General features: G+C 45.0%; 1 protein-coding gene and 1 long non-coding RNA gene across 4 annotated transcripts; both read left to right on the top strand.

Moving 5' to 3' along the window:
- Positions 1 to 18915: 18915 nt before the first annotated feature.
- On the top strand, positions 18916 to 81718 carry ZCCHC2 (zinc finger CCHC-type containing 2). Of its 2 annotated transcripts, XR_003973115.1 has the most exons (15): positions 18916 to 20263; positions 35267 to 35378; positions 38203 to 38279; positions 40562 to 40633; positions 44698 to 44810; positions 57408 to 57502; positions 59896 to 59979; positions 61441 to 61498; positions 64047 to 64182; positions 65236 to 65300; positions 65671 to 65765; positions 70599 to 70727; positions 77171 to 78661; positions 79630 to 79774; positions 80087 to 81718. XR_003973115.1 is itself a non-coding variant. In XM_030335732.1 (14 exons), exons 1-14 carry the CDS (start codon positions 19313 to 19315, stop codon positions 79695 to 79697), a joined length of 3546 nt encoding a protein of 1181 aa, XP_030191592.1. In that variant the 5' UTR covers positions 18916 to 19312; the 3' UTR covers positions 79698 to 81718. The 2 variants fall into 2 exon arrangements, 1 of the variants encoding a protein (XP_030191592.1); XM_030335732.1 differs by having other exon boundaries at positions 79630 to 81718.
- Positions 81719 to 89546: 7828 nt separating this feature from the next.
- LOC115528580 lies at positions 89547 to 101429 on the top strand. Of its 2 annotated transcripts, XR_003973305.1 has the most exons (6): positions 89547 to 89722; positions 90934 to 91004; positions 91867 to 92074; positions 92650 to 92737; positions 97932 to 97995; positions 100972 to 101429. It is a non-coding gene; the product is annotated as an uncharacterized LOC115528580 (long non-coding RNA). The 2 variants fall into 2 exon arrangements; XR_004344304.1 differs by lacking the exon at positions 100972 to 101429 and having other exon boundaries at positions 97932 to 99080.
- Positions 101430 to 121780: the final 20351 nt, after the last annotated feature.

Raw genomic sequence — 121780 nt, 5'->3', positions numbered from 1 at the left:
CGGGGCCCTGGGACAGGACCCAGCTGGTGGAGCCCCGGGAACATTTTGCGGCCTCTGCTTCCTTGTCCTTTACAGGACCCGCCAAAGACAGAGTAGCTACAGGAAAGGCAGGGCCTACTCCTGTCCCACCCTAGTGCCCAGAGTGTGTGTGTGTGTGTGTGTGTGCTCAGATAGTGTTCGTTGAATGAATAAACAAAGGTCCTCATCCACCATGGTACACAAGGTGTACCCGATAAATTGTTAAGGTAAAGACTTATCTTGGGGGTGCCCGGATGGTTCAGTCGATTGAGCGTCCAACTCTTGATTTCGGCTCGGGTCATGATCTCACGGTTCATGAGTTCGAGCCTCACATGGGACTCCGTGCTGACGGTACAGAACGTGCTTGGGATTCTCTCTCTCTCCTTCTCTCTCTGCCCCTCCCCTGCTCGTGCTCTCTCTCTCTCTCTCTCTCTCAAAGTAATTAAATAAACTTAAAAACGTTTTTTAAAAAGAGACTTATTTTTAAGCATTTTCATCAATGAGGGATTACTAACAATTGACAAGAAAATATAAACAATATATAATTAAGTACGTATATAAACATACTGATCATAAGATTAAAATATAATTATTTTAATTAAAATTTAAATAGTAAATAATAAATTATTTGGACTGTTATTGAATATATTTGAACTAAATTTACCCCTAGAAAGTTTGATCATTTTGTCTAAAGAGAGAGAAAAACAATCTGTTGTGTTACCAAACGGAAAACAGGGGGTTGATTTAAAATAGCTTCAAGTACATGCATCATAATTTCTTCCTGGTTTCAGCCTACAGAGCGTCATGTTCTGAATTGTTTGTAGTGTCCTTGATGGATCTGCCCTTCCTTAAGATGTTTATTTGTATCTGTAGAACGAGTTCATCCACCAAGACAAGAACCATTGCTTCCAGGACAGGTCTGCCAAGTAAGCCTACTCAGGTTGTCTCCAGATATTTATTCCAAATTTAGGAACAGGTCCCTAGATTGTTGTCTCAGCAGATGTGTTTGTAGTATTTATGCTTAATGTTAAAAGCTCTACTCTTTTTTTCCAAGTTTACCAAGCACTATGTAACTTACCTTTGGCCAGGATGTATTAACATGTTACCATGATTCCGTACAAGGCCCATTCTGTCGCGTTCTTATTCACATCAGTGAACACTAAGACATACAGATCAATGGAATAGAATCAAGTGTCTAGAAATAAATGCGTACATCTATAGCTACCTGACAAGGGCTCTAAGCCAGTAAAATGGGGGTTCAGTAAATGGTGCTGGGACAACTGGATCTCCACAAGCAAAAGTATGAATTTGGACCTCTAGTTTACAGTATATATAAAAATCAAATCAAAATGGATCAAAGACCTAAATTGAGAAACTAGACCTATAGAATTCTTAGAAGAAAACCTAGGAGTAAATCTTCCTGACCTCAGATCTAGCAATGGATTCTTAAAAATGACATACAAGCAACAAAAGAAAAAAAAGGAACTGTATTTCATAAAAATTGAAAGCTTTTGGGCATCAACGGACTATTCATCAAAGTGAAAAGACAATCTACACAGTGGGGGGAAATATTTGCAAATTATGTATTCAGTAAGGGACTTGCATCAAACACAGAAGAAACTCTTAGAATTCAATGATAAGAAAAGACAAACAACCAAATTCAAAAATTGGCAAAGGACTGGCACAGACATTTCTCCAAAGAAGATATGTAAGTGACCAACAAGCACATGAAAAGATGCTCCACGTTATTAGTCATTAGGAAAATGCAAATGAAAACCACAGCGAAATACCACTTCACATCCATGAGGATGGCTACAATGAGGAAGAAAGTTAACAGAAAATAACAAGTGTTGGCAAGGACGTGTAGAAATTGGAACCCTCCTACATTGCTGGTGGGAATGTAAAATGGTGCAGCCACTGTGGAAAACAATTTGGTGGTTTCTGGAAAAGTTAAACAGAATTACCATATGATCCAGGATCCTAGGTATATACCCAAAATACCTGAAAACAGGTATTCAAACAGAAATCTGCACACAAATGTTCATTACAGTACTATTCACAATATCCAAACAGTGGAAACAACCCACATGTCTGTGGATGGCTGTATGAACAAAATGTGGCATATTGATACGATGGAACATAATTAGTCCATAATTCTCCAATGCTACCTGCTACATTCTGCAATGTGGATGAACCTCAAAAACATTATGCTAAGTGAAAGGAGCCAGACCCAAAAGGGCACATAATGTATGCTTTCGTTAAAAAAATTTTTTTTTTAACGTTTATTTATTTTTGAGACAGAGCATGAACGGGGGAGGGTCAGAGAGAGAGGGAGACACGGAATCCGAAGCAGGCTCCAGGCTCTGAGCAGTCAGCACAGAGCCCGATGCGGGGCTCGAACTCATGGACCACGAGATCATGACCTGAGCCGAAGTCGGACGCTTAACCGACTAAGCCACCCAGGCGCCCCTATGCTTTCATTTATATGATATGTCCAGGATAGGTAAGTCCAAGATAGGTAAATCGATAGATATAGGAAGCAAATGGGGATGGGGGGCAGGAAATAGGGAGTGACTGGTTAATGGATACAGGGCTTCCTTTTGAGGTGATGGAAGTGTTTTGGAACTAGACAGAAATGATGGCTGCACAACGTGGTGAGTGTACCAAATGCCTTTGAACTCTATACTTTAAAATGATTGTTTTTATGTTATGTGAATTTTACCTCAACAAAATACAGGGGGAAAAATGACAACAACCAGGCCCTTGCCCCTTTCCCAGATACCTCCATGGAGCTGCCTCTGTGGGAATGAAGTCCAGTCCCCAGAAACCTTCAGATTTATCTTTCAGGTGCTGAGCCAATCCTCAGGGGGCAGGAAACACAATGCAGCCTTGTCTTAACATTCCCTGGGGCACAGGAAAAAGTCACACAGGCCCGGACAGTTCCTGATCTTCCTGTATTTCCCTCTTCTTCTTCCCCCAGCCCTCTGCTAAGCAAGTCTTGGATATTGTACCAGGACTGGCTACATAATTTGTGGACTCCAAGGCAAAGTGAAATTGTTAAGATTATTAAGAATTTCAAGATGGCAATAGAGCATTTAGACAAGCGTAGGGCTCTTCTCTTCTGAACATTGTCCTGTCTGCACAGCTCGCCTACCCTGGTGGTCCCCATCCCTGTCAACTGTGCCTGGCTCCATTGTCACTTTCTAGCACCGTGGACTCTCTCTCTCTCTGGCAACGATGATTGCTTGTATGCTGTCTGAGCTGCCTCGACCACTCAGCTGTCCCCACAGAGCTGTCTTCTGAAGCCAGATGTGTTTAATGTCCTTTCCACCTTTCTTCTCTCACCCCACCCCTCACAATGCTTGGGACCCAGTTTGCTTGAGCCCTCAGGGAGCCATGCAGAAACTCTAGCTGCCAGGAGAGCTCACTGTCCTGACAGGAGGGATGTGGCCCTGAATGTCAGGTAATGGGAGGAGGCGTGGCCAGACTGAGGCCCTGTACCGGTGGAGGGGGTCAGGCCTGAGGATCCCAGAGGCTCCCTCCAGCCCTGAGATTCTATTTAATCTAGGCTGATGTGTGCTGTTACACTTATTTTCACAGATGAGTAAACTGAGACTCAGAGAGGTTAAGTAACCTCTGCACGTTCACATAGCTGGTTACCTGCTTCATTTTGTGTTCAAGTGTAACCTAGGATGATTTGAGACATTTGTTTCTTTTACTTTTGGTGATACTGACTGATATCTGGTTACCTGCTACGACTCTGTTAAGATCAGGGCTTTTTTTTTTTTTAATAGCTTTGCTGGCCAGGTTTCAGTTTCGTTTCATTTTCTATCACTTCAGTTTCAGTTCTGTTTCTCAGGATACTCTCTTTCCCTTTTCAGTGGTAGTATCTGATCCTGTTATGACTATTTCTTTGTGATTCCTTTCTGATTAAAATACACCAATTATTCTAAGGCAGATATTCCTAAACAGGAAGTTTAAACAGATTTAAAACTTAGTAACAGGCAGATTTCGTGTAGCGTTAAGCAAAATGTATCTGCTTTGTTAGTATCATAATTTTGCCCAATAGCTATCTCAGCGTGTATGTACCCATGGCCGGACTTGCCTTGTGTGTGCAGTCCTTGATGTGAAAAGACCACTGACCAGTCTCTGACACACTGATCAGCCGAATGTAATGAGCCATATCTGGTACTTCTGCCTTTCAGGAGAAAGGACTGCAAACTCTCTGGCTGAGCTGGTATCCCAGCCATAAAGTAGAGGAAAGTACGCTGAATCTCTTCTTCACAGCTTATTCTCAACTCTAGGGAAATCTGAAGAGTCCAGGGACTCCGTGGGCAGTATGACCAGAAAGTTTGAGGAAGGGAGTCAAAATAATGACCGAGGGGTTAGATCACTCTCCAGTCTTGACAACACTGAGAAAGTGAGAGAAAAGACTGAACTTCTATTTAGATAATCACGTATTCTTTGGACACTGAATCACCAAGATAATTTGAATTCTGAAAAATGTCTGCTTGAAACTTAAGTCCTTGATGCCCCCATATTTGAAATTATATTGTTTTCCATTCCAAAATGAATATTTGCTTGATATTGACAATTTGGGAAAAGAAAAGTACAAAGAGAAAGAAAACATTCTAAATGCAATTTTGCCATAAAAATGTAACTCCTGTTAGCATTTTAGTATACTCTCCTCCATTTCTGTTTTCTACTCATATTTTTGCATATTTTTTGCTGTATGTAAACTTTTATTTCTTTTTTTTTTAATTTTTTTTAACGTTTTTTAATTTTTGAGACAGAGAGAGACAGAGCATGAACAGGGGAGGGGCAGAGAGAGAGGGAGACACAGAATCGGAAACAGGCTCCAGGCTCTGAGCTGTCAGCACAAAGCCCGACGCGGGGCTCGAACTCACAGACTGTGAGATCATGACCTGAGCCGAAGTCGGACGCTTAACCGACCAAGCCACCCAGGCGCCCCTGTAAACTTTTATTTCTGATGTTTTTTACTCAACAGTATATTAAAGCATTTCCTCATGTTGATGCACATTTTACCAACTACATTTTTAATGATTACACAATATTGTCTCATGTGTATATGATGTATTTGCCCATTCACTTACTTTGGGATATTAATGTTGAAGATTATCCTATTATGCAGATGTTTGCATATAAAGTCTTTTTCTTTCTTTTTCTGATTTACGATTATTTCCTTAGGATACATTCCCAGAAAGAAGTATATTGAAAGGTACAAAAAATTTTAAAGATTATTGATACATGTTAAGTTGCTTTACAGAATGGTTGTAGCCCTCTACGGTAGCCTATTTAATGTAAGTATTATTGGTAAAATCATCTCTTTAAACTTAAATGAAGCAAATATTCCATTAATGCAGCTTGCTACACATTGAATTTATATAAAAATGCCCTTTATTTTGCCTATGCCTCTGAAAGGGTTTTAGCAGTTTACTAATGTGACTATATTTGAATTTAAAAATCAGGCTTTAATCAGTTTACTTATTCGACACAGAGTCATAAAAAGAAGTGTAACATATGGTCCGTGTCCCATCAGATAGACAAGAATTATACATAGACATACTCGGGGAGAAAAGAGGGTCGCTGAGCTGGGTGGGGGGGTGGGCGGCAGTTCAGAGGGAAATGAAGCTCAGGGAGCTAGATGGGTGGAGAAGACAGGTTAGTTCCTCTCCTCTGAGAGTGCTAGAACCTGACTCTGCAGGATGGTAAGACTTACAGACAGACAGACAGACAGACAGAGGGACAAGGGCCTTCTTGACTAGGAAAACAGGATTCACAAAAGACGGTTCATCATAAACATTAGAAAATGAGGAGACCGTAGGCTAAAATTTGCAAGTGATGTAGACTATATTTGAACACTAAATTCTGATGTTCCACTTCCTGATTTTTATTCAAAGAAGTCAGCGTGCAGAAGCTCATATAATTTTAGAGCTCAAAGAGATTGTAGCAATCACTCAGCCCAGTACCTCCCAGATCCTATATTTTTGCAAAGGAGGAAGGGAACATTGGTGAGGGATTACAAGCTTTATGTCCTAATTTCCAGGACAGTGCTTTTTTTACGGGGCCCTATACTCTCAGGCACACCATGTGGGAATCTGACACAGGCCAGGATTATTTAATGCTATACATGGTGTTATATGGCTACACACACACACACACACACACACACACACACACACACACCACCATTCTTACAGAGCCTGGGAAAATAATGCAGAAGTGGGGAGTCAGGTAGGAGTCATTATGTAGATGTGACAGAGTGACTGACTTTTGAATAGCTTCAAAATTTCTTTCCATACCTGTAATGGGATATTTTGAATTGAATGATTAAATGAATGATATAACTATTGGAACTATTTGTGTCTCGCATACTTAAATATTTGTAAAGAAAGTCTACAAATGTAATCATCATATAAATTAAACTTCTTCTCTATCCCTTACTAAATAGAAGCCACCCTACTAAATTTTATAAGGAATGCTATAAACAATAAGGTGGAGGATGTAGTCTAAGGAACTCACAATTTAACTGAGGAAATAAGACACAGAAATATATATATACAAGTGTAAAATTATTTGATACACCTTTTATATAACTTCTATTACCTAATCAGTGTCTCACAAAGAGTGAACACTCAATACATATTTGCTAAATGAAGGAAGGAAGGAAGGAAGGAAGGAAGGAAGGAAGGAAGGAAGGAAGGAGAAAAAGACCATTTCCAGGGAGGATTTTCCATAGAAGAGTTCCTGAAAGACGAGATGTGAGCCCAGTCCTCGAGGATGGTTGAGATTTGGAAGAATGAGGAGAAGATAAGGAATATTCCAGACAAGAAATAAAGCATGAGCCTAACGTGCCTATTCACGGCAAATTAGATAAACATGTTCTCTGATTGCTAAAAATTAACTTTCCAAAATAGATAAATGCAGTATAACCAGACATGTGAGCATACACATAGCTGAAAATTAACAGTATACCTCTCCAAGAGGTAATTTGGGGGCAAGAGGAAAAATCATTCTATGAGATAGCATTGAAAAATAAATAAACTATTTGTTCTCCAAAAAAATAAACACACCTAAAACAAAAACCACACCCTAAAAACATTTCCTCAATTAGATTGCTATAAACTAGAACAACTAGGAGTGGAAAATATACCATCTCCTGAAATGTCAAAGAGATATTAATGATTAGTGATCACACAGTTGCAAGATACTGTTGGACACTGATTTTCTCCTGATGTAAAAGGTATGTAAGTTCAGTTCTGTGTCATTGCATGGGGACAAAGGTGTTACAAGTACACGTGGATCACTCACTCTGCATATGATACCTTTGCCCCTTGCCTTTTATACAGTGAAAGAATTACAGCTATTATTCTAGGCTCTAGTCCCTAACATGTAAAGGCTTTCTTTCCTCCTTCAAGAATTTTAAACTTAAGCCATGTGCTATTCACAGATGCATAACATACGTAAAGAGTTTTTGTTATAATTTTCTTTCTTCATTAAAAGAATTTGTGTTTTTTAAATGAAAAGGGGCTTAATGGTTATTTAATCTAAACCCTGAACATTGCTTGTAGATACATACAGTTATACAATAATACACAAGGATGGGAGATGGGGGTGTGTTTACATACACGCCTTACAAATGGTAAATGAACCTATATCTTACGAGGTAAATGAACTTATATATAAATCTAAACAGCAGTAAATGAACCTATACATAACAAGGTTTCTATATTTTGCATGAAGCAGAAACAACATGAACTAGAGCAGACTGGGAAAAGTTAAGAATGTATACTGCGTCCCTATAGAAACCACTAGGGAAGAGGATTACCAGAATGACTGAGGGAGAAGCATGCCAAATCCTTTTCTCCAAAGCAGTGATAAAGTTGGACAAAACTATCAAAAACAACCATTTTGGTACTCTGTAAATTGACCAAAGTCACACAACAAATTGAGAAGAATTTATTGGTGATAAATTCCTAAACTTCAGTAAGATCGGTGGAAGTCTGTGGCATTTTAGCCTGGGGCTGTTCCTTTCCATCCCTTCCCCCAGCTCCATAGTGACATAGTTCTACTCAGGCAGAGTAGGTGATGAGAAGGAGCTGTCAGAAGGGGCTGAGATCAGCAACATAAAATAAAAAACCATGATACATTATGACCAAGTGGGACTTATCCCAGGAATGCAAGGTTGGCTCAACAGCTAAATATCATTTAAGATAATACACGATATAGTGGAATAGAATATAAAAACCACATGATCACCTTAATCCAGAAAAATCATAGGACAAAATCTAATACCTATTTATGATAAAAACCTTCAGCAAACTAAGAACAGAAAGGAACTTCCACAATCTAATAAAGGGCATTTACGAAAAATGTACAACTAACATTATGCTCAGAAGTGAAAGATTGAAATTTTTTCCCCCACTAAGATGGGGACTCAGGTAAGGATATCCACTCTTAGTTCTTCCATTTCAACATCGCACTAGAAATTCTAGCCAGTGCAAACAGAGAATTTAAAAAAGCACACTAATCAGAAAGGAAAAAGGGAAATGTCTATATTCATAGACTCATGATCCTATTTATAGAACATCTTAAAGAATACACACACTACTAAAATGAACAAGTCAGCAAGGTGTGGAGTACAAGATCAACATACAAAAATGAATTGTACTTCTATATACAAGCAATGAACAATCCCAAAATTAGGAAATCAGTATAATCTTAAGATAAAAATGTAGTACTCCCAAACCACAGCTTATAATACATATACTCTGTACAAATATACACACATATATACATGCACACATACATATAATCACAGGAAAATATTGGAAATGAAATGTGTAGTAGTTACCTGTAGGCAGCTGAGTTTGGGCTAATTTAAAAATGTTAATACTAATTGAATTTTTTAATCAGATTTTTAATAGTGAACATCTGTGGCTTCTATAGTGAGGAAATAAGTGGCAAATGTTATTTTAAATTGGTCCTTGAATTGAAAGGATGGTATAGTATTTGGAAATGTAGCTTTGGGTGGCCACCTACAGTTTGAATCATGCCTCATTTTCTAGCATGAAACCTTGGAAAATGGCTTAACTCTCAGTCTCCGTGTCCTCATCTATAAAATGACATTTATCAGAAGAATGTTATGAAGATTAACAGCAACTATGTGTAAAGTGATCAGTTCGACAGCGCACAACTCAATACTCAATAAATGGTCTTTATTACTGTTGCTGTTGCTTTGAAAAACTTATGCTTTGCTGTGGAAAAATGATTCTTTTCTCCTGGCTGTTATTTCTTTGCTCTTTTTCCAATCATTAGAATCATTAGAATAGGGAACACGCTGACCAATAAGGATGAGGTGGAGTTGGAGATAATCACGGCAACTCTGCATTATTAGAGTAGCTCTGCGTTTGAGTCATTCGGTTGCTACGTGACATCGGCTCTTGAGGTCACTGCTTAAGTCTATAGGCAGGATGTGTAGAAAAAGGGGAGTCGTGGGGCGCCTGGGTGGCGCAGTCGGTTAAGCGTCCGACTTCAGCCAGGTCACGATCTCGCGGTCCGTGAGTTCAAGCCCCGCGTCGGGCTCTGTGCTGACAGCTCAGAGCCTGGAGCCTGTTTCCGATTCTGTGTCTCCCTCTCTCTCTGACTCTCCCCCGTTCATGCTCTGTCTCTCTCTGTCTCAAAAATCAATAAACGTTAAAAAAATTTTTTTTTTAAATAAAAAAAAAAAAAAAGAAAAAGGGGAGTCGTAAGGTGAGCTGGTGCCATTGCCAGAGCTGTCCCAAATGGGAGCAGAAGCTACGAGGAATCCCCAGCATGGCTTCTCTCCTTGCCGTTGGACATTTAATGCTTGTGAGACCTGGCAGTTAGAGGGCGAGGTGTGGGAGGAGAAAGGGAGAGGGATTTTGAGAACTCATAGTGTGTATATGAGTCTTAATTTAGCACCAGGCCATCGTCTCCTCCATATGGCTGACTGCTTGAGTCACCAGTTGAAGCCCAAGACTCCTCGGAGGTTAGAAGTCAGGAAATGACAAGTTAGTCGAATTTCTTTGAGCATTTCCAACTCTTCTGGCACGGCAGCCAAAGCCTTCTGATAGAATGGAAATGGTTCTGTAGGTCATCCAAATTTCAACAGCCAACGATGACATATGCCAGGAGTTTGCCAATCTTACCCAAGCACAGCTAAATCTGAAAAACAGTAGACCTGTGTGGATAAAATCTTTGTCTATGCAGATAAAATCTTCATGTCTGGACTTAGCTTACATTTCTGTGAAATAAAACTCTTCTCGTGCCTTTTTAAAAAGTGACATGTGTAAGAATTATGAAGAAGAAAACCTTTAAAACCTTAAAGTTGTAAATGTTGATGGAACATTTTAAATACAAATATTGAATGCAAGGAAAAAAAACTTTTTTTGAGAGAGACGCAGAGCGCGAGTGGGGGAGGGGCAGAGAGAGAGGGAGACACAAAATCTGAAACAGGCTCCAGGCTCTGAGCTGTCAGCACAGAGCCCGACGCGGGGCTTGAACCCATGAACCGCGAGATCGTGATCTGAGCCGAAGTCAGACGCTCAACCGACTGAGCCACCCAGGTGCCCCGTGAAAAATAAATTTTGACTTGATGTTGAAGAGGAACGTAAGGATTTTTAAAAAATATTTCAAGTACAGTCAGTCTACAAAACCAGTGTTCTGATGCGTAGATGTGCTCTGGGATAAATGTGGCAAGAGTGTTGTTTAATTTAGGTTATATTTGCTTAACTTGTATCCACATGGTTCCATCAAACTTAGTTGAAAAGGTGAAAAATAAAACAAATACTTTTTCCTACATTGCAAACAAATTGGGCGTTTTTTAACTGAATATTTATTTTGAGAGGGAGAGAGAGAGTATACACGTGCTTATGGGGGAGAGGCAGAGGGAGAGAGAATTCCAAGCAGGCTCTACACTGTCAGTGCAGAGCCCCACATGCGGGGCTTCACCTCTCAGACTGTGAGATCATGACCTGAGCCAAAATCAACAGTCAGACGCTTAACCGACTGAGCCACCCCGGTGCCCTCCCATTTTTTTAAGTTTATTCATTTTGAGAGAATAGTTTTTTAATGAACTAAAAAAAATTCACCACTTATTTATGTATATGTTAGATGTATGACATAAACATTTTAAATTAATTAAATCTTAGCATCAGTTTACAGGGTTTAAGTAAGTCTTTAGTATTTCCCTCTCTACATAAACATTTGTAACCAGTCCTCTAAAGTTGCTAAGTAACATTTAAAGTTTTATAGTTTTTAAAAATTCTTCCAAATAATTTTTTTCCAAGAAAAAAATAGTACTCTTTAAATGGTAGTATTTGGATCTAAATATGTATAAATTAAAATTATACCAAACAAGAACAGCAGACCATTCAAGGTACCACATATAAGCCACGATCTAAGAAAGTGATCGCATTTACGCAGAATTGACAAGATTCAGGGGGAGTGACACCTCTAAAGAAATTTAAAAGGGACGAGTAAGCCGAATATTAATGTATTTATTTCAATGTGGAATATCCCTTTCTTTGAGAGTAGATTATATATTTCCATTCACTAGGATTTCTTCTTTCCCAGCATTAAGTCAATGGGAAACTGAATCGCTAATCAAAAGGTTGTTGGGTTCTGCATCAGAATCCAGGGTGAAAATTGCATGGTCTTAGAGACTTTTCATGAGAGTGAGGGAAAAGCCCAAAGCACTAGTCTGTCATTCTGGGTACGGAAAAGCATCCACCAGATGCAATGACCGTTTACATTGAGAAGTCCTGCATTAACCTTGACAAACGCATTGACTCTCCATTTTCCCTATTTAGATTACAAGCAATCTCCTTAAATCGCTTTTGATAGAAAGCAGATAATACAAAATTAAGGTAATTTCCTTATGCTCCGCACGGAACACCATCCTCCTGGTACTTCACCGTGCCTTTTGTAGTTTGGTTCCAGAGGATTATTTTGTACCCTTCTTTAGAAATGTTTCTGTCTGAGGATGACCTTGCTTGCCTTTGGCTGGGCCCCAGGTTTCCTTCAGAACACATTGACAAACTGACTCTTGGGACACCTTCTGACTCTGCAAGCCATTACAGGTTGATCCTAACCAGCTTCACTCTTTAATTTTTTGGAAGGCCAATATATTGAGGTAACAAGTGCAGAAAACCAGTTCTCCACTAGGCTTCTATGTTTCTTGCACAAGTCTTATTATTCTATTTTATATACAGTTTTAAAGATGACTCTGGTTAGCATTTTGTCCCATTTATAAAGTCAATTAATGAAAGTTTTGTGTTAAACTGCACTCATAAATGTAATATATTGTCTTTTACCTTTCACTCGTCCTGTGGATGAGGATTTGTAATCTCCCTGTTTCCCACTTTATTTTGAAAAGAAAATCACACCTGCAGAAAGGTGAAGTTCAATATTCACCCATATACCCTTTACTTAGATTTGGCTGTTGTCACTGCTTTGCCACATTTGCTTTGTTTCTCTATAATTTTTAAATAAAAAATAAGTTGTAGATATCATAACATTTAAACCTTCAGTGCTTGAGCAAATATCAGCCGAAAACAAGGGCAATTTTTTATACAACCACAAGGTCATTATGTCACCCAAGAAAGTTAGCATTGATAAAGTAACCATGTCTAATTAGAAGTCCCTATTCAAACTTACCGAATTATCCCCAATATGTCTTTTTAGAGTCTTTTTTTTTTTTTTTTAAAGTCCAGGATCCAATCACAGATCATTCACTGCATTTGCCTCCTTAGTTTTCTTTAGAACAATTTGCTTTCTTTCTGTATTTGCTTTCATGACATTGATATTTTTTTTAAGATTTTTGAAGATTTTAAGTTGTCTTATACGGTATCCCATAATCCAGATTTGCCTTATTTTGTCACGATTAGATTCGGTGTAAACATTCTGGCAAGAATACCACAAATAGTATGTTCTTCCAATGATGTCCATGACATGAGGAGGAATATTAGATCGTCCCACTACTGGTAATGCTCATTGTAACATGTTAAGGTGGCGTCCATCAGATTTATCCACAAATAAGTACCTTTCCCCCTTTTAACTGAGGCATTATTTTGAGAGCACGTGAATGTTCCTTTTGCCAGCAACTTTGCACCCAGTGGTGAATCGACTATTACACATGGTGGTTGCAAAATGAGAGTTTCCTCACACTTTCCTTCTAAATTTTTTGGCTGGCATGCTTCTGTAGAGAAGAGCTTTCCCTGGACCTTCGTCCACCGTTTTTCCTCTGAGAATCTCTATGGACTTGGATTCTTTTTTGATTCACTGGTACGTTATTCTTTGTGATACTCAAATTCTGCTGGATTTGCAGAGTAGGAGCCCCTTCATGTGCCAATTTGACAGAGTTTATTGGCTTGGGTGTCCTTTCGACATATCGCAATAGGTCAGGATTTCTAAACCAACTGGCAAGAAGTGTGGGCTACTCTGATTCGGTTACTGATCAAGATGTATCTATGCAGCTGGCAAAGGTATCACTCAAACCACATAGGATCTTTGGAAGAAGGCTGGATGCTTGAAAAAAATTAGGCTTCTTTTCTGAATGCAAAAAGATACAGTGGGTTTAAGCTGGGTTCACAAAGAGCCCACCAATAATTTGATGTAACCATATTTAAAGAAGTATACGAATTCAGCAAATCCCATTCCAGAGAACACTACTGGGGCAGTTGTTATTTTCCTATCTAGCAAGCCAAACTTCCGAAACTTCAAATCTACTGTCCATGGGTCCCTGGAAGGCAGTATCATCAGGGCGCCTGGGTGGCTCAGTCAGTTAAGTGGCTGACTTCACCTCAGGTCATGATCTTATGATTCATGAGTTTGAGCCCCACGTCGGGCTCTGTCCTGACAGCTCAGAGCCTGGAGCCTGCTTCAGATTCTGTGCCTCCTTCTCTCTCTGCCCCTCCCCAGCTCACACGCTCTCTCTCAAAACTGAATAAATGTTTAAAAAAAAAAGGCGGCAGTATTGTCTTTTTTGGGTAGACAGGCTTTACAGTTGGGCAAAAAGTCTGTTTGCAGACATCTCATAGAACCAGGCAAGTACCAGTTCCTGAATTTTTCTTTTTTTAAAATGTTTATTTATTTTTGATATATATGGAGAGACAGAGTGTGAAAGGGGAGGGGCAGAGAGAGAGATGAGGAATCTGAAGCAAGTTCCAGGCTCTGAGCTGTCAGCACAGGAACCAAAAGATCATGACCTGAGCCCAAGTCGGACACTCAACCAACTTAGCCACCCAGGCACCCCTGGTTCCTGAATTTCTAGCATGAGCCAGTAGCCTGAAGATTTTCCAAATCAATCCACTTTAATTTTTTATGTTTATTATTTTTTTAAAAATTTTTTTTAACGTTTATTTATTTTTGAGACAGAGAGAGACAGTATGAATGGGGGAGGGTCAGAGAGAGGGAGACACAGAATCTGAAACAGGCTCCAGGCTCTGAGCTGTCAGCACAGAGCCCAACGCGGGGCTTGAACTCACAGACCGCGAGATCATGACCTGAGGCGAAGTCGGACGCTTAACCGACTGAGCCACCCAGGCGCCCCTATGTTTATTATTTTTTAAGAGAGACAGAGAGAGAGAGAGAGAGAAAGACAGAGTGTGAGTGGGGGAGGGGCAGAGAGAGAATGAGAGAGAGAGAGAGAGAGAGAGAGAGAGAGAGAGAGAGAGACAGAATCTGAATGAAACAGGCTCCAGGCTCTGAGCTGTCAGCACAGAGCCCAATGCAGGGCTTGAGCAAGATCATGACCTCAGCCGAAGTCAGACACTTAACCGACCGAGCCACCCAGGTGCCCCCTAATCAATCTACTTTAGAATCAAGTTTATTTCCAGACAGGCTTCAAAGATTGGTGGATTCTCAGGGCGTCTGGGTGGCTCAGTCGGTTAAGCATCTGACTTCTGCTCAGGTCATGATCTCACAGTGTGTGAGTTCGAGCCCCCTGTGGGGTTCTGTGCTGACAGCTCAGAGCCTGCAGCCTGTTTCGGATTCTGTGTCTCCCTTTCTCTGCCATCCCCCGCTCGTGCTGTCTGTCAAAAAAATAGATAAACATAACAAAAAATAAAAAACAAAGGTTGGTGGATTCCAGGGCTTCTCCAAAAGTTTCAATGTACAAGTGGGAGAACTTGGGCCACTGGTAAATCTAAGTTCCTAAGAATCTTCCTGACAAATGAAGCCACAACTCTAGGGAGACTCTGAATTTATCCAAACACTAATCTTCCAGAAAAGGTGCCATACACCCATCTTGGGCATGGATTCCTAGCTTACCAATGAGAATACTGTCATAGCATCAATACTGATGATTTCTATGTCAAACATGTCTTATAGCATGCTTTTGTAAACCTTACCAAGACATATCTTTTTAATTTTAAATATACAATTTTTTCCTTAAGTTATAGATCAATGAATAATTCATCTGTGTTGTTTCCAAGAACTTAACAGCTTTTTAACTGTAATCTTTAAAGATATTATTTAATAACTCTTAAATGTATGATATAACTAAACAAAAATATGAACTAAACAAAAATTTATTTTTGAGGTACCTTAAATCCTTGACAATTTAAGTGATCGAAGGTATAGACTGTAAGAACAATGGCTTTGGACATACATATTGCTTCCTTAGAATCTATGTTTCCCTTGCTTCTTTCCAACAGACCTGGATTTTTGGGGGGGTGGGGGACCGACATTGTTCTGACAAAGCTGACTCCACTTCTGTGGCTCCATTGAATAATCAGTAATGGGCATGTAACCTAAGCCAATTCATGTAGAATGAGTCTCAGTACTAGTCTGGCAATGTTGGAACACAAATGTTTTCTTTTCCCTTCTAGATATGAACAAAGAAAGATTCAGGTAACCCCAGAAGTAGTTGGCAGTTACTTTTGGTTCCTGGTGCATTATTGTTTGTTTACTCGGCAAACATTCATTAACAGCAACTGTGTTCCAGATGGCAAAAAATAAAATTGAATAAGACTGATGTTAAGATACTTCTGTTCTAATGGAGGAAACAGATGTAGTGGGAGAGGGAGCAAGTAAGTCAACACTCACACTGAAAGAACAAATCCTTGGTATGGATGAGATTACTAGTTTCATCTGAGCTAGAAGTAGCTGTCTTTGGGCATCCTTCTTATAGAGTAGGTATCATTATTAGTGTGCTCTGAACCATTCAATTAACTGTGCTTTTACTGAAATTTCTTACAGTAACCCGATTGCAAAAGGGAGGGTTGCAAAGCCTCTGCTCAATCCTCTATCACTGGCTAGTATCTTAATCCAAAGTAGAATCATAACTTGAAACCAGTTTTCTGGTTACATATAAGTGTTTAGGCAGTAATGTCAATAATATCATCTTTCATTGCTAAGAAGCAAATAAACACAGTGAATGTGCATTAAATAGTACATTGAAAATGCCTTAAATGTCATCTAGAGACAAGAGACAATAGCACTACTTTGTGTCCTTAAAGATGTCTTTTATGGCACATATTCCTCTGTGAACAATTTTGATACAAACATACTCCCACCGTTACCACAGTACCAATATCTGTCCTATCTGAATAATTATCCAGGAATTATGTAAAATACGAGAGAATCTAGATCAGGAGTTCTCAGTAGGTAGGCCTGGTGGGAGGAATACCTTCCTAGGGCGTCTTATTAGAATCATCTGGGTAGTTTTCCCAATGAAACATGCCTACATCTCATCCTGGGATTTCCATCTGGGCTGCTCCCAGAAAAGCATGCAGTACATTCTTCTTACCCAGAGAGTGTGTTCTCTCTTTCACATACAAAAGTTGGAAAAAAGTTGAGGCCTGGTCTAGTGAGTTACAGTATGGAAAGAGGGCTCTGAAACAACGCACTGGGGGGTAAATGGCAAATTGTGCACCTGATGGATGATGATAACCAGAATATTAAATCATTTTATACATGTCATATATATTCAAAAGCTGGGATCACTGAATTTTCTAATATTGGCCAAAGATAGAAGGACAAAGGTCAACATTATTATTTTTACAAATCTCAATTCTAATATAAAATTTATGGGTCAAGTATTGTTGAGAGTTCCTACCAAATGGCTTCCTGTTGCCAAGGAAAATGTAAAGACCTTTTGCCTGAGTTACTTGGAAAAATGCCTCCCAAGGTTAAGTATTACCTTACTACACACGATATCCCAATCTGGACAGGTGACTCAATACAGACCTGTATCCAGCCAGACTAAGACGATTATTGGTTGCCTAAGGTATTTCACCCTGAGCTTTAGAAATGTGGGAGTAGATGAGATAGAGTAGAAGATTCCAGGGAAGTTGAAGCTGACAGACAGCAAAAGGGAGCAAGGATTGTTAATTAACAGTCCTTAACAAAGTTTTCTCCTGATTGTAATGATTTCTACGTAACACGCAAAGAATGTAAAGAATTAGTAAATTACCTGGAAGAATGGCTGTCATATACTTTGTCAATCTTAAATGTGTTGAAAATAATTCCTTCTCCCTGCTTTATTGCTGAAACTGATTTTAGGCTTCAGTTCAGCCTTTTACTGAATTATAAATTAGCTTCTTAGGGCATAAACGTGAGATAAAGGGCTCAGCGAATGCTCTCCCACACATGCCCCAATATCTCAGAGTTACAGTGTCATTTCTGTTTTTTACATACTCCTACTATACAGCTGTAGTAAGACTTAAAACAAAAAGGATTTAAAAGTAATCCCACCTTTTCAAATTAACCTTCAAAAAATCCAGATAGGTACTAAAAATTGGGGCTATATTAAAAAAAAAAAAAAGCCACAATGTGAGAAAGACATTTTGAAGGTATTCAAACCTTTAAAATATAAAAAAAAAACTAAACAAAAATAAATAAAGTTGAGAGCCTGTCAAGGTGGTATCTTATTAAGTTCGAATCACAGGGAATTTACACGGGCACAAGGATCCAAAATGTTGGCGTCAGGCACAGAAACGTTATTTAGCAAGTAAACCGATCCCCAGAAGATGGAGGCGCGGGCGGAGAGGGACTTTTGCTAAACTGTCGTGGAAATTATTTCCCCAAAGCGTTACAGATCAGAGGTAACCGTTAGGCCAGGGGCGTCCACATCAGCACGCCCCCCACTCCGCCCAGAGGCCGCGGAACTCCTCGGGTCGCGTCGCCTCCGCGCCCCCAGGGCCGCGCGTCCCCATCTCCGCACCTTGCAGCCGGCACACGCCGTGGGCGCTCGCTCAGCTTTGAGGCGTCCGGGCCCCCTAACCACAGCCACAATCCTGCCTCCCGAGCCAGTTCCCCGATCTGCAACTCAGAGAGTCAACACAACCGATCCTTGTGAAGTTGTGGTGGGAATTATGCCACTGCTGACTACCCGAAAGTCGGCCAGGCTGTGGAGACTGAAAGAGCTCGCCTTGGGTTAGCGCGCTCACTTCAGAAGAACCTCCACTCCTAGGACACGTTCAGTGCGGCGAACGGCGCTGGTCGAGGTGGGGCGGTGGCCCAGGCGAGGAGACAGAGCAGGGGAGTCAGTAGTCAAAAACAGGGCTAGGGCCCTCGGAAAACGTGAAATGACCCCCGTTAGTCCTCTCACGTGGACCTCGCAAGATACTCGCCGCGCTCGGCGCACCTAGCGATCCAGCCACCGCCCCACCGTCCCACCAACGTCCCACCCTAAGCTGGCAAAGACCAGATATTAGGACCGCGCGGAAGCCGCCGAGAGAGAGGGGCGGTCGCGTAGCAGTTGGGCGTGGCTTCTCGAAGAGGCAGCCCTTGGGGGCGGGGAGAACTACGCAACCGTCAACTCTGGCCTCTGATTGGCTGAGGTGCCTGCGCGGAGTCCGCAAGCGTCTCCGCCCGGCCCGGCCGCTCCTCCTCCTCTCCCAGCCGCTGGGTCCACACCGGCTCGCGAGGGAACCGCTCAGGCGCCGCCGCCCCAGCCCAGTGCGGACGACGGGAGAGAGGGAGGAGGAAGGAGAACACACTCGCTTGCCTGCTCCCACCCGCACTCGGGCTCCTAGAGCCGGCGCGGAGCCCAGGGGGAGGAGCCGCCGCGGGCACGCCCCGCCTCCGGCCCGGGAAGACGACGCCAGCGACCCCGCCGGCCGGCCACCGCCCCCCTCGCCGGCCGAGACCCGCCCCCGGCCCCGGCCCCGGCCCCGGCCCTCCCCCGGCGGCATGGAGGGGCCCAGCTCTTGACGGCAGCGCCGCCGCCTCGGCCCCCGCCCCCCCTCCCGGCCCCGCCCGCCTGCCCGCCCCCGCTCGCATGTCCGCGCCGCCTTAGCCGAGGATGCTGAGGATGAAGCTGCCGCTGAAGCCGACGCACCCCGTGGAGCCGCCGCCCGAGGCGGAGGAGCCCGAGGCAGACGCACGGCCGGGCGCTAAGGCGCCGCCGCGCCGCCGCCGGGACTGCCGCCCCCCGCCGCCGCCTCCCGCGGGCCCGCCGCGGGGCCCCCCGCCGCCGCCGCCGCCGCCGCCGCCGCCCCGGGGGCTCGGGCCGCCTGTTGCTGGCGGAGCAGCGGCGGGGGCGGGCATGCCGGGCGGCGGCGGCGGGCCCGCGGCGGCGCTGCGCGAGCAGGAGCGGGTGTACGAGTGGTTTGGGCTGGTGCTGGGCTCGGCGCAGCGCTTGGAGTTCATGTGCGGGCTGCTGGACCTGTGTAACCCGCTGGAGCTGCGCTTCCTCGGCTCGTGCCTGGAGGACCTGGCGCGCAAGGACTACCATTACCTGCGCGACTCGGAGGCTAAGGCCAACGGCCTCTCGGACCCCGGGCCGCTGGCCGACTTCCGAGAGCCCGCCGTGCGCTCGCGCCTCATCGTCTACCTGGCGCTGCTGGGCTCGGAGAACCGTGAGGCCGCCGGTCGCCTGCACCGCCTCCTGCCCCAGGTGGACTCGGTGCTCAAGAGTCTGCGCGCGGTTCGGGGCGAGGGTTCGCGGGGCGGCGCGGAGGACGAGCCCGGCGAGCGCGGGGAGGACGGCGAAGGCGAGGAGGACGCAGAGAAGGACGGTTCCGGCCCGGAAGGCAGCGGCGCCGAGCCCCGGCCCGGCGGCGGGCTGGGCTTCAGGGCCCAGGAGGAACTGCTGCTGCTTTTCACCATGGCTTCGCTGCACCCGGCGTTCTCCTTCCACCAGCGGGTCACCCTGAGGGAGCACCTGGAGAGGCTCCGCACCGCGCTCCGCGGGGGGCCCGAGGACGCAGAGGTGGAGGTGGAGCCGTGCAACTTTGCCGGCCCCCGGGCCCAGGTAAGGCGCGCGAGCCTCCGGGCACCCGCGTTGCGGTCACCGCCCCGGCGGCCTCCCCGGCCTGGCTTTCGGATACCTCTTGGCTGAGCCTCAGCCCGGCGCAGGTGGCTCGGAATACCCACCCCACGGCTCCCAGCCCGTAACACTAACTAATCTTCGTTCTGTTGGGCGGTTCAGTTCCACTCTCCCACCCTTCCCCCCCCTTCCCCCCCCCCCATGCACACTCAGGCACCCGCCATAACAGAATGCTCTAGAAGTCTCTTCCGTGCCGGAGTTGCCACGGGAAACATGGGGCTCTCAGCCCGGTCCCCCTCTCCGAGGCAAGGTCTCGGGACATTTTTGACTTGGAGCATCTCTCGCCCCAGGTGCTGGGAAAGGCAAAGCGCAAAGGAGACTATTAGCTGCAGTCTGGCCCCGGGCAGCGCCTTCTCTTTCTCGCCATCTGGCGCTCTGGTTACAGTTTAAAGCTCTGCCTTATCCCCTCGCAGAGGTGTTCTAAAGGTGCGCTCCCGGCGTGCTGCCCGTGTCTTCAGCACAGAGGGGCTCTTTTCGCTCCGGCAATGCTGAGTTTAAAGGGGTCGTAGGGTCTTTTGGCTCCTGATTCTAACTTGATGTTCCCAGAAAAAACCCTGAGGTGGAGAGCAGCGAATCGACTCAAACTGGATGGGTATTAGCGCAGGTTGTCTGGCAAAAAAACAAACAAACAACAACAACAACAACAACAAAAACTGTCTTAGAGCTAGCTGCTCACGCCCTTTATCTCTGGCATAATTTATTTTCTATCAGGCTTCAGTCTTGCCTACATATTTGAAGCAGGGGTATTTGTCGGGCCTTTAATGTAGGCATAAATGTTGTTTTCTAAAAGTTGTTAAACACCAAAATGTAGTCGACAAGAACCCAGATGAATCACTTGTCTCAAACATAAACGAAGATGAAATTATGTAGAGCTGTAAAAGCATCTAATAATAATCTAGGCCCAATATGAAACCCTTGATCCTAACAACTTAATGGAGGGGAGGAGAGTAGGTTTCAGAGTAAAAACTGTGTGTGCAATAGAGTAAAAACTATGTACAATAACTTTATTTTCGTGGCGCACGGTTTAAAAGGTAGTAGTTTGGTTGCCATCCTTTTCAACTTAGGTGATCTCTAGGATGATCTACTGGAAAAGGGGATTTTTCCCTTTCCCTTCTTGAAAGTTAATTCAATTTATGTGTCTTATGTATCTTTCAGTACTCTGGAACTAAAACCGGACTTTGTGATTTTTCTAAGGGCTGTGTGGACTCCATATCCATCGAATCGAGGAATTCAGGAGCTAGAAGGGATTTGGCAATAATCTAGGCTGAGCCCCTCCTTTTTAAAATGAGGCTTCTATGAAGTGACTCACATTGTAGGATATATTTTATCCAACTCCAATGTAGTAATGCTACTACTCTATTTTCTTGGTGAACTTGAAATTTGGTCATGTAGTGTGTATTTACTAGTAATATGCAACTGTGTATACTGTTGGTAAAAGTCCTTTTCCACTCCACTCAGTAAAATAATTCCAAAAAGTCGTATAAGTCACTGTTAAATTTGGAGAAGAAAGCCTGAAATCAGAAGCAATACTTATGTCTTATTTTTTTAAATTTCTTATATATTGCCGAGATAATCTTAGATCGTAGATATAGTAAAAATGTCTCACAGTGGAACAGTTATATCATTCCATTCATATCATTCCCGCAAGGATAACCGATTTCTGATGTTAACTGCCAGGAGTCTGTTTTTCCTTTAAATTTTGCTTGTAATGAGAGGGTCTGAAGGCGACTAGAGAAGGGGAGAGATACGTGCAACCTAGAATAATGAGATTTTTATCTTGACTGCAGTGTGTGGCCTTTTCTGGCATCCAGTGAGTGCTGGGAGGAGTGGGCAAAGTGAGGTCGGGCACTCTGCCATTAATTTCAGGACATTATTTCTCAGGCAGTGCCCTGTGCTGGGGCCATCAGTTGAAATGAGTGAATAAATCATAGGGGATACACGTACTACAGGTGACGCCGAAGGCTATTTTTAGACATCGGTGGCGTGATGAACTTTTTTCTTGGTTAGCATAGGGTTACCGTAGCAAATCATTCACGTCTCATTAAATTGTTCTGAGCCCGCACTTTCCGCTTGTTAGCGTGGACTCCGTGGCCCTCATCTGTGGCTTGTTCTGGCCTTGAAGACATTTCCGCGGATTTTGTTGCTCCCAAGCTGTCACTCTAAAGGCAGTTGATGGGGGTGGGTAGATTTGCATTTTCATTCGCTGCAGTCCAGACCAGCTGGTCCTCGGCCTTCCGCCGGCTGTGTGCGGCCGGCGGGAGAGGGCCCACCTCGGAGTCTGCAGCGAGGCGCCCGAGTGTGGCACGTCCCTCTCGAGGAGGCGCCGCTGCGCGTCCGAGGGCCCCCGGGTCACGCGCCGCCGCGGACAGGCGGACCCGTTTGGGGACCCATCCCTCGGGGCACCTCCCCTCCCCCTCCCTGCAAGATGGCGGCTGCGGCCGCCCACGTGACTGGCGCGCCGGCCCCGCCCCTGGGAGGGCGGGCTGAGGCCGGGCCGCGCCTCCCGGGGGCTCCCTTAGGCCTCCGCGGGCTAGGCCGGGGCGCGGGGCTGAGTGGAGAACCACGTGGACGCTGTGCTCCGAGCAAGGCAAGGGGAAATTCGTGTGGCAGCCTTTCATTGCCCCGGAAGTAACCTTTCAGACACGTGTGTAACTTTCCGCCAGGAATCATTCCGTTTCTTATTACTTTGATCCATAGAAAACGCACATAAAGTGGAATTAATTTCCTTTTCCATTAGAATAAGTGTACTGGCCCGGAATACCGTTTCTGGCTCTTTCAAGACTTGTATTCGATACCTAATATGCAACAGCTTCTTTTTGAAAGTTTTGTGTAAAAAAACTAGTAGAATCTGTGCTTTAATACGGATTTTAGGTTAATTATATGCCTTTCCGGTTGACCAGTGCCAGCAAGTGTGTGGTGACATACCGTCGTTACGATGCAAATAGTCGAGGTGACAGTCCACAAACTTACCACTAGAATATGCTAATTAGTTCATTTTAGACAAATGAAAGATGTAAGTAGATATTTATATTTAAAAGTAACATGTCTTGAGTTTTGTTATGTGATTTAGAGTAAATGTTACATTGGATTATAGCTTAAGTATTGCCTTTAGGAGACTTGTGCGTGAAGTTCATGTTCTTCAAGTGCTGTGGACTGCCAGTCACTTACATAAAATTCAACATACAGTATTAAGTGTTTTAGGAAATTTGTGCGATTGACGTAGTTCTGTGTTAATAAAGTTACACACTGCATATGTAGCATACCTGGAAAAAATCAGTTTTAAAAATGGGTCCCTTATTAGTGGGGACCCAAACTTAGTGGTTTGTTAACAGTAGCAACAAAAAACTATATTTTAAAAGATACTAGTTTTGTTGCTGTTTCATTGAAAAGAGGAAAGACCGCCAAGCTTCCTATCTTTGCATGCATAAGGACGCTCTGTTCATCAAAATGGGTATTCTGCATTTGGAGATTTAGCCCCCAATTAACAGCACAAAGGCAGAAAAACATAAAATACATAAGCTATCATGTAGTGGTTAGTGGTTAATATTGTTGGTATGGCTGTGTTCTCTGCAGGTCGTGTTTTCAGTATCCTCAAAACATAGTTGCTTGGCAGATAGCTTGAATAAAGCTTAGAAACTGAAATTTTCAGATAGTATTTAGCGCAGTAGATAGTATTTAATGTTATATGGACTCACAAAAAACATACTTGAATTCAAAAAAGTATTAAGTGGCCGTGGGTCCTTTCCTTAGAAAAATCAATCAAGATACTAAAAAAAAAAAGGAAATTTTGCAAAATTGTGGCTTCCTCATGGCACAGGTGAATTAGCCACGTGGTACCTGACAGAGCAGTAATCTCAACTCATTTGAATAGAACACGTAGTGTACTGGTAGTGTTGGGACCTGGAAAAGAAGACTTCAAAAAGAGTTTTGGCATAAAGGCTCCTACTCTGAGATAACCAGCATGTGTATGTGGCAGCTATCCTATGAGAGCACTGTCTAAAAATAAGAGAAAAGTCAGCGGTCAGGATTTCTGCTGTTATTATATTAGGCGCTAACAAGATGCTTTCTTTCTGAAAGTGATTTTTAAGAACGGCTCTAATCTCCCAGGTAGTAAATACTTTTATTTAATTGTTGGCCACTGCTGGGGGATTTTTAAATGAACAGTGTCACTGGAGCAGTGGGCGCTAAGAAGGCTTTCCTCACTCCTACTGTGGGGATAATAACACTACTTAGGTGAGATTGTGAGGATTAAACGAACGAGTGCTTGAAGAATAACGTCTGACGCATGATCCTCAATAAATGTTGGCAATTATCGGTGAAAGTTAAGTCTTGTCTGGAGGGTGATGGGAGAAGAGTGGGTAGACCGTCTCACAGACTGGGAGTGGGGAGCAGAAGCAGCCGTGCCTTTTGTAGGAAATTTTAGGTTGGTTTGGCTGCAGTGAAGTATACAAGCAGCTCAGCTAATAAATGCCATTTGAAAGAGGCTTTGAGAATATCAGAGTTAGTGATTATTTTAGTAGAAAAATGGGAGTGACTGAGATCCTCCACTGTGTAGGGAAAGTCTTTCTTAGACCACAGTAGGAGGAGAGGGTGGTGGAGATGGGAAGGAAGCAACTTCTTTTCCTCAAATTAACTAGTATGGTATATCTACACCTTTTATGATATTTTTGTGGGGCAGGGCACGGAAAGTGTGCCTTAGAGTCTACCAGAGGCCTTGAAGGGTGATAGCCCATTTAGCACTAGACTTGGCTTAAATTCCTACTCTGCCGCTCTGTGACATTAACCAGGCTACTTAAGTCCCTGAGCTTCAGTTTTATCTTCGAAATGGGGATAATAACTTTCATTTCAGGTTGTGGTGATTGAATTAATGAGATAAGATGCAAAATAATTCGCATCCTGTCTTGAGCATGAACGTTCTCTTGAGAGTGATGCTCAATGCATTTTTCTTTTCCACTGAGATGCCACCATCCAGATGGTCAAATCAGTGGTTTTCAGGAACGGACGTGTTTTTTTTTTTCTCTTCACCACTTAATAAAAGTCCATATGATGCAATATTTTTCATATTCTCTATTATCATACCTCTAAATTGATTGGTGTTCAGGAAGGATGGGTAATTGGAAAGGTAGTGTTTGAGCCATGTATTTGGGGCTGTTATTTGTTATTTGTTATTTTTATTTTTTTAATTAAGTAGGCTCCATGCCCATCGTGGGGCCGGAACTCATGACCCTGAGATCAAGAATCGTGTGCTCTGCTAACTAAGCCAGCCAGGTGCCCCTGGGGCAGTTATTTTTAATATTTACATTATAGAGATCCAATGTGTTACAAATAAACCCAAAGGAAGCATTTCTCTGGGTCACAAATTATTGAAATACATATTTTCTCCATATTAGGTTTGGGGATAGGAATAGGGGAATATATGTATTCCATATTTGGATTATCATTAACTCCCAGGCAACCATACTTAAATCTTTATCCGGTTTTCACATTTAGCTAGGGAACTGGCCTATAATTTAAAGCTATTTTGCAGTTTTTTTTTTTTAAGTTATATGATTGTTTGTTACTTCAGAGCACAGCTTGGAATCCATGCACTTAGAGGAACATTTTATACTTTTTGTATAGAAGCTATTAAATTGGCTAATTTTTAAGCTGATTATTTTTGTCTTTGAGGTATTAATTTTTTTTTTTTTTCTTTTTGGTAAGAGCAAAAAAAGACCTGCACTACCCCGGAAGCAGACTGAGCTTCACTTTTATCAACCTTTTTTCATTATGGAGGACTTGTAACAGAGGATGCCTTGTCACAAAAGCCTCCTTCATGCAGTCTATGTAAACAGTCACTCTGGAAGCGTGTTTGTGTTTTAGGTGGCAGAGCTGCTGGGTGCCCCGTAGTCCATTTCCCTTCTGTTCTTCCTATGCTCCAGGGAACATTTGGCCTCTCATTCCCCTCTAAATGTCTTGGCTCGTTCGGAGTGTTTCATGCTTATTCAAGAAGTAATTTATTTGAGGTCAGATTTAGGTTTTAAAAAGGTCACTTTGGCAAGTTGTTTGGTCTTCACAAGTTTCAGGCTGCTCCAAATAAAGTAGGGGTATCATCGCCGTTTCTTGCATGTAATCGCTGTGAAGATGAACCTGATCACGTGTGTGAAAATGCTTGGCAGACAAGGGTGAGTTGTATATATCATTTGATCTGTCCATCGTTCAAAGAGGGAATAGCACAATTTGCAGTGGATGAACAGAAGTGCAACAGTTGGAAGAGCTGATAGGGTTTGGGTTACAGGGGACCTTGACAGTCTGGTGAGAGGAGTAGGTTGTCAACACGCTGCTGTGAAAGCCATTGAGGAGACGTGTGTGCGCGCCAGTGGTGTGTCTTCCTAGAACAGCCACTGACGCTTTCTTTAAATGTGATGTGTGTGAAAAGCGTGAATCGTTGGTTCAGGGAAAAAAAAAATCTTCCAGACTAATCTGGTTCTCTCAGGGAGCGATTTTACTTCTTACCACTCTGATTTGCTTGATGACCCTAATCCTCTCTTCCCCTCCTACCCTGAATCTACTCTTTCCTCATCCTTGCTGTCACTGTTCTCTTTTGGGACTTTATTCCTAACGGATTCCACTTCTGTCAGCCTTCCTACCTCTTACCTGTTGGATACTCCTGCCAGTATGTCTTCCTAAAGTAGTATTTAATCATCTCACCTGCCTCACAGTGACGGATGGAGCCTGGCCTCCAGTAGGTCTTGGGACTCAAAATCCCTTTTTCCCCACTTTTTTCATACATCATGCCTCCCAGTCAAAGCTGGCCTATGTCATCACCTCTTGCATGATGTTTTCTGGAATTGCCCCTGTGATTCTTTGCTGCTTCTGAATTCCAGTAGCGTGTATATTCTGTGCTGTAAATTTGGTACTTCTATGATTTTTTTCTGTTTTTTTTCAAAAATATTACTTTGAAATATTTCTAACTTATAAAATTGACCTTTCCGCCTAGATTTTAAGTTCCCCAAAGGCTTAGACATCGTGTCCCTTTTTTTTTTTTTTTGGTCAGCATTGCATATATCATACAAAATCACTTAAAATTTCCTATGCTTAGGCTTTTTAGACATGGCTTTGAAAAATACCAATATGATAAATTACTTTAAAACAAAGTACATTAGGAAGTTTTGTTTTTTTTTTTTTTGTCTTGTAGGACTTCTATTTTTCAGCTACTTTAACAGTATTTGTAGCTTCTAGGCACAACTTTTTTGGAAATCATAAAAGGAATTGCTTCTTTAGGTGAAAAGCATAGAACAGTATATATTTGAACTGAATCTTCAATGAGGAAATGCTGAGTAGGTGTATTTATTAATCTATTAAAATCAGACCATTTATAGTCCAAATTAACTAAGTTTTGTGTGTGTGTGTGTGGGGGGGGTATAAATTGGTGCAAACGTATGGATGATGTTTGATAGAATGGAAAAAGTCATAAATTAGAAACCATTTTGTTATTTGAGTAGTTGTTCGTAGTTGAGTTCCAATGTATGATTTGAGGACCAGCACGAGTCAGATACGGAGTTGAGATAGTACCTTGCTTAGGATCAGAAAATTGAAAACTTAACTTTGGACACTGAAGTGAGCCATCTACAGTCTAAGAGTTGGGGAAGTTTTTGTTTCGTATTAGGAATATCTTGTTGGGATAGTAAAGAGACATGACTTTACCCCGATATAATTGTCTTTTGGGGAGGGGAGTATCAAATTATTGAAATTCACTGCTGGTGCTCAAAGCGACAACATGATCCCATAGTGTTTGGAGAGTACTTCTTGTGGAAGAGGCCATCATGCATACAGAGAGGGTGCTTCATGACAGCCGTGGTGTGTGGCTTTGTTAGTTAGGGAAGGTGCCTCCTCTAACAGGTGGCGTTAAACACAGTCCTCCTACTGCAGTGTTTCTCAATCTGTCATATTTACCAACCGATAAGTCACTGTCAAGGATCCTTTCTGAACTCTGTAAGCTTCCATTTCTGCATGCTTCCAGGAATGTTTCCTCACCGGAGCTGAAGGCTGTCCATACCTTTGTCCGGCCTTCCATACCTTTGTAGTTTGTGGTCCAATATAGTTCCCACCTGTCCACGTGTCAGCTACACGTGCCACCTACACATGGCGCTATTCACGTTGAAAGCAGCAACCTGAAGGCAGTTTTACAAGGAAAACCTCAAGGCCAGTGACGTTTTCCTGGAGTGAAAACTGCTGCCCTCGCTTGTCTTCCATTCTCCACTGTTCTCCTCCTCAGTAGCCTTCTTTATCAGCCTTCTTTTTTTCTTTTAATGTTTATTTATTTTTGAAGGAGAGAGCAAGAGAGACACATTGTGAGCAGGGGAGGGGCAGAGAGCGAGGGAGACACAGAATCTGAAGCAGGCTCCAGGCTCTAAGCTGACAGCACAGAGCCCGATACGGGACTCGAACTCACGAGCTGTGAGATCATGACCTGAGCCGAAGTTGGACGCTTAACTGACTGAGCCACCCAGGCGCCCGCCCTTAGCATTCTTTTGTCAACTTCCCTAATTGCACATCCTATGAGTTCAGTTCTCTGGAAAAGACAACTTCAACAATTTTAATGGTTTTTACATTTGTAATGAATTCACAGAATTCCGCAAAACGCACAGAAAGATACAGTGATGTTTCCATCTGTCATCGTGTTCCACCCACCCAGTTGTAGTCCACCCCTACTCTGCACCGGTCACTGCCGTTAGTGCACAAGTGTCATGGTGAGGAGAACTTGCGTAGCTGCAGTCGCTGTGGCCAAGTCCGGTCTGGGGGCCGTGGTGGTAGAGAATACACGCGGGCTCAGTGAACTGTCTGCCCTCTCTCCCCGCCCCCATTCAGTAGCTAGAGTGCACTTACCCTGGCTTTGAGATGGTTCTTTCGGCCACATTCATCTTGATGAATCACCTTATCCCCACACTTGTAGCCACACTAAGTTCGGAAGGAAGTGAGCCTGCAATCCTGGCAGAAATGCACCTGGGCGGTCTTGGAGCGGCTGAGTGTCGCTGTCCCTCCTCTGAATGGTGCTGCAGTCACGGACGGTACAGCTTTCACACGCTGCTTACCAGCCTCGTCTCTTCTCACACGGCCTCTACCTTTCCTCATGTGCTGGAAGGGGGTGCAGACAGAACTTTGGGTTGGGGTGCACTCTTTCATGGAGTAGACATGAGGCAGGCGCCTGCCTGGTCCTCCACAGCCTCTTCAAGAGGAGTGAGTAACTCTCACATCCTTCCCAGCTTCTTCCCTCTTTTTCCACCAAAATGGATAAAATTGGCCATCTCAGTATTGTTGCTAGTAACGAATCATTTTCTAACATTCAAGGCTTTCTATGAATCTTGCATAAATAATAGCTGCTTTAGTTGCAGCCTTGGTTATTGAAAGAAGAGAGTTTAAAATCTGTAACTGTATAACAAGTTATCCCCAAACTTACTGGCTTAAATCAACACCATTTTGTTATGGTTTCTCACGGTTCTGTGGGCCAGGGATTTAGACAGGCCGCTAAGAGCAAGCACAGCTTGTCTGTTGTGGGGTGTCCGGAGATGCAGCTGGGGACTGGAGGTCATCTCAGTGTGGTCTCTCTAGCGTGGCATCCTCAGGGCAGTGGCACTTCTTACACGGTGTCTCGGTAGGCCCAGGCTTGCAAGGCTTCTTGCCCTGCCCTCTCCCATCCCGGAATGTTCCTTCCCTCATTCTGTTCACGCGAGCCTCGAGAGCCAGCCCAGACCCGCTGGCTGTGGAATTAGATCCACCTTTCAGTGGAAGGGGTATCAAAGTATTTCTAGCTATATTTAATCTACCACAAAACCTTAACAGGAGGTTGTTGTGTGGTAATGTTAGCATCCTCTGTCTCATTGGATGAATGTACAGACATCTGAAGAAGTTTGTACGTTTTTTTTTAAATTTTTTTAAGTTTATTTTTGAGAGAGAGAGAGAGAGAGACAGAGCACAAGCAGGGGAGAGGCAGAGGGAGGGGGAGACACAGAATCCAAAGCAGGCTCCAGGCTCTGAGCTGTCAGCACAGCGCCCGATGAGGGGCTTGAACTCACGAACTGTGAGATCATGACCTGAGCTGAAGTCAGACGCTTAACCGACGGAGCCACCCAGGCGCTCCAGTTTGTACATTTTTAAAAAGCTGAGACAGTCTTAATTTCTGCTTTTTTAAAAAATACAGATTGCCTTGGTGTTTTTTTTTTTTTTTTAACGTTTATTTATTTTTGAGAGAGAGACAGAGCATGAATGGGGGAGGGTCAGAGAGAGAGGGAGACACAGAATCAGAAGCAGGCTCCAGGCTCTGAGCCATCAGCCCAGAGCCCGACGCGGGGCTCGAACTCACAGATGGCGAGATTGTGACCTGAGCTGAAGTCAGACACTTAACCGACTGAGCCACCCACGTGCCCCTCCTTGGTTTTTTTTTTTTTTAATTAAAGTTTTATTTACTTTGAGATAGCATGAATGGGGGAGGGGCGGGGGGGGAAGAGAGGGAAAATCCCAAGCAGGCCTTTCACTGTCAGTGCAGAGCCTGATGTAGGGCTCGAACTCCCAAATCGTGAGATCATGACCTGAGCTGAAGTCACAAACTTAACCAACAGAGCCACTCAGGTGCCCCATCTTGGCATTTTTAAATTTATTCTACATCAGGGGACTAAAGGAAACATGTAGAAGATTGTTAGATGAGCCAAAATAAACTCCATCTACAAAGAACAGAAGAACGGTCACATTGGCCTCCTTTTATTTGTAGATGGAGTTTATTACCAGAGAAGAGTGTCCAGCCACTTGACTGTTTCACAGACTTTCCCTACATTTGAGACACCCCACGTCAATAGTTGGGATGGATATGCATGTATAAAACTGAGATCTGAGTAATCTCTGGGATGAACGACCTGTCCAGCCTGCCTGTGTTACGTGACATGTGGATTTGAGCTAACTAGGAGCTCTTAGTGCAGACATGCCATGGACAGAAAAGGCTTTGCTCAGATGAGTTACAGAAAGAAGAGCACACACATTCTAATGTATTTTGTGTTCCTGTGCATATTTTGCAGGCTTAGAATTTTTAAGCTTCATCTTCTTAATCCAAGCAGAGAAAAATTCTCCACTTTTCACTTGGTCCTAACACTTTCATCTAACTAGTCTTTGTAGAATGCCAATTCTGCCATGTCATCTATCGTGTGTTTTCCCAGGAATCTGAACTTGATAGAACAGTGGGTGTAATTCCTGTCTATAAGATTCCATTAAACCAGTAGTTCCCATATTTTATGGCTCCCTTCCCCCTACTCAGAGTTAAGAAAGCATATGTGACACGTGGCAATGGGAGACGGAAGAATGGAGAGTTATTCACCGTTGAGATCAGTAAACTTGATTGTGACCTCTGTGGCTCATGAGGCATTAGATTATAAAATTTACAATTTTATTAGTTTAATAAAAATTTAGATAGTTTCTAAACTTAGTCTAAGTGCTATAAATGGTTTTATAGTATTGATGCATGCTGACATTTGTGAGGGGTGGGACTTAATTAGTAGGTATTTTGTGGGTTGATGAACTTATGTCCTTAGATAGAAACTCCAACTCCATTTTTCTCTCTAGGTTATTAAATAAGAGGCCTTTTCTTGGCTATTAAAGTGTGTAACTTGGGACTTCAAAAATGTGATCTTGATTGTGAAGCAAACTACTTTCTCATCGTTGTTTCAATATATTTGTGGAGGCAGCGTAATAAAATCATTTTAAACATAAAAAAAAAAAAAAAAAGAGGTTAGAGTGGGAGAGAGCCAAAGCATAAGAGACTCTTAAAAACTGAGAACAAACTGAGAACAAACTGAGGGCTGATGGGGGGTCGGAGGGAGGGGAGGGTGGGTGATGCGTATTGAAGAGGGCATCTTTTGGGATGAGCACTGGGTGTTGTATGGAAACCAATTTGACAATAAATTTCATATGTTAAAAAAAATAATAAAAAATAAACATTTTTTATGTTCTATTGTGGTAAAATACACGGACATAAAGTCTGCCATTTTAACACCTTTTTGAGTGTAGCATTAAGTCCATTCACATTATTGTGCAGACATCACCACTATCCATTCCCAGAACTTCTCTTTTATCCCAAACTGAACGTCTATATCCATTAAGCAACTATTCCTCTTCCCCTTTTTTTTTTTTACTCTAGGCCCTGGTAACCACTATTGCTTTTTTTTTTTTTTTTTAATGTTTATTTTGGAGGAGAGAGGGAGAGAGCCAGAGCAGGACCTGGGGAGGGGCAGACAGGGGGAGACAGAGAATCTGAAATAGGCTCTAGGCTCTGAGCTGTCAGCATAGAGCCTGATGCAGGGCTCAAACCCATGAACTGTGAGATCATGACCTGAGCTGAAGTTGGATTAACCGATTGAGCCACCCAGGCATCCCTGCTGATAACCACTATTTCTACTTTGTCTCTGATTGTGACTATCCTAGGTACCTCATTTAAATGGCATTACACAATATTTGTCCTTTTGTGCCTGGCTTATTTCACTTAGCATAATGTCCTCAAGATTCATCCATGTTGTAACATGTATTTTTTAGGCTGAATAATACTCAGTTGTGTACATATGCCACATTTTGTTCGTCTGTTCACCCGTCATTGGGGCATTTGAGTTTCGACCTTTTGGCTATTGGGAGTGATGCCACTAGGAAAAAATCATCTGCTCAGGTTGTTGCTTTCAGTTCTTTTGAGTATACACCTAGGAGTGGGATTCCTGGATCATATGGTAACTCTTTAAGTTTTTGAGGGACTGCTGTGCTGTCTTCCACCACGGCCTCACTGTTTTTTTACATCCTTGCCAATAGCTGCTGTTTTCTGTGTTTTTGGATTATAGCCATCTTAATAGGTGTGAAGTGGTATCTCATTGTGGTTTTGATTGCATTTCCCACATGAAGATTGTTTTTTTGCATATTTTGCTTTTGTATTTGAAGGTGTTATTTTTAACTTATGAACCACATATGCGCAGTATAGAAAAATATTCTATAAAAGATGGTCAGTGTATTCAACTAAACTTCTTCCAGCTAACACAGGTATTTGAGAGGATTACAGTGCTTTATTCATATCAATTTGTGAAGTCCTTAGAGCAGTATTAGGCCAATGTGGTTTTAGTCCTTTGCAGTAAATGATTATATGGTCTGGAATAGGATATAGGTAAGTTTGTTGTTAGAAGAATTCCTGTGTCTGCCTTTTACTGTAATTTTGAAAATTGGTGAATGCCATCATGTTAAATGTTTTGGAAATTGGATGTTGACAAAGAGATCTTTGCTTTCCTTCTCATTGAGTGGTTCTGTAGAGACAAATACTTATTTCTTCGAGTTTCTACAGGAAGACAAACTATAAGGCTGAAGCTTAGCTCCCAGGAGTATCTGATGCGATGCTTTATTCCCAGAAATAGAGCTATAACCTGGCAGCCCAGACCCAGGGTCAGGCCAGCATGCAGGATTAGACAGCAGAACAAAATATTTTTTTTTTTCAACGTTTTTTTTTTTTTTTTTTTTTATTTTTGGGACAGAGAGAGACAGAGCATGAACGGGGGAGGGGCAGAGAGAGAGGGAGACACAGAATCGGAAACAGGCTCCAGGCTCTGAGCCATCAGCCCAGAGCCCGACGCGGGGCTCGAACTCACGGACCGCGAGATCGTGACCTGGCTGAAGTCGGACGCTTAACCGACTGCGCCACCCAGGAGCCCCAAAATATTTTCAATTAGGATTCTTGGGAAGCGTAAGGTCTTCTCTTTACTTCATTTCTAAATTTACACAATTTTTATTTACAAATTTTTTTAATGTTTTTATTTATTTTTGAGAGAGAAAGAGAGCGAGCGAGCATGAATGGGGGAGAGGCAGAGAGAGAAGGAGTCACAGAATCTGAAGCAGGCTCCAGGTTCCAAGCTGTCAGCACAGAGCCGATGTGGGGCTTGAACTCATGAGCTGCGAAATCATGACCTGAGCTGAAGTTGGAGGCTCAACCGACTGAGCCACCCACGCGCCCCTACACAATTTTTAAAAATCAACATACATTATTTATTGCAGATTTATAGAATTGTAATTGTCTCTTGAAACTGAGGTGGTTTTGGTCTGAGTAGTACTTTGAGATTCCAAACGTGAAAGGGGTAAGATGTGAGTTGTGATAAAGAACTGTTATTAGTAAGGCTGTTTTATTTTTTGGCTTAATCAGTGTGTTGTGATAACAGTATATACGTGCCAGTGCTTTGGTTCTGGACAGGTGTAAGGTTAGGAGGCCTCTCTGACTCCCAAGCAGCCGTTCTCCTTGGAGTAAAACTTCTTCCAGTTCACAGATGACCGTGATGGGCTGAGCAAACTCCCGAGCACCCAGTCGCCGTTAGGTGGTTTAAACATGACTAATTTACTACAGTAAACTCACTGTCTGTACACATTCTTATTCAGAAAGATTTGGCAGATCTTGATAATAACCTTTTGTAAAACTTATCCCTACCAGAGCATCTTGTTAGATTATCACTAAAATCAAGCAGTGAATAAAAATTGCTTAGTAATTAATGTAAAAAATACAATTCCTGTATATGTGGAGGGTTAGCATAGAGGAGAGCATCTTTTATATGTGTTCCTTTGATTCTGATCACTTTGGTTAGACTTGACATCGTTGGGAATTTTGAGTAACAACGTGCAATGTGTCCCAAGAAAACTGGGACAGTAAATAATTGATAGAATATTACTATTAAGTGAAAATAAGTGTTGATGCTTCTCTTTTTCCTTACCGGTGAATACCTTTTACAATTTGTGCCTTTCTGCCTTGACTGTGTAATCACCTATCTGGTGTCTAAAATTGCCGTGAAGATAGTTTCTGTTAAAAGCATAAGACTTGACTCTGGTTTATTTGGACGGAGTTGTCTGTTCTCAGTCTGTGGAGTGGATGAACACGTGCCCCTCTTTCTTCTCTAGAGTGACTCCGCTCACGGTGACTACCTGCAGAGTCACGAGGCCAGCATACTGGCACGAGCCCTGATACCTCATGACGGACTTCCTGCGGCGCCGCACAGAGCCCAGCGAGAAGGTAGGTTTTCTGTCCCCTTACCGGGGACGGCTGCAGAGCACTGTTTACGTTGGTTGACCCAACTCTTCTCCCTCTTTTTTTGGAGTAGAGAAATCTACAGGTCCTAGGTTTGGCTCAGATGCCCGGCCCCCACTTTTCTGAGTCTGCATCTGGGCTCCTGCTTTACAGCACTTGGCCCAGCCTGGCTTGCGCCGACCTGGTTCTGCCTTGTGGTCGGTCGCCTTAAGTCTAGTTGCACACTTCTGGAGGGCGGAATCCTTAATGTATTCCTAAAGTGTTTGGGAAAGTGCTTTATCTGGAGAATGTGCTCAGCATCTGCTGAAAAAAGAAATTTTACAGAAGTTCTCTGTTAGAAAGTGAAGCCGTGTGTTACAAGTCTATGCTTCCTGCAGAAATGCAGTTTTCAGGAGGACTGGGATGGTGGCATTGGAAGGACGTTGTCATCTGTAAGGAAATGAGTTCACATGCTCACTTCTCTTCATTTTTGGGAGTCCATTACCCTGGGCGAATAATTGTTGAGGGGAAAACAGAGATGGAAAGTGTATGTACCACCTGGGCGGCCTCAGATGTGTACCTCACGCTCAGTTATAGCAGCTTAGAACGACATCATTTTGTCTTCTTTCGGTCCCATCAGTCATCTTTCTTGTGTTGTACATTTTTCCTCATTCAGGAAAAACAGGTATGAATGAATGTTTAATGTTTAAAAAAAGTTTATATAATTACCTATTCAGGGCCATTCAAGACCCTTAAACTACTTGACTCATAGATTCCTTCAACCAGCCCCGCTGCATCTGTGAGTAACCTAAAGCAGAGTTTGCTTTTACAACGAAGGTCTTTTTCTTCTTTTTTTAATAAAAATGCTTTAGGAAAACAAAAGACTACATCCAAATGCTGACAACCGTAAGGTGGTACTATAGGTGACTTTTCTTATGTTCTTTATTTTTAAACAAATGTGTGTACTCTGTGCTTCTTAGTTTTAATTTCTGAGGGTTGGAGGGTCTCCTGTTACCAGCCATTCCCCACCGTACTTCATCTCCCTCCTCTTGATTCCGATCGGTCATGACAGGGGTAACTTGAGACCAAGGCCGAAGACCCAGCCACGTTCCCTTACACATAATGCCCTAGTGGTCCCCTGCCCCTTACTTATTAGCCCGCCAGTTTGCAGAAGTGGAGCTGCTTTGTATTTCTGAATGTAGATTAGTTCAGACGGTTTTTCTTAAATAGCATCGTCCCTCACGGAAGGTAGCAGGAAAGCTGTTGAAAGCGGCAGACCCTCCCCTCCCCCACTTAGCCGCTGTTGTGCTGCCGCTGGTCAGGAGTTGTGGGCTTCTCACCTGGCTTTTGAGATTTTCTTGCGTTTCCATCCTCAACATTTCTCGCCCACGGCGGCGGGGGTTGGGAATTATCCCAGAAGCGGCCATCAGACACTATATATTTGGAAGGTTGGCACAAAATACTGGTAATGGTATCTCCTCGGTCTGTTACGAATGCTTACCAGCGAATTTCTGTATCTTATGTTTCATTGCCCGCAGTCCCTGATCTAGAACAATCTTCATTCTTCCTGTATACTTCTGTTACTTTCTGTCTTCTGCTTCATCTATTTTAGCTTCTTCCTCTCCAAGTAAATCCCTTCCTTTCCTTCTCCATCTCCCGACCCCTGAATTTAACAGGACCCCAGTCTGTGGAGTCACTCTCCTGACTTCTTCCCTGTGACCTTTATCTTGTTCATTACTGCCAGTCTCATTATTGCTTATGTGCTGTTTCTTCTATTTATACCCTGAGCAACAGTTTTTTTTTTCCCTCCCTTAAGTCCTTATATTATGGTTAGTAGACTGGCTCTCTTCAATTTGTAAAGAGATTTACTTCCTGAAAGATGATGTTTTCGTTATTTATTTATTTTTTTAATTAAAAAAATGTTTTTAATGTTTATTTTTGAGAGAGAGAGAAAGAGAGAGAGCACGTGAATGGGAGAGGGGCAGAGAGAGAGGGAGACAGCAGGCTCCAGGCTCTGAGCTGTCAGCACAGAGCCTGACGTGGGGCTCGAACCCATGAACCGTGAGGTCATGACCTGAGACGAAGTCAGAGGCTTAACTGACTGAGCCATCCAGGTGCCCCAAGATGATACTTTTATTAAAGGATGTGTAACATGAGTAATTCGGGGGATTGCACATTTGCCTGCTTCTTCATTAACAAGCTGATCATCTTACCTAGTTCAATTCAGAGTTCCTAATGTAACTTATGACCACGATTTTATCTGTGTAATGCATTGTGAAAAATTCTGCTATAGTGAACCTTCATAGTTCATTTTAACGTTTGTAATGCCATTATATGATATTAAGGGTCATGTTGAACAGTTTTTAAATTCCCAATTGGAAAGAACTTTTTATCAGTTTAATACATTACTTTTGAAGGTTTTTTTTTTCAATGTAAACAAAAACTATACCTCTTTTGGTTTATACCTACCAAGCATAAATAATTGAATAAAGTGCTATGTTTGTGATAATTTGAATAACAAGCAGTTTTGAAGATTGTCCTCTAGAAAACGAATCTTTATTGTAGGTGCATTTTATTTTATTTTATTTTTTTGGTGCTCAGCGGAATGCTTGAAACTCTTTAGGCACTCAGCATGCTGAATGGATATAGAAAAAAAATTGTGGATGAACGGCACATTGCTATGCTTCTGCATTTTTTTGGTTTTTTTCATGGTTTAAGACCAGTAGTAAAGATGAAGATAAATAGCTTAATTGTTCAACATTTGTCAATGGGTAACTGAAACACGCGTCTAGTCTCTGTAGAACACGTCAGCATGTTTTCTTTCTTTCAGCTGTGCACATCGAGAAGATAATGTTGAAAGGAGTCCAGAGAAAAAGGGCTGACAAATATTGGGAGTACACCTTCAAAGTAAGCCCCTCTCGCCCCGAATAGATGTCCCATGTACTGTTAAATGACCTTGTGGGGAAAAATGAAAAATTGATCTTTGGAAAAACTTACAGTGGGTTTGCTAATTTAAGAAGAAGCTGTATGTATACGTAAGTTTGTCCTTACTAAGGGAATGTACTGTTTTCAGTATGTACTGCATGGTTTGCTGAGTTTTTAATTGTGTCACATTGAAATTACTCTGATGATTTTATTCAAAATAAATAAGAGCCTTCAATTTAAGGTGGAAGTTGTGTCTTTAAAAGTAAAAGTAAGCATTTTCACTAGTATTTTTTAAATCAAGATCACGGGCATTGTCTTTTCCTGGAATGGTTTTTCCCTGATACTTTTCTCTTCCTCTTCTTTCTCCATGAAGGTTTTATTCCCTGGCCTTTGTTGCCTTGTCCTCTCATCTCTAATTGCTTTCCTGTCATGCTGTCCTTCAGACAGCTGTCTAATTAACCATAGAGTCCGGCTCTGTTACTCCCCATGTCTCCCTTTTGCCTGTTGACTGTAATGTGGATTCCTTGTCCACGTCTTCCTTATTCCTCCCTGCTTGGGCTTCACTGTCTGGCCCTTTCTCCTGAGGTTGGACTGAACGCCTTGAAGCCAAACGGACCGACGCCACGTTTCTGTGCTCCCTCACTTCAGTTCCTCCCCAAAGGTATTGCTTGCCACACTTTAGCTGTACCTTTGTCACCAAGTCATTTCTGATCCTCCAGCAGAATGTGTTTCCATTCATTCAAGGCATGCCACCATCATAAATTTTCCAGACTCTTCTATTTGGGTTACATGTTTTTCCTCTCTAGTTGGTTAGTATCTAATGGAGAGCAGGAATCTTCATCCTCCGTCATCCCGCCATATCTGACTTGCTTAGTATGTTTGGTGAATGAATTTCAGAACTCTGGCTTCTGCTTTGTGGGAGACGTATCCTCAGTTTACAAATTTTAAATCCTTATCTCTGAATGTTTTACTTAACCTTTTTGTAACGCATGGCATAAGCCGCCGTGCTCTCTTCATTCAGTTACACTAGCTCTCCTTTTGTTGCTGGAGCTCTTAGCTTGTTCCTTCCTGAAAGCCTTTTTCATCCCCAGCTTAGCTCTGGAACAGTCTTCCCCAGACCATGGCACAGCTCGTGTCCCTTCAAGTCCTAGCCTGGCTTAAACGCTCCCTCCCGTGAGGTCTTGCTTGGCACCCTTCTGACGTGCTGTCCTGCTCCTGTGCCACGCCGTGTTCATTGTCTCTGGAGCCCTGCTCACTGATGGGAATTCTTAAATATTCGTTTGTTGTAATCGGTCTCCACGAATTAGACCCTGACCTCAGCCAGCAGAGACTTTGGCTGTCTTGTCCCCTCCTGTGTCCCTTTCACTGAGAACAGTGTCTCACATAAGTAGCTGCTCAACGAACGTTGAATAATTAAAAAACATCTAAAAGATGTGCCAGTTAATAAGGATATTTGCTTTAAGGGTTGGTAGATACAATTTTGCATCTGTTCTTAAATATCTGATTAATAATGGTATGATTACTTGGTGAGCCTTAGGCATTTGCACAGTTTGAGTGTCTACTTGGCTCAGATAATTGTAATGTAGACGTTATCAGTGGACCGTCACCAAGTCCATGAAATTCAAAGTGTCTGAGAGGTAAAATGGCATAATAGATTCCAGTCTGGCTCTTCTGCTCACTTAGGGTCACGTCTAAGTACATTAACCATTTTGAATTTTAGTTCCTCCATCTGAAAATGGAGGTAGTCAGACCTGCCCTCCACACTTTAATAGGATTTTAAAGAATTGAGGTAAAGATGAAATCTCTTCATAAGCCATAAATCCCCATAAAAATAATACTATAGTACTTACCACAGAGGAGCAGTAAACTCTAGTTATTTCTCTGAAGAATTTATATGTAATAAGTTCCAGGAGGTACAATTTTTACCTTTCTTGGTATATAGTTTTATACCGTCAAGTATCATCTTAGAGTCCTTCAACTTGCCCTTTTGAAAAATTACTAAAATACAGTCACATTTTTAAAGGCAACTTTTTAAAAGAACCATGCGATTTGAAAGGAATTATTAAAGTTTTTTGAGTAGAGTATGTTAATGTACAGTTAACTTTAACAATTTTGAAGAAATTCTGACAATGCCAGATTAACTTTATATTTCTAATTGTTAATCTTAAGATTTAAGTAAGGCCCTTTGTTTTACACATGGCTTTTTTTCATCTGGTTCCCGCCTAAGAAATAACCATATAATATGTGTGTTTTTTTTAAATCAGGTAAATTGGTCTGATCTTTCAGTCACAACAGTAACAAAAACCCACCAAGAACTACAAGAATTTCTACTGAAGGTAAAATTATAGATTTTGTTGTTAAAATGGTTTTTACATAATATGTAGAACCAAAAACCTCAATATCAAAACAGACACCAAGAAGACTTAACCACGTTATATAAAGGTTGACTTAGAACTCTCCACTGTCTGTACAAAATGTCCTGTTATTCTAAACGTAAATTTTCTTACGTTACCGATACAAGGAAACGAAGGATTTTCCATGTTAAAAGAAAAAAATAGGAACCTGATTCCTGGTTCCTTGCCGAGATAACTATTAATGGTGGCAGCTTGCAAGGGTACTTCTTGTGGAAGAGTGCGTCTGCAAAATGAGTTGAGGCTTGTTAGGATTTGTTGTGGTTCTTAGAGGTGACAGCTCTTCGGCTCCGTCTGTGGATTTCCTTAAACACGTGTCCATCGATTCCTTCTTTGAGTTCCGGCTTCCCCTTGTGATAGAGACACAGTATTGAGAATAAGGGATCGTGGAAACATACAGATTTGCAGAAGTAAAAGGTTTCTTAAGTCATTTTGTTCAAATTCGTGCCTGTTCCTTTGACGCTAATTTCATTTTATTGAAGTGTGTATGGATAGAGCTCAGTTTTAAAAGGAGGAAACAGGTTTAAATGGTTAACCAGTACCTTCGCTATTTTACAATAAGCAAATATATTTTAAAGTTTCTTGTTAATAAGGAGATAAAACAAAGTCCAGAAACAGGAAACTTTCCCAACTCGGTTACTGACTTTTGGGTCAAGGTGTGATGTGGTTATTGAACTTACAACATCTGAAATTTTCAGGACGGTGCTGGTTTTTAAATTGCGGGTCTCCATTCTTAAAGCTGAAAGAGGCTCTTCGTCCCCAGCTTGCGGAACTTGGGGCAGCGTGGTAGTGCTGGCTCTAAGGAGGACATTGTTGGATGGACTGTCAGTGTGTTTGTTCCGCTGGAAATACCCAGGGACAGCTTGAATATTTTCCCGCAGCTTACTCTGAACTGGGCCCTCTTGGTTCAGAGATGAGAATGCCTTCTGTTACTTCAGGATAGTGACCTAACTGCGTGTAAAGATGGGAGGGCCGTGCATTTCCACTTGTCGAAGGTCATAAGCTTGTGAGCCATCAGCTGTAGACAGCGTGGTGAGGAAGGAGAGCGAGCCGTGGGAGGACCGGGTGTGTGTGCGCTGTCTTCCAGAGAAAGGAGACGATAGCTCCCTGCTGGCGGTCTGCCTGTTGAAGGCATCTGGGAGGGCCGCCCTGGACCACGGCTGCACGTGCACTTACAACATCTCTTCTGTTTATGTCCGACTCTTCCATCTCAACAGAGTAAATCTATCAAGGTTTAAGGGCAGGTCGTCAAGAGCAGGTGTCATTTGGGTCAGAGAGCAACGTGCTTTGTTTCTTTTTCTTGTGTTGCCCTTCCCGTGACAGAATTCTAATGCTCGATGGTAAGTTGCAGGGATATAGAGGCTAAGGCTGAAATACCTTGCGGTGCCACCCGTCAAGGCCGGTTACCTAACGTGTTAGGGTGGGGGTGCTACCAGCCTATCCCACGTGGTGCTGAGAGACTTAATGAGAGAGCACATGACCGGCTGCCAGCCTGGGGCCTGGCACCCGGCAGAGTCTCTCCTCTTGGGTTTCCCTAAGCTTTGGCTGGTTCTTTGTCTTGACAGATTTCATTTTTTCAGTCCTGCAATTTTTCTGAAAGCTCGAGTGCTCTAAAAAAAGACAGCCCCCAATAACTGATTCAGTCTTCAGAATCATGGTTATGATCCTCCCAGTTAGCCAACATTTGAACATAGAATTTTTCTAAAGTAGGACAGATGCCGTATCAAGTTACGTTAAAAGATTGGCAACATTGTATGCTTCGAGGCTAATTGCCTATTATAAAATATCCCCTCAAGTCAACCACATATCTTTTCACCTTTTTACCTTCCTTTTAAAATCATCTACAAAAGTTAAGAGCAAAACATGTCCTTTTGATAGCCTGTACATACTAACAACCTTTAACTTTTGTAGATGCTGTTTAACTGCACTTACTGTTTGCTATAATGTGGAAGAGTGAGTTTGAGGTCAGTGCTTTCCAGTCCTTTTTTTCTCCGTGTATATGGCAGCCTCTGTCCTCGCATCCAAGCCCCCTTCCCCTGCTGTTGCTGCTTAGAAACTGCATCTGACACCTGTCTGTTTCTCATTGCGAGAATGGCAGCTCCGTGGAGGCAGGGTATTTGTTGCATCTTTCACTGCTATATCCACAGTGCCTAAAACAGTACCTGGGACAGGGTTCGATTTGAATATTTGTTGATTGAATGGATGAGTGTTGAACGAGAAGAGTTACAAAAAGTAAATTATAATGGGGTTTTGTAGATGGTTCTCCATTAGGCCTCAGTGTTTTTAAAGAGAAGCTTGTAATAGTGAGGAGAAAGATCTTCCAGTAGTCTGAGCTGGTTCAAGGCTGAGCTGGGGCCCAGCTCTGGGAGTCTGGGTACTGGAAGGAAGACCGCGAGGTGAGGAAATTCAGAAGGGACTAGAATAGAAGAGACATGATTTAAAGCTGTATTTTTAGCAAATGTGCCTTCCTCTAGGACTGGAAATAGTCCTTGGAAATTGAAGATAAAAACCACTTGAAAATAAAGCATTTTGCAAATACTGATGACTGCATATCCGCACTCTGCCCAGTCACATGAACAGTCATTGACTAGGTGAAAATTTATATACTCTTGCCTTCCTGCACTTAGAAGAACCATCAGTGATTCGATAGTGGAAACATAGTTCCCCACTGAAGCAGGTTTTCTTTGGCTGTGTACAGAAATTCAGGAGATATGTTTAAAATGGGCAATATGAAATATGCCTAGTGTCCTTCATCTGTATTAAAATAGTATTTAAGTGTAAATGTTGAAATAGCCATTTTTGGGGAAATGTGTAGATGCAGAACTTGTTTCTTCCTGTTAGTGATCAGAGGACATGCCCTCCACAGTGGTGCGTGGCCAGCAAGGCCCTCAGCCTTACCGGGTTATAAAAGAACCAAGAAGAGCTTCATTCTGACAAAACATCTTGATGCCATAGTCTCACTGCCTAAAATTAGTAATACTTTATGCTGTTGTTGTTAAATTTTCCATTTCGGAATCGTTGACTCAAAACGCTTGTTTGTCAAAAGAATACTTGCTTTGGGTTCTCCAGTTCAACACGTAAACTGACAATTTGTGTAGATTGTTCTGTTCCTGCAGCGCTTTCGATACTGCGTGAATGGCTCTACTCTTAATGTTAGTGAAAGTACCGGTAATCCAGGAGTTCATTGTGTAAAGACCATCAGAAGTCAAGTTTCAAACATCAGAAAGCTAATTTTATGAATCAATTTATTAGGAATTTTAAGAAGCTAGTTAATAAACAGAATGACTTAAATTTTGTTTTTTAAATAAAAACTTTCTTGGCCCAGCGATTATTTTGTGTGTGTGTGTGTGTGTGTGTGTGTGTGTGTGTGTGTGTCTGTGGTTTCTGGTCCATTGCTGTGAGGGCACCTTCATCATGTTGAGGGAAAGGTTCCTAACCCTTCAATTAGTGCTTTTTATGTAAGCAGGATGGAGAATTTTCACCCCATGTTTCTTTTTATTTGGTGCATAGCACTGGTGGTCTGACATTGCCTGGGATTCAGATGTGAAACAGGAGGTACTAAGGTGATCACTATAAATGCAGGGATAACACTTCACAGAGTACTATTTGAGGATTAAAATAATTGTAGCTACGCTATGCAGAATGTTCCGTTTAACTAAAGAACCTTGGCGTGGGTGTCATTTTCGTGTGGCATGTGGAACTTAGAATGTGAGGGATATGCAGGCGTGTCCCAGAAGCACACTGAATCCTGCCAGGGTTATTCTGCACCTTTGCAGAGCCCCGATGTGTGCCCAGAAGGCAAAAGACTTTCCTAGTAGAAAGATCTATGCTGCTTCAGTACGGGGCCTATGTCTTGAAGATGTAGAGAGGAACTGCTTTGGGATGATTACTGAGCAAGAGACATTTGTCTCCCTTTATGCCTCTGATTTGTAACATACTTAGCAGTAAGTGAGAAACTTAACATTGGCCTTGCGGTTTTTCTTTTCTAGCTCCCAAAGGAAGTGTCTTCCGAGACTTTTGACAAGACCATCTTAAGAGCCCTGAATCAGGGTTCGTTGAAAAGGGAAGAACGGCGACATCCTGACCTAGAGCCCATCCTAAGGTAACAGTTTGCCTGATGCTGTCACCGCAGCATCACAGACAGGTTCGTTGGCAGTGGAGGACTTAGAACGGAGTTTGAGGGAGATGACAAGAGATTTTTTCTGTGGAGTACTTTTTAAAATGGACTTTTTATCTACATGTTATTTTAGGTCTAGGCTCACAGCAGGAAACATCAAACTAATTATTTTTATCGTTTGGCTCTCTGATATCATGAATAATTGCTTCTAAAATCTGCAGACATTCAGTGAACCTCCTATTTTCTCCATAAAATATTTATTGAAAGGGTTCCTTGTCCAAGAACTCAACTTGGGAAATGTTTTTTGTTCTAAGTTGTCAAGTAAGACGGAAGATCAGGCTAACAGGTTGGAAGGTGAAGGGAGATGAACACTCCCTCGCACGCCTGCTCTTCTGTCCGGTGGCGAGCTTGCAGCGGTGATGGCTCAGCCCGGTGATGGTGTGTCCACGCTGGCTGAGGCCCGGGGGTGGGTTGGCCCCCGGAGCACCCTGCGTGCCCGGGCCGTGACGAAGAGGCGAACACACCGGCGAGCTCAGCAACGGTGGCACAAGGTCCTGTGTGGGCAGGACGGGTGTGGATGTGGGTAAATGTACTTGTTTCGTGATGGGAAGTTGAAGGATCTCTTGCCTGATGGCTTGTATTTTTTTCCCTAAAGTAAGAGTTTGCTTAAGAGTGGATATAAGGGGGGGGGGCGGGGATCAAGTGTTTGAGAGCAAAAGGGACTTAAACAGTAGTTGCGGGGGAGGGTGATGAACAACCCGATAAAGGAAACCCCGTAAGCTGGCCAGGTTTGGAGCCCATTGAGTATCAGTAGATGATAGTGGTATCAGTCTGTTGTGCTGTGTGGATTTTGAAAACATCTTGTGAGCATTTCAGGTTCAAGTGTTAGGATAGCAGGTCGTTGGATAAGGACGTTCTTGGATGTGATGAAGGGACAGGTGGGGCAAGGGAATTTAGGGAAGAGTGTGAGGTTTTTGGACACATTCACAGAGCAAAGATGGAGTCTGACCGTAGAGTGAACCGCAGCTGGAGAAGAGGTGTCAGGGAGTAAGCAAGTAAGTAGGCAGACAGAATCAAGTTGAAATGAGCCTGAAATGTGTGGGTTAGGGCGTTCTGAGGTGAGAGAGTTCCTGGTGATTGTTAGAGGTTTGGGGTGTGGTCTCCGTAGTGGGTGGTAATTGTTTTGCTCGCCCCTCTCTGAGGGCTTCCCTTTAGGGGAGAGAAATCAAGGAGTAATGGCCGAGGAAACAAATGCTGTTTTATTGGAAACTTCCAGTTATTAGTAAGTAAAATAAGGAAAAGCAACGTTGGAACATCTGTGGCTTTGAGTCAGGGCTTGAGTGGGACTTCCTTTCTGCCCTCTGAGCCGAGTCTGAGACGGCCCAGTGAAGTAGCCTTGCTGAGGCAGAGGTGAGCAGAGATGGGCGTCGTTTAGTATAGCGGCCCTCTGCCTCTGACGGGGGAGGGGGGCACCCGGTGAGCCTTTTCAGGTTGGGTGGTGCTGGGAAGAAGGGGTGAGTGTTTACTCCTCGATGGAGAGAAGCCGAAATCTGGGAAGGAGAGTGTATCCATTTGTTCATCGTGTGACAAGGTCCAGGATGTGCGTGTGGAAGTAAATGACTGGAATAAGAGAGGAGATGGAAGACAGAGGTCACTGGTGGAAAGGCAGCCAAGCAAAGAGCTCGAAGGGTTTGCCGCTCACCCACGTGGAGTTTGAAGTCCCCCAGGACTATGGAACGCTGGGGGTGGAGGAGACAGGCGGGGGCCAAGCTGAGTACGAATGTGGGAACACGACCAGAAGGTAGGTGTGTGACCACCTTGGCAGGTGGAGTGGCTGAAAGGCGGCTTTGAGGGGGTGCCCCCACCCTTGCAGCCCTTGTGAGTGGGGAATGGGCACCCCACCCGAACGGGCCGTGAGGACAGCCAGACCCCAGGGGCTAGTGGGATTTTGGTCTGAATAAGGAGGTGCAGATCTGTTCCTTAAAGAGCCCGGATACGTGGGGCCTCGCAGAGGGCACGGCAGGAAGGTTCAGAGAAAGAACAGGAGCGCTAGGGCGTGGTCACAGCTTTCCAGGGTTGAGGCCGGTGAGGGTGGGTGGTGATGGTGAGGAAGAGTTGGTTGAATTCCTGGGTCTCCTGCGCTACTCAGAAGTCATGGGCTTATGCATCCCTGGGGATGTCGTTGAGGTGCAGATTCAGACTCCACAGTCCCGCCGTGTGCACTGTCCTGGGATTCCGGTAGGCTGCAGAGATGCTCGTGGTCCGTGGAGTGCTCGTCGAGCAGGCTCTCAGACCACTGCCTCTGAAGTGGCTCAGGAGGGAGCTTCTCCAGCTGTGACACTTGGGGGGGGGGGTGGAGGGGCATCTGCGCTGGAGGAGGGAGTGAGGATGCCGAATGGCAGCCTGTGGGGTGTGGGGAGCCACAGAGTGTGCATCTTTACGTCTTCGGGAGCAGATCGCTGTGTGCCGCTACCCTGGCTGTGCTGGCTTCAGGGTGCGCTTTGTTCCAGCCTGACGCTGCGTGCTGCTAGGCCTCGGGTTCAAACCGAGCTCCTGACCTTGCCCGAGATCCCGTGGCTGACCAGTAGTAGCCTCAGAGTTCTATTGCATACTGCTCCAATTCAGAGTGATAAAATATAATACAATCTTGTTGTGTTACAGTGTTCCATATAGTCATTCAGTGTATTTAGGTAGTTTGGGGCTTTCTTGGTAAATCTGACAACTGCTCGACGTAGAACATTTGGAAGACACAGAAAAGTAATGAAAAGATGACAGTTATTCAAATAACTTAATATTGGCCTTTTTCATTTTTCCTTTTTTTTTTTTGTTTTGCCTGTAATATTAGATGTGCAGTTTTCTATCCTATGTTAATATTGGCCTTTTTCATTTTTCCTTTTTTTTTTTGTTTTGCCTGTAATATTAGATGTGCAGTTTTCTATCCTATGTTCTCAGATTCTAAGCATTTTTTATTTAATTCTTCAAGATCATTTCGAGTGGCTACAGAATATCTTCCCCATCTGGCCGTACATCATTCCTCTGACTCTTTCTCTGTATTGAGGAAGAAAGACCATTTTCTGGGGTATTTTCCAGAGTTTTGACCATTTTTGTGCCTAAAACATTTTCCAGATTTATGAGTAATTACTGAAGAGAGATTCTTTGAAATTGATTTACTGATATAAAGAGTAGGATCCTCTTTTAGGATCCCTAATAACACATATATTATTATTATTTTAATGAAAAAGTTATGTAAGTAGGAGTACATGTTCTTAGTGTTTGAACTTCCTTGTTTATCACAGCTTGACTAGCTTTGAGTATCACTTAAAAAAGATTTGCTAATTTGACAGGTGAATGATGATCTCATTGGCTTAATTTTCATTTTCTTTATTAGTGAAATTCAGTATCTTTTTTGTAAGTTTAGCCATTTTTATATTTTGTAAGATCAGCTGTCCTTTATCAATTTATCTTTTTGAATCTTAGTGGTTTTTACAACTTATCTTTAGTAATATAGTATTTTTCAGTTAGTGATGATTTTTTTTTTTTTTTAAGTTTATTTATTTGGAGAGAGAGAGAGAGCGAGCAGGGGAGGGGCAGAGAGAGGAGGAGACAGAATCCCAAGCAGGCTCTGCTCTGGCAATGCAGGCCTAATGCGGGGCTCAAACTCACGAACTGTGGGATCATGACCTGAGCTGAAGTCAGGAGTCAGATGCTTAACTGAGCCATTCAGTCACCCAGTTAGTGATGATTTTTGAAATGAAGTTTAGAATATTCTGTTAGGTTTGTCAGTCTTTGTTTCTATGTTTCTGTTTATCTCTTCACTAAAGAAAGTCATTCGTAGGTTGTTTATTAAATGTTAGGTACATCACTGTAGATATATGGGGGGAAAGTTAGGCTGGAACTATGTGTCATTCATTACATCAAAGTTAAATCTAGATGGCTCAGAGATTTAAATGCAAGAAAGAAAATGTGAAATTTCTAGTATGTGTATGAAAAAAATTTTTACTAAGTGTCATGATACCTAGAAACCATTAAAAATGGAAATTTAAGTATTCAGAAATCCAACTTCTACATAATTTAAAGAACAAAATATACTACAAACAAAGTGAAGACAAACTTCAAATTCAGGGAAAAAATACTTATAATAACTTCTTTCTTATTAAAAAAAAACCTCCTAAAAATCAATAATGTAATGAAAACTAATAGTCCAAAGCAAGGGAGAAAATGGGAGCATATATGAACAAATAGCACAGAGAAACTGGACTTTTAGGTATCATTTGAACATATGAAAAGCTCATAATCAGAAATACAAATTAAAACCTTGAGTTTTGATTTTTTAGGTGGCTACTACATTTAAAACATTTTTAATTTAAAAATTTTCTGAATTAAGGGGCACCTGGGTAGCTCAGCTGGTTGAGCGTCCGACTTCGGCTCAGGTCATGATCTTGTGGTCAGTGGGTTCAAGCCCTGTGGTGGGCTCTGTGCTGATAGCTCAGAGCCTGGAGCCTGCTTGGGATTCTGTGTCCCCTCCCCTGCTTGTGCTCTGTCTCACTCAATAATAAATAAATATTAAAATTTAAAAAATTTTCCAAATTTAGTTTTAATTGAAATATGTAGTTGACATCCAATATTGTGTTAGTTTCACGTATGTAACAGTGATTTGACAATTATGTATAATACAGTACACTTAGCACAAATTGTGTAGCTACCATCTGTCACCATACGGAGTTATTACAATATTAGTGGCGATAGTCTGTGCTCTGTTTTTCATCCCATGACTTATTTATTTTATAACTGGAAGTTTGTACCTGTTAGTCCCCTTTGCCTATTTCACCCATCCCTCTACCCCCTCCCCTTGGTAACCACCAGTTTGTTCTCTGTATGTGAGCCTGTTTCTGTTGGTTTGTTCATTTGTTTTTTAGATTCCACATATAAGTGAAATCGTATGGTATTTGTCTTTTTCAGGCTTACTTCACTTAATATAATACCCTCTAGGTGCATCCATGTTGTCCCAAATGGCAAGATGGCATTCTCTTTCAATGGCTGAGTAATATTTCATTCTGTATACCACATCTTCTTTATTCATCTATTGATGGGCACTTAGGTTGCCTCCGTGTCTTGGCTATTTTGAATAAGGCTGCAGTAAATACAGGGCTGCATGTATCTCTTCAAATTAGTGTTTTCATTTTCTTTGGCTAAATATCCAGAAGTGGTATTACTGGATTGTATGATATTTCTATTTTTAATATTTTAAGACACTTTCATACTGTTTTCCATTACTCTTTTCCATAATGGCTGCACCAGTTTACATTCCCACCAACAGTGCATAAGGGTTCCCTTTTCTCCACATTCTCACTAACACTTGTTATTCTTGTCTTTGTGATACTAGCCGTTCTGACTGGCATAGGATGATATCATTGGGTCTTGATTTGCATTTCCCTGGTGATTAGTGATATTGAACATCTTTTCATGTGTCTGTTGGCCATCAGTGTGTTTTCTTTGGCAAACATATGCTCAGGTCCTCTGCCCATTTTTAAGCAGATTATTTGTGGGTTTTTTGGTGTTGAGTTCTAGAAGTTCTTTATATATTTTGGTTACTAGCCCCTTACTGGATATATCATTTGCAAATTTCTTCACCCATTCAGTAGGGTTGCCTTTTCATTTTGTTAATGATTGCTTTTGCTGTGTGTAAGCTTTATTTTTTAAGTTTATTTTGAGAAAGAGAGAGAGCGTGCGTGCGCACGCACGTGAGGGGAAGGGGCAGAGAGAGAATCTCAAGCAGGCTCCACACCAGCAGTGCTGAGCCTGATGAGATCATTACCTCAGCTGAAACCAAGAATCAGATGCTTAACCAACTGAGCCATCCAGGTGCCCCTGTGCAGAAGCTTTTTGTTTTGATGTAGTACCAATAGTTTATTCTTGCTTTTGTTTCCCTTGCCTGAGGAGACTGATCCAGAGAAATATTGCTAAGGCCAGTGTCCAAGAGTTTACTGTCTATGTTTCCTTTTAGAAGTTTTATGGTTTCCTATCTCACGTTTAGATCTTTAATCTGTTTTGAGTTTATTACACCAAATTTTTGTGTATGGCTTAGGAAAATGGTACATTTTCATTCTTTTGCACAAAGCTGTGCAGTTTCCCAGTACCATTTATTGAAGAGACTGTCTTTTTCCTGTTGTGTGTTCTTGTGTCCCTTGTCATAAATTAATTGCCCTTAAAAGTGTGAGTTTATTTCTGGGCTCTGTATTCTGTTCCATTGAACTGTGCATCTGTGTTACCATACTGTTTTGATTACTGTAGCTTTGTAATATAGTTTGAAATCTGGGCTTGTGATACTTCTAGGTTTATTCATCTTTCTCAAGTTTGCCTAGGCTGTTTGGGGTTTTTGTTGGTTCCATATGTTTCAGTGGGATTTGTTTTAGTTCTATGAAAAATACTATTGGATATAGGATTACATTGAATTTGTAGATTGCTTTGGGAAGTATAGACATTTTAACAATATTCTTCTAATCAGTAAGCATGGACTATCTATCTTCCCATTTATTTGTGTCGTCTCAGTGTCTTACAGTTTTCAGGGTACAAGTTTTTCACCTTACGTGAGTTTCTGTTCAACCTGTTGAATATGCACAGATCCAGAAGTTTGGTAGGTACTCATGGCCAGTTACATAAACTGGTAAAATTTCTATGGAAAGCCGTTTGGCGATATCACAACTTAAGTGCAGATAACCTTTGACGACTTCCACTTCTTGTAATTTATCGTACAAGTGTATTCCCACTGTATGCAAAGATGAGTGTTTCAGATGTTTACTGTTGTAATATTTGACTACAAAAGACTAGAAACAGCTAGATGTTGGTGGAGACTTGGTTAACTCATGGGACATTCATTCACTGGAATACCGTGTGGCCTTATTGAAAAAGAACAATAGAGAGCAAGAGCAAGGTGAGAACAGCTAGTAGAATGTCACTGTTTTAAAGGATATGTACATGTTTGTGTGCAAAGATTATCTCTGAAAAATAAGCAATAAAATAGCAGAGAGGCTTGCGTCAAGGGAAGAAGAGGGGCTCTGACAATAGGAATGAGACTGGCTGGTCACTTGGTAACCTTTGAGTTTGGGCCACATATATTCACTTACTTAAAAAAGCTTGAGGCTATCCATCTTTCGAAACACGATCAGTGTACTTTTTGTGTATGTGATAGTTTCTCTTATTGTTCCTTTCATCGGTTTGGATTTATATTGTTGTACCAAGTGAAGTCAGGATCTAAATCTATTTTTCTTTCCAAACAGTGAATTGATTCTTTCCTATATTACTGATTGCCTTCATTCATAGGTATGTAACCTGTTCATGGATTTTTCCTTGCGACAATCTCATTCTTGTTCCAGGATCACTTTTTAATTATTAGAATTTTATAGTTTGTTCATAGCTGATAGATCTGGTTTTCCTCCCCCTGGTACTATTTCTGAAATACTCCTCCACGTTCTCAGATATTTATTATTCAGCTTAATCTGTTACTTTAAAACTTCATGCATGTGTGCTCTGGGAGCTATGCTGAACTATGGTTCAAGTCTCAGGAATATCAGTGTCTAGGTTTTGTGTAGGACTTGACTTTTAAAGAGTGATCATCAGTTCCTGTCCTCTTTTCCCCCCGCCCCTCCTGAACAAGAAAGTCATAAAGCCACTCAGTGGAACAGAGCAAGGCAGTCAGCAGCAATGGTTTTAGGGCGTGTGCCCTAATGGACTAGCAAAGGGACCCCAAGTGGAAGGAGGAGTCATTCAGTCATGGGGATGGTGCTGGGAGGCTGGCACAGTGTTTCAGAGGGCGTGCACCTGAGAGGCAGCTGGCAGGGCATTCGAGCTCTGCTGGTGTCAGGAGGGCACATACACGGGAGGTGGGTAGGGCATCAGTGGGAAAGCATTACCATGGGGAGTTGACCTAATTAGTATGTTAAGAATAGTGAGGACCAAGTGTCTCTCTGTTGGAGAAGGGAGTTACACTATAGAAAAGAAAAAACTAGAATGAACCCTGAAGTGTCTGATTGGAATTGAAGATATTGGGTGTATCATGATTTGGGGTATATATAGGAAGATACAGAAATATGGTTGTGTGTGTACACATATATTCCCTGGCTCTGTTTATTGAAAGGGTCTGGGGGCATCTGGGTGGCTCGACAGTTAAGCATCTGGCTCAGGTCATGATCTCCCTGTTTGTAGGTTCAAGCCCCACCCACGTCGGTCTCTATGCTGACAGTGTGGAGCCTGCTTGGTTTTCTCTCTCTCCCTATCTCTGCCCCTCCCCAACTCGTGACTCCTTTGTGCTCCTCTCACAGTAAATAAATAAACATATAAAAAGAAGAAAGGAAAGAAAGACAGGGTCTGGAAGCAGCCATAGCCTGTAGCAGTGGGAATACCTGGTGTCCAGAGCTTGACTTATGATACCATTCTCCACCAAGGAGCACAACTAGGGTTCGTTGGAGGAAAAAGCCGATTGCAGGGCCAGGGCAGGAAAAGTACAAGATGAGCCTCTTGTACCCAAAAGCAAGGAAGTGCTCAAAGAATTAAGTGGTTTGGTCAAAAGGACACAGAAGCCAGTTTGAAGGGGCTCCTAGTGGTCAGATCTGGAGCAAATCGAACATCTAAATAAATAAAACAGTAATATTGAATAAAATAGGAAACCATGAGTCCATGTTAATGTAAATAATAAATGAATAGATTGAACATTTGAGGATATTTACAGTATCAAAGTCCTTTCCCACAAAATAATGCTTATTATTCATAAAGGGAGGAAGAGTGGCTTTGGAGTGGAGAAACCTGACAGATACCACTTTAATCCCTACCTTGAACTTGATGAGTGAGGGGGTCAGTCAGAATTAGCACACAATAGGCTGTAACAAAAGAACACAGCCTAGCCTTGTTACGTTCCTGCTGTGAGGAAACATCAGACAGACCCACATCGGGACCATTCCACAAACTACAGGGCCTGACCTCTTAACACCATGAGGAGCTGTGGTGGCAGCTGGGCCTTTGTGGTGAAAAGGACACTTAGGAATTAGCTGGCAGAACTTAAATGGGCTCTGAGGATTAGGTATTCACTTTTCAGTGTTAGTGTCCTGATATGATTGCAGTAGGGATGTCTTTGTAGGAAATGCTAATGTCTTACCGGGTGTTGGGGTGTCAGAGATGAGTTATTTATGGTTCAGAAATAGATTTTTTACCATATTTGCAACTTTTCTATAAGGTGGAGATTTTCAGAGGAGAAAAACTACGAAGGAGCCACTTTTAGAAATTTGGCTCCTGGCCAAGATGACAATTAAGAAGTGTATGTCTGACTCCTTATTACAGCTTTTAGGGTTCTCCTCAATGATAATCACAGAGGCGTGTGTGTGTGTGTGTGTGTGTGTGTGTGTGTGTGTGTGTGTGTGTAAGTCCTTTATAAAGGTGCTATTGAAGCTGTTCGTGAAGAATGTAAAGGAAGGTGTGATGCCAAAAGTCTCAAATTGCCCTTTCTCCAAATTTGGTCACTAGAAATAACCTTCATTAAAAATCTTACATAACTTTTCAGAAATTTTCTGTGCACGTACATGACTTTGATTTTATGCATTTGTGTATATTTCCTACACTGTGCACATTGAATTATCCTATACAGACTTTTCTGCCACTTAATCTTTTCATTAAATATACATACATGTACACATTGGTACATGTAAAAAGACTGCTGCTTTTTTATTTGCTACATAATCTATTTTTAGTTGTATCATAACTAATCATTATGTTTTATGGCCGTTTGGAGTCTGAATATTTTTAAACTGCTACAACCAGTATTACAGGGAATGTCCACATATGTTTCTTAACACATTTGATACATTTATCTGTAAGAGAAATTTCTAGAATTGAAGTTGGTCATAAGTTATACATTTTTTAATAAGTGATGTTTCTAAATTCTAAGGAGGTAGCAACGCTCTACACCCCAGAAGCCTTCCTTATGTTTGTATCTCTGCAACCACACAGCAGACATATACTCTCAATCTCTCATCTTTGCTAGTCTCAGAGAGGAAGACTTTCTCATTTTAGTCTGTAGTTGAGTCTGTATTTAGTCTGTATGTGCACTTTCTTGTGAATGGTTTTTTCAGTCCTCCCCACTTTTTATTGGTCTTGCTGATTTGTAAGAGTTATTTGTTAAAGGACCCGTTTGTTGCTACTTCTTTGCCGTGTAGACAGTTTAATTTTTTTTAGATAGTCAGATTTATCAATCTTTTCTCTAATGGTTTCAGAGTTTTATATCCTGCTTGGAAAGATTTTCCTCTTCAAAAATTTTATTTTTAAAAATGGTTTATTGTCTAATATTTCCCTTAAAAATGTTTTGATTTCTGTGGCTAGCTTGTAGTCTCAACAGCATTATTGATAGGCTGTCAGGGCACCTCATTCTCAGTTTGTGAATTTGTGAATTTTAGATTAGGATGATTATCATTCATGTGATTTAAGAAAGGTAGCGATGATAAAGGAAGGGGGAATTGTAAGTGAGAAATAGGAAATGAGTTTATAAGAGAAGTAGAGATTGGGTTGGCCCAGGACACTGCATAAATACCATTCCAGATACACTGTATGTTAGGAAAATGAAAATATGCCACTGAAATGTACATTGGGGATTGGGTAATTTCTGTCGTGTCCATATATAATCTTGTTTTTCTAATTTAATATGTTAGCTTCTAGCCAGTTAGATTTGGAAACAAACATAGGTGTAATTTCTGTCTTGTGGTTATACGTTGCTGAACCTTGACTTTAGTCTGTATTCTGACTTCAAGCCTGTGCCTTTCTCTCCGGTTTGGCTTAAAGGTACAGCACCGTATTCCCACAGCAGACATGCGGTTGATTTTTGGACTGGTAGTCGGTGTCCAAGCTGTCTCTCGGGACTCAAGTCTTGAATTAAAGGTGTGTCTGTCTGTCTTTGGACCATTTGGTTTGTGAAAGTAAATGGGTCATAGGTTCTACCACTGCCCTCAGGTCTCGGTCCCCAGTCTCAAGTAATGTGTGCAGACTTGGGAATTTAGATCAGCTCCTCACTTCGTTTGTCTTCCATCTCGTCGTTTCTCGTTTGTCTTCCTATTGAATATTTATTTCCACATCTGCATACCAAGAAGCAGTTTTGCCTAATGTACAAGGTGACTTTGGTCTGTAAGGGTCATCTCTTGATAAGGTATTTAATGACTTGACAGTTAATCTGAATGACAGGTTAGGAACCTTGGGGAGAAATTTAAGAATTTTAAATGAGTATTTAAAGTGTTCAAAAGTAATGGAAGTGGATTTGTATGTTGAGTAGGGTGATGGCTTTATGTACTGCGTGAGTGTCATAACCTTGATGAACTAGTAGTATTCCCTATGAGGAAAATGACGCTCGAAGGCTAAGTAACTTATTTAGAGTAGATCAGCTTTTATGTGGTGGAGCTGGTATCCAGATCCTTGAGGAAACTTTCCATTAGTTTCTGTGATGTAACTATATCCCTTATTGCAAGGTCCGTTTTGTAGAGAAGACTTGAGTTTGAATCTTTTAATTACACTAGTAAAAGGTGAGGAAAGCTGATTTTCAAAGATAACAGCTTAGAATCATGGGAAGGATACATAGTGGAGTGAATCATCAGCTAGTCAGGCCTTGGGATGTAGTAATACTTGTCTGACCAGACACTGCATTCCATAGTTTCCAGGACTCCTAGCACCCCAGCTCTTAGGTTCAGAGTGTGGGAAGGCTCCTCCATGTACAGCCATGTGATGAAAAGGAACACCTGTGAAGAAGAGTAAAGGAATTGCAGTTCTTATCTGGCAGAAAGATAGCTATTGGGCCACTTGGACAAAAGGCTGAAATAACTTTTTTTTTTTTTTTTTTAATTGCCAGAAGTGAAACCATGCCACTAGATTATAGAAAATTAAAAATAGGGGCGCCTGGGTGGCTCAGTCGGTTAAGTGGCCGACTTCGGCTCAGGTCACGATCTCGCGGTCCGTGAGTTCGAGCCCCGCATCGGGCTCTGTGCTGATGGCTCAGAGCCTGGAGCCTGTTTCAGATTCTGTGTCTCCCTCTCTCTCTGCCCCTCCCCCGTTCATGCTCTGTCTCTCTCTGTCTCAAAAATAAATAAACGTTAAAAAAAAAAAATTAAAAAAAAAAAAAAAAAGAAAATTAAAAATAAGCCCATTTACCAGATATTTGCAAATAAGTTTAACTTTTATTCACTTCTTCCTATGGGAAATACATTAGAAAATAATATTCTTTTCCTCAGAAAAAAAGTATTTTTTTTTGTTTGTTTATTTTGAGAGAGCGCATGCACACATGCAAGCAAGGGAGGGGCAGAGAGGGGGAGAGAGAATCCCAAGCAGGCCCTACGCTGTCAGCTTAGAGCGCTTGGGGCTCGAACTCACGAACCGTGAGATCATAACCTGAGCCAAAACCAAGAGTCAGACGCTTAACCGAGTGAGCTACCCAAGCGCCCCCAATGTCCTTATAATACTGAATTAAACTGCCACATAAATTTGCCTTACAGTCTAAACTGAGACTCTTGTGGGTTTATATTACGTGAAATTAACACCTCTCTTTTCTTTTATGTGCAGGCAGCTATTTTCAACTTCATCCCAAGCTTTTCTACAGAGTCAGAAAGTGCACAGCTTCTTTCAGTCCATATCACCAGACCCTCTGCACAGCCTCAGTAAGCGTCTTCTCCTCTCTAGAAATCGGATGTGTTCTTGCTTAGCGTTCCTGTTTCACTGTGCTGCCTTGTATGGCGCTGGCAGTTGAGGAATAGCGGCCTACGATTAAGAAACGTGTAGTTTTCAGTGAAATTGACACTGCAGTTTTACAGAAAATAGTGTGTCAAAGCTAAAGTCACAAAACAGACTGATTGCAAGGGAAAGGCCAGCTGTCTCCATCTCGTGGACATACTGGGTCCTCCAGGGCCTTGTCACCTGGTGTACAGGCTTCGGAGGTGCTGCCCTGCCGGGCACGGGGGGTGTCACCTCTTAGAATCTGCCTTTCCTCCCGGGTCCCGTGTTCCCGTGTTCCCGTAGTGACCTCCGTAGCCTCCCTGGCTGGAAACCGGGCGTTACTCTTTCCACTTTTCCTCTTCACATTCAGTCATTTACAGGCCCAGCCATGCCGGACAGGGGGTGCCTTCCTTTCTGCCCCTCCTTACCAGTCCGTTGTGGGCTGTTAAGCCTTTCTTCCATGCACACCTTGCACAAAGCCTCCTCACTCATGTCTCCGGTTCTGGTTTCTCACTTGACTTTAACCTACGCCAGGATTACCTCAGGGATCAGTTGGTTAATCTCCTCTTCCAAACCTTAAAAGTTTGATTTGAAATTCAAGCCCTGCCGTGAGCCTCCTTGTGCCTCATTGCTAGTCTCTCAGGCTCTGGCTGCTTGAAGGCTTGGCATCTACTCAGTATACCTGCCATTTCCTGTCCCAGTGTCTTGGCTCATTCTGCACCTGAACTTTTAAATGTCCTTCCTTTTGGCACAGCCTATTAAAATCACACCTGTTTTAAGAGCCAACTGAAATATTACCTCCTGAAGATTTCCCCCATTTTTTTCCTTCTGTTCCTGTAAGTTGCTTTTGCCCTCATGTTTCATCCTTCCTCACAGTCAGCCTTATGTGTGCTTCTATGCACATCTATCTCAGCTGCCTTTTTAAACAAATATTTTGCCAGGAACATTGATGTGGGCTTTAGGAGAATGTGCTAACTTAAAGCACAGCCATTATGGCAAGTGGCTGTTTATTTTTTTAACCTTTCCTTCTGCTATCAACAGAGTCCTATTTTCTTGTACCTAAAGAGGAAAGAAAATGCATATTTGCTCGTTTTGAGGTGGAAGAAAGAGAATTTAGAAAAAGTAATATGATTGGATATGATAACGGGTTAACTTTTAAAGTTTCTCTCTCTCTTGTGTGTATGTGTGTGTGGGGGGGGGTGAGGGTGGGAGATTCTTGATGACTAGTTGATGAGACGAGATGAGTGACTCCATGGTTAAATTTCTGTCTGAACAGTGACAGTAGCTGGTTGTTTTTTAAAGAGAATCCTAATCACCCTGGAGCTGTATAGATCTAACAGTCAGTGCTTTCTTCTGCTTGAACCGAGTGGAAGTACTTTTTAAGGAATATCTATAAATAGCGTTTGCTTAACACATGCCGAAAACACAAAGTTAAACTTTTAATTCCGATTTTAACAGGCGACCCAGGAAAACTGGCCCAAGTGAGTAGCATATATAAATAAGAGAAAAATCACGAGAGCTTTACAGTATTTAAATTACATGCATGGTGCTAAAGGGAGTAGTACATTGGAAGACCTCAAATTGTTGCGAAATTAAAATGTATTAAAGGACATGTTTTGGGAGTGTGGAAAATGTGGTCAGGATGTCCACATTGTTTCACCAGGGAACACACTGTTGTCAAAGTTCATTTGCACTTTTTTGAAAAAAATGACAGCTCTACCTTTTGTCCCCAGGGATAGACAGTAGTACTTAGTCTGTGTCCTGACACTTGAGAAAACAAATGTTAACTCCTAGATGACTTCAGCATATCGCGGTCTGGAACCCCACCAGTCTGCACCTTACCTGAGGACTAGTCCGGGGCTTTCAGAATGTGCCCCGTGGGCCACTGCTCTGTAATAGAATAGAAACTCACGGTGGACACTTGAGAGGCTTTGTAGCAGTTGGACATTGCCACACCTGCTTATATTTTATAAAAGGAATGCTTCACAACACATTAGAAATTTGAAAAGCCTTCCCACACCACCGATGTCTGAGAAGCACTAATCTGGTGCATCTCCTCCTATTGCGCGTGAGCCCCTGGGGCTGGTGGAGGTGAAGCCCCTTGCTCCAGACCTGTGGTTTTCATGGGGAGAGCAGGCTCTGTGATTCAGGGTCCCCACTCCCAGTCCAGTGTTCTGTGCTGTGTCACCTTGGTGTTGTAAAGGCCCTAACTAGTAGAAATGTTCTCTTTACCACTGACTCACCACTCTCCTCTTCTTGGGACAGAAGGAATCATTCTGTGTGTTTTCTTTATTACCTTTTTCCTAAAAAGTTAATTGGTATTGAATACTTCCTGCAGATAACTTACAGTCCTCTCTGAAGACTTCTAAAATATTAGAACACTTAAAGGAAGACAGCTCAGAAGCTTCAAGTCAAGAAGAAGGTAAGTGTGGATTCACTGGAATAAGTCATTTTGCCTGATATAGGCACAAGGATAGGCAGACCATTAGAACAGATTAAGGAGCCAAGAAACAGACATATGGAAACTTGGAATGTGACAGGTGGCATTATAAATAAGTGAGGAAAAAATAGACTATTCAATAAATGATGTTGGCTGGCTTTCCAGTTGAAAAAATATTATATAATTAGATCCCTACTTACATCATGCACAAAAATTTCAAGTAAGTAACAAAAGATAAGTACATATAAACTTAATGTAGTATATAAAATGTAAAACTGAACTTTTAAATGTTAATAACCTGGGACAAGAAGGCTTTCTTGACAAAGCAGAACGTGACCGTGGTGGAGATCTTTTTTCTAAAATAAAACTGAACTTGTAACCAAAAAACAGGCAGAAGATATTTACAGGCTATTCACAGTTGAAGAAAGACTATACCCAGACAATAGAAATATTCATCCAAAAACTCAGAGCATCAGTCTAATTGACAGTAAGGACAAAAGATAAAGATAGTTAATTCATGGAAGAGGAAATGTGAATGGCAATTAAGCAGTGTTTAGCCTCACAAGTAGTCTGAAAAATGCACACTGTAAAAACAACGAGATATCATTTCACGCTCCCCGAATTGGTAGAACATTTTCAAGTCTGACATTACCAGGGGTATGAAGTAATGGGAGCTCTGATCCGCTGCGGATGGGAACATAAATTGGTACAACTCATTTGGACAGAAATTTGACACTGTGTAGTGAGGTTGGAAGTAATTAATTTCATGCCACCGCCCAGCACTTCTGCTGCTATGAAAATTGTTGTCCGTGTGTTCAGGGGATGGAGACTGAAGTCCTCACAGCAGCCTTGTGTGTAATAGCAAATACCTGGGTATCACCCGGGTGCGGTAAATCTTAATAAAAACACGCAGTAGAATACTTCAGCTAGTTTATCTCTGTAGAGGGAGGAAGTCAAGTGGAATGGAGAAAGGCCTTCAGGTGTTTCTGTGATATATTTTGTTTCTTAATGAAAAGAGGCAAATATAGTTGACCCTTGAACAACAGAGCGGTAAGGGGCGCTGCCCCCCTTGCAGTCAAAAATCCATGTATAACTTCTGACTCCCCCAAAACGTAACTATTACTAGCCTGCTGTTTGATCAGAAGCCTTACCAAAAATGTAAACAGTTAACACATAGTTTGTATTTTAGATGTATTATGATACTGTATTCTTATAATAAAGTAAGCGAGACAAAAGAAAATGTTAAGAAAATCATTTACATTACAGTAGGACTGTAGCGTGTTTTTGAAAAGTTGCCCCTTTAAAGAGTTTTCTTTGAAAAGTGCTTAGAAGCGTTCTGCATGGTCTGGTGATCCTGTCACCGTCACATAAATTAGTTGCGTCATCCTCTTGGATTTTTGGCAGCAGCATTTGGTATAATAATCGTTTCTTCCTCTACCGTAGATGTGTTACAGCACACCATAATCCACAAGAAACACACCGGCAAGAGTCCCCTTGTGAAGTACGTATCTAATTCCTAAAACAATGTCTTTGTACGTTTGTAATTCACTGTGTCACATTTACTTTAATCACTGAGACGTTTGCCTAGAAGTCTGCTGTTTTACTGTTTGCTTGTTACTTGTCCAGCCTTTTCTGTGTCATCTTCCTTTTCTTTCCTTTCTTGCTGTAAGGTGGTTTTATTCTGTTTCTCCGTTCTGTTAACTTTGAGAGTCAGGTAATGTTTTCGATTCTTCTAGTGGTAACGAGGGGTCATGAGATTGTATTCTACATCTTGGACTCTCTAAGGTCTGGTACTAATGGCGCTTGCAGCACTTCCCCTGTGAGGACCTTTATTCGCTGTTATTTCACTTACCCCTCCCACCTTACAAATTGTGGTTGTCCTGTACATTATTCTCCCTGTAGTTTAGACCTTGTGAAACCTACCTTCACCTGTCACTTGGATTCTGCCGTTCCACTGCCTTCATTCTTTCCCATGTGTCTTAGCGTCCGTCCATGATTGTTTCCTTCCTGCTGAAGGACTGCAGTAGTTCCTGTAGCTCTGTCTGCCATTGATGCATTTACTTTGTTTTTACCTGGGGGGAAAAAATGTTTATTTTGCCTGCACTTTTCCTGGATGTAGGATTCTAGGTTGGCAGTGACTTTCTGCAAGTGCTTTGAAAGTCAGTTTTTACTGTCTTCCTGTTTAATGCCTTTGGTCCCTCGCATGATAGCCTCAGCCCGGCTCTAGGACCCTCTTCAAGTTTCCGCTGTCCCACCCAAGCTGTAAGACTTTCCACCTTCTGCCTCGGGGCCCTGGCTGATTCTGGGGACCTGGTCGACACTCAGACCAGCATAGTCCAGAAATGCAAGTTAATTTGCCCAGGGGGTCAGCATTCAACTGCTGGGGGGGCTCCAGCTTCCTGTCCTTTGGATAGATAATTCTGGGAGGTCCCAGCTGGTTCGAGCCTCTGTTGTTATGTTGGCAACCTTACAAGTAACGGACCCTTATAAGTTGGTTTTTCCTCTTTTCCTCTTTCATTCTGCACACTTTTTGTTTTGCTTCCTGAGCTCACCTCCCCTATCAACGATGCCACCCCAGATTCTCCTTCTGGGGAGAACTAACAAAGACAGCTGGCATTCATTGTTTCAGCCTTGTTGCTCTTTGGAAGTGGATGCGCTTTTCACAACCTGATTGCTTTTTAAGATTTTCTCATCTGGTTTTGAGCACTTTTCTAAGATACTGTTTGTGGCTGTCTTTGAATGAATTTCACTTCTTTTTTTTTTTAAATTTTTTTTTTTTTCAACATTTATTTATTTTTGGGACAGAGAGAGACAGAGCATGAACGGGGGAGGGGCAGAGAGAGAGGGAGACACAGAATCGGAAACAGGCTCCAGGCTCTGAGCCATCAGCCCAGAGCCCGACGCGGGGCTCGAACTCACGGACCGCGAGATCGTGACCTGGCTGAAGTCGGACGCTTAACCGACTGCGCCACCCAGGCGCCCCTGAATGAATTTCACTTCTTAAGCCTGAAGCCTGATGCCTTTTGATTTTAGAGAAGACCAGGCCGCTACCTTTTCAGATACTGCTTCCACCTGATTCTCTTGTTTTCTCTTCTGAGACTTGGGGTACTTCGTGTGTTAGACTTTCCACCAGGCCCTGTGTGTCTCCTAAGCTTTTCTGTGTTCTCTGTATTTTCTTCTTCTCCAGCTTCAGTCTAGTTTCTTCTGGCCAAAGTTCCTCCTTACTGACTTTGTGTGTCTGCTTCTATCCATTGAGTTCTTTAATTGTTTTTTTAATGTTTATTCCTTTTTGAGAGACAGAGCGTAAGCAGGGGAGGGTCAGAGAGAGAGGGAGACACAGAATCGGAAGCAGGCTCCAGGCTCTGAGCTGTCAGCACAGAGCCTGATGCGGGGCTCGAACTCAAGAACCGTGAAATCATGACCTGAGCTGAAGTCGGACGCTCAACCGACTGAGCCACCCAGGCACCCCACTATCCGTTGAGTTCTTAATTTCAGTTTCTTTTACAGTTCCAGAATTTAAGTGTGGTTCTTGTTTGTATTTCTCGGGACATTCCCCAAATTTCCCATCTTCTTGTAGTCACTGACCTATTAAACACTGTTATTTTAAAGGCCATGTCCAGTAACTTCTGTCACTGGATTCTTTTGGAGTCTGTTTCCGATGTCTGTTTCTTCTGTTTTTCAGTCACATTGCCCTGTCCTTTGACATGCCTTAGATATACACAGTACTTAGCTATCCTCTCAAGATCGGGGTTACACTCCAGCTGTGAGTGGCACAGGATGACCATATATAGTGTCTGAAGACAACTTACACTTGTTACTAATTTCCTTAGAGACAGGTGTTATTTATTAGATAAGATAGCTGTGTGATAATTTATTCTCATAGCATCCTTTTTTTTCTTAGAGATATCACTAGGCATTCTTTAAAAAACATACACACACATACATACATACACTGAACAAAGGGTTACTATAGCTTCTTCATTATATGAGACAGTATAGGTTTGAGTACTGAGGACAGATTTTCACACCTTACAAACTTCTTCTGATAGCACCATTGGTACAAGTTGTTCTCCGTTGGATGGGCTCACCGTGCAATATTCTGAACAGAACGGAATTGTGGATTGGAGAAAGCAGAGCTGCCCCGCCGTTCAGCACCCGGAGCACTGTGTGGCCTTAGCTGACCAGGTATTGGAGGGTTTTGTTCTTGTCTCCATGCATTGCTGCTCTACAAGAGTTGAGTTCTCTTAAGTATTATTATGTCAGATAGTATAGCTGTTAGACTTTCAACTTAATTGGAATATATGGTCTAAACTCTTCTGACACCTGAAAAAATATCTTGAGATTGCCTTTATTGCTCAGAAAAGGAGTACATTTTAATGCGAATCTTATAATGTTTATTCTAACTAGGGATACATCAAATGGTTCTGCCAGATTTTTTGCTTTTGGAAGAATTATTCACATGTCAGTCACTGTCTTGCTGTTGGTGTTGTGAATTTTGAGCCTGACCGTCCCTCATGAGAAGTTGGATGTAATGTAATGTAATTAGGAAATTACATTGTAATTTAGGAATGTATTTCCTAATTGGAAATATTTGCTTTCTCCAGAGTTGGTGTAATCAGAGCGCAGAATGCTCGCAAGCACCGTAGATGCAGGGGAAGGCTTACTGGTGAGGCTATGGAGAGAGCCACCTTCTTTTCAGAAAATATATTTGTTAACTGATGTTTATTTCTGGTCAGCACTCAGCTCCAAATGTCAACCTTTACTGGAATGTGGTTTTACAAACGAAATGTTTTGAGAAGTTGTATGTTACCTTAGTCATACTTAATGGCCTGTTTTCAGAGTCCATTCAATTATACCTTTACTCTCTCTACTTCAGCGCCTACACCTTTTCTTCTTAAAGTTGATAAAACAGTGTTGTACTTCAGAAGAACACTGTTGAACGTGTAAGCAAATGCCAGTTATTTGTATGTTTTATTTTGTGCTCAGAAGAAAGAATACGGGGCCATTTTAAAAGCAAAATTCAAAAATAGGTATTTTTCTTAGATTAATATTGAGTATCAGAGAATGTGCAAATTTTAGTGGCTCAGGTAGGTATCTTCAAGAAATAGGTTAGAAATCAGAATTTGTTCACAATATATAATGGGAGTGTGTCATTTTACTGTTTGATAGGAGAATAGAAGGATATCTACATGAGTGTGGGTTAGTTTTAGTCTGATTTCTTTTTATTCTTTCCATTAGCATTCAACTGAAAAACGAAGCTTATCTTCAATAAATAAGAAGAAAGGAAAGCCACAAATAGAAAAGTAGGTTCAATTTAATGTTTCCAGTAATAGGAATTGGTAAGAAAGGCAACATGTAGGCTTTGACTATGGGCATGTTTTGTTTATGTAGAATAAATAGTATTTTCATTACATTTTTATTTCTAGGCCTAATTTTTTTAATTCAAAATAGTCAGCAAATGCAGATGATCCAAATAAAGCTGTTGTCAAAATATATTCAGTTTGGAGGGACAAAACTCTCCGAACCGTACACTAAAGGGCGAATCTTGCATTTAGATTATACCTTACTAAAAATTGTTTTACTATAAAAAACAGAATTTTAGTAATACTATTTATTGTGTTCTCTAGAGAGCCTTATAAAAAAATGTCAGTAACATGTATATTTTGGGTTTAGGGAGAAAATTAAGAAAACTGACAACAGATTGAATAGTAGAATAAATGGTATCAGACTCTCAACTTCCCAGCATGCCCATGGTGGTTCTGTGAAAGGTAAGAAAGTTTGTTTTTCTTTCAAATACCCATCACCTACATGTATTTGGCATGATACCTGTTTTAGTAGCTGTTGAGCTGTGGTGTCAGATCCTGAAATTATACTGTTAACCTTGCACGGACGGGAATAGCAGGTTCTGAATTAAACCATCCTGAAGTATTAATGGAACTGATTTAGGAAGTCGGAAGCAGCCACAGAGGTGAACCTTTCCTTTGCCACAGTTGTGCTTCCCCACCATTTCCTTCCTCTGCAGGCCACGGGCTCCTCACTTGTCCACTTCTCGAGCCTGTGCCTGCTCCAGAGCACAGGTCCGAGCACCTGGGGGATCCTTTCAGCCCTCGTGGAAGCCTGTCCCTGTCCTTGTGTAAAGTCATTTTTAGAATCTTGGTGACGTTTTCATGTTTTAATGACTGTCCTTTGTGGGCTTTTACGGAGTTCTAGGGGAATGCAGACACTCAGATTTTTGTTGTACTAGATTTGTGTAGTTTCCATTTACCTGCTTTTAAGTTTTCTTTATTTTCAGGTTTTGTATTTATTTGAGAAGTGTCCTTTCTGCTGGTTCATTAATAACTTTTCTGTGTTACGTGTACCATTAATAGCAAAGACAAAAGAGAATAAAAGGCTCCTAGACCCCTAGGAGTATGTTTTGTTCGTGTGTGTACCTCCCACATTTGTTGATTGGACTGATTTCACAAATTAAGGATTTTTTTTGATTTAAATTTTATGCAAGTATTAGTACATTCAGTTGTGATGATACAACATAAATAACCAGAATGTATATATTTTTTAATGGAGTGTGTTTTTAAACCAGGTACTTATTCACAGAGATTGAATATTGATACAGGAAATATGGTTACATTTTTCCTCTAAAATCAGCTGGCCAACTTACTGAATTAACTAACTGAACTGTCCTTGGGGAAAAAATGACATGGGGGAAAAAACACGTCGTTTATGAGTATATTGTAACACTTAACTATCTTTGAGGTTTCCTGTGGTGGTGGTGGCAGCTAAAAGGAGGAGGAAAAAAGCTAAAATAAGAATGGCAAAAGGTCTCTGTCGGCGGATGGTTGAAAATTACTTGTGGCAGATCTCCCTGTCTCTGTTCTTCCTCCTTCCAGCTCACTTCCTGCACTGCCCGCGTATTTGTCTCCTAGGTCACATCCTAAATCGGATCATTCCCCAGTTGAAATTCCTGTCAAACGTATCCCACCCTCAGAAGATCGCTCTCTCGTCCCTCATGTGATTTGGGAACTACTGCTCACTGAAGAAGCACACAAGTCTTCTATCCTCTTTAGCCTCATACTTGCAGAGAAGTTCTGTGGACTTTGATCTTAGACAAATGTGGGTTTGAGTCTTGTCCTCCAGTTTCATAAATGTGTGGCCTCTCTGCAGCCTAATTTCTCTCATTTCAGAGACAGGACTAATAACCTCCTGCCCTGGATTGTAAGGATTAAATATGGCAACATCTGAAAAGCACTTAACTAGTGCTGAGCACATAGATGTTCAATAATTTAGTTCTTTTCCCTATTCTAAGTTAGAAGAAAACATACACTTGTAGGTTATTAAGAGCTTATAAATAGCATCCCAAACTCCAGTTCCTTTTTCTCTTTGTTTTCCAATACTCTGAAAATACAACCTCAGGATTTCTTATTAAGATAAACCTTATTCTTTGTCATGAAGTGTGACTATAAATAAAATATACTTTGTACAGCTTTGCATTGATACCAGATGTAACTCAGATGTTTGCTGACTCCAATTTAAAACAACAACAACAACAAAAACCTCTGTTGATTAATTTCCTTTGGAAATATTAGGTTATAAAGAAGGAATTACCTTTAAGCATTCAGTAAACGTAAGATATATTTAAGGTTTTGTTTCTTTGTGGAACAAATCCTACATGTCATAAAGTAGTAGATAGTGTATTGGAGTTAAAAATGTCAGATCCTTCTGATTGGTAGGTTGTCTGGGTCTTACTTAGTTTTAACTTTAAAATTTAACTTCTATTTTGAGTAATAAGACATTTATATTGTTGAAAATTCTAAAAACACAGAAGGGACCAAAAGTCCCTCACTGCCTCCCTTCGTGTTGTGTCCCCGAAAAACAGTGGCAGTGCTTGCTATTTCTCATCTGTTTTCTTTGCACTGTGTTTGTTTTTAAAACCTCAAGCTTGAAGTTTCTCTGCTAGAAGGATGTGTGCTTTACTTCATCTGCATTATTAAGAACTTTTTCCCACTGCATCGCCTGTGTTTCTTCCACCCCATTCGTCTGTTGCTGATTGTGGCACCAAGAAGTTTGGGGGCAGTGAGATGGTTGACCTCTCAGTAATTCTTATGACAGATTTCAGTGACTTCAGAGTCTCCAGCTTCCTATAATAACCCACTGTGTTTCTGTCATCTCATGTATCTAAATGGTTCTTAAGTCTACCCGACTTCTCTTTGTTCATAAATACTAATAACCAGGATTTTTATTGTTAGAATAGTGTTTAATATTGTAAGGTTTTGCTTTTCGTCTTCTTAATAACATGCACAACCTTTTACTCTTTGAGACGTGATAATAAACAAAAAGGTTTATGCTTCTATTTAAAAGGAGAGTGTGGGGGGGCGCCTGGGTGGCTCAGTCAGTTAAGTGTCCGGCTCTTGACTTCAGCTCAGGTCACGATCTTGTGGTTCATGAGTTCGAGCCCCACGCCGGGCTCTGTGCTGACAGCGCAGAGCCTGCTTGAGATTCATCCTCTCCCTCTCTGTCTGCCCCTTCCCTGCTCATGTGCTCTTGTTTCTCTTTCTCTCAAAATAAATAAACTTAGAAAAACAAAAGGACGGTGCATGAAACATCCTTTGGCATAATTGTTTCATGCTCCCCTTCCACACTCTGACTCCATAGGGTCACATAATAATGATTTCTGATGATAAAAATTCCAAAGACTCTGCACCTTCCAGGTGATCAAAAAGAAAATTCTGTTTAGTATAGATTTAGATTTATGTATTTAGTTCTTTGAAAACTGCAAATTATTATATTGGCAGTTTGGTGATGAGGATATTTACTGGCTAATATAATCGAGAGTAAATCATTCTGTAAACTGTGATTTTGAGAAATAGCTGCTTTTTTTTTTTTAAACCTAGTCTGAAACAGCTCTTTGAAGTTTCAACAACTCCACTGTAGTTTCACTGTCTGAGTTGTAGTGAGCAGATAGATCTCAGCTCACCCTCCCCCCAGGGGCTCCCTGTCAGCCCATCATTTCTGGCTTGAGATTGTCATTGAATCTTTGATTCTCTTCACTGAATTGTTCATTTTGTTCATTATGCTGGTTGAAATACTTACATGCACAGTTTGCATGTATGCCACAGTTTCAGAGGTTTCATTTTTAGTAATCCAGTTAATGCCAGGCTTTTTGGCCACTGTGGCACATTAGATCGTCCTCAGGTGCCGTTGACGTTCACTTGCGTCCCTTTCCTTAGTCATGTTGTGACTGGAAATTCAGAACCTATTACCGTGTGTAAGTGTACTCCAGATGACTTTTCTGTAAAATTATTTCTTGTCCAAGTCGCTCCTCTGCCACTTTTCTTACAGCCTCGTGAGATCTTGTGCAGTTTTCCCTTGGCAGTTTGGCATTTTATTACCCAAAGGGATTCCGCATCATCTGCATTCTTAATGACTTTATTCTTTAATATTGATTTACCATTTGAGTGGTGGGTCATCTTTAACAGTACTAACCTCCTTATAATTTAATGCCTTTGAAAGACACAGATTAGTCAACTAATTTGCGTATTACACAAACCATATCTTTTTTCTAACACCTATTTTGTCCAAGTGATTATCTTTTATTGATTCTGCCAGGTTGCCGAAGAAGTGGTTCACTCATCTATAGTCCTGAAATCTCTCCAGAATTCCTTCTATGGGGATTTCTGTCCTAAACGAGTATTGGGTGTTTGCTGCGAGGCAGAATCTCTGCTGGCTCAGCTGGGTTTACAGGAATGAATAGAACAGTGACCTAAGTTTGGGCCAGTGCGGGAGTGTCCAGTACTAGGTGTACCAGTAATCTTTTCTCTGGGCCCCGAACAGAAACAGCTGATTGGTCGGGGCAGATCTGCACCACAGCCCCCGCCCCACCCCATGTTGGCTTCTGGGCGGAACTCGGGGGACTAATCAGTCTACTAGATGGGGAGCATCGTCCTCTGTTTCAAATACTCAGGCATAGTGATTCGACCAAATAAACATTCTGGCAGTCAGTTCTATTCCTGAGTTCTGATAAAGAATGAATTTTCCATCAAGCTCTGAGGAGTTAAAATGTCTAGACTCAGAAAATGGCTCAGTGTGCTCTTACTGAGCAGACCGTATGATGAACTTTAACTCTGATTTTTTTAAAGTCAGTAAGATTGACTTGTCCCTGTGCCTTTGTCTTAAGAATATACTTGTTATTCAATTATTTTCAATTAAAATTGTGTTGTAGTAATGAATTTTTACCTCAAGGCCCAGCTTTTTAGGTGATTATAGAAAAACTAAAAGAAAAAACTTTTTACAGCTATAACTAATTCTTTTTTTTTTCTTGTCTTTAATGTTTATTTTTGAGAGAGACACAGAGACAGAGCATGAGTGGGGGAGGGGCAGAGAGAGGGAGACACAGAATCCCAAGCAGGCTCTAGGCTCCGAGCTGTCAGCACAGAGCCCGATGCGGGGCTCGAACTCAACGAGCTGTGAGTTCATGACCTGAGCCAAAGCTGGACGCTTAACCGACTGAGCCACCCAGGCGCCCTGGCTATAGCTGATTCTAATGGTTCAATTCAGAAATTAATATACTTAACATGATTTTTTAAGAATAGAATTATTATTTTTAGATGTGAATTTGGACATTGGATCTGGACATGACACATGTGGAGAAACCTCTTCAGAGAGTTACAGTTCTCCCTCTAGCCCACGACATGATGGAAGAGAAAGCTTTGAAAGCGAAGAAGAAAAAGACAGAGGTTTGCTCTTTGGAAGGGATATGGGGATGGTGGAGGGAAATGTGTGTTGTCTCTTAAAATCTGTCAAACATAAGTAATTTTATGCTCCTATAACTGTCATTATTAATTTTAAATTTAATTGGTATAAAGGGTGCCTTAATGACCACTGACTTGGAAGTTCCTCGCAGTGTTGATTTTTTTTAAGCTTATTTCACTGCATAGGAAATTAAGTAGAAAGAAAAGAGTCATAATAAAGTAGTTTACTAGTGTAGAAAGATTGAAAGTGTGTATGTTGCTAGAGGTACATATTTATAAGTTTCCTATCTTCTGATGGATTGATTCTTTTGTCATTATAAAATACTCTTTTTTTTGTCTCTAGTAACTGTTTTTGGCCGAAAGTCTATTTTATCTGACAATAATAGAGCCACTCCTGCACTCTTCTGGGTATTGTTTGTAGGGCACTACTTTTTCCATCCTTTCACGTGTGTTTTAAAATTTTTTATGTTTGTTTGTTTGTTTATTGAGAGGGAGAGAGAAATCCCAAGCAGGCTCCCCACTATTGGCTCAGAGCCCAGCGTGGGGCTCCAACTCATGAACTGTGAGATCCTGAGCTGAAACCCAAGAATCAGACGCTTAACCAACTGAGCCACCCAGGCGCCCCTTTGTGTCCTTTCACTTTAAGGCTGTTTGTGTCTTTGAATCTAAAGTGTGTCTCTCTTAGGATACAACAGCATAGAGTTGGATTATGGCTTTTGAGCCATGCTGCGATCTCTGCCATTTGATTGGAGTGTTTAATCCCTTTAATTTTACTGTAATTACTGATAACGTAGAATTCACATCTGCCATTTTGCTATTTGTTTTCTGTATGTCTTAGGTCTTCACTTCTTCCTCAAACAGAAGATCAGAGTCGGCCAAAAGTGAGACTGTAGTGCTTTCTCAGTGCTTTCCTGGGTTTACATACAGCCCTCGACATTAATGGCTGTATGTAAACAGCCCTGACATTAAGCCATTAAACATGGCCTTCTAGATTTTCAAGAATATGTGCAAGCTTTTCAAAGCTCCCTGCAGACATCTCATTCTTCAGTTTTTCCGTTTAAGGTTTTTGGTCAGTCTCTTGTTAGTCCCAACTGGTAATGCTGCCTCAGGCAGCCAGGTTGTTAAACATTTGCTGCTGATTGATTGTGACAAATGCCCTGTGGGTAAGCAGCTGTTAACACAGAGTGACCTGTAACTGCTAGATAGACAATGACAGTTTTTTGGGGATGGGGCTTTAAATAGCTCCACCCATGTTTCTTCTGGTGGCTGCTAGGCTGCTAGTTTTTATAGCTACTGTGGTTGCAAAACTATTCCTTTATAAGGCTACTTCTGAGCTAGAGAAAGTACGCTGGAATTAGGGCAAGTTAAAATGCCACGGTGCTCACTTTTCTTTTTTTTTTTTTTTTTTTTTTTAATTTTTTTTTCAACGTTTATTTATTTTTGGGACAGAGAGAGACAGAGCATGAACGGGGGAGGGGCAGAGAGAGAGGGAGACACAGAATCGGAAACAGGCTCCAGGCTCTGAGCCATCAGCCCAGAGCCCGACGCGGGGCTCGAACTCACGGACCGCGAGATCGTGACCTGGCTGAAGTCGGACGCTTAACCAACTGCGCCACCCAGGCGCCCCTTTGTGCTCACTTTTCTTAAGAGATTTCTTGAGAGTTTTTCTTGAATAAACACTCCTCAGATTGCTGTAAGCCTTTAATTTCCAGAGTTCTAAAAAAGTTGATTTTGACAGTTTTTGCTAGAATTCTTGTTCCTTTTATGCAGGAGAGGAGTGTCAGAGATCCTTACCTTACTGTTCTGGAAATGAGATTTCAAAAATGTGTATGTTGAATGGGGATGTCATTCTTCACACATGGTAAAGACATCTGATTGGTAACATCTTGGTTATGAACATCTGCTTAGTAACATTTTGGTTCTAAGGTGTACCCGTGGTAGTAGGAGGTATTGAATGATTTCTCTTGGGCCACCTGAAGATCTGTAGAGATCCTCCTACCGTACGTAGCTTTCTGAGACCTGAGCTTCTGTGTCAGAGCGTCCGGTCAGGTCTTCAGAAGCTATGGCCCTAAGTGCTCCTGCATCACATACAAATAAAACCGATCTTTACTGTGCAGCTGTTGTGAAGTCCTATCAGATATAGTGTACAGTGACTCTACAGACCCCAGTTCTGCTAATCTGAGGCAACAATGTACTTCTGGTCTGCAGTTTTCTTGTGAAAGAAAAAAAAAAAAAAAGGAAATAACCGCCTAGAGCTATTATGAAGGTTAAATGAGAGAATTTTTATGCCTTCTCCAGAATAGACCAGCGTTCAGTGTGTTTCATTTCACATGCCATGCCCAATTCTGGAGGACGTACCAGTAATCCTGGGGTTCTTACGCCAATAGTGCAATTTGGCCTCTTTGAGAACTGTGAGGAGTGCATCTGTACCTTGGGTTACTTTGCAGCCTCCCTTTCGTGTCGTCAGATTTGGCAAGTTGGTGGCTTAGATGGCAGAACTTGCCCTTTTTAGGATAGGCTCAGTTATCAAGTGGCTAAATGAGCCTTCCCTAAATGAAGAATCATTTGGAATATCTAAAACCAGCAGGGGGGGAGATGTCCACTGTGATAAAAAACTCTAATCATTTTTAGAATTTTGAGTACACAAAAAGGTTGCTTTAAAAAGCATGTGACTTTGTTGTTCTGTTGGTCATTATGTGGTTTTGTTTCAAGACTTTTATACTTTTCAAAGCCAGTGCAAAAAAGGGAGAGACCATCCCTGATTTGCTACATGAGTCCTTACAGTGCTCAGAAAACCGCTTGGTATCATTTAAACTCATGGGGCCATTTACTATGACTTAAGATTTAAAGAAAGCCCAATTCAAATGGAAATTTAGTTGACCACCTGAAAAATATTGCATCTTCTTTGGACTTAAATGTTTACCTTTTGGGCACCTGGGTGGCTCAATCAGTTGAGCGTCCAGCTTCAGCTCAGGTCATGATCTCACAGCTTGCCACTTGAGACCCACGTCGGGCTTTGTGCTGACAGCTCAGAGCCTGGAGTCTGCTTCAGATTCTGTGTCTCCCTCACTCTGCCCCTCCCCTGCTAGCACGTGCACATGTGTGCGCGCGCGCTCTCTCTCTCTCTCTCTCTCTCTCTCGCAAAAATAGATAAACTTAAAAAAATGTTTATTTTTTTTTTTTTTTAAATTTATGTCCCAAATTAGTTAGCATATAGTGCAATAATGACTTCAGGAGTAGAATCCACTGATTCATCCCCTACATATAACATCCAGTGCTCATCCCAACAAGTATCCTCCTTATTGCCCCTTGCCCTTTTAGCCCATCCCTCCACAACCCCTCCAGGGCCCTCAGTTCTCTATATTTAAGAGTGTCTTATGTTTTGTCTCCTCCCTGTTTTTATATTTTTGCTTCTCTTCCCTTATGTTCATCTGTTTTGTATCTTAAATTCCACATAGGAATGAAGTCTTACAATATTTGTCTTTCTCTGGCTAATTTCACTCAGCATAATACACTCTAGTTCCATCCATATTGTTGCAAATGGCAAGATTCCATTCTTTTGATTGCTGAGTAATACTCCGTTGTGTGTGTGTGTGTGTGTGTGTGTGTGTGTGTGTGTGTGTGTGTATACATATGTACATATATACACACACCACATCTTAATCCATTCATCTGTCAATGGACATCTGGGCTCTTTCCATACTTGGCTGTTGTTGATAGCGCTGCTATAAACGTTGGGGTGCATGTGCCCCTTCAAAACAGCACACCTGCATCCTTTGGATAAATACCTAGTAGTGTGGTTACTGGGTCGTAGGGTAGTTCTATTTTTAACTTGTTGAGGAACCTCCATACTGTTTTCCAGAGCAGCTGCACCAGTTTGCATTACCACCAACAGTGCCAAAGAGACCCTTTTCTTCCACATCCTTGCCAACATCTGTTGTTGCCTGAGTTCATTTTAGCCATTCTGACAGGTGTGAGGTGGTACCTCCTTGTGGTTTTGATTTGTATTTCCCTGATGGTGAGTGATGTTGAACATTTTTTCATGTGTCTGTTTGCCATCTGGATGTCTTCTTTGGAAAAGTGTCTATTCATGTCTTTTGCCCATTTCTTCACTGGATTATTTGTTTCTTGGGTGTTGAGTTTGATAGTTCCTCATAGATTTTGGATACTAACCCTTTATCTGAGATGTCATTTGTAAATATCTTCTCCCATTCCATCGGTTGCCTTTTAGTTTTGCGGATTGTTTCCTTCACCATGCAGAAGCTTTTTATCTTGATGAGGTCCCAATAGTTCATTTTTGCTTTTGCTTCCCTTGCCTCTGGAGATATGATGAGTAAGAATTTGCTACAGCAGAGGTCAGAGAGGTTTTTTTGCTTGCTTTCTCCTCCAGGATTTTGATGGCTTCCTATCTTGCATTTAGGTCTTTATCCATTTTGAGTTTATTTTTGTGTATGTTGTAAGAAAATGGTCCAGGTTCATTCTTCTATATGTCTCCATCCCATTTTCCCATCACCATTTGCTGAAGAGACTGTCTTTATTCCATTGGATATTCTTTCCTGCCTTGTCAAAGATTAGTTGGCCATGTGTTTGTGGGTCCATGAAATGTTTATCTTTTACTGTGTATTCCTCTGTTGGTACAGCTACAGATAAAATGCCTTGGATAAGTTATTAATTTTTGGATACTTTTTTGAAAAAAGTTTAGCAAGAAGCACCTCAGTTATTAAGGGAAGTTTATACTAGAACCACTTACTGATAAATTGAATTTCTTCTTTCTAGTAATTGAGCTAATAACATGGTTGACATTGTGTGTCAGTAGGCAGGTTCTGTTTAACCTTTCTTGAGAAAGACTGTTAATGATTTGTTTTTAGTATTGTTTCAAAAATTTTTAACAGCTGACTATAGCTACTGTTACCTTAATAAATGTAAACATTTTGGGGCGCCTGGGTGGCGCAGTCGGTTAAGCGTCCGACTTCAGCCAGGTCATGATCTCGCGGTCCGTGAGTTCGAGCCCCGCGTCAGGCTCTGGGCTGATGGCTCAGAGCCTGGAGCCTGTTTCCGATTCTGTGTCTCCCTCTCTCTCTGCCCCTCCCCCGTTCATGCTCTGTCTCTCTCTATCCCAAAAATAAATAAACGTTGAAAAAAAAAATTAAAAAAAAAATGTAAACATTTTAAGTACATTGTCCAGTTCTGCCTGTATTTATGAGCAAAAAGACATTGAAATAGGCACAATATTTAATTGCATGGTTTCCATACATATTATTGCAGTATCTGGGTTTATGATGTTTACATGCTGTGAACTGGACTTTCTCTTTTGCCCTTTTTATACCAAAGTCAGGAAATCCAGGGGAAGTTTAGATTGCAGTTATTTCTGTATACAAGCGTAAGAGTGATTGCAGCAATAACACCGTATGAAGTATAATTTTGTATTTGCCACTTCACTGGTTCTGCTGTTGGAGAAATGGCAGCACTCTTACATTTGTCTTGCTTCTTGTGTTCTAACACCATTTGTGTTATGACTATAGTCGTGGCTTTATTTCCCCGCTGAAATATTTAAGAGTAAGAGCATTTATTCCATTGTCTTCCATTCCCTTCCATTCCCTTCCTCTAGATATTTGGGTTAAATGCAATCTTGTGATTGAGCTCCTTTAAATTGTGTCATGTACAGGAGACATCTGTGAAGACCTTGGGTTTGGAGTACAGAATATAAATTAAGTGAATTGCCTAAAATCGATGAAGGTTAAAAAATATCCAGTCCTTTTCTCAGTAATCAGGTGATACCAAATAAATCTCAGTCTTTGTATTGTGCTTCATTCAGCCTCCAGTTAACCTTTTTGTTGCTGATCTCTCCATGGATTTTTTTTTTAATTAAAAACTTAATTGTTTTAGAGCGGTTTCAGGTTTACAGTAAAATAAAGAGGGAGGTACCGAGATTTCCCATATGCTTCTGCCACATGAATAGCCTACGCCATTATCAGCACCACTCACTAAAGTGATACGTCTTTTGTCAAGGATGAACCTCCACTGACGCACTGTTCTCACCCAAAGCCCATTGTTTACCTAGGGATTCATTCTTGGTTGTTACACGTTCGGTGGCTTTGGACGAATGTATAATGACTTACATTTACCATTATGACACCCTACAGATCGTTCTCACTGCCCTAAAAATCCCCTGTGCTTCACCTCTCCCCCCCAACTCCCCACCCCTGGCAACCACTGGTCTTTTTATTATCTCCGTGGTTTCGCCTTGTCCCGATTCTCTTTTAAACGAAGTCCATAGACAGCCAAAAATTCTTGGCTGTCAGGTAACCGAGGGACACATTTCCTCCACTTCCAAACTTCAGAGTTCATTTTAGATACATAGTTCAAGTTTATTTCTAGCAGGAGATCGGAGTTCCGCTTTGACAGCTGTTTGTGTTTGTTTTCCTTAGACACAGACAGCAATTCTGAGGATTCTGGGAATCCGTCAACAACCAGGTTTACAGGCTGTGGTTCTGTCAACCAGACCGTCAGTGTCAAGCCACCTGTTCAGATTGCTTCGTTAGGAAGCGACAACGGAGGCCTTCTAGGAGACCCCCTACATGCGCCCAAGTATCAGCATATTTCTTTTATGCCAACTTTACACTGTGTCATGCACAATGGTGCCCAGAAGTCTGATGTTGTCGTCCCTCCACCCAAATCCGCTGACGGCAAGACAATAGGGATGCTCGTTCCCAGTCCCGTTGCAATTTCTGCAATAAGGGAGTCCACGAATTCTACCCCTGTTGGAATACTGGGGCCAACAGCTTCTACCGGAGAATCCGAAAAACACCTCGAATTACTGGCTTCCCCTTTACCTCTTCCGTCGGCGTTCCTCCCGCACAGCAGCGCCCCTGCTCTGCACCTGACAATTCAGAGGCTAAAGTTGCCGCCGCCACAGGGGTCCTCCGAGAGTTGCCCGGTTAACATCCCGCAGCAGCCACCCGCGAGTCTGAGCATCGGATCACCAAACACTGCCTTTATCCCTGTCCATAGCCCAGGTAGTTTTCCGGGATCTCCTGTGGCTACCACGGACCCCATCGCAAAATCTGCATCCCAGGTGGTAGGACTCAATCAAATGGTGCCTCAAATCGAGGGAAACACTGGGACAGTCCCTCAGCCTACCAATGTGAAGGTAGTTCTCCCAGCAGCCGGCCTTTCGGCCGCACAGCCACCAGCTTCCTACACCTTGCCGGGCTCCCCGCTTGCTGCCGGCGTGCTGCCCAGCCAGAATTCCAGCGTGCTCAGCACGGCGGCGGCGTCGGCCCAGTCCGCGGGTGCGGGCATCAGTCAGGCCCAGTCGGTTCCTCCCGCGGTTCCCACCCACACCCCAGGCCCCGCCCCCAGCCCGAGCCCCGCTTTGACACACAGCACCGCGCAGAGCGACAGCACGTCTTACATCAGCGCTGTGGGAAACACGAACGCTAACGGGACAGTATTGCCGCCGCAGCAGATGGGCTCGGGTCCTTGCGGTTCTTGCGGGCGAAGGTGCAGCTGCGGGACCAACGGCAGCCTTCAGCTGAACAGTTACTATTATCCCAACCCGATGCCCGGACCAATGTACCGAGTCCCGTCGTTCTTTACTCTGCCATCCATCTGCAACGGCAGCTACCTCAACCAAGCACATCAGAGCAATGGAAACCAACTTCCTTTTTTTCTGCCTCAGACTCCGTATGCGAACGGCCTGGTGCACGACCCGGTCATGGGGAGCCAAGCCAACTACGGCATGCAACAAATGGCGGGGTTTGGGAGATTCTACCCTGTGTATCCAGCACCTAACGTAGTTGCCAACACGAGCGGTTCGGGGCCCAAGAAGAACGGGAACGTTTCATGTTACAACTGCGGTGTAAGCGGGCACTACGCACAGGAGTGCAAGCAGTCGTCCATGGAGGCCAGTCAACAAGGTAATCATGAGAGCTCCCAGAGGACTTGTTTTTGAGTGTGCCCGCTTCTCCCCACCTCACTGAGCGCGGGGAGCCTGTTGTGGCAGAAGGAGCTGGTGTGTGCTCACTTACGGATGGTGTGCTTTCGGTGACAGATCGTTCAGAGGCAAATGGGAAAACATAGCGTAGACCCGGGCCACCCAGCGCGAGGGAGTTGAGGAATTCAGTTTCCAGTGAGAGCCTAAGAACCGTTGAGGCACTTTTGAAGGAATATAATGGGAATTTGTGTCACATGATAGCAGATCTCTTGTTTGCAGCACTTTTTTTTTTTTAAGCTACAGTCCTGTTTTGTAGAGTAAGCGAAGTTTTTAAATAGGAAGACGTGGGAAGTAATTCTAGTCACCCGACAGGTATGATTGTTAGTTATAGTGTGGTACACGTATGCACAGCCGGCTGGCCCCATGCACACTCCCCCCCCCCCCCCCGCCCCCCACCACGCTGCCCCTTCCCTTCCCAGCAGATGCTTAAAAAAAGATGCTTAGTGCATTTTAAGGAACAAAATATTTAAGCACTGGTTTGGGAGCAAGGGAGTTAGCTTGAACTCCATTTAATGTTCTCGCCACCAGGAACAAGAAAGATGTTTTTAAATAAGTAGGAGTAAGATCACAAACTCAGCGTAGACGTCAGACTGTTCTCTCTCACTTGGATTTGGCTTTTGTCAGTTTTGCCAAGTCTCATCCAGAAAAGAAGTCTTGAAGTGTGAATGTGTATTTGGCATTTTGAAAGGAAGATTGGGTTTGCTAGCTTTAGGTTGGACTTAAAGCACAAACTTCCTCTTACTTTGGAAGGTAATCCTGTGTGCCATTTGGGACCATAGTAGTGCGGAGGAAGCTGCCTTCTGGCGAGCATGCCCTTTTGTTATCTTGTAGTGGTTTGTGATGCATTGCGTTGTAAGCAGTGACTTAGCAGTTCTGTCTTTCCCGTTTTAGGCACTTACAGACTGAGATACGCACCTCCCCTCCCCCCTTCTAATGATACGTTGGATTCTGCAGACTGAAACGCGTAAAGCTTGACTGCTTAATACCCTGACGTGTTGGGGAGTCATGGTGGGGTGTGGAGGGGAGGAAAGGAAAGGTATTTTGTTTGTGTTTCTTTGTCTGTACATTTCCTAGATTTCTATGCACTTGGGGTTTTTCATTTCTGTTGTACTGATGTCCAAAACAAAAAAGAATGCGTTGCTTTTGAGCCTCTGGTCTCCTGGTTCAACAACAGGCTTATCTGTATGATACATGTAATTTAAACCTCCAAACTATCAAAAGGAAAATGTTTGCTGTGCTTTTTTTTTTTTTTACACTGAATACTTGCTGTGTGCAATGTTTACTGAATCTTTAAAACTGTGTATTTGACCTTTTTTCTTTTTTTTTTTTTTTACAACACTGGTGACAGTCATATGGTTTTGAAAAAGAGAAACTTTGCTTCTTCCCAGCTTTTCTCACTTTCACCGCAAAGGACACACGTCTCCCCGCCACCCCCTTTCCTGTGGCCTGTAAATCCAGGGTGAAGTGCTTCACCTTCATCTGAGAGGAGAAATCAAGTTCCCCAAATCGTGTGTATATATGTAATAAACAGCATCACGTAAATACATATATGCAGTGCTTGTTGTCCAAATCAAAATTCAAGTTAAGTGGAAGAGAGCGGAAGAAGTAAAACCATATGAAACTGAAAAAATATGATGTATGAAGCGGACAAAGAGCTTTTTCTTAAAAAAAAACAAAACAACAACAAAAAAAGTTTTTACTTCGTCATACTTTTTTAGCCTGTTGCTTCAGAGAGACATAAAGTGAACAAACGTGTGAGTGTCGTGTGTGTGTGTGTGTCTGTGTCTGTGTCTGTGATGAAAGTCGACGGCTGATCTCTCTTGTAGTCTGTCACCATGTCGTGCTAAAGAGACACTACCGGAGTAAAGATTGCTTCTTTTCTCACGCCGACTGTAGCAGTGATACGTTGTGTTCGAGATGTGTGTGGTCTGTTGCAGTCCGAGCGGAAGCTCTGGTTTCTGCGAAAGTCAGGTTCGTTCTCTAACCCGTCTCTCTCGTCGCAAAGTCACTTTGATAAGTTTCCCACTCTGCGTGATCATAATGTGAAAGACTGGCTTCCGAGTGTGTTCAGACAGTAGTAAGCATGTCTGTGTCCTGTCACTAAGTTTAATGCTGCTGTTTTCAAAAAAAAAAAAAAAAAAAAAAAAAAAAAGTTTTTTTTAAAGCCAATCTATGTACTAAATTGCTTCCAGGTAATTTTTGATTTCCTAAAGTGCACTGAGATTATCTGGAAGCCTTGGGTGTATTTTTGGAACTGCTGCATTCAACAGCGATGAGCATCTGCCCCCGTACAGTCAGGGGTTCAGGGTCGGGCTGGTTTTGTTTTCCCATTCCTCAGTACAGAGCAGAAGGGATAGATTCGTGTCGTGTGGGGCAGTGTCAGTGCCCAGCAGAGGAACTTAAATACTTGGTCTGGGTTCAGAAGCCCAACAGATTGCTAGATAAAAGGAAAAACTTGAAGAAAAGAGAAGCTTCATTTAATGCTTCATGGGTAGCATTTATATTTATAACAGCAATGTACATTTTGAAACTAACTTTCAGGGTGGGAGTTTGGGGGGAAGGGAAAGGGGTGGGTGTCAAGGGGTAGATGAAAGCTTTAATTTAAAGAAGAAAGTTCGCATAAAGGAAATTATTTTGATTAAATATATTTTATTTGATCTGGGTATTTTTGGACCACATTATTAAATTAATTGCTAAGCTGCCGTTGAGTTGTTCCAAGTGAGAGTTTTGATGAGCCACGTATGGGCCGTGTTGGGAACCACTTGCCAGTTGTACTTTATGGAGCTTATTTTATGATTTAAAATACTGTACTGTATATAGGAGGTATGTTACCTTCTCCTTATTTGTATGTTTACCATATACTTTGATATTTGAAATGTTATGTACTGGAAAGGCCACTTATATTTCTAGAACAGATTGGATTTTATGCAACCCTTTTTCCTTGAATTAACAGCAATAAAAAAAATGAAAAACAGCTTAAGAATTGTGGTTTATTGCAGATTTTGTAAAAATGAAAAGGAGGAGGGCCTCACACGCGGTGATTTGTTTTTTCTTTTTCACGAATCGAGCCGTTTTCCCCTGGGACGTGGGGCGGCGAATCCCAAAGTTTCTTTACCACGATGTTCTTCAGTTTCTTCTCCAGCGGCCTTGCTTCGGAGGTCACCTGTGTGACCACGAAGAGGAGAGACTGTGTTTCCGGGCCCACCGAGCGCACGCCGCGTGCCCAGAGCTGTGTTTCTGGTTGAGGCTTCCCTCCCCCAAAGTGTAGAGAACACGATTTGCTTTCGCAGATTCATTACAATGGTGTTTTTCCGGGCGACTCTCCGTGCGTTATTGACTAGCTTTTATTTCACCGGTTCTCTTGGCCGTGACCCAGTCTCCAGTCCGTTTTTACGCAGTCAGTAATTTACAGGGAGACCCTTTCCTCGTGTGCACCATACAGTCACGTCTGGTGGCGGTCCCTGAGGTCTCGTCGCGTGGCCCAGGCCCTGTCTGTCCTATGGTTGTCCCCCAGCATTCATGCAATAGTGGGCACTCAAGGGCTCCAGCTGACCAGGCAGCAGACGATTGTCCAGAGGCATCTAATGAATGTCCCCTCTGGCCCCATTCGGACGGTGGGTTCCAAATGATCGCAGCATTCCCGAGGCCCCAGCCCTCCCCTTCTCCCCTTCGGCTGGCACCCGTGCACCTACACGTGGGACACGCAAGCCGTAAGCCACCTTCTCGTTAATGCGCAGGCTGCCCGTGTCCTTACCTGTGTCCCCTCCTCCCTCCTTTTCTGCCGCTGCACCAAGGAACCCACGACTGTAAACTTTATCGTCCCCATGCCCTTCCCCTCACATGTCACATTGTCCTCCCTCACACACCGTGTACTACTTTCCTTGAGCTTTATGGAAAAGGTGTCTCGTACGTAGTCTTGCGTGACTGTCTCTACTGGTTTGGGGTCCTGATGTTACATTCCTGCAGTGTATTCATTGTCTCTAACTTTCCACTGTTCTGTTGTGTCTCATGGGGGAAAAACACAAACACACAATCTCCATTCTGTCCACAAACATGTGGGTGCTTTTTTTTTTTTTTTTTTTTTTTTTTTTTCTCTCACTGGAGCGTGTTTGTACCATCTCCTGGTTCGTGCATGCGAAGGTTCTTTAGGATATAAATCCAGGAGTGCCAAGTGCTGGGTTGTAAGACACACAAAAATGCTCAGTTTTCCAGGATTTGCCAAATTGTTTCCCAAGTGGTTTACACTCGTGCCGACAGCATCCGGTCCCTCAGTCCGTATCCTGACACCCTCGTGCATGGAGGTGACGGTGCCGTGGAAGGCTTGGCATGGGAGGGCCAAGCATACCCTGGAAGAGCCCATGTCAGGCTTTGTGGAGGAGGGGAATGTGGAGAGGGGCAGGGTCCGGATGGTCCCAGTGTAGAAGAGGGGACGCAAGGCAAGGCTCGGGAATGGAAGCGACTGTGTTTTGTGGCCGGGGATATGGGAGGAGGAGACGAAGGCCGGTGTAGGAGATGGATCATATGGAAAGAGTTGTGAGGTGTGTGGTTCAACAGGTAAAATAGAGTCAAGCTGGAGACTTTGAGGTCAGTTGAAAAATTAGGAATTACCAAGTTTCTTTTTTTTTTTTTTTTTTTTAATTTTTTTTCAACGTTTATTTATTTTTGGGACAGAGAGAGACAGAGCACAAACGGGGGAGGGGCAGAGAGAGAGGGAGACACAGAATCGGAAACAGGCTCCAGGCTCTGAGCCATCAGCCCAGAGCCCGACGCGGGGCTCGAACTCACGGACCGCGAGATCGTGACCTGGCTGAAGTCGGACGCTTAACCGACTGCGCCACCCAGGCGCCCCAGGAATTACCAAGTTTCAAGTAGAGGAAGAACACGTTAATGATGGTACAGTAAAAACTTGGCTCGCGAGCATAATTCCGGAAACATGCCTGTAATCCAAAGCACTTGTATATATCAAAGTGTATTTCAGGAACCATTGACTCGGTTGCGATCATGTGGTGTTTGGCCGAATGTACGACTCGTATGGCAAGACATCACTCATTTATCAAGTTAAAATTTATTAGAAATGTTTGCTGGCCTTGTGGCACGCTCGCAGAACAAGTTCCTCACAATCCAGGGTTTTACGAATTTAAAGAAACGTGGATGGTTGAGGAAAGAAAGTCTGGCTGTTCGAAGGCTGGTTAGGGCACCGGTGAGGCAGCGGGGAAAAGTGGGGACAGAAGGAGGCGAGGGAAGGAGCCTGGGGCCTCTGAGCTTTATTTTCCCCAGAGAGGAAATGAGACTTTATTTTAAATTATAGCCATGAGGGTCAAATGAAATCACACGTGCGAAAGTTCGAACATAATGAAATAGCGCCAAGGAGGCACGCCGATGTCTGTTGAATTCTTTTTTGATGAACAGGAGAATTGCACCGGTTGAGAGACCTGGAAACGCTGAGGGGAACTGAATCTAGGAGGAAGGGGTGGTGAGGAACCTAGCAAAACACAGTTCTGCATTACGTTGGACTCAGTTATTTCAGCTCTGTCCACTGATAAAAGACCCCAAATATTCCCTGTCCTCAAAAATTAACTCTAGTCGGAGAGCCTACCAACTAATGGCGACTATGGGCTGAATCGTGCGGTTCTGATTATTCGATACTGGAGTAGAATAAGTTCGCTCACAAGGCAGATCCACATTTAACTTTTCACGTAAGTGCTAAAAATCAAATTTTTCTGACAAGGTTCCAGAAAGATGAAAGCACAGTGTAAAATATTTTTTTTTTTTGACAGGTAGCATCTAGTACTTAAAAGCATCATCCATTTGAGCTCGGAAGACGTCTTTTTTCAATTCTACATACTGGTTACAAAAGCACTCTAAGGTTGTTAAGGCAGTGAAGCTGAATGGAGGCAAGCGGTGACAATAGTTCGACCCCATAACCCTTCCATCGCTTCATCTCCAAAGAATAAAGAAAAATGCTGACTTCCCCCACCCCGGCCACCCCACAGAAAGGGCCATTTATTTTCAGAGAAATGAGGTGTGGGGGAGTAAGTGAGGAAGAGGGGTGCTCTGACTTTAAGCGTGGTCGCCGAATCTCCAGACCTTCCTTTTGGGGGGCGGGTGGTGAGGGGGCAGAGGGGCCGTCTCTTATGAGCATGAAGGGCTCTGGGGTCCCAGGTGTCAACTCAGGTGTACCCATCACAAGGACCGTGCACAGGGGGGCAGCGCTGTCCCCCAGAGAACGCCCATTAGCACATTGGCTTTAAGCAGTTTGGATTCCGAAGGTCCATCTAACGTCAGCGTTTGTTCACTGCTTACAACACAGCATTTGTGCCTGTTAACATGCAAGTATCTTGAGACACTGACCTAATTCTTTTTTTTTTTTTTTTTTTTTTTAAATAGAGCATAGCACTATATATATTTTTTTTTTTTCAACGTTTATTTATTTTTGGGACAGAGAGAGACAGAGCATGAACGGGGGAGGGGCAGAGAGAGAGGGAGACACAGAATCGGAAACAGGCTCCGGGCTCCGAGCCATCAGCCCAGAGCCTGACGCGGGGCTCGAACTCACGGACCGCGAGATCGTGACCTGGCTGAAGTCGGACGCTTAACCGACTGCGCCACCCAGGCGCCCCATGAGACACTGACCTAATTCTTTTTTTTTTTTTTTTTTTTTTTTTTTTTTTAAATTTTTTTTTTCAATGTTTATTTATTTTTGGGACAGAGAGAGACAGAGCATGAACGGGGGAGGGGCAGAGCGAGAGGGAGACACAGAACCGGAAACAGGCTCCAGGCTCCGAGCCATCAGCCCGGAGCCCGACGCGGGGCTCGAACTCAGGGACCGCGAGATCGTGACCTGGCTGAAGTCGGACGCTTAACCGACTGCGCCACCCAGGCGCCCCATGAGACACTGACCTAATTCTTAAATGCATTCCTCCTTTGAAAAATGTGAGCCCTCTGGATTGGAGCGTGGGTACATGTTGCCTGACCTCTGTGTGTGTTTGCAAATGTCTGTCCATCTTGGGAACACAGAGGCTGTAGGCTTCGAAATTTTCTGCTCTGGAGACTGGGGCACGTCACAGACGGCATCAAAGACCCTTCTTCCCGCAACCTACCTCTTGTGCAGTGACGGCAGTTCTCGGTCACCAGAGCTGTTAATCCTCAGATCCCGTTTTGCTACTTGAAATTTGGGGGGTGGGGTGGGGTGAGGTGGGGGGCCTGGTGGCTCTTCATTTTTTTTTCTTCGTCTTGCAGCTCCAACTTAATCCGCTGTAAAAGGAGGTCTCAGCCAGCCTCCGTCACCAAAAGAAATTGCTAATTGGGAAGCAGCGCCACCTGGTGGGGGACAAGGACAATGCAAGCAAACGGATGTTCTTTCCCACTGACCTAACATAGAGAAAATTGAACGTAAGACAGAAAACATTTGAGACTGTAAGCCTGTGCCCAAAACCGTAAAGAATGCAGGCAGCTGGCCATAAATGTGACTTGAGCAGTCTCCTCTTTCAGCGACCGCATTCTCAATTTATCGCAAACATCTTAACCCAGTACTGCTGGAACTTCACAGTTTCCTCTGCACTTTCCCCTGTGCTCGTTGGGCAGCACAATGTGAAGGGTATGGGATCTTCCTCCTTCCAGTCTTACAGGTCAGGAACTCGGGGTTCAGAAGCGGTGAGTGCCACAGACACGCCGATGTCCTCGTTGGCGACCGGCCCCAGCCTCACACTGGTGCTCTATCTCACGTGCTGCTTCCTGCCCCCGACTGGTGCTTCTCCGCTCAGCCAGGGGCAGTGACCTGTTCAGCCTTGTAAAATGAGAGAGACCACCCTGGGGCCCCTGGATTGCTGAGAGAGGACGGGGCCCAGGCCCGGTCGGTCCAAACGTGTCTTTTCTGTGTCTCGCCGAGGGACTTGAAGACGTGGGATGAGGGAAGGTTTTCGGAGATGGGAAACCCCGGGATTTTCAGAGCTGGGCTTCAAGCATCCGCCTGTCTCAGATAAATTTGGGGAGCAGCAGCTCTCACCTACGCGCACCAAGCATGCAAATACCTCTCTTGAAAAACTGAGCTTTAAATTATCCCCAGGTGTCTCGATAGGTTGAGCATTATGCAAATATTCCATTCATCGCAAGCCTACAGAACTGCAGAAATGCAGCAGCAGGGCAAGCGGGAAAGGCAGGCCCGCCGCTGTAACCTGGCACGTCCCTCGCACGCTGGGTGCCTCCCTCACGCACACTTGTGTAAAGAGGCGGCGTCCGTCGCGATTTTGTTCCAGCGCCCGCCCACGGCACACGTGACCTTTCGCGGGTTTACTTACAGAGCGGAGATCATGTTCACTCTGTAAAATAGTTGCAAAGGTTAAATCCGGCAACGTCCATAAAGCTAAATGTGACACACAGTAGGTGCTCAAGGAATTCATGATTGCTAACGCCTTAATGCCCATTAGAGGCCAAGACACCGTTAGCCCACGTAAGCATCCAACAAGCCTGGGAGGCAGGTGTTCTGCCCCGCTTTGCAGCTGGGGAGATGGCACGGAGGCCAAGTACCCGAGGGCACAGAGCAGTTGCGTGACACAGTGGGCTTGGAACCCGCGGCCCTCCCTCCTGGGCGTCTCTGCTGCTTTGTGCCCACGTCACCGGATTTTTGTAGGCCCGTCAGCGTGATTCTGCGGGGCTTCCGGCGACAGGATCGGACAAGGGGGACTCGCAGGCAGGCTCCGTCTTAGCCTCTGTCACCTCAGAGCAACCAGCCCTCCTAGACCTTTCTTTTTCTTATCTGAACGCTGAGTGCTTGGTTGGGAAAGGGTGGTAGAAATTGAACTAAGTGATCTCGAGATTCTGTGACTTGAAGCTTGCTTTTTTCACGTTAAAAGGTTTATCAAAGTTTTCTAATTCTTTGCCTTTACACTTACTTTTGGCTTAACCGATTTGAAGGCCTTGTTGCGGGTGGTCAGGAACACAAACCCCAACCCCAGCCGTCTCCGTGTCCTGATGGGAGGGGAGACCGTTTTCTGGGCCCTTGGGGGGTAAGAGTTCCGAGAGAAGACCTCAGGCGAGGCTACCCAGTCTCTAGATGGCAGCACGAACAGTTCTGGCTGTATGCCATCTACCTGAAGAGTAGTTTCTGTTCCTCCTTACCCTCTAGCGTGACGTTTCTGGGTTCTTCTCTACTCGTAAAGTTTTCATTTGCGGGGCCTTTGAGTCAAAAAATAAAGCTCATATATACCGAGTCTTGTGCCAGAGGACACGGGGTTGAACGTAGCTCTCAGACTGGCAACCCGTAAGGTCCACAGATAAGGTCCCTGACACGTGCAAAGTATGTGAAATTCAAATTTCAGCGTCTACAAATTAAGTTTATTGGAACACAGCCACTCACGTACGGGTCATGACGGCTGCTTTCGTCCTACGTTGGCAAAGTTCAACAGTTACACCAGAGCCTGAAATCCTTACAATCTGTCTGAAAAAAAGCTTGTGTACCCCTGACCTCTATCGACCTCCTCTAAATAAAGATGCACTTTCCAAGGTCTTTAAGGTTCCAACGTGGGAGTGTAGGAATTGACACTCTGTCCTTTTGGTGCTGTGTCTTCTTAGCGCAATAAAAGCATCTGGTGCTTGAGGAGGCCTGCACACATTTAGGCAGCCGCTTAGCAAACACCTGTTGGCTGGGACCTCAGAGGGTCCTAAGGGGCGCAACTAGCTGTGACGGGGTGACAAGCGTGGGATCACAGGGACTGGAGAGGTGAACTCCGCCTGCCAAGAACTGGGGGAGGATTTTCAAAGGCACAACGTCTTCATTGGGCCGAGAAGGACGAAGTCCGATGTTCCCTGGCAAAGAGGGGAGACTTGGCAAGGCAAAGAGAACCGCATGACCACACATGGGTCTCGGAAGACACACTGCCACGGAGGGTGTGTGTCGGGCCAGGAGCTGAGACGGCAGGCGGAGCTAGCGGGAGCCCGCGGGGGGAATGTCATGTCGGGGGCCCTGTGTGGAATGGTTGGCACGGCGCGCGGTGAAGACGGAGGAGCGGGCCTATCCCGCACCTGGGAGGGAGGCGGGAGAAGCAGGTCGCCAAGAAAATCAGGAGTTGTTTTGCTCACTGGTGAGCTTGTGGCGCTTAGTGACACGTGCTAGTCCCGCGCTGGTCTCAAAGATCACCTGCTGCAGTCACCTGAAGGGTTTAAATAAAAACACAGGTCCCCTGGACTCGCCCTTCCTTACCCAAACTCAGATCTGCAGAACGGAAGTTCCTGTTTGGGAAGAGTTTGGGGAGTGGGAGCAAAGCAGAGCCCTCAAAGAAGGTTGAGAATGAGAACCCCGAAGTACCCCAAGATGGAGAGAGCGAGGGTGTGCCCTTAATGAGCCCCCCCCCCCCCCAAAAAAAAGAATTGGCCATCACTGGCAGGTGCAGCAGGGATCAGGAATCGCGGCCAGTGCGGGGGTCGCCCGGGCTGGGCCGATGTTTCCTAGAGAAGGGGCGCGGGGTGGCAGGGGGAAAGGGACCGGCGACCCGGGGGCGCCGGGCTTGAGCGGGCCCGGCGTGGAACGGGAGCCGACGGGCGCCGGGGAAGCCGCGTCGCCGGGCTCGGCTGGGGGTGCGCAGCGCAGCGGCGGGACCCTCCCTACCGCCGTAGGGAGCGGGGGCGGAGAGCGGGGCTTCCCCGCGGAGACCGTGCGTTGGCTCCGCCGCCGCGGCCTTTCCTTCCTCCCGTCCCTCCGTCGCCTCCCGCTCGGGCCTGAGCGCGGGTCCGCGGCCGGCAGGGGGCGCTGCCGCGCCTGCGGGCCTGGTTCCCGGCGGCCGCGGCCTCTGGTCCCCGCTAGGTCCCCGGAGGCCCCCACCCGGTCCACAAGCCACCCCTGAGCCTCACGCCACCGGGGGACGGAAGAGAGTCCCCGGGCCACCGGAGGAGCTGTCTTTTTACGGGCTGGGCTCGATGCAGGAGCAGCGAGGCCTACAGGGAAGCCACATCTGACTCGACTCCGGGGGATTTATGATAATAGGAAAAGGTGAGTGGCTGAACTTTGCCTTCGGGACAGCAGGGGTGAGGGGAGGGAGGGCAGCTTGCCTGACAGAGGAGCACGAACTCCGTTTCTGGGGCAACGTTGACACCGCTAGGCAAGCACTTTGCAAGCATTTCGGGAGGATCTAATTACTAACCAACAAATGATACCATACGTCTGTTTTTAGGGAGGTCCCTGGACAGTCTTTTAAACTCCGTCTAATTGCTCATTTTCTTTGAAGGCAATGTGACATAGTGATCGTCAAAGTCTAGTTTGAATCCTAAAACGGCCACTTGAGCTGGAGCCTAGTCCGAGTAAGCGCCCTTACCTGAACACACAGGTTGCAGGCGTGTCCACGGGGCACTGTGAGGGTTGATACACTCGAGCGATAATGCACTCCCTAGCCTACAGGGAGCTCTAACACATCGGTACATTCCCTTCAGAAATGTTTTCCTATTCCAAACCCGCCTTCCTATTTTAGGGCCTTTCAAAGTTAGGAATGCCTCTTTTCTGTGGACCAGACTGCACTTTGTTTTGTTTATGTTAACCGTTTTTATTCCATACAATCATTCTCTACATGCATTTTATAGCTTTCCTTTTTATGATGGATGAGCCAATATTGAAACTTGGCTACTAAGGCCCCTAGTTTACGTTCGGTTCACTGCTGTGTCGTGCGTTCTGTGGGTTTTGACAAATGTATGACATTTTGGCCCCATTGTATCTTACAGAGTAGTTTCCCTGCCCCCTCCCCCATGCTCTGCCTACTCATCCTTCCCTCCCATCCCCAGCAACCAGCGATCATTCTCTTGTCTCCATGGTTTTGCCTTTTCCAGAATGTCATCTAGTTGGATTCATACAGCACGTAGCCTTTTCAGATCGCCTTGTGAAGTAATTCACATTTAAGGTCCCTCCGTGTCTGTTCGTGAAATGATAGTTCATTTCCTTTTTTGCTGAAGAATCCATTGCCTGGATGGACCACAGTTTATTTATCCATCCACCTACTGAAGGATATCTTGGTTGCTCCCAGGAGTTGGCGATTATGAGTGAAACTGCTCTAAACATCCGTGTGCAGGGTGTATATGGATGTACATTTTCAACTTATGAGTAGATACCAAAGAGTGCAGTCGCTAAGCCGCATGGTAGGATATGTCTAGTTTTCTAAGAAACTGTCGAACTGTCTTCCATTTTGTATGACTTCCATTTTGCTTCCCCACCAGCAGTGAATGGGAGTTCCTGCTGTCCTCACCAGCATCTCATGTTGTCAGTGCTTTGGATTTTAGCCATTCTAGTAAGTATGTAGTGGTAATTATTGTATGAATTTGCAGTTGCCTAATGACATACAATGTGGAGCGTCTTTTCATATGTTTGTCATCTTTTTTGGTGAGGTGTCTGTTCAGATCTTTCGCTGATTCTTAAAAGCTGGGTTGTTTGTTTTCTTATGCTGACTTTTAAGAGTTCTTTGTATATTTTGGATATTAATGTTTTGTCCAGTACGAGTTTTGAAAATCTTTGTCTTTTCATTCTGTTTCTGCTTGGTTCTTTCCACTGCAATGAAATGGAAATGTGGGAATGTTAAGGGACAGAAACCAGTCAGAGGGCTTCACTCTGTCTTTACATTTGTTGGATGCCACACCGAGCAGTCCCCAGTGGCACTTCCTGGTGCGTTCATCGATGTGCCAGAAATGGATTCCTCAGTGTTTGCCGAGCCCTTGACCCAGAGCTGGCACAGGTCACTTGGCAGTGGGTGTAGACCGTGGGGGCATCCAAGTCACCTCCATGTAGGGACAGCCAGGCACTTTCAGGGGGCTTGGCCACTGCTGACCCCTTTTATTCTTTGCCCGGAAGACAGAAATCGTGGGCCTCCAGTGACGTGCCCCCCCCATAACTTCTTCAACCTTATTTGGGACACAAAGGCTGAGTTCCTCTGCGATTTATTTATAGAGACATGCGTAGAAAAAGAAGAAGTAAGCCAGTTTTTAAATGCAGGCTTCAAGCGGGGGCTGCAGGTGTGGCCTGTGGCTCCTCAGTGCATCTGTGACTCCTTTCTGGAACACCCCCCCCCCCACACACACACACACACAGACCTTCGTAGGGCCTTGGCAGAACAAAAGACAATAAGCTAGACCCTTAATCCTGTCTGCTTCCCACAGGATGGAAAATCAGTGCGTGGGCAGTGAAAGGGAAGTCCAGCCTCACGGAGGGGCTTTTCCTGTGGGTCTCCAGAACATTCCTCCCACCCCACCCACCTCATGACAAACTGAGGCAATGTCCTAATGCTTCCGGATAACAAAGCGTCTGAGGCTCTGAAGTTCAGTGTGAAACTTGTTCGGCTGTATTGGAAAGCACGGCAAAGAGAAAGTGAGATTCTCCGCAGTGTGTATGGCCCCAGGGAAAACAAATCATTGTGCAAAGCTGGTTCTGAATCCCAGCTCCCTCCTAAATCGGACTTTCCGCCTAATGGAAAGTGGAGGTGTGTTTGCTGTGGCAATTCATCATTCTTGATTGAATACAGTTGGAAAAGTCCAGTGAAAGTGGCAGAATGCAGTGGGCCAGGGGCTTATCCCAGGCCCTCCGCGCGCCGTCTGCGGGAGCCTGAGAAACGTGCACTCCAGGGTCCACCCGGCCCCACAGTGCAGCATACCTGGGAGGGGTGGGGGTGCTGAGCGGGGGCATCTCATAGGCTTCCGGGCTGCTCAGATGTGCACTGATTTTGAAAATCATGAAGTTAAAAGCACAGAGTTTAGAAACTTAAAACCTGGATTGTAGATGCGATGTCCCGAGGCTTCAGAATAGCTAAGTATCTTCTCTGAAGTTCAGTATTCATTGAATATGAATTAATTCAATATTAATTGTGGGCCTACAGTGTTGCCTCATAATTCCTTGAACCTTATGTGGGACACAGAAGACTGAGTTCCTCCTTGTTGTATTTACAGAGACACGTGGAGTAAGGATAAGTGAGCCAGTTTTTAAGCTGAGGCTTCCTGTAGGAGTTGCAGCAGCAGTGTGACTTTGGACAAATATGTAAGTACCTTAATTAAGCTACCGAAAGTACGGAGGCTAAAGTGTTTGCGACACACGCTAAAACATATGAGAGCTTCTCTGAAGATAAGGAAAAGGGGTCTCAAAGTATAGACCGTCCTTCTCTTCTGCTACTGTGTTTTATTCCATAGGAGGTAATGGTAATGACGAGGTTTTGATCCTTATCATGCACCGGGCATTATCCTAAGCACTCCATGCCTTATTTAATCCTCAAACAATCCTTTGAAATAGGTGATGATTATGATACCCATTTTATAGATGAAGAAGCTGAGGCAGAGAAAGGTTAAGCAGCTGACTTATAGTCACACAGCCAGTAAGGTGCCGAGTCAGGGTTTGAACGTGGGACCCCGGAGCCTGGAGCCCTCCCGTCTCCTTGGGTCTGCAGCCCGATAGTAAACTGAAGGAGGAAAATTGCAGTCCACTTCCTGGGCAACAGGGGGAGTCTAGTTCCCCTTTAGCAACCATATGGTAAGAATGTTCAAATAATTATCATTCCGGAGCCTACAGCAGAGCTTTCTCTGATGAGAATTACAAATTGTATCCTTCTTGAGATGCTTACAGTCTAAACCTGAGACGCCCAGCTTGGTAGCCACTAGCCACAGGCGGCTGTTTAGGTTTAAATGAACTGATCAGTGGAATATGAGAGTCCAGCTATAGACCCCACACAGACACCAAACACTGATCTTCAATAAAGGGACAAAGGTGATTCAGTGGACAAAGAGTGATCTTTTCAACAAATGGTACTGAAACAATTGTATATTCGTATTGAAAAAACTGAACAATCCCCGCCTTGCCCCATATGCAAAGTAGTGCATTTAACGGTCCATTTAACTCAAAATGGACCATACATCGAAAGGAAAAAAGATCTATAAAATTTATAGATGAAAACGTAGTGAAAAAACCTTTGCGACTTTGGGCTAGGCAAAGATTTCTTAGGTGCTCCACTGAAAACATGACCCATAAGAGACTAAATTAAACTGGGCTTCCTCAGAATTAAAACTCCCCTCTTTGAAAAACATTCAGAAATTAAAAAGACAAGTGATCACCTGGGAGAAAATATTTGCACATCACGTATTTGATAAGGGACTTGCATCTAGAATATGTAAAGAACCTTCAAAACTCTGTGATAAGAAAACAATATAATACAAAATGAACACTTCACCGAAGAAGATATACCAATGCCAAATAATCCCATGAAAAGATACTCAACATCACGAGACAGCAGGGAAATAAAAATTAAAACCGCAATGAGAGGGGTGCCTGGGTGGCTCAGTCGGTTAAGCGTCCGACTTTGGCTCAGGTTATGATGGTGCAGTCTGTGAGTTCAGGCCCCTCGTCAGGCTCTGTGCTGACAGCTCGGAGCCTGGAGCCTGCTTCCGAGTCTGTGTCTCCCTCTCTCTCTCTCTCTCTGCACCTCTCCCACTCACACTCTGTCTCTCTCTGTTTCTCAAAAATAAACATTAAAAAAAAAAACAAACCACAATGAGATACCCCTATTGACCCGTCAGAATGGCTACAATTAGAGACTGATCATACCCGTTGTTGGCCGGTTCTTGGAGGAACAGGCAGGAATGGTACCACCACTTTGGAGAAGTTTGCCTGTTTCTTAACAAGGTAAACAAAACACCCACCATGATCCAGCCATTCTACTTTTAGGAATTTACCCAAGAGAAATGAAAGCCTATGTCTCTGCAAAGATTTGTGCCAGAATGCTCATAGCAGCTTTACGCGTTCATTGCCAAAAAGTGGAAACCACCGAAAAATCCATCAACAGGTGACCTTGTGGCATCTCCACATAATTAAATATTATTCAGCAATAAAATGAAACCAACAGAGACCACGTGGGTGAATCTCAAAATAATTTTGCTGAATGAAAGAAGCCAGACCCCCCCCCCAAATATATATGTATACAGAAGGCATGATTCCATTTACGTTATATCCTAAGGAATGCAAATTAATCTCTAATGACAGAAAGCGGAACAGTGCTTACCTGAGTGTGTGCATGGGGGGTGGGGGTGGGGGCAACGACAGAGGGATCTAAAGGGGTGGCATGAGGAAACTTCTGGACATGCTCTGCATATTCACTATTGTGATTGTGGTAATGCTTTCACAGGCACATGTGTCAAAACATCAATTTTTACACTTCACGTGCAGTTCATTGATGCCTTTTATCCCTCAAAATGGCTGTTGAAACTCTTAAATGTTTAAATAAAATTTAAAATTCAGTTGCCCTAGCCGTATATCCAGTGCTCAATAGCCTCATGTAGCTAGTGGCCACCGTATTGGATGAGAACATTCCCGTTATAGCAGAAAGTTCTATCCCACAGTGCTGGTACAAACACAGCATCTCCTGCCCCAGGCTGGCAGGAAGTTCTACTAAAAAGGAACGTTTCTTCTGGCCAAAGAGCCCACTGCCCCTTTTGTCTACAGAGCAAAATGGATGGTGGAGGGGAGGGACATTTGTCACAAGCAATCGTCTGCCATCAGGACAGGCCATTAGAAAGGGGCCAGGTGGCAGGTGCTGCTGGGAAAGGGGGTAGGGAAACCTCAGGCTGAGCTCTGAGGCTGGGGAGACCTCCTGCTAAGTGACTTGGGAGGAGGAGAGGGAGGAGGGGGAGGAGGATGGAGGGGCGCAGAGGTAGCACTGACAAGTGGCAGAATCGTAGAAAGCTCCGTCTCCTCTAGCGATGGATCTTTTGGTTCAAACTGGACGAGGGAGACAGGACCCTGGACGGGAAGGGATGGGGCCGGATCTCAACAGGATTAAAGACAAAAAGCCACAGCCGGGAGAATCCAGGTCTCCTGACGCTGGGAATCTAAGGTGTTGGTGATTAGGAAACTAAGACGTTGTGATTGTGTGAGGACTGTCGAGCACGCCCCTTTCTTCAGTCGTACCGTTTGGGGGCACAGGTATCTTGCTCTCTACCTGTGTTCCTCAGACTCCATGCACCCTTAGGTGACCTACCTGTCCAGTGTGGCCGGGGGGGGGGGAAGCCACAGCCCCTCCTGAGAATAAGTGTTTAAGTGCGTGAAATCAGGCACACAGAATTACAAAGAAACCCCCGGGGGTGTTAAAAGGCAGTTCTGTGCCCAGAGCCTCTCTGTGCGGACGGGAACCTCACTGCAGGGCCAACGAGGCCCCGCGGTGAATCTGTTCCGGCAATTTGGCAGTTCTCACCCCGATTCCGCAACGGAGTGAGGTGTGGCTGCCCTGGAAATCGGGCCTTTTGGGGATGTAGGGAAGGAGCCCACAGGACAGAGGACTCCTGCCCTCCCCAAGGGCGGCCGCAGGGTCGTCTCAGCCTGTCCTGCGACCAAGTTCAGGCTCCAACTCCTCCTCCTCCAGTATCTATGTTTGAAAATATCCATTTGACAAAAATATGTTGGGGCGGAGGCCTCAGTGCAGCGCTGGGACGAGATCCTCACGTTTGGGGGCGCAGGGGCTGGAGGAGGGGGCGGGTGGCCGGGGGGTCGCGACCCCACAGCCTCCCAGCGGGGGGTGCCATTGGGGTGGGGAGGTGGGGGAGGTCGCATGCCCCCCGAGGGCAGCCTGGGGCCGTGGGGTCCCCCGGCTCGCTGGGCGGCTGCGGGAACGGCGAGGTGGGCGCACGGGGGGGGGGGGGGGGGTGAGACTCCCCGCGGCTCGATCCCCAGGCGGGCGGGGACACCCCTGCTCGCCTCTCCTGCCCCTTGTAGCACCGAGAGAGAGGCGCCCAGAGGACCTCCCCGCTCCAGAGGAGGCTGCCCCGAGGGCTGCTGTAATGCCAGGACGGGGGATGCTGACTGTCCAGAAAGATGCTGGCGACAGCCCGGTCCCACCTGCGGTGGCCCCTGCTGAAGGCCGACGGGGCCCCGGGAGGACGAGCCAGCCCGGCAGCCTGCACGCTCGGAGCCGACGGGGGCGTGGAGGCCGGGTGGGGAGGTGGGCGCCGGCCAGTGCTCGTCTGCAAGGAGGCGAGAGAGGACACTTTCCAAGAGGCGCGAGACACAGCTTTCCCCAGGGCTGGTGGTCTTGAAAACGCTCCCCTGCTCCCATCAGCCCATCCCCAGGGCCTCAGCCGGATTGCGCCCTGGAGCCCAGACTGGCAGGCAGGCCGGCCCACGAGGTCGGGAAATTTTTCCTTTGGGGTATCTTCTCCCCTTCTCCATTGCCCCGGGATCCTACCCAGCTGCCTCAGGTTTGCGGTCTCCGCATTTGGCTCCATCGTGAAAGGAGAAGGGAGAGATTGGACCTGGGAATATCTGCGGAACAAGAAATGTCTTGCGCATGTGAGCACTCGGTCGGTGCTGGGTGAGTGAAGTGTCCTTCCCAGAAGCAAGAAATGATGATTCTCTGAGTGGACGGTTTAGGACCGCAGGCCTGATTAGAAGAAATCATGAGGGCTTCCCACCCCTGGATCTTTTCCCGACGGAGACAAGAAAAGGCCCTTCTGAGCCGTCAGCCTCCTTAGAACAAGCAGATGGAAAGGCAGGAAAAAAACAAAGCAAAAACAAATGGCCTCATTTATCTATTTTTAAAATGATACATGTGAGACATGAAGACTTGTTCAAAAACATTTTTGTGTTGAGAGTTAACAGTTAAAAACCCTGGTCTCGGAGCCCCGATCTTAATTGTCTCCCCAGGGATGACTGCTGTTAATGTGAAGCGTGATCACTCATCCCACTGTCCTCTGGCCCCTGGCCCCTGGGCCTCTGCCTTCCTCCTGGGACCACCTGCTGTCCCACCCAAGCCAGCCGCACCTGTAGGCCTTTGCGCTTAAGTTTCTTTCTACCTGGAACCTCTCCCCACCTCCGCCCTTTCTTTTCTCTTTTGGGAAGGGGTATTTTATTTTATTTTTATTACTGTATAACCTTCACGTAGTAAAGTGCACAAACTTTAAAGTGTGCAGCACAGTGAGCTTTTACACAATTCTGTACATAGATATTCACCAGAGTAGAGATATAGATGCCAGCAGGCTAGAAGGCTCCCCCCGCCCCCTGCTTTGAGTCAGTACCCTTCCAGAGGCAACCACTGCTCTGACCCCATCACCACAGATTCCTTTGGTCGGTTCACATGTCCTCTTGTGTCTCCAGCACTTTCTATGGGAGCTCATTCCCATCTTCCAGGTCTCAGCTCAAATGTCAACTCCCCCCTTCCTTTCCATATCTCTACCCTGTCCATTTTTTTTTTTTTCAGAGCCCGTCACAGTTTGCAATTTCTGTTGGTTTACGTGTACGCAGTTCTTCTCCCCAACTAGAAGGTAAACATCCTCTTCTAGTCACTGCTGTCTCCTGAGCCTGAAGCACAGTGTCTAGGGTGTGTAGACGATCAACAAGCATTTATTCAATGAATGAATGTGTGTGTAGATGAAAGGAGGAAATGCCCCAGGTATCAATTTGTACAGTCCTGAATCTAGAATTGATTCTAGGTTGCCCAAACGCTGGCCTCTGCCTCGGGCCACTGAGCTTCTTGTTACAAGGACAATATTCACCAAATTCAAATGTGAAGACGAAGAAATCCTGGAGCTGTTCCAGCCTGCCTGCGAGCGGAAAGGGGGCTCCTTCTCACCCTGTATAACAGGATTTCTTTCTCCACCAGAACGGGCTTTCGCTGTGTGCCGCGGAATCAGTGTTTTATGAAACAACTCCTCTTTGGCTCCATAAAAAGCCTCTCAACAGTGGCAATCTCTACTGGAGTGAGAGAGGATGCCGTTTTTGAAACTTCCTTTCTATGTTGTTATGTTTTAAAAGCCAGCACATAATAACCTCTTAAAGAGTTTTAATTGTGGTGAAATACACTTAACATGAAATTTACCACTTAACCAATTTTTAAGGATACATAGGGTTCGGCAGTGTTAAGTACATTCACACTGTGCAACCAGTCTCTGAGCTGTTTGCATTTGCAAAACTAGAACTCTGTAGCCATTAAACGGCTCCCCATTCCCTCCCCCCCCACCCCACCCCGTGAACCTGCAGCAACCACCATTGTACTTTCTGTCTCTGTGAATTTGACTACTCTAGGAACCTCACGTTGAGTGGAATCTGTGATATTCAGTATTTGTCTTAGCGCCCGGCGTATTCACTTAGCAAAATGTCTCCAAGAGGCAACCATGTTGTCGCGTGGGTCAGAATTTCCTTCCTTATTAAGGCTGAATAATAATTCCAGCGTATGTGTGTGACACATTTCATTTATCCTTTCATCTCTTGATGGAGACTTGGGTTGCTTCTGCCTTTGGCTGTTGTGAATAATCCTGCTGTAAATAAAGCAGAGCATCTCTTCGAGGCCCTGCCTTCAGTTGTTGGGGGCATTTATCCACAAATGGAATTGCCGGGTCATATGGGTAGTGCTGCTTTTAATTTTTTTTTTTTTTTATTTTTTTTTTTTCAACGTTTATTTATTTTTGGGACAGAGAGAGACAGAGCATGAGCGGGCGAGGGGCAGAGAGAGAGGGAGACACAGAATCGGAAACGGGCTCCAGGCTCCGAGCCATCAGCCCAGAGCCCGACGCGGGGCTCGAACTCACGGACCGCGAGATCGTGACCTGGCTGAAGTCGGACGCTTAACCGACTGCGCCACCCAGGCGCCCCGTGCTGCTTTTAATTTTTTGAGGCACTGCTGTGCTCTTTTCCGGAGCATGGCATCATTTCGTATTCCCACCAGCAGCGGATAAGTATTCTGATTTCTCCACATCCTCGCCGACCCTTGATATTTTCTGGTTTCTGGAGAGTGGCCATCATAATCGGGGTGAGGTGATAGCTCATGGTGGTTTTGGTTTGAATTTTCCTGATAGGCTGTGATGTTGAGAGCATCTTTTCAAGTGCTTGTTGGCCATTTGTACATCTTCTTTGGCAAAATGTCTGTTCAAGTCCTGTGCCCATTTTTTAATCAGTTTGGTTTTGTGGGTGGTGGTGGTGTTGGTTTCTGAGCACATAATATTTTTAAACTCAGAAAGGAATGTTATAAAGAAAGGGGGAGAGAGCCTCCAGAAGGCCAGTCAAGAGAGTGTAGCGGTTAAAAGCTTGGGCTCTGAAATTAGAACGTTCAGTCACCATAATTATTGAGTGCCTTCTATATAAGTCAGGATCGGCTAACTAACACACGACCCTAAAAGCTCAGTGACCTAATGCAATAAAAGTCTTGCTCGCTTACCTCAAGTTCAATGGGATCTGAGATGGAAAAAGGATGGAAGCTAGGGAGGGTCAGTAGGTCATCCAGGGACTCTGTGTCATGTAGTCATTTAGGGACCTGGGCTGCATCCATCCTGTGACACTGACGTCCACAACATATGCCTCCAAGGTCACCTTGGGAGGGGATAAAAGGGAAAATTACATAAGGGTAACTTTTTATGGACCAGTCTTTGCCTGTCTTACATCAGTCTAATCTTGTAACGCCGCCCCACCCACTACAAAGGAGACTGGGAAACATCCTTTTCCTGTGTGCCCAAGAGGAAGAGAAATTGCACTGTCTCTGCAACAGTACGTCGCTTTGGTCACCAGACCATCTCATTCTTCTTCCCACACACAGAAATACTCATCCCCTTCTCTAGGGAGACAACCCAAAGTCACATCCAGGATCTCCAGGTCACGTACGTTCTTTTCCCTTGAGACCACATGATCCGGTGACCAGTGCACTAAGGGGGATAAGTTGTCTGCCCCACACCCCACAGCCGACACGCAGTCATGAAGTAGAAATAACGAAACTCCCATTGAGAAGAGGGAGAGTGCTGTAGCCCCTGGTCCCGGGAAGTGATAGACTCCTTCCTGTGAGACAGGCTTTGTGAGGGTTCCCTGCTCTGGGAAGGGCGAAGTTCCCGGATTAGGTTCTGGTCTGACCTCTGAAGGGCAGGCCCTGCCCATTTTCCTCCATGATCTCATCCTCACCTCACAGGAGTCTTTCCTTTCTCCTGATCTCCCCGGACTCTACCTGAAGCGTTCTTTGGGGAGGACGTCCTTCTCCTTGACAACATCCAGCTCTTGGAGTTGTTCTTCTTGCTTACGTGTCTGCCAGAGTCAAGGACGTTTTTAAGGGTGACTTCATGACTTCTCAGGCACTGATTCTCTCAGAAGGTCATGGGCTTGGTGAGGTGGGGAGAACTCTGCAAAGGGCAGGCCTACTGGGAACCCGCACAGAGATGTGGACTGACTGGTTGGACACAGGAGTCTGGCCCGTGGGGAGTAGTCCGGGCTGGAGAGGGACACTGGGGAGCCATCACCATATTGCTGGCATTTATCAGCAGGCTGGTGCGCGTAGACAGGCCAGAGAGGAGGTCCAAAGACCGAGCCCTGGCTCACTCCAGTGGCCAGAGAGGTGAGGAGGCGCCCACCAACAGAGGAAGGGAAGGACCTGGGAGTAGGTGAAAATCCAGAAGAGTGTGGTGTCTGGGAAGACAAGTGACGCACGTGTCTCAAGGCAGGGGTGCTGACAGGTCGCTAAGGTGAGGACTGAGGCTTGACAACGGAGGAGGCGACCGGTGACTCTGGCAAGGGCGGTTTCCACGGAGCAGCGGAGTAAGAGGCTGAGTGGCGTGGCTCCAGCCAACAAGGGGAGGGGAAAAGCGAGTGACCGTGACTGTGAACAGAAGAGTCTTGCTGCAAAGGTGAGCAGGGACAGTTGGCCCCCGCACCCCGAGAGAGGGAGGGCACAGGGTGTGGCGCAGATGCTGGGGGGGTGCGGGGCGGTGGGAAATGAAGTCTGAGGAAATGACACTCGTAGTGTGAAGTTAGGACCCGGTGAGCAGCTGGGGGGTGGGGGGGGGTGGACGAAGAGGCGTTTGAGGGGGTCTGACGAGGGGAAAGCAGGCAGGAGTGGACCGGGGAGATGGGCGAGTGTGGGGCAGCAGGAAGGGCCCTGGGTGGTCGGTCGCGTGCGTGTGTGCGTAAGGAGAGGCGGCCCCGTGGGGCTGGTGACTCTCTTCAGCAGACGCAGCCACGTGAGCACGGACATGGAGCCGGAAGGGGTGTGATTTAACTGAGGCGCCCATGTTCTCAGGTGTTTAGACAAGACTAGGCCTCCAGCTGTCCTGGGCCCAGCTATCCTGGGCCTCCCGCTGTCCCGGGCCTCCAGCTTGCAGATGGCAGGCCTCCATAGTTGCATGAGCCAGTCCCTCGTAATAAATCTTTCTGTAGATCTGCATATATCCTATTGGTTCTGTCTTTCTGGAGACCCCTATTACAAGGCATACTGGGGAAGTGAGGAGGGAAGGGTGAGGTGTGGCGGGCTTAGGGAGGAGGGAGGGGTAAGTCCTGGAAGAGCAATGGGAAAACCTGGCCCTCACTGGCCCGGGGGGGAGGACGGGCATCACCTGAGGGGCTCCCAGCCGCAGTGCCCTCAGGACCGAGCCCGGTTTGGTCTGAGCGTGAAGGGGAAGAGAACATTCAGGGCAGAGGTTGTAAATGCAGGAAGCCTGGGGAATCGGAGAGGGTAGGAGACGGGATCCCAGGAGGGACGCACGACACCGTGAAAGGCTTCATGCATCAGGGGAAAGGCTTTGGGTCTCAGATCTGTAGTGGACACACCAGGCTCACAAGACAGGGGTGCAGTCCTGATGCCAGAGCCCAGACTCTCCCCTGTGTCCCAGGCTTCTTAGTGGGAAACACGGGAGTCTCTTGTCTACCTCCTATTCCTGAAAACCCTAGCACTCCAATCATCTTTCCTTTCCTACAAGAAGACCCCTAGGTCAGTGGCTTAAGCCCTTCTGGGCTCACAGATGCCTCCAAGGTGCTGGACAAACTCTATGGAATTTTTCCCAGAAAAATGCACAGGCCCGCAAGGTGTCACCCGCTGCTTCCAGGGGTCACGAGGTGTCACCTGCTGCTTCCAGGAGTCATGGGTTTTCTGAGACCCATCCGGAGCCCTCAGGATGATACGCCCTGCCCTCTGGCCTCCACCTCTCAAGGAGGTAGAGCTGAGGTGAACGGCAGGTTGGTCCTGGAACAAAACGGCCCAGTGGCCCTGATGTGACCTCCATCGGTAGAGCCGGTTTTAAGGGCCAGGTGACCACGCCACCGTTTCTGCAGCTCGCCGCTTTGTCGGAAATCTCCCTGGCTGCTGCCTGGACACCAGGGCAGAGGAGGAGGCATTTAGACAGAAAAGTGAGGAGGGGCCTCCTCAGCCGGGAGTCCGGGGGGTGGGCGTGGTGCGGCTCTGTGCCACCCAGGGCCCGTGAAGATCATCCTGCAGCCCCCGCACGGCACTAAGTAGGTCACCTGGCCTGCTCAGGAGCCCTTTGGAAGTGTCCTCCTCAGTCAGCAAGGCAGCCCTGTCTGGGAAGCTTCCGGGCACTCCTGTCTTGTGAGCATCCAACACCACCCCAAAAAGCCGGTTGGGGCGTGGCTAGGACTTATGGGCACCCTCCCCCCAGAGCCCCACAGGGAGTCCCTCCGATGGATGCTTCGTGCTCTTTTCCAGTCTCCAAATTAACAACCACCTCCAACTGGAAATCACACTTCCGCGTGGGAGCAGAAAAGGCAGCTGTGCAGACGGACCAGGGCTTGGAAGTAAGTAACCCCACGGAGGCAGCAGGCTTTAGCCGGAAAGAACCTGCTCAGGAGGCCTGAAGAGGTTTGCACAGATGCCCCTGGGGAATTCGCAGGACCTTGGCTTAGCTTGCTGGCCAGGCATGTCTCATTCTCTGGGTCCCCAGGAGTCCCTGGCTTTTTCTGTCTTTTCCTGTCTTTTCATCTGACGCTAAAGAAACCCAGCCATTGTTTCACACTGGAAAGGGAACAATGCATTTGCCTTCTCCTTCTCCCCTCCTGGCCCCCCGTTTACTGGAGAAGATGAAGACTCTAAACAGTAATCACGATAAAAGCAGCCCTTAACCTTACTAACGATAGCAAGAATAAGGAACATCAAAGTAAGCAGCTATCTTAGTCATTAGAGCATTAAAATGTACTCAGGGTGGATATGCTGAGAAACCAGGGCTCCTGTGTGTTTTGATGACAATGCTGAGGCCTAATTTCTAGGCAATTGCTAGATCACCAGATCCCTATCACCCACATAGAATATTATCATTTCCTAGACCAGTAGGGCCCATGCTATCTGCTCAAGTTAGGCCCTTTTCATAGTAAGAGTCTTAAGTTACTTAAAAAAAAAAAAAAGTTCACTTTCAGGATACCCGTGACAGGTGACAACTGGCATGGGACACTATCAGGGGTTGGGGGCTCTGCACGCTGGCCAGCAGGACCCTAGTCCCCGAGCGTCTCTGCTTCTCCCTAGACGCCCTCCCCTGGGTGTTCCCCGGCCCTCCACTGGCTTCCTCTACCTACTCACAGATCCTGTTCTCTCCAGACCTCTCCAGATCTCTGAGTCCCCTTCCATCACCGACTGCCTCTTAGCTCTGATTTCTGAGAGAGGAGTGGACTGGCCCTTGAGTTACTTTGCTAAGGCTGTCCTCAGAATCGGGCCACATCTGTCCTGATCAGCTATGGAGAGTGTGTCTTAGGCCGCACGACATGGCTACAAGTGGGGACAGCTTGCTTCTCCTAGAAAGGGCACACATCTATCTAAGAGACCCCATAACATGCCGTCCAGTACATAGTTTCAAACACACTGGCATCTCATCCAAAGCCACTGCCAATTACTGTCCCAGACAGAGTAGGGCAGAGCCGTTTCAGAAACTGCTTGCTCATCACAGAGTCCCTTTCATCCCTGGTTATGTTGGTGTCCCTTCCAGATATTTCTCTCCATTCGGCAGCCCATTTACTAAATGGATCATGTAAGCACAGCCACTATAGTTACCATATGACACTGAAGTAGAAAGGACAAATTGCATGGGCACAAAGAGCCACCTTCTTCTCACTTACCTCCTGGACCCAGAAACTCCAGTGATGGCAGGGGTGGCGACATCATCGTGACTTGTCCGCAGTCAGTCGTGAGTCTGCAGATGCCATCCTAGCCTCACGATGTTGGACCTCCACTATTAGATTAACCACCGGTGGGCAGTGGGAGAATTTGGGGTCCCCACGTGGCCTCACTCCTTTGCCCCGCAGTGACTTTTGGTTACTCGATGTGACTTCTGGAGACTCTGCCTGCTGGAAGATTTATTCCACACTGCGGCCGGTGCCTACACCACAGGAAGAGCCACCTGGCTTTCCAGCTCTGTTCTGAGGTCTCCGGATTAACTGAGGGACCAAGAATCCTTGCAACACTCCTTTGAGGGAGACATGCCCCTTTTTATTAGGCTGGGATTTGTATGATGCTCTAGCCCCTGTAGAACCTGTGGGAGCTGCCCCTCAGTTTCTTGCTCTGGGGTATTTGGGCTTATAGATGGATGATTTTACAGCTCCATGGGTTTGGATCACCACGGCCAGCTCTCAGTAGCTACCACTGGGCCTAAAAGACCATAGTCCCACAGGCTTCTTTGCTTACTAATGACCCGGGCTGGCCTCCCCACGCTAGTGGCCGGCATGGAGTGTGAGGGCGTGAGAGCCTAGCGTTTGAGTGCTTTTCCTCCTGGATCTGATTTTGACCTTACTGCATGATGGCAGGTGGAGAGCTTTGACACACAAGTTGTGGGTGGGGCAGGCACAGAGAAACACCCACTGCAGGCTATCATGATGTTGTAAGAAGTTCAACGACATTTAAAAATAAACTCAGTCACTTTGGCAGGTGGTCAGTGGGTTGGCATTTCCATACACAGTGTCATTCACCCCACGGAGGGCCCCAGGTGGCCCACACTCGGCTTCCCCGATTGGGATCACATGTGAGCCTCCAAATAATCCCGGTTTTAGGATTCCCCGTCTTATAACGGGGGAAAGTGAGGCAGAGAACATTTAAGTGATTTGTTCAGGGTGACAGGGCGAGAGTAAGGACCTTAATTTCTTCACTTTTAGCCCTATTCTGGGCCTTTCATTTGATGTGAGAAAGTCTATATAATTTTAGCAAGGAGGTGTGTCCACGAGGGGTGTTTCTCAAGAAAGGAAGGGCAGCCTCGCTAAATGCTTAAGAAGGTCAACGTCCTTTATGCCTCCAGGCTTCCTCGTTGCCTGTCTCGGTGCCCTTGTTATCTCTGTTAGAAATTCACTTTGCTTTCTGCGGTGCTCATTACACATTGTTCTGCTGGGGCAGAACGAATAATTAACTCGCGGGCTGGGCCATCCCTTTGTCCTGAGCACTTAGCGTGCTCCCTCTTTCTCCTCCGGAGATCAAAACCTTCATCCCTTTTTCTGGTTTCCTTTGATGCAAGCCTTTATGGCTGGGAGGATGTGCTTGTCAGTTGCTGTTCTAAGGACTCACGAAGGTCATCATTTCGGTCCCTGCTTCTGTGAGAAGGATGAATTTGGAGGAAGGCAAGCCACCAGCCCTCCCCTTCCTCCACTTCGTTTGTTTGTGTGTTTACATCATCTCTTCTCAGCAGTCATTGTCCTGTGTATGAAAATACGAACCCTTATTTTGACAGCTGGGCAGTGTCTTTGATTTTGGAAGATGTCACTTGGGAAAGGTGGGGGTGACAGCAGATGGGCAGCAGCCAGTCCGTGCTGCAGTTGCCCTGCGCACAGCTGTGGGTGGCTACAGTGGGATTTGGGATGAGGGGTGCCTTTCTGTCTGTTCCGTGTTTTGCCGAGTTCCCGGGGCTGGATATCATTAGGCTGCAAGCCGCGCGCTCTGAGCTGTTAGAACCAGGAGTTCCCGGCATCAGGGAAGAGGGAAGGAGGTGGACGGAGGAGACAGGAGAGGAAAAGTAAGAAGAGAGCTGAGAGCCCCCCAACAGGTGCAGTCCGAGTGCCGGGAGTGGGCCATGATGCGGGGGGAGAAATCCCAGGAAGAGAAAGGAGGATCTAAGGAGGTGGTAACAGAGTGCCGGGTGCACGGATGGGCCAGTCGCCCAAGTTGGGCTCTGTCCTCGTCTGTTCAGGCTGTTATGACAAAATCCCACCGACTGGGTGGCTGGGAAACGGCAGAAACTTCTTTCTCGCATTTCTGGAGGCTGGGTGTCTGAGAGCGGATGCCGGCGTGGCCTGGTTCTGGTGAGGGCCCTCGTGCTGGTTGCAGACGGCTGACTTCTCGCTCTTCCTCACGTGGCGGATGGAAGGGTTGGCGTCTCTCACAAGAGCACTGACCCCACTCACCTGGCCCCACCCTCCTGACCTAGGCGCCCCCCCAAAGGCCCCACCTCCTAACACCATCACGCGGTGGGGCGGAGGATGCCAACACGTGAATCTGCAAGGGGACGCACTTGGTCCAGAGCAGGCTCTTCCCTGAGATCTGGAAACTCTCCAGCCATTTTTGCTGATTAACGTCACAGAGGCTGCTGCCTCCGTAGCACAGGCAGCAGGAAGCTTCTAGGGCCGACGGCCCCCTCCGGAGCTCTCATCCGCCAGGGAGGGTGAGAGGTAGAAAGCCATTTGCCAGCTGGCCTGCTCTGCAGACTGCCTGTCCAGGAAACTAAATGTGTGAGACTTTCTAGCTCTTTCTCAGAGTCCCAAGGCAGACAATGGATGTCCATGGAGGCCACGGTATTGCCGTTCCCTCAGGGTCATGGGGCCCACCACCACCCAGCTCACATGTCAGCCCAGCTGCAGGACCAGCTCAGCAGCTCCCCACCAACCCCTCTGATGCCAACACACACACACACACACTCACACACACACTCACACACACACACACACACACACACTTCTCCCCTGCTCCCTCCTTCTGTTCGCAGTTTTCTGTCCCGGGTGCCCCTTGTCATCACCACCAGCAGCAAGTCCTACCCGAAGGCCCACAGAGACCAGGGCTTTGTGGGGAATTCTGGCCCAGCACCATTCCCGAGGTTCAAGGGTCAAGCCAGGAATCCCAGAGACAAGTCTCTGCTTTATTACTCGCAGAGATGAGCCTTTGAGTAGAGCTGGACGCAGGCACGGGGGTGGGCACCTCTCTGAGGTGTGTGGCAAGGGCATCAGCCATTGGACCTCAGGGAGGACAGCCAGGCCCCTCCCTGGGCCCCTGCCCTTCGAACTCAGATCATCCCACTAAACCAGGACTAGCCTTGACCGTGCGGCAGAACCACAACCCCAGGGGTGTTGCTGGGGAGGCCCGGAACCTGCTTGGGGTCCGCTGCTTTCCCCCTTCCAGTCTGCAAACTATGAGCTGAGAACCGGCTGTCCCCCAGGGGTGCCCTGGAGACCTCCGTGGAGCCAGGGAGGCCACCCCTCATCCCCACCACCACTGTTCTGGTGGGAGCCTTGCTGGCAGCCATTTTTGCCTCTGCAGTCATGGGGAGCTTTCTAGGAAGCCAAGGGGAACCCTTTCCATGTACAGCACACTCAACTGATAGAAGCTGAGGACTCCAGGGAGGAATTCCAGCACTTTCTGAAGAAGGGCCTGGCCACACAGTGGCCCAGCTTTCAACTGGAAGGAAGAGGGGGCAGGGAGGTGGGGTGGCTGAGTCCCCCTGGCTTCCACAGGTTTCTCGTGGTCATGTCCTTCCCGCGTCGGAAGTCTCCCAAACTGCTGCCCCCTGCCTGTGGCCCAGCAAGGGTGGGGGTGGGGTCCCAGGGTGGGGCTGGCAGGGGACCAGTCCCATAGGGGATCCACTCCCTCCCCCGTTCTCAGCTGGCGGTGGGGGCGGCTGTGTGGCCCCGGGAAGGCAGAAGCGATAGCACACCTTGTTGGGGAAGCCGCTCTGTTGGGTCCTTATCTTGCTGGTCTCTACGCCAGCTTCTCCTGGCTGTCGGCAAGGCGGCCATGGGCCCGAGCTGGGGAAAGCGCTGAGGAGACAGGTGGTCCCCCCGCCCCCAGCACTCAGTGTTGCAGACAGCTCGAGGAAAACATTTGCCGAGTCTTACAACTGGGAAGTCCCCGAGATGGAGAAGCTGCCGAGAGCGGCTGGCTCCCGTGGGGACTTTGGCCGACAGAGCAGAATGTAGGCAAGAGGAGGATGAGACGGACCCCAGTGAAGGCCTTTACAAAAAGGTCTGAGGAAATGGAATGATTGTTTAAGACTGAAGAGATCAGGTAGCACGGTATTAATACTTCGGGAATAGTGCCGGTATGAATATCACAACAGCTTGTCAGTTCCGACCTCTGTCACACGGCAACTGGCATTCACGTGTGACACACACTTCCGGGACCGTGAGCCTGCATACACCCGGGGCTGAGGTGGGACCGTCCTGCCTCTGCTGAAGAAAGCATCCTAGGGGCGTCTGGGTGGCTCAGTCGGTTGAGCCTCCAACTTCGGCTCAGGTCAGGACCTCCCAGTTTGTGAGTTCGAGCCCCACATCAGGCTCTGCACTGTGAGCAGAGCTCACTTGCGATCCTCTGTCTCCGCCTCTCTCTGCCCCTCCTCTGCTCACACACTCTCTCTCAAAAGACTAAATAAACATTAAGAAAAGAAAGGAGAAGAAAAAAAGAAAAGAAAAGAAAAAAGAAAGGAGAAGAAAAGAAAAAAGAGAAGAGAAGAAAAGAAAAGAAAAGAAAAGACATCCTAAAACACATGCCCGTGGTGGTGACTTTGTTTTAGAGACAAGACTGAATTGCCTGTCATCTGTCAAAATACTGTAATAAACCAAAAGGCCATTACTTTAACTAATAATGACAAATGACTGGCATCGTGCCTTTTAGTAACATAAACCAAAAAGAAACTCAGTGAGGTTGTGGGGTGCCTGGGTGGCTCAGTTGGTTAAGTGTCCAGCTCTTTTTTTTTTTAGAAAGTTCTTTTTTTAAATGCTTATTTATTTGAGGGGGGAGGGAGGGGCAGAGACAGAGGGGGACATGAAATCTGAAGCAGGTTCTGGGCTCTGAGCTGTCAGCACAGAGTCTGACACGGGGCTTGAACCCACAAGCCATGAGATCGTGACCTGAGCTGAAGTCAGATGCTTAACCAACTGAGCCACCCAGGCGCCCCTAAGCATCTGGTTCTTGATTTAGGCTCAGGTCGTAATCTCATGGTTCGTGGGTTCAAGGCCCATGTCAGGCTCCATGCTGACAGCTCAGAGCCTGCTTGGGATTCTCTCTCCCTCTCTCTCTGCCCCTCCCCCACACACTTGCTCTTTCCTTCCCCCCCCAAACAAAACAAAACAAAACAAAACAAACAAAAAACAATACCAGTGCAAGTAACTTACAGAAAAAGCTAATAAACTCTGGAAACAGCTATTTGTTTCACAAAAATTCTCTTTGGGTATGTGTTGATAATATATATCAGTTTACAAAGCTGTAGTCAATATGTACATACAATCTCACATTCTACTTTTCTTCACTAAGTATTTCATTTACACATTTCCATTTACTTGCACATTATTCCAATATCTGGTAGCTAACAATATTTCACGGATTCACGTTTCCTTATTGAGTACTCATGGCTTTCATTGTTTATTTTATAAATAGTGGTGCTATGTATTTTGTATGAAATTGTTTCCATTTTGAGGTATAGCCTTTCAAAGTGAAACTATGGGGTCAAAAGGTATAAAGGGTTTAATATCTCATTACATATTCCCAGATCTCTTTTCTGCAAGAATAAACTTATTTTTAGTTCCACTGGCAATGTATAAATAACCAATTTCCCTTAGGCCTAACAGACTTTTTTTTCTTTCTTTTCTTCCTCCTTTTCTCCTTCTCCTTATTCCTTTTCTTCTCCTCTTCCTCCTCCTCCTTCTTCAATAGTATGAAATACTACGTAAAGAATTATTTTAATTTTTTCAAGTTTATTTATGATTTATTTTGAGAGAGAGCCAGCGGGAGAGGGGCAGAGAGAGAGAGAGAGAGAGGGAGAGAGAATCCCGAGCAGGCTCTGTCAGTGTGGAGACCCACGTGGGGCTCGATGCGGGACTCGAACCCCTGAACTGTGAGAGCGTGACCTGAGGAATTTGGACGCTTAACCGACTGAGCCACCCAGGCGCCCCAGAATTAAGATTTTTATTTGGGAAGTGGCGATGAGCAGCTGGAGCTCGTGTTGGAGCGCATGTGACCGGGCAGAGGGAAGTGTGCAGCTGGCCCAGAGCACATCCACCCCAGCCCCTACCCTGGCCCCTGGGCAGAGAAAGCGTGGACGGTGGGAAGCGAGAGCTGCACTGTCGGCATCTCGGGGACACTGAGGAGAGTGTGGCCTGGTGAAGCCACGGAATGCTACAGGTCACTGCTAAAGAGTCTCCTTGCTGTCTTCTGTTCCAAGTTTGGCAACCATGTGTCCTCAGTCTGCCACCATTTCAAACAGTGGCTCCGGTTGTCCCCTTAGAGGGCTCCCGTTCTTTTCAAGCCATGCGTCCCAGATTTGAATTTGGAAAATATGGCCACTACTATTTCCGTACATTGGTCGCACCCACGCCGCTAGATGCCAGCCTCAGAGTAAAGACTGTGTCTTATTCATCATCCCAAACCGTGCGGCCCCTCCCCTCCTACTCCCCTCCCCTTTCATTCTGAAAGCGGTTCTGTTTGCTCTCTTGTCACTTGGAGAGTTACTCTTCTTTGAAAATACAGGTTTTAAAATAGCCCTCAGCTCTTGTCTCCCTTCCAAGCCGCGTGTGTGCGTGTGTGAAAAGACACACGCAAATTCTGCAAATATAGCTTTCCTTAATGTTTCATATGTAGCAATATAGAAGGTAAAGGCAACGATATTGCCTATCAGGTGAATTCTTCTGGATACTTCACTGTGCTGATGACAGCGGAGGGGTATTCGAAGTCACAAATGTCACTGCTTTCACTTAGTATCCAATTTAAAGTTGGCACGGCCAGTGCAAGGTATGAGCTATACGTGTCCATCATAACCGGAGCTCTCAGCCATGAATCCCTAGCTTGTAATAATTATAAAGATGAAGATAACAAACGCTTTTAGGAATTACCTACTGGTCCAGCAGACCCATACAGCAAAGCGTCTAGGGTATCAGGAGAAGAATTCTGGCAAATGCTTTGACTCTAAATTCTTCACACTCCTCTGACTTTACGGCAGACCCCAGCACTTAACATTTTCTCCCAGATCCCCCCTGGTGTAACTGTCCAGGAGCCAGACTGCTTGAACCGGCACAGTGTTCAACATGCGAGGGGACCGTGGCCATCCTCAACCTATAACAGCTCAGAATCAGGCTTGGGCTGCAGATGGGGCAGGTGAGTGTGGAGTGGAGGTGATAGCTTAGCATTTATGAAACGGTAAATTTGATCTGGCAGGGACCGTCTGTCTTTCGTTGTCCATCAGATTTTAAGATTCTCCACAAAAAAACTTGAACCGCCAATTCAAGGCAAATGAAAAAGTGTCCTTTGGAAAGTGAATATCGTCTCCCTCATTTGTGGCCTCCCAGGACAGTGGCTTAAGTGGCTGATGTGGGCCAAGGGTGGTACAACGTATCTTCCGTCTCACCTGGCCCCAACCTCAAGCTTCTAAGTCCAGGAGACTTCACGCTTCACAGCTGTCTGTTGCCCAGAAGTCGTACTAGACCTGCTGTGGCTTGCCTTGCGCTAAGGCCGTAGGGCTTCAGGTCACCCAGCGAGTATCTGTTTTATCCTTCTCCTTTCTGCATGACATTAGCGGGACCTGATGCACAGCAGAACGGAGCAGGCCGGGAGCTCATCCGTGTTACCTCTGAGACATCGCTCCCAGGGGCCAAAGACGAAGCAAGGCAGGAGCTCCACTAGCCTTGGAGGATGGAGGCGGGAGTCCGGACTCGCGAGTCCGGAGTGTCCACTAGGGGGCTGTCCGTGTAGAACTCCAATGGCCATCGGGCCCAGGGAAGAGGTCTGCCATGAACGAGAAAAGGCTGGGCCTGGGGACAACAGGAAGGGCGCTGAGCTGAGAGAACTGGCTTCTAGACAGGCCGGATTGCCTATCAGAGCAGGTGGGAAGGGCTGAGATGAAACCTTGGTTCGGGACCCCTCGGTAAAGGTGAGAGATTCTGTGACCCAGAAATCTCTACGGGGGACCTTGGCACTAAGGATCGTTCACTCATTCAGCATATATGCTGAGCTCCTCTCACAGCTGGGTAGTGACCTGGGAGCTGGGGACGTAGCGGTAGTAGAAAGCGTGGCTCCTGCTTCTCTGAAGAAAACAGAAAACAGAAAACAAAACGAAAACCAAACCATCCTGGGGGGAGAGCTGGGATGGATAGCAGGATTTAGGATGAATGACTAGGTCGCAGAGCGCACACCTGAGCTGGGACTTCATTGTAAACCCTGCCAGATTACCAGTCAAGGTCCTGCCTTCACTATGGGTGGGGCAGGAACAAGATGGGACTCTGTGGACAGAAGAGCTGTCAGTGGGTCAGCGGAGAGCACGGGAAGCAGCCTCAGACGGTCATCTGCACACTGTTCCCAGCAGCACTCTCACAGCAGCCAAAAGGTGGAAACAGCCCGAAGGCCCGTCCGCGGATGAGTGGCTAAAACAAAATGTGGGGGCGCCCCGGTGGCTCCGTCGGCTAAGCGTCCAGCTTTGGCTCAGGTCACGATCTTGTGGTCCGTGAGTTCAAGCCCCGCATTGGACTCTGCGCTGACAGCTCAGAGCCTGGAACCTGTTTCGGATTCTGTGTCTCCCTGTCTCTCTCTCCCTCCCCCACCCACGCTCTGTCTCTCTCCCTCTCAAAAATAAATACACGTTAAAAAGCATTTCAAATCAAATGTGGCCTGTACACACAATGCAATCTTATTCAACCTTACAAAGGAAGAATATTCTGCCATGTTACAACCCGGATGAACCTTGGGGACATCACGCTAACAGAAAGGAGCCAGCCACAAAAAGACAAATACTCTATGATCCTACTCACAGACAGTTCCTAGAGCAGTCACATTCATAGAAACAGAAAGTAGACTGGTGAGTGCCAGGGGCTTCCGGGGGGGAAAGGGGAGGGCATTGTTGAATGGATAAAGTTTCCAGTTTTCGTGACGAAAAAGTTCTGGAGATCTGTTTTACACCGATGTGAAGATACGTAACACTACTGAGTTGTACACTTAATGGTTAAGATGGTAAATTTTACGTGTTTTCTAACCACCATAAAACATAAGGGGAAAAAAGGAAGAAAACTCTGACCCATACTACAATGTGGCTGAATTTCCGAAATATTATGCTGAGTGAAATAAGCCAGACCCAAAAGGACAAGTCCTGTTTGATTCCATTCATATAAAGTGCCTGCAATGGTTACAGTTCACAGAGACAGGAAGTAAAATGGCGGCTGCCAGGGGCTGAGTGGGGAGGAATGGGAAATCCGTGTTTAATGGGAACCAAGTTTCAGTGTAGGGGGTGTAGAAACAGTTCTGGTGATGGATGAGGGCGATGGGTGCACAACGATGTGAATGTCCCACTGAACTCTACACATAAAAATGGTTACGACGGTTAAGTTTTATATTATGTATATCTTACCACAATACATTTTTTAAATGTTTATTTTTGACAGAGAGAGAGCATGGGTGGGGGAGGGGCAGAGAGAGAGGGAGACAGAGGATCCGAAGCAGGCTCCGGTTGACAGCAGGGAGCCCGAAGCGGGGCTCAAACTCACAAACCGTGAGATCATGACCTGAGCCAAAGCCGGACACTCAACCAACTGAGCCACCCAGACACCCATAAATTTTTTTTTTTTAAGTCCATTATACAGTAGATAAGCTTCCTTCAAACTCAGAATTCGTTTCCAGGTCATCTTCCCCACTTGGTATGTCAACCCCATGAGATTTAGCAAGCTCCAAAAGAATAAACTAACATGTTCTCTGGTGGAAAAATAAATAAAGCAGCGCACAACTGGGAAGAAGCAGGAGCAGGGGGAATGGTGGGGGATGTTGGCCCTTTCTATGAGCTTAGCCTCAAATGTTATGTGCATCTCTAACAAGTTCTCAGGTGACGCTGAGGGGGGACCACACTTTGAGAACCATAGGCCCATCCAAATCTCTTTAAGAGTGTCAAAACCACAGTGGAGGGGTTCTCGAGTCATAGCAAGAAGGTTTACGTGGACATTTTATTGCAATGCTAGAATCCTGAGTCCTTTAGACATTTGTACTTTTTTTTAAATTAGTTTATTTATTTTGGGGGGGGGTGGGCAGAGAGAGAGGGAGAGAGAGAGAGCAGGCAGGGTGGGGATAGAGAGAGAGAGAGAGAGAAAATCCCAAGCAGGCTTCATGCTGTCAGTGCAGAGCCCACGTGGGGCTCGATCTCACGAAGATCTCACAAACCGAACTGTGGGATCATCACATGAGCTGGAATCAAGAGTCGGACGCTTAACCCACTGAGCCACCCAGGCGCCCCAAGACATTTATATGTTCTAAGGCTTCCCCAGCTGATTCTGATGTAGTAGATTCTCATTCCCCAGGGAAAGAAATGATGCCCTCGCCCACTGGTTCTCAAAGTGTGGTCTAGGAATCAGCAGCAGCAGCACCAACTGGGTACTAGTTAGAGAACCACATTCTCAGGCCCCACCCCAAACCTACTGAAGCGGACGCTCTACGGGTGGGGGGCCCAGGAATGTGCTTTGACAAGTCCTTTGGGTGGTTCTGAGTCACGCCGAAGTCTGAGAACTGTGAGCTCTGTCTTCTGACACCTCCCTTTTTCACTGATGTGCTGGTGACTGAACCAGGGCTTTTGGACAAGTGGGTATGTAGTTTCCCCACGTCTGTGACTGGTTACTGAAGAAAAGGACAGTTTATTCTTTTTTTTTTTTTTTTTTTTTTTTTAATGTTGGCCTGGAAATGTGATTTGGGCGTTACTGGGTTGGGAAAGTTAATGAAGAGAATTACGAATACTCTGACACCAGAGACCGCACCTAGTGTAATTCAGAGAGACTTCAAAGAGGCAAATTTTCACTTAGTAAAAGGAAAAGACTTTAATGACTGGAGGGCTCTGGTCATGGGGAGGGTTTTCTAGGGGTGTGGTGACTGTACCCTCGTTGGGTGGGTTCCACGTGATGGCCATGAGGAAATCTTAGAAGGAAGTGGACTCAGTCAAGGGTCCCAGATGACTGCCTGAACAAGGTCAGTTTCAGAGTCACCCGACGTTGTTAAAAATAAATTCTGGAGTCCCACTCATGACAGTTCGGATTTGGCACCACTGGGGAGGGACCCTGGCATTGCACTGACCCACAGGGGGCTTTAAAGTGTTAGGTCTGAGAATGTCTAAACAGGATGTATCTGCCATTCCTTCCCAGTCCTACGACTGTCTGAAAGAGGCTAGAAAGGTTAGCTTCTAAAGGTTGGAAAATGCAGAAAGATCAAATAATTTTCTCCTTCAGATAAGACGTCTACACTAAAAATTAAAATGGATGGTAGTATTTTTGGCTTTACTAAGAGCCCCCGTAAGAAACAAGTTTAAACTACAGCAGAAAGGATTTGCATTAAAACAAGGAAAATCTCCTAGCAATGGGGGGTTATTAAACATTGGGATGGGCTAAAAGAGTTGATTGTGGAAGAGTCTTCTCTAGAGACTTCTAGAGCTGGGAACCTTTCTCATCTGTCTGGAAGGATGTTGGGGGGCTGGTGGGGAGGGCAGTGGTTTTAGGCTCCCTTCCCACTTGGATGCTGATGTTCCATACACAGCAGCATAGTAAACTAAGGCAGACCTCTTCCCTCAAGGGTATGGAAGAGCCACAATGAAAGCTTCCCTCGTTAGCAGATTGCTAATAAAACCAAGTCAACAAATGGTGGACAGATAACGTACTCACGCACTGACAAGACCTGTGTCTGAATAGGACAACCCAGTTCTTTCAATCCAGTCACCACCCCCCCCTGCGGATGATCTCACAGGCATCAGCTGTTGCCTTTAGCATGTATTTGACCACGAGTACCAAGTCTCCAGTACAAAAACAATTACGAAAGGGACCCCTCCTGACAACATCTTTCTGAAGTTCTGGTGTTGAGGTTCGGTTTGAGTTAGACATCAAGGCCGAGCACTGAGAAGGGAGGACCTTACGAGCAAGAGGAGGCAGGAAGGAAGCCTCTGAACAAATACAGATAGGAATAGCAACCGGAGAGAACAGGCCCCGCCCTGGATGTAAAGTGACGGGCTGACAGGGAGCCAGGGCAGGGAGACGGGGCCCAGAGGTGAAGCCAGCTGGGGCTGGGCCAAGGAGACACGGGCATCACTGCATTTCAAGCCCGTATTTCTGCCTCAGGAAAGACAGTCCTGGGGAGACCCTTGTATTTCTTCAGTTGGAAGTGTGACCAGAATGGACGCAGAACTTGTGAAAACCCTTCCAGGCGGTCCAGAAAGTCCAGGTTTGCAAAATGCAGCATCGTGGTCTAGGAATCAAATGCTGGCCCTGGAGTCAGGTGACCTGAACTAAGACTTTCCTCTATCACTTGACCACGGACAAGTTGTTTTGTTTTTTGAAATACTTCCGGGCCTCCGTTTCCTTACTTGGAATACGAGGACAGTAAACAGGCCCGGGATGACAACTGAGGGCAGGGGCCGGCCGGGGGTACGTGCTCGCTAACTGTTAGCTTTTCCCATGTTTCTAAAGCATTTTACGGCTGAATTCTCCGATCCACCGAAACGGGGCCTCCCGGACGCCAGGCTGACACCCGGCACCTGTCTGTGACGGGTTTTCAGCATAACTTGGCAAAACGGGAGAAATAAGAACAAAGTCGTACGTGTGCGTGTTAGCATTTGGTAGCTAACGACAGCTTTCTTCCTCGGAGAATGCACAACGTCCTTTGCTTTTGGAAATAATGAGCACGGTAGAAGGTACTTTTAGCTTTATGTTCTTGAGAGCTTTAAGTTAGCCCTTGTTTTTTTCGTTTCTGGTCCGTGAACTCCAAGAATCTGGGAACCATTCTTCTAAAAGGTGTGAGGGAAGGGGGCGCCTGGGTGGCTCAGTCGGTTGAGTGTCTGACTCTTGCCTTCTGCTCAGGTGATGATCTCGCGGTTCGTGGGTTCAAGCCCCGTGTTGGGCTCAGGGCTGATGGTGCGGAGCCTGCTTGGGATCCTCTCTCTCTCTCTGCCCCTCCCACTTCTCTCTCAAAATAACTAAATACACTTTAAAATAAATAAATAAAAGGTGTGAGGGAGATCCAAAGAGGGTGGGCAGGGCTCTCTGGAAGATTCTGCCTCATGCCCCACGGGCATGGGCTCACAGCATACAGGTGTCTCTACCTCTCACACCAACACGAGCCTCTCTCTTCATGCTTCTCATGCTCTTCCTTTTTCTCCTCCTCCCTCTCTCTGAGTAGATTCTAACCTTATTCTCTCTCTCCTGCTTTTGCTCTAGCCCTTGCAGGGCAGTAGAATATGCGCCCCCCCCCCCAAACATGCCACTTTGGCCTCAGGATTATTTTGAGCTGAGGGCAACTGAGAAGAAGCAGATACAAGAACAGCTCTCTGCCGTCGCCTCTTCACCCAAACGCAGGACAAGACTCTGTAAAGGCGCCCAGCTTCCCCCTCTGCCAGGAAGGACGGAAGTGAACCGCCGGAGAGAACTCTCGACCCTTACCTAGACCACAGCAGACACACCTACCTAACGCCTCTATCACCCTTGTCTTCCCTTAGTCCCCCGACGTGATAACCTTCTCAGTTCGCCACCCTACAAACTCCCAGTCCTTTTCTTGGTCTCGCTACTTCTCTAAACATTTATTGTTCTTTTGTTAGGATGCTGTGTAAGCCCAGGTTCCAACTACCCCGTGAATTACTCCTCACTGAGCACTTCTGTGCACACATGATGCACCTGTTAATACAGGTGTTCCTCTTGTTAATCTTGAAGTTTTTCCTCCCCTACACCCCTTTGGGCTATTCCTGCCACCTCTCCCCTCCCCCCCCCCCGCCTTTATTTTTGACTTTCTTCCCTGCCCTGTTTCTCCTCCCCTCCACCCACTTTCGTATCTGTTCCTGGTTTTGCTCCGGATTGTTTTCCCTAGCCACAGGCGCTGTATCTCCGGGTGTGCCCGGCTCACCCAGGTGGCCGCACGCAGATGCCGTGCGCGGTGTGGCCGATGCCCTGCCGCGTCCCCTCCTGACGGAGGTCTGTGCTAAGAACAGAACAAGCGAGGCACTCAAGATTGATCTTCCTGTCTCCGCACAGTGACATGTCATTAATTGAGATGCTTCCTTTTAGCACCAGAGGATGGCTCGTTGCCCATATCCCTTCCAACAACAGGGACACATTTTGGGCACTGAATTTGAGGGAGAGGAGTCAGGCTCCATACAAACCTGAGGATTACAGCCGAGGCACAGCCACGAATCTATTATTTTAGCAGTTTCCTTGAAACGTGGGGGGAGACATTTCTCCTCTTTGGAGAGCCAGCTTGGCCAGTCTGTCGCGATTTGCCTGGGACTTTCCTGGTTTCAGCATTAAAAGTCCCGTGTCTTGGGAAGCTCGTGGCACACTAGGACAGTTGGTCACCCTAGAGCCGGCAGTAATCAAGCCTCTACTGGGCTATTTGTCAAGGATTAAGCACAAGTAGGTTCAGTTCAGACAGTGAAAACAATGAGAAGAGAGTAAAGAACCATTTAACTCAGAGAAGAGAAACCTGAGGGTGGGGGTGGGGCAGGGGAGGCTGTTTTGGTGACAAGTCTCACGTGTGTTCGCTGAGTGGGCTAGGACGTGTGTCCAGCTGCTGTCCATTTCTCCCAGAGCTCAGAGGCAGAGGAAATGGGTGTGAGTGGAGCCCGAACTTACAACGCCAAATTTCCTGACAGTAAGTATTCTTAGACTCCAGAATGAGTTTCTAAAACAGATTAGGTATTGTCTTTAGAGGTAAATTCCTAAGGGCTTTAAAAGTTTAGGTGTGGCCCGAGAGCTGGAGGGATGGACAAAAGACATTTCCAAGATTCCTTCCAACCCTAGAATTCTGTTTCCATCTCCCCATCTTTTATGGCTCTGATTATTTTTTGTGTCCTCTTTTGCCTGTAGTTAAATCGTGTAGAATGACCAGGAAAAAGTGCTTTGATTCTAGTCTCCCGGGGCGTGAGTCCAGCTTTTCCAGAACATGATGGAAAGGAAAGATTAGCATGTTTGTTTGTTTGTCCCTAAGGATGCTTAAATTTAGAAAAGGTTATTTATTGGTCAATTTCATGATAGCAATATTAGAGGTTTAAAACAGGGAGAAACATTCCCTGTGGTCCTATTATCCCAACAGCCTGAGTGACCCACTTTCTCTTCCCATTCACTGCCCTGAGATTTTCCTGGGATTTCATTAACGTTTAACCTGGGATCCAACCTTACCCACACAGGATTCTTACATTCTGGCAAGTGGGCCTTACCGAGAGATGAAAGCAAAAGGCAAACAACCTTAAGAAAACTTAAAAAAGCATTCTGTGTAATTGAGTTATTTCCAATGTTTAAAATCAGCTTAGTTTTCCTCCACAGAATTGTCTCACATCCTGGGAAATCAAGCTGAGCCATCTGGTGAATTGTTGTGGTTAAAACTGAGAGAGCTTTGGGGTTGGTGGTGGGTCCTTGTTGCTTTAGGGATGTGTCTCCTTCAGACAAACACTTCTGTTTGTTGGAAATTGGGCACTGCCTACATGAAATCTGAGCATCTCTTTCCGCTCTGTTCTTCTGAAGTTGCTACTTCTCGCTGATCCCAGCCCACCAACCCTGAAGTCAAAAGCTGATGGCAGAAACCCTTTGGCTGATCTCCTTCTGATCAGCCCCTTACGGGAGTTGCTTGGTGTATGAGTCAGGGTTCTCTAGACAAACAGAACCAATGGGATGTGTATATATGGAAAGGAGATTTGTTTTAAGGAACTGATTGGCTGGCAAGTCCGGACTCTGCAGCTTGGGCTGTCAGGTTGAAGAGCCGATGTTGTGGTACCAATCCGAAGGCCATCGAGCTGGAGAATTCCTTCTTGCTCTTGGAGATCAGTCTTCGTTCTGTTCAGGCCCACCCACAATACGGAAGACAGTCTGCCGTTCTACTTAAAGCCCACCAATCTAAATGTTAATCTCATCTAAAAATACTCATACAAAAAAAAAAAAAATCCAGAATAATGTTTGACCAAATATCTGGGCACCGTGGCCCGGCCAAGTTGACGCATAAAATTAACCATCACGCTTAGATTCACTCTGCCTGGGTGCTCAGGGCACTCCCCTGTCCTCACCCTGACTCTGCCCCCACCCAGGGTGCCCCCACACTCATACCTGTAATCTTGTCATGGGTTACCCGATGGGGGAGAAGGCAGGGGAGGATCTATGGTCCACACGCTTAAATGGCTGTGAGAAAGTCAACCAGATGTAACCCAAGTGATAAGACCAGGGCTGGGAAAAACTCTTAACTCAAAGAACATCTTGATTCTTACATAAATGGCTGTTGTTAGGTAAGAATACAAAATAGCTTTGGTTTGACCTTTGGATGCAAACTAGATGAAATAAATTATGCTCAAGGGTGGTTTGAAGTAGGAGGCCCTGGTTTCATATTTGGGGCAGTGGTTGTTACAAAGCCATAAGGCCGCCATTGAGCACAATACACTGTGAGCAGAGGCCAGCTCTTGGGTATGAGGGAAGGGGACCACTGCCCTTTTCATATATGATTTCAGCAGCAAGCCTGGGGGGGGGGGCTCCCTATGTGGGTTCTTCCTTTAAGAAGAGGAAAGATGACTTCTGTTGTGTTTTGCACTGGGCATCGATTTAGCGATACAGATTAATGATGATGCTTTGTGGTACCAGTAGAATGTTGTCGATGTTGGGGGGATCGCTCTGCATTTTGTACTGTTTACATAAAAGAGGCTCTTTCTTGTGTGTGTGTGTGTGTGTGTGTGTGTGTGTGTGCGTTTTGTTGGCTTTCCGAGTCATATCTTTATCAGTAAAACTCATGTTGTCATAAGCAATAGGTACAAGTATAAAATTAATTTTCTGATTTCATGTTAGTTTCGTCCCTCAACTGCCCATATGATTCTCCTCTCATAAACACACATTCCGGGTCTCAACCTTCATACATCTCACTGTATTCACTTTGTCACTCACTGTGGTGTGTCTGAGATGTAGCCTTGCTGATATGAGCAACGCTTACTGCTTCTGACTGTTGTTTAGTTTTTCCATCGATGCACGTGCCACGGTTTACTTATCCTCTCTCCCTCGGAAGGACAGATTGTTTACAGCTGCTGACATGGAAATGTTTATGCGAACGTGCTGACGTGCGTCTCTTGGGGCACCCTCGGTTTCTCTTTGGTGTCCCCCAGGAACAGTGTTTCTGGGTCACACAAAGCATACACGTGTGCATGTTCTCACCAAATA

This window comes from Lynx canadensis, chromosome D3 (assembly GCF_007474595.2).
Source record: "Lynx canadensis isolate LIC74 chromosome D3, mLynCan4.pri.v2, whole genome shotgun sequence".
NCBI classification, from domain to species: Eukaryota; Metazoa; Chordata; class Mammalia; order Carnivora; family Felidae; genus Lynx; species Lynx canadensis.
This window is presented reverse-complemented; position numbering and strand designations above follow the sequence as displayed.

What these genes read in the sequence shown, in the direction of transcription:
- ZCCHC2 (XM_030335732.1), top strand. Translation starts at nt 19,313, where the DNA reads ATGCTGAGGATGAAGCTGCCGCTGAAGCCGACGCACCCCGTGGAGCCG. An exon ending in AGACCCTCTGCACAGCCTCA is followed by an intron (nt 57,503 to 59,895) that starts GTAAGCGTCTTC and finishes TACTTCCTGCAG; the next exon opens with ATAACTTACAGTCCTCTCTG. An exon ending in GTGTGGCCTTAGCTGACCAG is followed by an intron (nt 64,183 to 65,235) that starts GTATTGGAGGGT and finishes TCTTTCCATTAG; the next exon opens with CATTCAACTGAAAAACGAAG.